At 46.2% G+C, this 121,896-nt stretch overlaps 1 protein-coding gene across 12 annotated transcripts; it reads right to left on the bottom strand.

The window, feature by feature from the left end:
* Positions 1-57,858: 57,858 nt before the first annotated feature.
* On the bottom strand, positions 57,859-121,428 carry COL6A3 (collagen type VI alpha 3 chain). Of its 12 annotated transcripts, none has more exons than XM_052791833.1 (45): positions 121,213-121,428; positions 112,541-112,689; positions 110,980-111,597; positions 106,544-107,146; positions 101,799-102,401; positions 98,348-98,947; positions 96,466-97,032; positions 93,134-93,751; positions 91,405-92,004; positions 90,192-90,794; positions 89,186-89,788; positions 87,397-87,743; positions 86,842-86,920; positions 86,344-86,489; positions 84,862-84,954; positions 84,373-84,426; positions 83,284-83,355; positions 82,302-82,328; positions 82,140-82,184; positions 81,981-82,034; positions 81,736-81,798; positions 81,263-81,328; positions 80,523-80,576; positions 79,829-79,864; positions 79,252-79,314; positions 78,881-78,943; positions 78,103-78,165; positions 77,361-77,423; positions 76,541-76,591; positions 75,985-76,020; positions 75,816-75,878; positions 75,608-75,670; positions 74,927-74,959; positions 74,771-74,819; positions 74,007-74,500; positions 73,274-73,373; positions 72,074-72,772; positions 70,737-70,845; positions 69,706-69,974; positions 68,206-68,466; positions 66,323-66,397; positions 63,975-64,154; positions 63,809-63,862; positions 58,939-59,109; positions 57,859-58,726 (listed from the first exon to the last, which is right to left on the bottom strand). In XM_052791833.1, the coding sequence occupies exons 2-45, from the start codon at positions 112,626-112,628 to the stop codon at positions 58,686-58,688; spliced, it is 9,639 nt and encodes a 3,212-aa protein (XP_052647793.1). In that variant the 5' UTR covers positions 112,629-112,689; positions 121,213-121,428; the 3' UTR covers positions 57,859-58,685. The 12 variants fall into 12 exon arrangements, with proteins under 12 accessions (XP_052647793.1, XP_052647792.1, XP_052647791.1 ...); XM_052791832.1 differs by having other exon boundaries at positions 63,809-63,859; positions 93,134-93,754; XM_052791831.1 differs by having other exon boundaries at positions 93,134-93,754.
* Positions 121,429-121,896: the final 468 nt, after the last annotated feature.

Below are 121,896 nucleotides of genomic sequence, written 5' to 3' on the forward strand. Positions count from 1 at the left end.
GTGCCAATTCTAAACATTCAGTGATGTTGAGTATTGCTCAGAGTCTGATTAATATATTGATGTGCTCATCCTCAAGTTGCCTACACAGGAGAGGAGAGTACCTGGGCTGAAGTTCAGGCAGATGGGATGGCCCTGCTGTGAGCTTTCCAGCGTTTAAAATCTAGGCTCTATGTGGAGCACGCTGAGCATCCGCCTTGCATATGTATTCCCTAGCAGGGGAACTGAGGTCAGGACAAGCACCAGTGCGCTTGGGAAAGATCATTTCCAGTCTTAGGCTGAGGACATGTGCAACTACAGTAGCCCATGACGTCAGGGAGAAATAAATCCTGTGCTGCTGCAGCAAAGTTTGCACTCTAGTTTTCTAATGCTTGTTGTCTCTCAGGCCCAGCTACTGCTGAATTTGTTCCTCGGGACCATTCAGCATATCTATATTGGGGATTTTATTTGGAACTGGAGAGAAAGCATGATCCTTCTGCATTTTACGTCTTCTTGAATCAAGGGTTGGATGAATTTTCTGTCATCCTTTGCAGTAGTTTCAGGAAATGTTTTGTTCCTCATGACGCTTCATCAGAGTTGCTCTGAGGAGACGCTCTGGCTGACACGCAGCTCAAGCCTTGGCACTTGCTCCAGAAACACTTCTGCCAAATGCCTCGCCACTGAGTTACTGCTCCTGGGCTCCAACTGTTTGCTCTTTGCAAGGTGGGGAACTGCTGGGGAAGGGAAGCATTTAGTGAATCACAACTCCCACGCCTTTGCATACCCACTAATTCTGAGCCAAAATACTTTCACCCTTACTCACACCAGATACCACCTTTACTCCAGAATCTTTTCCATCCATCCTGTAGGCTGTGATGCGTAAAGGAGATGAGAGACTCTGGGGCTTCTCTGAAGACAGATGGCTGACCTAAAGCCATAAATATGTGTGTGCCTGCATCAGACATTCAAGTTACCTTAGTGACTTGTGTTCTCTTCTGTTCCTGCTGTCAGCTGCCATCGCCAACACAGGGGCAACAGCAGAAAGAGGACTGAATTACCCATCAGTTTGGCTGTAGGAATATCTTGCAGCTTGACAAGAGGATTTTTTAAATGGGTGCTTGAAGAAGCTTTCTCAGCTCTGCTAGCTTTCAGTGGGACTGTGCTAATCCTTTGTCAGATGTATATTTAATAGTAAGCCAGACAGAATATTTCTTCTGCGTCTTTAGCTATATAGTGACAGGGATTTGTTACAGTATGGCCTATTTTAAGCACCTTAAAACATGTGCTGACTGGCATAAGACACTCTAAAATGGCTTGATTTTAAGATTCATGAGTGTTGATGCCAGACAGGACCCTTTCAAAAATTTTTCTGAACTCTTAGACACTAGAAAAATTGTAGTCAGTGAAACAGATTGTATTGTGTTTGCTGCTGATGTCAGTGGTTAAAATCCATGTTTCTTAAAGATAGGACAGGTCTGAGAGGAAAGTGCTTCCTGGGTCTTCACAGAGCTGACTATCGGAAGTGAAACTGTATAATGTGTAGTAAGCAACTCGGATAATTTCTTCTGTGGCCCCTTGGACAGTGAAGGGGGTGAGTTTGGTGCTGTTTGTACCACTGAGATTTGAGGCAGCAGTACAAGATCCAGGGTGGAAGCAACATGTGTGGACCCACAATCTGGAGCCACCAAGCCTGAAGCTGCAAAGGTGAGTCTGAACCCTTCTGCTGGGCCAGACATGGAGCATCTTCTGGCACAGGGTCAATGTCAGAACATGGCACCAGTCTGAATCTGTGGTATTCATGGGATGGAAGCTCAGCCTCAGAAAACAGGGAGCATCAAGTCAGATATTCTCTTCTCTCCATAACTATTTGAGCTCATTGTGTGGAGTAAAGGCAGGTAATGGTGGTGTTACTGGCACAGAGCGTTTGAAGGACCTAGATGTGAGTGTGATCTTATGACATTAGCAGAGCCTGGAAAGGAAAAGATTGTGGGTTTTTTGCTGGTGTGAAGTGGTGGAAAAACAACCCCTATTGTTGCAACATTAATCATGAAGGTATAGGTCTTTTATAGCCCTCTTGATAGCCCTTTCTACCATATGTTGAGGTGGTAAGAGTGATGTTCTTGCCACAGTCCTTTTCTTCTTTCTTTTTCCATATCTGTGAAATAAGGATGGTCTGCTTACTTGGTAGTCTTCCTAGATGTAATGAAAGGTATTTGTCTTGTACTTTGAGTTGGTATTTAGGTACCCAGTGAAATGGATAGGCATTAACTGGCCAAATCCCACTAGGCATATATTGTCCTCAGAGGGCTGAATCTGCTAGCTAAAATAAGTATTGCTCAAATATAAATAGAGCCACTTCAGTTGGGTTGATGACGTTGAAGGCTGGTAAAAGTGACTGCAGCTGGCTCATGCTTTGAGGAGGCAATGCCAGGCAGGAGTTTGTCACTAAAATGACTGATACTATTCCCTCCACCCTGCTCCCCTCCCTCAACCTAAAGCTTTCCATGGAAATTTTAGCTGCATTGGCTCTGGCTGAGACTTCAGGCTTAAAAACATCCTTGCACTTCTGCTCGCATTCAGGTCTACTAAAACACAGCAGTGAGCCAACCAGTGTGAGCTTGCTGGCTAGTGTGGCCTTCCAGTGATTGATGGATAAAAAGTTGGCCCTGGCCCCCAAGACGGTGGTTATTTTCTTTATGGTCATGCCTAACAGTCTCCAGTGTGCTCAGGTTACAGAAAGGGGGTGACTCAGCTATATCAACATCTGAACAGCCTTACAATGTTGCCTGCCTCTTCATTAACCATGTAAAGAGCTTGAGCGAACTGGGAGTGGAGGTCAATGCCTGCAGTTAGCTGGGTTGAATCTTGGCCATGGTGAGAGGCAGCTTCTTTTCCCCAATTCAATGATAAACCGTTGACAAGTTCGGCTGGCACTAAGGATTAGGAACCTTTGTTTTGGAAGAAATTCAGCATTAGAAAACAGTCAAGATGCTTATTTTGTTCAGGACTGAGATACAGAGAATTTCAGGATGTGGTTCTGACTTCTTCTCAACCACAGAGTAGCATTTATTTTACTCACAGCTTTATTTAATGTAAAGGTCTACTCAGGCTTTAAAGAGTTGGTTCAGCCAGAGTCAGGTCTTCAAGAATCTGCAGAAGCTCACACTGGCTATGTGTGGTAGAGGTAGAAGTAAAACCCACGTCTCCAGAGACCTGGTTGTCATCACTATAAGGCTGTTCTCAAGGTGCTTTGTTTTCCTTGTGTTATATGAAAAGAAGGCTAGACTAGAGTGTCTGCCTTGACAGTTTTTCCTTTTGCAAGGAATGAGGGGAGATTCACTCCTTCCAGTGGTGATGAGAATTGCCTCTGTGTTAAAGTCCATAAACTGCAAGAGATTAAGCTGAACATTATGTACAGATTAGAAATGTAACTTTGCCAAAGAACTAAAGATGCAGGAAAAAACAGAATCATGGCCTTGGCAGCAGCCTGGAACATACAGTAAGTACTTACGTTGGGTGTGGGATGTAATGCCATTACTTACTACCGTTACAGTAAATGCTTCAAGTCTGTCTTCCAACAATTGCTGGAGGCTTCTTGAGAGCAGAGAACTCAACAAGGCCATGGGGGAATACTGTGGGATTTCTCTAAACCAAACCAACCACTCATTAGCCATTGCCTTAAGTCTCTAAAACTGCTCTGCTCCCCAAGCTGAATGTGCTCCACTGCTCCAGGTGAATCATGCGGTTTAAGCACTTGAATTAGAAAGCAGGAGGCATTCTGGTTTTTTTATCTGGGAGACAGAGGTACAAACATACCTAGTACAAACTCTTGGGTTTTGCTTTTCTTTTTTTCCTCTTCACTGTGTCTGGGTGGGGGAAAGTTTTTTTTAATATGAATGATAAAAAGATGAGCTGTAATTCTTTTTCCATTTGGAAACTGAGGGGGTAGAAGATAATAAAAAAGGAGAAAAATATGTTACTGGACACGTTGAGGACGTGAAAAATTTCTTACCTTTCAGTTCAGCTTCAACAGCAGAGCTTGGAAAAAAAAAATATCTGTAGAAGAAAGAAACATTGTTTTAAGTGAAGCCATTTCAGGCTCTAAACTTGGAACGTTTCCCTTGAAAAATGTTACAGTGCAACATCTTGAGAAATTTGAAACTTAACTCATCTGAAGTAACTCTTTCCTATGAATATTTTCATTTTTAGTGAGGTCTCCATTTGCTCCAATGTCTTAATGAAATATTCCTAAATAAATCTTATGCCCCTAAAAAAAGTGTCTCTTCCCTGCATTCAAACCAACTGTTATTCAAAGAAGGTTTTCGATGAAGGGAGAAGATATGTCAAGTTATGTTTGCATCAGGTACCACTTAAAAGTTCAAAACCCATTCAGTCGTTCTGATCAGTTAGGTGGTACTATGCTCGAGACTGCAGAGACCAGCATGCTGAAAGCTCAGTGCTTTGTGTGTTTCCTTCTGTTTTTAAACTCTTGGCTACAAACGTCACAGAAATTGCTGCCATGCTTTGAACACTCACGTGTCAGAACTTAAACAAATTTTCCCATCAGTCATCCTCAGGTACCCAAGGTACTTCAGGCCAGTATGGGGAAAGGTTCCTGGCTAGGGGCAATCTGGAGCACCTACAGAATGTTTCTGCTGTGTCTTGCCCTCTGGAGTGGTCTCTTTCTCTGTTAAGTGACTGGAGAGAGATTCTGGCTGGCTGCATTAGGTCCCTAGACAAGCATGGTGTGATAATCTCCCTGTGAAATTCTGGCTCTTAGAAGTGATGAGAACGTCACCATTGACATCCATGCACCCAGGGTTTCACCTACAGTGAGTGAGCGTGACATTTTTATTCCATCCAGTTCTTTTGGGGGCTCTGCTTGTGAAAAGCACAGCCACAAGGAAGATGTCTGGCACTGTGCCTCCTGGATGACGTCATGGACTGTGATTCTTAAAAGGCTGCTACGTGCATGGGAAAAAATTTGATCTTGTACAAACAGGACAGCCACATGCAGTTATGGTCAACTTACGTGTTCTGCTTCCCAGTGAATAAAGGCTGTTCAGCTGAGATGCATGCCTCCTGTTTTCACTTGCCAGCAGTTTTCAGCTGATATCACAGTCACACGAAGGCAACATCAAGTAGGAACTGTGTTAACCAGTTTATTTTTTTTTCTCTGATCTTTGAATTTTATCCTCTTCTGTTCCTCTCTGTCTACTGTTTTATATAAAACGCTTTGAGTAGAAGCATACTGGGGGTTTGTTTTTACTTGCTATTAGTTGAAGACAGTGTAAGACTCTAAGCGTGCAGGCAGAGAGAATGGGACTCTGAAAGGTGGTGCAGGGGATGATGGGACTATGGTTCTTAAAGTTTTTAGACCAACCAGGCTGCCATCATCTGTCTAACTTTCCCCCAGATCACCCTCAGGCAAGAGGTAGAAGCAGGACCCTGTGTGACACTTGACATATGCTATGAGACCAATCTGGTCACACAGTTGAGGTGAGTGTAAAAATCCCTGATGAATTGCATCCTTTGCTGCAGAAGGGTCTGTGTGTTTCCTAGCTGCCAGAGATGGAGCAGTGCTCCACACAGCCAGGGATGCTTGGTGTCCCATGGCTTTCTGGTGAGCTGGTAACATGCTCTTGTCTGGGTACCAGTGGTAGGATATCGATGGAAGCTCTGCAGAACACAGCTTGTGTAAGGCTAGATTAAAAATAGAACATGTATGTAGCAATACTTCCCCAGGATACTCCCCAAATCTCCGGCAATTGTAGCTGGAAGGCTTCCTGAGGCCAGAGATTGTTTCTTTGTGTTTATTAATCCTAATTTTTATTTCGGAAAATATTTGTGCTCTCCTCCAGCACAGGGAATTGCAGAGGGTCCTGGGTTGCAGAAGCAGCAGTGTAACTAGCCTTGCCCGAATGCAGCATGACCTCCTGGGAAGGACTGCGAAGCGTTGTTCTGCGCGCAGGTCGGCTTGGTCCGGCCGTTCTTCCTCCCTGTGAGGCTGTTTGTCTGGCAGCCTGACTGTGAGGACAGCTTGTGATCACGGGGTGCAGGAGGTGCCAGTCTGCCTTCAGTTCCTGCCTGTGGTGCCAGTGCAGGTCTGAGGGGTCAGTGGGGTGGGTGGAGAGGAGATGCTTCATCCTCATTCAGGAATATCAGGCAGGGAGAGAGCGGTACTCTCAGCTCTTAAACTGGTAAGTAAGGAAACCCAGGCTATGGTATATCCATCACTGTAATTGAAAAGACTGTTCTCTGCAGAGGCTGAATTAGCTCTCAGATTAGGATATCCAGTTTATTGCTGCTACAAGCAGCCATGTGTGTGCTGTCTCTTCATGAAGTTACCTTGGATGCCCTGGCTTTCAGTGTCCGTAAGGTGGAACATGACTAAGCTTTGGCTTTTACCAGGGCAGCAACAGGCCCAGCACTTTTACAGGCACTTTGCAGTTGAAACCAAGTCGAATTTGCATTAGGCATCAGAGGCTGAAGTCAAAGACATGTAGGGATAATGCCAAGCAATAATCCTTGCCATATCCCTGGACTGTACTAGAAGTCATTCTTCTTGTGTACTGAGGCTGTTCTAGTAACTAGCTGGCAGTTAGTAAAAAAAAAAAAGTGTCACCATTAAAGACACTACTAAGCCTAGCCCATTTGTCTGCTGGTGGAGACATTCCTTGTCTGGCTTCCTCGTGAATCACAGGGAGAGTGAAAACTTACTTGTCAAGCCTCCTACTCAAACTTTTCCTGAGAATGTTAATCTGGGGTCCTGATGCTGTTCTCCAGAAGCCTCCTATGTAGCCAAGCCAAGAGAACAGGAGGGACTTCAGGAGCTGGTCCAAAGTCCTACAGCTTCCAACCTTGTTTGTGCCATGAAGTTTCCACTGTGGCTTTGCAAGACCAGAGAGAGAGAGTCCAAACACCAAACTGACTAGTGTATCAGATGCAGTTCACTAGTTTCAGTGCATCACGCTGAGGTCAGTGGGATCCAGGTAGAAAGGCACACTTTTCCTCTCTATCCAAACTGTGATAAGATGCAAGGAGCTTCAGGTATGATTCCCAGAAGCACTGTGTACCACTTTTTCCAGTGTAATCACTGTGATATCAACTCTATTTACTACTTTGTTTATCTGCCTCTAAAAGAGGTACTGTAATATTTACTTCCCAGTATGAATTTACAGTTGTTTTATTGCTTAGGAAGAGTGGATAAGGATGCAGATCTGAATGAATAGAAAGATCTTAGGGTCAGAGTTTGAATCCAGTACTCAAGAGGGTGACATACATTTTCCCTAGTGGTTCCAGGAAGATTAGAGTAAGTACTTTGCAAAATGGGTGAATTAATCTTTTGGGATTTTTCTGTGTCTTGGTGAGCTACCATGCTAATAGGAATACTGTTACTTTAAAGATTGATGCCCTCCTTTCCTTTTTGTGCACCAAACTAAATGCTAGACCTTCAACCACAAGCCTTGCTTTAATTAGGTCTGCTTCAAACAGCAGACATACACACATGCTATGAAGAATTATGGGCTGTCACTGCCAAGGATGCCATCAAATGACTGAGTGAAAGGGAACATTTACAAACAAATAAAACCCGTTATTAAGGGGATTATTAATGAAAGGTCTTTGAACAAAATAACCCTCTCCTCCTCAAAATGTTTGAGGTTATTTTTTTGTAAGCTCCTCTTTTTTTTCTTTTTAGTAAGCTTTATGGGAAAATAAATACCACACAGTTCCTCCAAAAGAAGTGACTGAAGAAGCAGTCAGCATCATATGGGTCAGTTCTTTGGGACCTGGAGGTTTCGCAACAGCTCATGTCATGTGTCTGTACACCCCTGCCATTTTGCACAGATGTATTGAACTTTACAATCTGGGCTAATTAGCACCAGGCCTGATGGGTAGCTGTGGAATGGGAATTCAGGAGTGGGGGGACAGAGAAAAATAATTTACAGGGTTATTATTTGGTTTTGGTTAGCTAGGGAAAATGTTTGCAGAGCTGGAAAATACAACTTGGCACTTAGGGTTTCATTTAGCAAATGGGGGTGAATAGCTGGGAGACAGGGGAAGTGGTCTGTTTTCCTGGTTTTCAGATCATGTAGGCAAGAGTTTGCCTGTCATGTCATCTTTGCTTGCCACGCTAGATATTAAGGCCTTGCTGTACTGAGCACTGAGCTGACAAGATGAGAACAGTGGTTGTTTGCTTTGTTTTGCTGCTGGGAGGTCACTGCTTCTGGGCAGAGCAGCAGCAGTGTGTGTCCTTCCCCAGCAGCTCCAGTTCCTTATCCACAGTAATTGGTGCTATTTCCTAGTGAACGTAACATCAGCAGCTCAGCAACACCTGGTCCGTGTGCCTGAGAGAGCTCTTCATATACTGGGCTGGATATATCAGTGCCTGAGGAGCAGATGTTCTCTCTTTTGTGCCATGTTTGCTGTGGGAAGAGCTGGGAGGACAGCTCACAAATCACTGAAGATCTTGCTTCCTGTGCGAACCCGGTCTTGGCTCAAAGATGGCTAGAGAAGGTGAGGAATGCCAACAAAAGAGAGGAGGAAAGAGAAGCCCTGAGAAAGGAACTGATTTCTCCATTAGCCTTTTCATTGGGCAAGTGGCAACATGAAGAGAGCCCACATCTCCTGAGGGTCTATCTACCTTTACGTTTGCTCAGCCAGTTGCTCATAGCCTGAGTTACAAGGTGACTCTATATTCCTTGTCCCTGTTACAGTACTCCATTCCTGGTGTGTATCATCCATTTTGAAACCAAGCAGGGCTGATGGACCAGTTCAAAGACACTTTTGCCTACAGTAGCACCTAGTTTACCTACAAAAGCATGCGTTGTTGCTGAGGAAAAGGACAGGTCTTGCTGTGCAATTCTGACTGTCAAGGGTGAGGTGATGCTCTCCCATGCTGATGTGCTACAGGCAGGGTGAGGGAAGCATATTTCTGAGCTGGAGACTGACTGGGGCTTTCAAGGGAAGCCAGGGCTTTGCTGGGAAACTCAGAGCAGTTTGGCAGATGCTTGGGAGCTGGAAGAGGTACCCAAAAGAGAAAGGCAGGAGTTGATCAGTGCGAAGAAGAGGGAGGGCAAGGCCAAAGTACCTGGGATGGAGGAGGCAGCCTGTACTCCATCAAGGGACCTAGCTTGCTTGTGCAGCTACAGGAATCAGGGTCCTGCAGCTTTCTAGTATTGCTTCTGGTCCGACTCTGGTCGTGAGCTCAAGCAGCTGGTAGAAAATGGATGATGCAGAAGAAGCGTCTCTGGAGTTGGAAACAGTAAAAGGCTTGGCTTCTTCCACAGCAAATGTTTCCGGGAATCAGGATGGAAAAAAATTCAGCTGGATTAGGAGTGTGCAGCTGGGAGCAAGGACCCTGCCAGTTCCTCCCTCCTTGCTGTCACTGCGAAGGAAAGCAAGGGAATGTGTTTAAAGGGATTTCACATGATGCAATTGCATCCCTTTCTTTGGGAGGCAGAAGCCTTGCTGATGTCTGTCTTGCTTGCATCCGATGTGGATTGCCCCTGAGGGCCACATGCTGCTTGCTCTCTGCCTATGCAGTCCAGCTGCCGTTTGCTCCAGATGAAAACCCCTGGACTACGAAAACCAAGGAGCTGAGCTGTTGCTCTGATGAATGAAGCACCTATTTAATGTGTGGCACTGCAAAGCTTAGTGGGAACCTGTGAAGGGGAATAAATGGGATTTGCTCTCTATTAGTGCTCGCTGCTCCCTTCCTGCTGTCTCCATAACATAGTAGAGCCCCCATGAGGTCCAATTCAATGCATAGTGCTCTTGGCACTTCTGATCACCAATGTCCTGTGTTACCTAAGCTGTGCAGCTCCCACAGATGCCTGGAAACCCAGCCTCCTGAGTGTGGCTGAACTGGCATTCATAGGAGCACTGTGTTCACCAGCAAGCAGCTTGCAGTAGTTAGACTATGGTCTTCAGTGGCTGAATACAAAACTGAGATCCTCAAGTCCTCCTGTTCAGGAGCTGCCTCATGTCAGAAGCATGGGTTGGTTGCAATACTTTCCATGTTGTATCATCATAACTCTTGCATCTGGTGGGGCATGTGCCCAGCACGGCTGCTGCTGGGAAGGGAGGCCAGTGTTTCAGGATTTGGATGCAGCTGCAGCAGAAGAGGTCCCAAACCTCCACAACCTGGCTTCATCCCTTGCTGTACCCAATAAGGCAAGCCCAGAGCACAGGATTTACCTTATGGCTGAGGTCCCCCACCAAATCTACATAAAAGAAGGCAGCATCCTCCCTTTATTAGGTGGTTGGCTTATTCCGAGATGGAGACAGGCCTTTTGCCTTTGCTGCTCAAACACTTCCCTTGCTGGGAGCGTGCCCGGACAGACTGCAGAGCAGCTCTAGCTCTTCCAGGCCAACATTTCCTGTGTGCAGGAGGCAGGGAGAGCCCAGCCCTGCACCTTGAATGCTTGCCTGGTCTGAAGGGAGGGCTCAGTCCTGGCTCCTGCTCCAGCAAAGGAACTTTAAACGAAGTCTACATGTTTGAATGAGAAGCACCAAGAGCAGCCTTCCTGCCCCCTTCATAGCCTGTTGCCTGGTACTTACTGTGTGCTCCTACCGTGTGTTTAAACCCCCTCCAGTGAACAACAGGATCTCAAGGAAGATATAAGAGCAAGCAGTATGTAAGCATCTTCACCTGGTAGGGCTTTTGACTGGCACAGGGAGCAGGGGGTAGGTGTATGAGGGGTAGGATGCAGTGGAAGATGTGGACAGAGAGATCTGTGAGTAGCTAACTTGTTGTTTGGAAGTGGTTTCCTGGCTGCTTGCACTTGAGATGACATTGTTGGCTTAACTAGAGGGGTTGCTGTCTTCTGTGCTGAGCAGGAGGGGAGGATCATCAGTGCAGCCGGCATCTTCTGGGTGATGAGAAGGAGCAATACTTCAACAGATGTCTTTCCCTTCTCTCTTAATGGTGTAAGATGATCGGGGCAGCTGTGCTTTATAGTTTCTGGTCTAAACCCATGCCACCTTTATTTTGAAAGCTTTCTTGTGTCGAATGCTCACGGTCCCACCTGTACAACTGTGCTTCCTGAGACCCTTCTCATAATAGTCCTCTGCACTTTCTTTCCTTGGTGGTTGATACTCTCCAGTTTTGCTTCTAGGTTTGCTTTTGGTCTCTCCGCCCACTTTCTGCATACCCTCATTGGTAGCCTTACATTTGCTTGAACCTCTCCCAGCTGTTAGTATGACTGGTGTCTGAGCAGCATGCAGTTTCATGTGTGACTTTAGCACACAGTCAACTGAGGACCATATGCCGGCAGCACTGTGTGATTGAGGCTCTTTGTAAGTCCACTATTCAGTACCCCATAGGAGGCTGCAAAAGAAAACAAGACTTAACATAAGGCCATAGAGAAAACATTGCACTTGGGTGTTTATTTCTTTTCTCAGGGTCCACCTGTCCGCTATTTCTTCCAGTCTGCATGCAAAGAAAAGCCCTCCATGTCAGTAGGTGCACACAGTGACTCTCTCAAACAGATCTAAGTTAGTACACAGGAGGTCCTTGGGTTCCCCTTAGTCTGGGCCAGGTTCTGCCACCTCAAGTGACACCATGGTGGGTGCATAGCTAAGCAGTATCCATGGGCTTACTCCATGTAGGTAAGGATGGCAGAAGGATAGAAGCATAGTAGGCAGTAACTGTGCCATTAAAGGTTGAGTGATGAACATATCCATAGGGATACACAGCTTGTTGTAGTCAGATGTGTGAAGAGGGAAAAGTACTGATGGAGAAGGTAGGATTTGGGTAATTTGTTTTCCCCAGATATAGTTTAAGAACTGTTATTTGAAAACCTTCAGATTTAACAAATCAAAACAAAAAAAGGAAATAGATTTTTTAATTGCATCTAATTGATAATCTGGCTGCTTTGGAGAAGAATAAGTCTTAATGCGAAAATATCTGTTTTGGTCAGAATAAACATTTTCCACTGGAGTAAAGAGTTGGAACATTTTGACCCATTTCTGCAGCAATGTCTCACTCCTGACTGCATGTAGTTAGTTTGGAAGAATAAGCTTATTTAAGGGTTCAGACTATTAAAAACATCTGCTTTCCCATGTATCCTGAAACATTGCAGTATTTGAAAATGGAGAACATGTATCATGCTTGTCCTAGCCACCATAAAACATCGGCTCCACAGTTTAAATTGTGGGATTTTAATTATGGTGTGGATATATTATTCAGTCTTATGTAATGCGCTTTTGGTTATGGTGCTGTGATCTCCTTTCCTTGGTTGGAACTGGGCCAGGTGACCATATTTGCAGTGTGTGGCCAAACATCAAATGCATCCACATAAGCAAAGTAATCACTTCCAGACTAAACACATTTCAAATTTGTTTAAAATATTGAACAAGCTTCATCACTGGGAGATGGCTCTTCTGTGACATCAAGCTATGTTGATGTGTCACTGCTGATGCCAATCTCTCTTTCTCATGTTTAGGTCTAAAAGCACTGAGTCCCCTGAACTCCACTGAAATTTTCCTTTGACTGTGGTAACTCTTGGCTGAGGGCTAATCTCTGTCTTATGTCTGAGCATCTCTAAGTATTAATAGCTACGTCTTCAGTGGCCCCTGTGGAGCAAAAAGTTATACAGTTATCTTCCTCTTTCAGATGGGAAAACTGGATCATGAACAGACAATAATCCTCATCTGTTTAGCTTGGAATGACTTGGGGGAAGCTGGTGACAGTGCTAGAGCAAAGCAGAGGTTTGGCATTAGTTGAATTCACTACAAGACCCTTATTTCTTTAGCAAAACTGCTGGTCATCAGTGAGAAAGGCAAGCAAAGATGCTTCAGATCTCAGCTGTGCTGGAAGAGCAAGTAGAGCCCATATATGTGTGTGACTTCTATCCCTTCCAACTAATACTAGTTTCATAGTTATGATTTTTTTTTAGGCTTTTTTCTGTTTCGATGTTTCATCCTGATGTTATGCTGACAGCATGCTCTTCAATTCTTGCTTTCTTTGCCTTTTTATTTAATTCTCCAAAGCACTAAAGTAGGAGTCTCTACATTTATATTGTGTTTTTGAGACAGAGCAGTAAGCAGTGAGAGCTTCAGCTGAACTGCACATATTCTACATCCGTTTATGTGCTGATGTGATCATGTCTCACATTGGTATGTCTGGCACCAAAGGCAGTGAGGATGTCCAGTGCTTGAAGGGTCTTTTGTAAGTGGTCCCACAGCAAGAGGGCAGCAGTGCCACTGTAGGTGCTGGCCATGAGATGTGATGCTTAGCTAAAGCTCTGCTCACGTTACAGAATAGGGATAAAACAGTACAGCCTTCCCGCCTACATATATGCTCTTTTGCTAATTTGGCTGTCTTCTTGCTGGCTACATTTCTGCGGTTGTGGAAAGAGTTTATAATGCATCTGTGGTCCTTAAAGATTCTCTGGCTCCCTGTTTCTCTGGAGTGAAGGGTGCTATTAAATATAGCCTCCCACCAAATTCCAGTGACTAATCACACACAGACCATAGTCCCAAACCAGCCATGACTCAGACACCAAAGACCCTCTGAGTAACAGTGCAGGAAGAGCTAACACGCTTCTTCCCTGGCCTTGCACAGGCAATGGGAATGCTGAATAAGAGCAATCCAAATAACACAAGGGTGGTTCCTGAGACAAAAAAAAAATAGGTGCCTGCAGTCACTAGGTATTGTCCAATATTAACGCTGAACTTTCACATGGCCATAGCTGAAGCACAGTCAAGAGGCTGAACATAGATGCTGTAAAGGTCTGGTGCAGAGTCAGCTGGTTGGTAGCGTGATAGAAGTTCCCATCATGAAGCTTTCCTTTATGTTTAACAAGATATTTAAGCACATACCTCAGGGTGGAGAGGAGGTCTTGGGCCCAGTGACACAGTGTTTAAGCTTAGGCATAAGTTTGAGCATCCTACTGGAGTAATGCTTTGGATGAGAGTTAAAGGATGAGTTCCCGATTGAGCTCTTTCCCACTCAGAGATACAGTTTTCATCTTAGACTTCTTACGTTCTTTACAACTGAACCCTGCCTTCCCCTTTTAAAATAATTTATCTTGAATAGCGATGTACTCGGTCATTTCAACCTGCTCCTGTAATGTTTGTGCTTGCTGCAATTATTTTTGTACATTCAAAAGGGTCATTTTTTTCTCTGATTGTACCTAAATAGTAAAGGACACATTGAAATGGACAGCATACAGGTTTTTTTCAAAATCATTTGAATACAAGAAGGAAGATGGAGAGTTTGTGGCAAGTTGATGTGTTTATGAACAAAAGGGCTCAAAGGAATTAGCTTCCCAAAGCAACTGCAGCTGTTAAAAAGTCCTTCTAAATGCTTCTGGCTTTTCTGAACACATTCTTATCAGAATGTTTATTTAAAAAAATACTCTCTTATCTACTGAGAAATGTCTATTCTGTTTTTTTCAGAACATGAAGTTTTGAAACTTAAAAAAAAGCCCCCGTTTATATACCAAGAACAATCAAGATTTTCTTTAAGAAGATGCTTTCCTCAAAGTTTTATTTTGTTAAGAACAGGGCATTCAGAGTTGAGGCTGGATGCATAGTTTTGTCATGTTTATGAAGTCATGAAAACATCTGGATACATTATGGAAACCCTCAACCAAAAACTTTTTGGAGTCTCTTTTTTATGTAATCATCCGGGCTTACTCCACTGAACCATGTATTTATTGGATTTGGATGGAAGATGAGGTAAGAATCAAACTGATATTGTTGAATTTAAGTGTATTGTTAGGATTGCATCACTTTAGGGATGTTAAATTGTGAATGTTAATTGTATGCACTTTTCAGTACATAATTGCTACTTGTACAGTTGATTCACAACAATCATGCTCATCGAACAAATCAACTAGAGAGCAATGTCTCTTCAATGTGTACTTAAAACAACATTGTGGCATGCCCTTTTCCTTTTTTAAGTGTCAGAGAGCAAAGAAACAGAGTAAACTGTGTGCATGTCCCTGAGTTTGCAACGCGTCACTCATGCTTGACTTCATTAGCATCAGTTACTTAATTATGAAGTGGGAATATGTTTGTAGAATGAAATATAAAGTTTTTGTTTCTGTTGAATTTTCTTCAGAAATTTAAAAAAATTTTCTAGCACTCTCAAATACCTTCATCTTTTTAACACCCTCCTTTTTCTCATTAAAGTCTTCAACTTTGGGAAAATTATAGCCCCTTGAAAGTTAATTTAAAGAAAAACTCCCCCTCTGCTTCCATAGACATCAGAATCTTTGAAGACACTGGACAGCATATCTGTACAGGCCTGAATGCTTCATTTGCCACTAACTTTTCAGTGTTTCAGTTTTACTTAAATCACTTCTAAATAGCAAAAGGAAAAGTCAAATAACAGTAATAAAATCTGAGGCACCACTTGGTATGCACTGTCGCAGGATGAAGAGATTCACGCTGGCTCTGTTTCTGTGTATATCTATTGCTGCTAAATACCAGTGTATGGAATAATGCAACATGTGGTGTATCAGTGACCTGTCCTTATTATCATTCACCTCTCTCCAGTCTTTGTCTCCTATAAAATTATTGATAATGTTTTTAACTGTTCGTGAAGTCTGATACGTTATAATACTGTTACTTGCAGATGTGATGATACCCACTCTGTTAAGAATAGCTGTATTAGCTGGGCCCAAGGGTCCATCTTGCCCAGTATCATGTCTACAGCAGTGGCCATGAGTGGATGCCTGAGAAGGGTGAAGCTCAAGGTTGGTATATGTGATATTTCCCCCTTACACTCTCCTGTCCTTCAGCAGTTTTCAACCCAGGAGCTACTTGAGCCTATTTATCTCCAGGTTCTTATATGCTTTCTTAATACTATGTCTCTGCCTTGAAATTTTTCAGATATCACGGATATACCTAGGAGAGTGTCTATTTCCAGGCTGAGCAGAAGAGTTCAATTAAGCTTCTTATTAGTGTGACTTTCAGTTTTCCCACATAGCAGTGTCAGAGCAGGTTAGTCTGTAATGAGAATTACACCTCTGTAAGTATTTCCAAAGAAGCCCCTGAAGTAAACTACTTGAAATGATACAATGAAAGAATGTGATAGCTATAACATTTATTTCTTTCTGTTTGCAAGGCCAAAAGAAGCTGGAAAAGAAAGGAGGAATGCAAACAGAAATATACAGGAATATGACCATTGATGACAGTAACTTTGTTCTTCATGTTGGGAAGTTTTCTGCTATCAGCCTGCTTCAGGATACCGGGTGACACCTCGGGTTCCCTGCATACACAAGTCATTCACTGGATTCAAGACAATGAGCGAGACCCTCAGTAATCAGTAGAGAAAGACTGATAGCAACAAAATGGTGCCAGTTTACACCAACTCATCTTTGGTTCTAGGGTTAGTCTCTGCTTTTGTTTCTTTTGAGCCAGTGCTGAAATTGCTAACCAGTGAAGGAGCTAATTAGTAGGACAAAACACTTTCATGGAGCAATTATTTCCCCACTTTCCAACACTGCTGATAGTGTTGGAAAAGGCCATGTTTTCTCTGTGTTCTCCAGGTAGCACACAGGTTGGAAGTGTTTCAGTTTCTTGCGATCCAGATATACAATGGTGTAACTGTCTTCCGTTGTGCTCTGCAGGGAAAAGAGGTGGTCAAAGAGTTGAAAGGCATTCCTTACTACAAGGTGGGACGTAACCTGGGATGCTTTCCAACAATCTGTGCCTGAAACTGAAGCCAGCCAACTGGAGGAGAGTTCCCAGTCTCTTGAAATCCCATGTCTTAATCTAGGCTTGGGGGAACTGCTGGACTGTAACAGCTAAGGGAGACCAGAGCAAAGATAACTGCTACCTACAAAGCTGCTGTGGGAGAATGGCTTGTATCTGAGCTGAAAACAGGTCAGAAACTGGCAGATCAGTGCCCAGGAGCAGCCATGCAGATGGCCTGGAGGAAGCAGCTGAAAGCAAACAAGCATTGGTTTTGTATTGTTTCCAAGAACTGGCTAGGTCACCTCCTTATCTGTGATTTATGTATCTCCTGAATAGGCTGCTCAAAGGTCTGGATGAGAGGGCTCACCACCTTGGAATTAAAGCTGGGAAATGCTTTTGGAAAAACAGAAGATGTGCTGGATGAGGATAGTGTTGTCCCTCTGGCCTGGCAGGTTCGTATAAGGGGTTTTTTTTCGATTAAGAGGAGAAACTGATTATATTATTTGGAGAGAGGTATTCCTTGGAAGAATCATGATTTACTTACACGCCATGTACGTGATGTCCTGTTGCTATGATCTCAAAAGAAACAAAACAGTTTCCTTGTCAGAAATCTCCAACTCTCTTCAGCAGGCTCTGTGCCTCAAAAGCTCTGTCTGCCTTCCTCCTTATACAGGCGTGCCTCCTGCTGCTTCCTTTAGGCTTTCTCCTTTGCTTAGGTACTTGAAAGACACGATGCCTTGTCTTTATTTAGGTCTGTGATTGTCTGTGGATCTCAGAGTCAGTCGTTACCAGCTTCCAAAGTAATTGTGTGTTTATAATATTCTGGAAGGACGGAGATTTAGCTCTGGAGTAAAACAAGACGACATTTCTACTGACTTTTCTTTTACATCTCACTCTTTGGACTGTGTATAGCTTTTCTACTTTTCACCAAATGGTAGATTCTTCACCCCTTGTGGACTTTAGAATAAGATTGAAAGATAGGCATGATGAAGGATAATTGGATTAAAATCAGTGTTTGGTTGAGGTAATGTGGTGCTTCCTTCTGGCCTTAGTCTCCGAATTTATAACTGAAGGACATGCAGTGCCTAGTGTCAAAGCTGTAGTGGAAAGTAGCTAAGTGTGGAGGACAAGAAGAATGTAGCACTGAATTATAGGAGAGAGACTATCCTATAGCAGGGTGGGATAATCTGGTCCAGGTGGGAGCACATGTGCTATCCACAGTGTCTCAGAGCACAGTTATTGCATGAACGATGTTACATGACATTATTGCATGAGTGGACTATGCTCATTCGTTTCAGCTCTGTTCTTAGGGCTGACAATAGTGAGAAATTTTGTGCCAACCACACCTCCCTGGGGATTTCTTGGCTGTTTGTGTAATCTGTAATCCTTTATATACTGGGCCAGATGATCTCCAGCAATGTGGGGCTTCCCCTTCCTAGGGCGGCTGCTGTTTGCTCTGGGATTTCCCAGCATATTCAGGCAGCAAATGAGTCTACTTCTTGCATGGAAGGCTCAGATCTACTCTGGATGCACAAATTGATTGTATGGCATATGCGCAGCCCTCCGAGAGCTGGATTTCACTGAGCTGCCATTCACCATTGTGCAGGTCTGTCAGATACTTGCTGAAATCTTTGACTAATGGAGAGAATCTTAAATGCCTTTCAGACTCAGTCTGTGGGCAGGAAAAAAGCATAAATATGAAGAAATATGACCATATCTGACAGACTGTAAACTGCGACTGATTTATATTCTGTAGTGCGACTGGGCCCTGCCTGAACTGCAATAGAAGGAAGTTTGCCTTGCGTTCAGAGAGTTTTTACATGTGTATCTATTTCTGTCAAACCAAGTGGGAAAACCTTTGGATCCCATTCAGCAGGTGGAGAGTGAGAAGACTCAGTCACCAAACTTAGAGTCTGAGCAGAGGTGGTTACTCTGTCCCAATACATACAGTATTTGACACAAAGATTGATTTCTGCTGGCTCACTTACTGGGGATTTTTTTTTGTTGCATGTTGCAAAATCATGGCCTGTTAATCCCCTGACAGCAGCTTCCATTCTCTGCTGTGCACCATGGTGCGAGCTAGACCTTCATTACTCTCAATGTGTGATGAGGAATGGGCAGTTTCTAACCTAATTGCGTGGTCTTGGTCTCCTCCTTATCATCATTCCCAGGTTCCGTAGGACATTTTTCCAAACATCTCATCTCTTACATATGGCCTGCAATGGGGGACAAGATTTTCATAAACCCTTAGCAGCTGTGAGACATAAGATGGGATTTTTCCAAAGCACTTACCCTATGAACTCCACTTCTCTTGAAATAAGTGGTGAATGATCTCCATTTCCGTCGGTCAGGGTTAGAACAACAATAGGAGTTTTGTAAAATCCCACAGATGAAGCCAAGATTTTGGCATTCACCATCCTGAATGAATTCTCTTTAAAGACAAGAAAGAAAATCCCAACAAGAGACCCTAAATGAACATAAAATTTTCCCCACTCATTTCAGCACACAACGTGGGTGCAGAGAGCTCTTGTGAACTTGCCTGAATGTTCCTGCCTGTTTATCCTATAAAACAGATACAAACCAAATGATCTGAACAAAAGTTGATGAACTTTGCAGATAGGTAAACGTGTAATCTTCAGTTAAATGAAACTTGTCCTTGAAGTATCAGGACTTTTTGTGAACGGCCTCTGCTCTAAAGTAGAGATTGTGACATTTTTCTTAGGGGAAACAGGTTTCTGCTAAAATTATCACCAGTAGCAACCTTGGCCCTGAAATCTGTCATTATTAGGCTGTAGAGTTAGTTACAGAATTCAGGTCACTAGTGGGTATAGTATTCAGTGGATAGGTTCACCAGTTCAGTGGGTGTAGCAGCTACAACCTGTGGTCTAGACTCCCACCAGAATTCACCCCAGGCTGACTCAGCTGCCTATGGTTGTCTTCTCCATTGGCTTGAGGAATGACAGCCAGCAGGGTATGATGCTGTATCACTTCCTTGCTGCTAGCCAGCCCAGAGGGCCATTAGGCATGTTTGACTGGGCCCAGTTCTGGGAGAAAGTCTGAACTTCAATTTCATTGCTCCTGGGGCCTGTTCCTTGAGGCCTAATGTGATGTTGTATCCCCTCAAAAAGAGGTAATACAGCCTTTTCCTGTAGCTGATTAAAATAATTCAGTATCCTCAGTATCACCTGGCTTGGCAAAATACTGAAGTTTGAGTGAAAACTCCATTAAAGCCAACTTTTATTTAAGTTCTCCATCTCCCAGATGTATCACTGTAAAGGCTCCAGCTGTCTAAGCAGGCAGAATAGAGCTGCCGCTCCCTGTCTGTGTGCAGTGTGTGTTCCTGGCTCTGCATGTCTGTGTGGTAAAAATAGACATATTTTAAATCTATTGGAAATATTAAGGGCTTAATTATCATCTGCTTTGGAGCTTTTTTCAGCCGAGACTAAAGAGATATGAAGAATTTGGCTGCTGTTCTCTGCTCCTGCACCACCCAGCCATAATGAGAGCTAAAGCAACTCGGTGGCTACTGTATTTTTAGTGGCCCCTCTGGCAGGAAGAGATTACAGGGAATGCAGCTACCTCAATACCCCCTTGTTCCAGGCATGTGTCCGTCTGTCCCCAACAGACCCCTTGGCTGTGTGCGTAGCTGTTGTAGGAGCTAGCTTTATATGAAAGAGGGAAAGAAAAATCTATTTATAGGCGGTCTGAGCGGCACATTATTCAAGGCTAGGTTGTTGACTCATGCCCATCTGATATCATTTAAAGGGTTAGATATTGCCAGCGAACAAAAATAAGAGCTGTTACTCCCTTCTAGTCAATAGAATTAACTGTTCTTAAGCTGACATTTGCTTTACAGCAGAAGAAGCATTGTGTCTCAAGGGTCCTGTTATAAATATATATATTGCTGAAAAGGTGTTAATCCAGATTTCCTTGGGATTATGGTGATGGAAACAGAAATATGAGGGCAGCAAAACCAGCACAGAGCCTTCAGCTATGTTGTCTGTTGCTTATGTTCATGTCTTAAAAGGATCTGCAGAAATCAAGGGGGAAGGAGACAAAAGGCAGCCCTGTTAACACCAAGTGTTCCTTCTTTTCCACGGTAGAGTCTTGGAAAGGCCCTTCCCTCCTCCCCCTCATCCCAGCCTGTCTCAGGAGTGTTCTCTTTGTTAAACAGAAACTGTTCTGTTTCCTGTCTGTCTTGGGCCATTGGCTTTTGGCATCAGTTTTCAAGCCCTCAATCACTCTCTGGGGATGCGCACTGGAAAGCTGATGGGAACTGATTGCCTATCAGCAGCTGAGATGCAATTCTTGGCTTCACTCTTCTTGGGAATCACAGTGTACAGACCTGGAGAGCATCATGCACATAGCGTAAGAGACCAAGCACCTCTCGTGGGCTGAGTGCATGAAATCCTGAAGCAAATGCTTATTGCAAACTTCAGGGCACAAGGGAGGTGGGAGGGAAAAATACCAGCTCATAAAGCTTTGCCTGTTGGCTCAGGAGCAGGGAAAGAAATACAAAAAGAATGAATGTAGTTCCTTTTCTTTTAGGTCACAGCTGAAATTAACCATGAGATATTTAACACTGAAGTGGAGGAGAAAGCTGAAAAACTAGGAGAGCAACTACTTGAAAACTGGTGAGCCAAATGTCTCTTTCCAAAAAGAAAGTTGCTGGACTTCCTTGGTGTAAGGTTGCACTTATCAAAAATATCCTTGTCTTTCTTTTGCACAGCTGGGATAAAGAAACTGAGGCCAAGGCTCCAGGTATCCTGCTTGAAATGTAGCATATGGGGAGATGCATCAGGCAGGTGGGGAAAACTGGCTGTGAAACAGGCCTCCCATATACACCTTACACTGTGGCTGCTCTGGGCCAGGTTGACTCTGTGAAACCAGAGCAGAAGCCATAGATGAGAGAATGAGAAGACAGAGCTGAACTCCTCCTTACAGCTGCTTTAATTCCCTTTGCTGCCCAAGTCTGACCATGATGGCCATCATGTCCCATTGAAGGGATACTAATACCTGCTCTTTAGAGAAGGTGCACCCTTTGGCTCAGAGTAGTGGCAATGGTACCTTGATTGCACTGTTATAATCAAGCCTAATCAACACCAAATGGTGTTTTGCCTCTAGAACAGTTTGTATATATCATGATAATAATAGCCATCTCAGAAATATTCCTGGAAGTGTTTGGTTTTTTCCCAAATGAGGATGGGGGCAGAGAAAATGGCATTCATAAGAGTCAATACCCTAGTTGATCCCAACCCTTTGTGGGGTCTGGAAATACTTCTTTAAAGGGCTGCTCTGTCTCAGTAGATGCATTAATCAAAATTTAGTCTGCTGCTCTTCAGGTTAGAACTGCCTATGCTGGGCTGTGCTCTTCCTATCTGACTAGGAAACTTATCCTGGACCTGAAAAAAAAAAGCCAACAACCCTTCCCTGATACAGATAAATTCCTTTGTAATAAAAACACATTTTCTTTTTCTGACAAAATGAGATTTTTCATGAGGTGAGTGGGAGAAAACTGCATCCAAAAACACACAGCAAGAAAGCACATCACAAGAATATAGGCAAAGTAGTCATCAACAATTAGAATAGTCTCTTGGAGAGGGGCCTGAAATATCAAAAAAGCCACTGTCTTTGTGATATGTTGATTAATGATGTGCTAATAGCAGAGACATGTCTGTAATAACTAATTGGTTTTAAAAAAAGCTAAGCAGAGCCAGGATCCTCTTTGGACTGAAAGGGCATTTACAGTTTGTCAGCAAGGCAGACATTAGGATTGTACCCAGCAGCTCTGCTAAATCACAGCCATGGTTCAGCAAAGCCCAGAAAGCACATGCCTAACCCTACCCTTCCTCCAAAAAAACTTGTGATATATATAGACAAGACAGAGCAAAAGAAATATTGCTGCTATTGGAGAAAGGGGTAAAAATGAAGTGAGTTGGCCAAGTCAGGCAGGAGGCCCATGTCAGAGCCAGGAGCTGAAATCACCTCTCCCAAGGATGGTCTTTAATGTTGTTGCCAAAGGCAGGCTCCCCTCTAATCAAGAACTGACCTCCCTGCAGCTCCTTGTGTGAGATCCCTGTGCTCCATAGGACCTGCCACTTGGATCCAGCTTCTTACTTTTATCTTTTTTGCTTGTCTGCCCTTGGTCAGCTTTCCGAGTGGACCATGCTAGAATAAGCATCACCAGTGAAAGGCTTTGAGAGGGCTTTTCCTATTGGAAAAAACAAGCAAACAAACAAACAAACAAAACCCACAAAAAACCTTCTCTGATGTTCTTTTTAACCCAAACTCCCAGAAAAGTTTAATGCCAGGGTGGAGGACTAGGTTGTGCAGTGTGGCCCAAAAGGTGGGGAGGAGAGGGAGAGCCGGAATTAACCCTGTGGCATGTAGTAAGCAGAGACCCCAGCACAGGGCAGGGACTTCCAGGATCTGCTCTGCAAAACCCAGGGGGAATGGATGAAAGCTCAGCCCTGACTGCAGGCAGGAGGGATGGAGTTAACTGAAAACAGAATTTCACCTCTTTGCTCTTCTGCTCCTCCCTTTTAGGAAACCCTTGAAGAAAGGAGCTGGTTTTACAGAAACAGAGGTGGCCCTAGGAGTTTGAGGGGCTGTGAGGACAGACTGCTTGCCTGCCTGCCTGCCTGCTGGAAGCCCTGCACCAGAGGCAGAGGCTGTTCCCTGGAGTAAAGGAGGTGAGTGAGCAGGCTGAGTCAACACTGCTGTGTTTGATGGTGGTGGGGAGCATGTCAGCAGCAGAGACATGAAGTGTGCTGAGCAGCAGTGGAGACCGCAGGGTGGCCATGCCCGCGCAAGCTCCCTTCCTGCCAGCTCAGCTGTGTTCAGCAGGAGTGGGCTCAGGCCCCGGGCAGTGAAGCAGGTGCAGGTCTGCATCCTGTACAAGCAAGCACGTTTCAGTATGTTGATAACAGACCCCATTCACAGGCCGATTGTTGAGAGCAAGAGGCAGAAGGAGCGGTGTGAGAGGCAGTAACTTAAAACGGAACATTTCCAGAGGAGCTAGTCCAGTCCGCCCTGCCCCAGGATGTTCACCTTACAGATAGATGCTTTTCAGTGGGGATGCAGTCCCTGCCTAGTTGCATTTGCCCAATCCCTGACCTTTTAGGTCAGTGGGAAGAGTCCCAGGCAGTCAGCAGGCTTGGGAAAAAGCCCCAAATGACAGAGGAAATTAGACTTTGGGATCTTTGAACTGTTATTGCTGTTTGACTCATGGCTGTGGGTATTTTTCTCTCTGTGCAGCTGTTGGGAGAACTGGGGGTGGCTACTGGGAGATGATTGAATACATGTGATGTCCCTGAGGTAAAAGAGCTCTGTGGTGAGACCTTTAAAGTATTACGGCAATGCTAACAACCAGCAACTCTGACAGGCACTGCTGTCTTGCAGGACTGTATCTGGGGGAGCAGACATTGGCTCTGTTGTGAAATTCCTTGAGTTATTTGTGCAGTGATAGCACCCACCGCCCCGAGCGTTACGTGAGCAAGGTCAAAGGGATGGTGTGTTGCCCTCAAGAAACTTACTGCTTACAAAAGAAATAAGAAATAGAAATAAAGGGGCTGTTGCAAGTTTTAAATCCTAAAAGGAAGAGGATTGGTCAAATGTTGGTGGTGAAGACCAAGCTCCTCTAGCTGCTTTTAGGTGCTTTCTCAAATGGGGCTGGCTCTCTAAGGAGGGTTTTAATGAAGTGAAAAGGAGCTCATCTGCTCCAGAAGTTAGGCCTGAGGATCACCCCATCCTTGTTGGCCAGGTCCTCTATCACTCGTACAAAGAGAGGCACTTAGCCTCTGACTGCTGTCAGGCTGCAGCTAAGGAAGCCACATGGCTGTGCTGCTCGCAGCTGCTGGCTCCTCTCTCTTCCCAGCTCTGCTTCTAAGAGGGGTCAGAGTCAGGGCAACAGTCGAAGTGCCAGGGAAAACTTTCAGTGGTGATAGCTGTAGTTTCTCCTCCATCTGCAAAGCTGAAAATGGAGAGAGACCAAAAAAAAGTCTGAAACCCCATAATGGTGATGATAATCCCCAATTCCCTCATAGTCAGTCTCATCTCACCCCACCCTTTACTTTCTTCTCCAGAAGCAAAATGTTTCCCCAGCATTGCTGGCACCCTTAGCAGGACAGATCCGGTGCAGGAAGTGTGTTGGGGGTCAGGCAGGGAGATAGCATGAAGGGCTGGGATGGGATGCTGGGTTTCTTTCAGGACAGTGAGTTCAGATCATTGCTCTGCCAGAGGTTTTTTCCACGTGACCTTAAGCCTGCCTTTTAAACCCCTTTGCCTCAATTCTCCAGCAATTAAATGGGATAGTACTTTTGTCTGTAGCTGTTTGGAGTGTAAGCTCTTTATGGCAGAGGCTGTTCCTTGTTCTTGTGTACATCTCCTAGCATGCCTGCTCCTGGCTGTAACTGCTCCTGCAATATCCCTTTTAATGAGAGAGGATGAGCACATGTCCTCCTCTCTCTGCTCAGGATCAGCCAGTTCTTCCCCTTTAGGTTTGCTATCACAGCAATTGCACCAGGGTCAAGAAGACAGTATTTGACTCTGAATTGTCCAAGTGGGAAAGCACAGCATGTGTTGTACTGGTCAACCCTGAACTTCACGCAAATCCATTGCCTGAGCCGGAGGGGAACACAGCAGCTTCCCCAACATATGTCTAAATAGAATTGCCGCACAGTATAAATTAGCCAGGCACATTTGCAAAAAACATGAGGCAGTCTCTGCTCAGAGAGGGAAGTCCCTGAAGGTTGTGTCTCAGCCCACAGCATGCCTTGGGACAGGCTGTGTGTATGCTGAGCATCTGGGTCCCTCTGGACCGCTGGGCTCTCACTAGCAGAGCTGGCCATAGGACTCTGAACAGGTGTTGCAAATTTTGCTCCTTCTTTTTTACAAGCAGGGCAAGACCAGCTGTTATGCTCTGAGGTCATTAATGATTTCCAGGATTGCCAGGAAATAGAAAATACTTCTGCAGCATACAATGTGTAGGGCAAACAAATAATATACATACACATGCAAGAAAACAGACCGGGGTGTAGTATTTTATGAAATATTACAGTGGAGTGTCTTCCAGCGGTTTTGCCTTAGGAAGCTGCACAGCTGTTTCAAGCTGTTGAGCACTTGGGGAGATGATCTGTATTTGCATGACAAAGGCAAAAACAACGTAGTTCTCTACATTACCTCTTTCTTGGTGTGCCACGCAGGGGTGCCTTCCAGCTCCTTGCTCAGAGAGGGGATAGGACTGCCTCTGCCTGCAGCCAAGGATCTCTGAAGTGTTACCTTGTCACTCAAACCCACCTCTTATCTGGAGAACTTGGTGTTTTGGGCTGTAGCCCAAAAAGCCAAATGAAAACCTGCTGAAGCCAGTGGGAATGTTTCCATGAAATGCTCAAGGGTTTGCCTTGGATTTAATTTGCTTTCTGCAAATCTGACCCAAAGCCAGTGGAATGACTCTGTTTTGGGATACTCACACTGTCCCTTAGAGGAGTGTTTCAGAGGTTAGGAAGAGCTCGCTTCCAGACGGGAAGCAGGGCCCTACCAGGAGCATGTGGGGTCCCATGGACCTAATCACCCCTGAAGCCTTAATGAAGTGCTTTTATGGGGCAGGGTCGCTTAGCGCTGCTGTCAGGCACTCGGGTACAAATCATCTGCTGCCCCCAAGGCAGCTGTGTGTGCTCGGAGGTCGGCTGCGACGTCCTCTGCTCGTGCAGTTTTGCAACTGGCCATCGACATCTGCCTCAAGGAAGCCGTTGACTTCTCTAGGACAGGCAGGATCAGGCTGTACTCCTAAATCAGTTATCAGGAGTCTGACTCAAGTGGGAGGCAAGAGGGATTGTGATAAAAATATCTGGATGTTTCATTTGCGGCCAAGAAAGGGAGATTAGTTTTCCTGGACTGGCATAGGTTTCCTACGTTTTGACAGTACAGTTTTTGTTTTGACACTATCAAAACATTTCATTTTTATGTACTATGCCTTTTTGATGGAGATCCTTTTATTAGAATATGACTTCAGTATGCTATATGCCATGTTCTATTTCTTAACTGTTATTGCAACAAACTATTTCTGCATCATTGAAAAGGAGAGGGTTTATGTTACCAGAAAAAAAATCAGCATTACTTAAGCAAACTATACTATATTTCTGTGTTTTTTAAGCAATTCACTGATAAATTTCCACAATGCAATTTTTATTTAATTTGCCGTGTTCTAGGAGCTTATACAAAAATATTGGGGCTTTCCAGAGAACAAAGATTATACCTACCAGTCCTCCTGAGCCTGATTCTTTTTGCAGAGATAAGGATGCATTCATTTCGCTAGTGTGAGAGTCCCTTTATATACCTATTTCATGACCCATGTGGTCTGGCAATCAGAACCTGCAGTAATTTAACATTACCGCTTTCATATCAGTTATGAAATGTACCTGAATTACAACAGAACCCAGGAGCTTTAACTGACCCTGAGGTTGGATACCACACAGAGTCAAAGAGTCCCTGCCTAGTGTAATTGCATAAAATAGCCAAGAGAGATATTGTTAATCCTCCTATTTTATGTCTGGGGAATTTAGGAGTGGAGAGAGGAATTATTTCCCAAAGGTTGTGCAGGAAATCAGAGGGAGATGAAACCATGAACACTGGTCCCAGGACTCCCACGTAGGAACAGGACCCCCAGTAACTCCGGCAGGTGCTACCTGTGTTTCCCATTCTGTCTTGCCAATGGTTTCTCCAGATGCCAACCTTCTGTAGTGAGGTGCTGTAAAGCAGTTTCAGGAGCAACCACTCTGTCCTGTTGTTTAAAATATTGTCGTGTCCTTGAGGTAACAGAAGTTTTCCTCCCTCTCTTGAAACTTGTGGTATCTTCAGCTGTAGCACCACAGGAAATCAATCGATATGATCCTGCATAAAATTGTTTTCTCAACAGCTTCATCCTATCCAAAATTCTTAATTTCTGAAGGTTATCCCAAAAGTGATGGTTAATACATGCATCTTTTTGAATTTGCTCAGAGTTAGTGGCTTACCAGGATTGTTCCAAACTTAAAAGTCAAATTTGGGAGTAAAAAAGTGCTTAAACAGATTATTGTGGTTTGATGGTCCTACTTGGGTAGATAAGTGCATCTTTGCATCATATGTATGGCCTCTACTCCAGTTCATCTGAAGGATAGTCTGATTTCACTGCCAGCAAACTTTTTTACTCCATCTGGGTGAAACTGGATGAAATGGCGAGGACTGGCCGGTCAGATTGCAACACAAGGGTAGGGATTGCAATATTTGTGGTATGCTGAAGTAGAAATCTGGTGCAGCGGAGTCTGGCTTGAAGCGGAGACTACAACTCCTGCCCGCTCTGGAGACATTCCTACAGTCCCATGTAAGGAATTAGAGAGCGTTTTACTCAGTAGATGAACAACACTGCTAGTGCTTTAGGACAGATTTACACATAGGGTGATTGGCGACAGACTACCCTGCAGCATGATTTGTTTGGGTTTACAGATTTCAAAGTGTTCTAATCACCTTTTAAACAGCTATTCCTTTATTCAAGGAAACCTGCCTTGGGTTTTCCCAGTTTAAATTCCAGATTCCCATGGAAATCCAGGAGTCTGGAGACATGTCAGGCTGACATTTATGCTTTGTGATGTCTTGGCTTTGTTCAGACGTGTTAGATGCTACATGTAAAGCAAATGCTAAAGTAAAAGATCTTAGGAAAGGGTTCACCTTAATTTTGTTTACAAGATGAGAAATATAGTCCAGCTTCCAGCATTTCATCATGTTGCAGTTACCCAGGCTTAGAATAAACAGTCTGTTAAGATAGCATAATAGCATGCAGCTTGCCAAGGGTCTGCTTCATTCCAGTCTCACCTACCAAATGTTTGGGCCAGGCCAGCTCCATCCTTTATGTATTTTTTTTTTTTTTTTAGCATTCTGTGAGCTTTCTAGGAAAAAAAAAAGGTTCCTGTTACAAGGTCCTGCAACCAAATATAGTTCTAACTCCTACACTAACAACACTTTTGATGTGTTGTTCAAAGCAAATCCATTGAAGCAGGATACTGTTAATAAAACTCGGGAGAAACAAGAGGTCAAGTGACGTGAGTAAATAGATCTTTCAGTCTCTTTGGAGCTCCTATTCAAAGCCAAGAGGAATTTATCCTGACAAAAACACTAGTTTTAACTTTGGAGATTGCTCTTTGAACCAGAAAGAACTACTTTATGCTAGTGGATTGCATAAAGACACTTATCCACATCTTTCCAGTGCTCCCAAATGTATCCAGGGACAACTATTTTTTTAATATACTTTTCCATCAAAAGAAATAAACCCCAAACCAGTATATTTACACCTTTGGTGTCCTCTAGACTTGCGGCAGCTTTTTAGCATGTCAGTAGCAGAATCATTTGTAACATGAGATAAATTGTCATTGTTTATATTTACCATGTAATAAAAACTTATATTGGACAATTCTTGCGGTAGTACAAGCTCTCTCACTTGGGCAGTAGGAAAATTCAGTGAATTTAAAGAACTTCAGCTGGTAAAAATTGATTCTTCCTTAAGTCTGTCCGGTTTCACCTGGCAGCCTTTTGAGAGAGCACCTGTGACTTCATACAGAGGTGAATGTCAGCCAATATGCAAGTCCTAGACCTTTTTTGGCCTTTGAACTTCTTAGGTTCATACATCATTTCTGAATGTAGTCCAAGGTGTTTAATCTGAGGAAGACATGCTGGTGATATGCAAGGGTTTACATGGGATGGCAGCTGGCCAGGGCTATCTTTATCTAAGGAGCCTCTATTTCTAAAATCTGCTGGGGTTTTGTTGTTTTTTTTCCCCTGAGAGAAATCCATGATACTACTTTCTTTTGCACATGACCCAGTCAGTGCTTTTAGCTGACTTTCCACCTTCCCCTTCATATAACTGAGATAATGCCAGCATGCAAAATACTGCATGTCTTGCAGAAAACCTATGCCCCAGACATTTTATATACAAGTCACACATGTGAGGTTCTTATTTGCAGGAACTGCTGCCTGCCTGTAGGATGTCTGCCTTGTATATATGGTAGTGGGTAGGACTTGACCCACTGGGTGGGCTGCCCGCTTCTGCAGGGTTTTCACCAGCTGTATCTCTGTCCTAGTTTCAGGTTGGTGCCACCAAGATGTGCATCTGCCTTAGCCAATGAGGATCCATGCATGCAAGGGAACATGTCTGTACCCAACAGCAACGACCTGTCCCACTCCTTCACGCAACACGTGGGAAGCCATTTACTAACGCTGTTACTTCCTTGTTTTCACCGGGATGGGAAACCAGAGGTAAGGAAGATGACTGTGCCTGAAAATTTCATTTCACATGGCCCAGGCCCACCCAGCCCTATGGTTTGTCTCTCTGCCTCTTGTCATTCAATAGCCTTGAGCTGCTCGTCAGTGTGGTGACCACCAGCAGTGATGGAGATGTGCTCATCTCTTGGCAAAGATGTTTTTCATGTAGCCACAAACCCAGAGCACTCCTGTAATGCTCGCTGCTCCCTGCCACTTCCTGCCTGCTCCCAGTGTCCAGAACTGACCTTGCAGAGGCCGCTTGCAGGTTTTTCAGGCCTCCAGTAATGGGAGAACTTTAGCAAAAAAGCACGCCTCACCAGATTTGGCTTTCTAAGTCTTGTATCTAATTCAAATACCTTGGTGTCGGCACTGTGTCAACCATGTGGGCTGTCAGCCTGGCAAAATACTTATTGTGTGCAAGCTTCTGCGTGTCCTGAAACCTCAGTCCCACTATTTCCATGTAACCTGAACTTGTAATTACTGCCTGGGGAGATTGAATTAAGAGAAGCCTGTGGTATTCTTCAGGGATGAAAAGGAGCATATCGGAAAACCTGAGCTGGCCCCAGCCTGTTGAATGTCCAATGAATACTTGCTGATGGGAAGATAGTATGTGGGATATACTCTGCGGGGACTTTCTCCCTTCTTGCCACTCCTTTGGCTCTGTGCTTTTTGCTAGCAATTTCCATGGCTGTCATCCTGGTGACATTCTTGTCAAATTCCTCCCTTGGCTAACGGACATGGTCATCAGACTCACTGAGCAAAAATCTTGCCCTGGTTTGGCTTGGGACCCAACTGGTCACCGTTTCCAGCCCTCCCCCAGCCCCTGCATGGATTTCTGTGCCCACAGACGCCTATGGCTCTTTCAGACTTACAAGCAGCCCTGTGAACCAGTTACATCCCCAGGTCCAAGGGGCTTCCCTTTCCTCGCAGTGACTTATGGCCTATGTGGATAGAGGCCCTTTCTTCCAGAAGGCTCCTAAAGACATTGGACATGTTGAAAAAAAGGACAAAAGTCATTTGGAAATTACTGTATTTTGGGGATAAAATGTAAAAAATTGCAAAGTGGGGTTTGCCTTCCCAAGGGAATGGCAGGCTGGCTCAAATATGCATCCCTCCCACCTATCTTTGGACAGACTGACTCACCCCGTGTGGCTGCATCTTTCTATTTCCATCGGCTACAGAGTTCTGCATGCCTAGTTTAGATGGATGTTTAACTTTTAGGATCTTTGCAGGGTGCTATATTATCTTAATTTCTCTTTTCAAATGAGTTTGGTGCACTCACTTTGACACACTATCTAGTGACTTACTAAGTGAGTGTCCAGAAATACTGAACCATAGCCTCAGCTCAGTCTAGCAAAATGCATGGGGAAGTAAAGAGCATTAGGAGCTTGCCTGGGCTCTTTTTAGGCTCCTGATCGTAGTGGGTGAGGATGGAAAGAAAATAGCCACTGCTGGGGTGGATGCATGGGGAATGAGCAACTACTGGTGGACACCGGACATCCCTATTCCCACTCTGGGGAAAGCACAGGTAGAGGCTCCCCTGGTTTGTGAAACTCCAGACTCAGAAGTCTTCAGTTACACTGCAAAAACTGTTATATCTGTGAGAAGTCTCAGAAGTACAAATATATTCACCTCTTGTGGGTGTCTTCACTGTCAAGGCATGTTAAAGTGACCCTACTTCCCTGGTACCTCTGTGGGTTGGCAGTAGCCAGCCCAGCTGTTGAGCAGCTGGCTCGTGCTTTAATGCAGTGCAAGAATAGAGTAAAACATGTAAAACTTCTTGTTTTAAGCCAGGCACAATTATCTGGGCACTTATGAATGATGCTTGCAAGTTTTGGTTAATGTTGTGTGTATCTGAAGGCAGAGTTTGGATTTAAAGATCGATTCTCTACAATGCTGAGTGAGAGGAGGCTAATTTTAACAAAGATATTTTTCCCATAATTTTTCATACTTCCGTGACTGCACATCCAATTTACTTAAAGTACAGCCCTCACCACAGTTATTACATCATGAACTTAATATCTCTCTCTGGGAAAAGAAACACTTTTTAGGAAAAAAAGAAAAGGGAGGCAAAAAAAGAAGGAAGTGTTCGAAGAAGTTCAGAAAGCCTCAGATTCCTCTAGGGTCCCCAGCTGTGCTGTATGTTGTCCCAGCTGAACGCCAGATATTTCCGCTCTGCACATTAATGCATTCAAGGAGAGATCAAAGCGGCTGTCTTGAGTGTGCTTTGGGCCAAGTGTGTATGTCCTACCTCAAAACAGCCCTGATCCCTAAGGTTACAGCCCTTTATATTTCCTTCCTTATAGGCCTGGGGCTGAACATGAGCTCTCTGGAGCTCGTTATGGCTACCTGCCCATCAGTGCGTAAAGTGATAGACAAGTCTTCAGATGCTTCATGGTCCCAGTGGCCTGGAAGCCACATCCTCTGCCGGACCATTTCTGGTGATGCAGCAATCCTTCTTTCCCTGTTGAGGGGAAGAAGAGCAGTACTTCTCTGATGGTCTCATCGCATCACATGTCCTGTTGCTACCACTATTCACAGAGGTGCCTCCTTTGGAGGCACATGCTGGTGGGTGGCCAAGCACTGATGGTGTTGCGGCAGCCCTGGGTGGCAATTAACCCAGTCTGGCTGTGCCAGATACGTTGCCCCATGGGATTGGTTTATTGGTCTAATGTTAGCTGGGCCCAGCCGTTAGCACAAAGCCAGATTTTGGTGAGTCATATCTGCAAGCAGAAACCCTTGTCACAGTCACCCTTTCCTCGCACCCCTGATGAAACTCTGTGTAGGGTTGTGACCATGCAGCAGAGCAGAGCAGGGCTGTGAGCTGCAGCACCCTCAGTTGGGAAAGCTGGCTGGGGGCTCTGCAAGGTAGTAAGTTCTATCCAGCCCTGTGGTAGCATCACTGCAGAAGCATTGCAAAGCGCAGCAGAAGCAAGGTAGCAAGTTCTATCCAGCCCTGTGGTAGCATCACTGCAGAAGCATTGCAAAGCACAGCAGAAGTGCAATAAACTGAACATCTGGCAAAAATTATCTGGGTGCCTCCTTAATGAAGTGAAGATGCAAGGGCCTGGGCTGACCTGGACTGGTCATGCACATGGTTCACGTGGTTCCTATATCTCTGAATTCAGAGCTGCCGCGGCTGTCATTCAAACATACCCCTGCTGTTGTGTTATTTACTGTCCCTCAGCCTTCAGTGGGATGGGTGGGTTTTTTGTGTCCTTGTTGGGGGACCATTTCTCTGTACACGGTGTCTTGTGATTGCTTGCTTAGAGGATACATTATGCAGCTCAGATCAAAGCCATGTCAGTTACTAGCTACTAAATGATTCAGAGCAGTATTTCCCATCTTCACAATAATTGTTCACTCGAACTATGAAGAATATTGTTCTGAAATCAGTCCTTGCATCTGCCTTTCTGTTTGTAACCGCTCTAAGCAACCATCACTGAGTGCAAAGGAGACGGGGAGATCTGCCGAAAATTGAAAGTACTGTAGACAGTAGAGTGTGTTGTGCAAGGGCTCTGTCCCTCATCAGTGTCAAATTACATAAATCAATGTTGGCCAGAAGTGAAATAACAGTTCATTTCCTAAAATGGAAATATCCCCATATGTTGTTCCTGGCTGAGGACTACTCTCGGGGGCATGATCAGCAAGCGGACGGTAGTGACTGCAGCATGCGCCTCCCTGCCGCCGGCCCCCATGGTGCTCGAGGGAAGAAGGACAGCACCATTTGCCATAGATCTGACAAGCAGCAGGGGACTTTGCACCCTCTAAAATCCCCTTAATTTAACTGTAACTGCCAATAAATCAACTTTAACCTAAATAGTGTATCTTTCTTGAAAAGAAGCTACTGTTCTCTGGGATCCAACCTGTGCTGGTTAGTGTGTTACTGCTCATGTCGCTCCGATATTCCCTAGGGCTTAAATGTTTAGGGCATGTTGTTAGCACAACAAATTAAAATGGGAGCTTGGAAAGTCCTATACTGGGAGTTTATTTGCACAGTTTAGCAGCAAAAGACTGTTTTTCAATGGTGGAGAGAGTCAAGGGTCCATCTGTGCAACGTGGGGAAAATGACTGGTAGGTGACAGTGGAGGAAACACAAATATACCATGCAACTCCTCACCCTGGGAATGATCCATCAAGGCCAGAGGAGCAGCTAGACTTTCTCTCTGCTTGGGATCCCAAGATTGCAGGTCTTTTTTGATTTTTAGTTTTAACTACTGTCAACATTTTTAGCCTTGCCCCGAGGCTTTGGGCAGCATGACTTACCCGAAGCCCAAGGTGTCAGTCATGTTCTGCTATCAGTTTTTACCTCTTGTTTTTAGCTTAGATGGCTGCAGCAAGATTGTGTCATGAAGGAATTTACAGATGAGATATTTAGCCAGAAAGCGTATTTGTTTAGCAGTAGCTCTGGACACTAGTTTCTTCCAGATGCCCTTGAGAGTGTCTTGCCCACAGCTATCTATCAATCGTGCAGTCTGTGCCTTGCTTGTGGACAGCATTTGTCCTGGTGTTGCTTCCAATGTATCTGAGCATTTTTATCCATTTAAGGACTAGGGACTTGAATTGCTTGTCGTTCCATATGAAGTTCCCCATGATTTAGCCATTTGACCAATGCAAGCTCTTATTTTGTAGTTAGCTTCCCTCCACATTCATTCCCCCATTACGAATTTGCCCAGCCCCTCATCTCTCCAGAATTTTCTCGCTCCCACACGTTTTCTTCCCAAAAGCTCCTTAACAGTATCTGTGGACCTGTTGTCTCGGCTTTCTGGAGCCCTTTGGCAAAACTCATCTGTTTTGTGATGCATCGTGTGGCGTTTCACTGGTTGCCCCTGCAGTCTAGCTCAGCTTGCTATTTCGTATGTGTTTGTCACCCCAGCTCTCAGCCCTGCTGTGGCCTGTTTTGTATCACACACTTCTTACATCTCTTAGAGTCTGACCCTCCATATGGCTCAGTGCTGATCTTCAAGACCTTCAGAGAAGGTCTGCAGAAATCAGTTTTTCTACAGAATTGATGAAAATTGCATCCAGGCCACAGCTTCCTTCCATAGCTTAGTTTCAGAACCAAATCTGGCACCAGCACAGCCAAAGCTAACACATCACACTTCCACGCAGATGTTCCCACTGGGTTGTCAGGCATGGCTGTGCAACTAAACCAGAGCTAGTTAGCGAGTCACCAAGCTTCATCATTCTCTTGCACAGTGTCCAGTCCTCATTTACTCCTGTCCTAAATGTGTGAGCAAAATACAAGCAAATCAGAAGAGATACAGATCTGATTCAGGTTGGGCTGCTGCTAGCAGGGTGCAGAGAAGCAGCAGCAGCAGAGATGTCAGGATCAATAGGGAGCACGCAGCTGCTTTTGCATTATTGTTCCACTTATTTTAAGATTGGGGATCAGGAACAGGGATATTTGCTCCAGAAAAAAATCAGTGGAGTCATTCATGCACATCCAACCCTGATTACTGAAGTTAGATTTAACACGTTGTATGTCTCTAGGTGTAGATACATATACACACATTATATAAAGTCAGCATGGTTCTTCAGCAGAAAAAGGGGGCAAAGTCTAGTCCCGATTCATGCAATGGACATTTGCAGCTGCGTCTTCCAGCGCCATGACCCAGCCAAGCTGGGCATGGAGCTGGAGGGTGGAAAAGTGAGGTTTAGTGTTGGGAGGCCTGAATTTCGTCTGCCCTTGCTCCATGGTAGACTTCACTTCAGCACCCTCTGAGCACTAACTGCAGCAGAGACTGGTTCAGATGGTGTCAGCAGTCAAACTAGGGATTTCTGCTTTAAAAACAATGGAACCATTTAATGGGTTTTTCTTTTGCTTTATTTTTTCTTTCAGAAATAGGAAAAATAAGAGTGAAAGCCGTAGCGGTCATTAAGATTGTGGAGCTGCCCACTTTTAATATACAGCTCCACAGTCTGGGGTCTGCCCTGAAATTCCAGCTCGTGGGGAGCCTCCAGTCCTCCTGGGGAAGGATTCACAGGTAAGCTTCAGTATGAAACCCCTAAAAACCATGGGAATCAGTGAAACAAAGATGATGCCAATTTTTCTTTAAAACCCCCACATTTTAAGGTAACATCATGATTTTCCTGAGGTTTGACTCATTTTTTTTGGAAGGCTGCAGCCAGAGATGGAAGCACAGCTTCCTGAGGGGTGGTGGCAAGACTGGGGTGGGAGAGCAGAGGGAGATGAGATCTCCAGCATTGGCTGCTGCAGGGAGGGAGGATCATTTCCATTTCCTTGAGGCAGAGCTCAGATCTTGTGTGCTTGGGCAATACCTGATAACACAAACTTCTTTTCAAAGTCCTCACCTTGTGGGTTTTTCCTATTCACTCATTAGCCTGAAAGCTTAAGTTTTTTGGAATCAGAGGTTCCTTTTATTTAACTGAGAAGGTCTAATGCTCTCTTGCCTGGGATAAATTCCTAGGGTGAATGTCTCTCTAGCTTGTTAACTCTGGGCTGGGATTCAGTCCATCGACTGGCTTCAAATGTGGTTGTTTTCATTTCTGTCCTCCTTGGCACAGGAGGGACATAGGCCATGACTAAACTTTTCTGGCTTTGGTGCCAATGCAATCGTGTGAGAGGTTCAGGGGCTGAAGAAAATGATGAAGAATCTCATCTGAAATAGGAGAGCTTTTTGCACATCAGGCTGCAGATGAAAATGAGCAACCTTGGGCAAAATTCAGGCGAAAGCTGTTTCTCTTCAGCAGGCCAAGAACCATCCAGCACTTTCCCAGTACTGGTCAGAAGTAGCAGCAAGAGCAAAGGGCAAATGCAAAGGGCATTTGCAACCTTTCTCCTGGGCTGGCCCAGAAACCTCTGCCCTGATGCACCAGCCCCAGCTGGCCCATTGCCGGAGGGTGGGAGCCCCTAAAGATGCAGATGGGTGGTTGTTTAAGGACTGTTGCAACCAGGCCATGCAGGCTCAGGGAAATGCCTGTTATTCTTAAGCTGCCCAGGTCAGCTGGGTGCTATCTCAGGGCCGCTTGGTCAACAAACTCTGTGAGTTGGGTCCAACAGGAACTGCTAGTCCAGGAACTCCAGCTGGTGTCTAGCACAGTGCAGGCTTGGGAGACTTCAATAGCAGTAATGAAATGATGGCGACGACAAAGTAGATACCTCACTTCTGCATTACTTTGACTCTAGAGATAGCTGACCAAGACACTGTTTATATACATTTTAAAAATACAGCACTTACACTCTTTTCAGAAACAGCGGTGCCTGCTAGAGGCACTGGCAGTAGTCACTCTCCCTTACAGTAATTAGCAAAGGCACGTCTCAAAGCTGTCAGTGAAGCTGTTTTCTTCTTTGTGCTTCTGTTAATGAGGCTGGTTTTGGCCTTGGGTATAATTTCACTCACCATATGCGGTTTCCTTTTCTGTCCCAAGAGGGAAATGGGAAGTTGCTGTTTGGTGGATGGTACTGGAGCACCCCAAAGCTGGTGCAGAAACCCACTTGCAGGACAAAGAGACAGTCCTGCTCCAAAAACTTGCAGTCTGTGTCGGTGGTTGCACCCTTATGGTGGACTTAGCCCAGCTGCAAAATAAAAAAATTAAAAAATGCCCTGCTGTCTTTTCTCCCTAGTGATGCACACACACAGGTTATGTTAGCCTGGGAGAAGCAGAGCTGTTGTCCTTTCTGTGCCCTGAGAGGGATGCTGGGGAATGCCAAGGCATTAAGACAAGTGTGTCCTCACTTGCACGTACCACCCCGATGGCTCCCCTGAGCTCTTCCAGAGTCCTTTTGGAGATGGCTGGAGGAACGTGTGGTGCATGCTAGCAGTCCTTGGTGCTGGCCCAGGACCTGCTGTCACTCCTCTCTGCCTTTTCTTCATGTTTTCCTACAAACTGATGGAAGGCTTCTAAAAACACTGTCCTGGGACTTTCACATTAAACCAGGTCACACTTTTGCTCCTTCTAGTGGCTTGGCTCCAGCTGAACTCAGCTCAAGCCACAGCAAATGCTGCAGAAAGCTCCCTGGCTTTGCTGAAAGAAAAGGCAACACAGACTGGTGAGGGGCCAGGCATCTTAGTCCAGCAAGCTGGTCCCGAATAGGGACCCAGAAAATCCATGTCACCCCACTCCTAGCTCATGCCTTGCCTCCCTGGACAGCTTACTCTCTGCTACCAATCCCTTAGACTGTGGAGGCTGAGCTGGGGGAAGGTTTCTTATCTTGCTTAGATGCTCATTGCACTATCGGCAGCACCATGCTCCTGCTTCAGACAGAGGTAGATCGTGCCTCTCACCATCCACCTCCTACACTTTGGTTTTCCCTTTTGGTATCTACCTGGCTGTCATTCATTTGAAGGAGTTATGTAGCTGTCTAATATTGCCTGGTCCTCACCATGATCAAGCCACGTCAGCTCTTCCATCCCGTTGACAGAGGTAGGTCCTGTGGCCCTGCCAGCCACCAGGCAGGACGTCCCTGTGCGTGGTCGGGGCTGCACAAAGCCACAACAGCAAATAGTCCCCACCCAAGTTTTCTGAAACTGTTATTTTGCAAGACTGGAAGTATCTGGCTAAAAAGTAAATATATAAATGGAAGAATTGGTTTTCTTTTGGGGATTTTTTTTGTGGTGAATATTTTGTACCAGGAAAATAAACTACTTAAAATCATTAATCTCAAAAGCAAAAGAAGTGAAAAATGCAGTTGAACCATAAGGTGCTATAAAAGCAGCTAGTACATAAGGTACTAGTGCTTTAAAACCAGGACTGGACATTGCTGCACTGCACCAGGATGGTGGAGGGTGGCAAATCATGAGGCAGGGATTTTTGCACCTCTCCAAAAGCCTCATGACAGATGAGGAGAGAAGAGCATCCTCTTCTGCCGAGAGCGCAGAGGCTGCCTGTGTGGGTCTAAGCGGGGGTACAGAGCCACGTGGAGGAGATGCCATGTGCTTAGATCAATCTTAGAAATCTTGCTTTTTGCTCTTTTCCTTCTCTTTTTGTCCCTTCTCTAAGCATGAGAGACTGATCCTTCACCACCAGCGTGAGCAAGGGTTGTGGTGTCCTGTGCCAGCAGGAAGGCAAAGGGAAACACAAAAATCCCAACATGTGAGCACTATCGTTATTGTCTTCACTTGGTGAGACAAACTGTTAAAAGCCTTAAATGAAAGGCAACTCTAGGGAGAGGCTTTCAGCCAGCGTATAAATCAAAAAGTTCACCTAACTTTTTCCCTCCTGTTTGCGCTAGTGTTTTAATTCTGTTTGATTTGGCAGCCCATGTTCATTTTCAGAATATTCAAGAACTGAATTAAATAATTGAATCTTTTCCTATGCAAACTTCATTCCCTGGCTCATCTCCAGGTCCATACCAGGATGGGGACCAGCTACTTCTTTCACCAACAAAAATACACAGCAAACAGCGGGATGGCTTCTTGGTGATCTGCCTGGCCAACCAGCACACATTTCCCCATTTGTGTGCCCGAGGGGAATGTACCCCAGCTTTGGAGGTCCCAAATCCCGATGGAGGGATGTGGACCACTGAGCAAGCTCCAGCATCGCCAGGGCAGTGTGTGTGGGCTGGGTGCAGGGTGCATGTACGAGTGAACTCTCCAAAGCATCTAACAAGCTGACATCTGTTTAATTTAATTTTTTTTAATGGCCCACTTATTCCCTGTAGTATTTCCATCCCATAACAGAGCTGTTCCTGAGGAACCTTTGCTCGAGGACTTTTCTGTAACAGTGAGTGGGTGCTCCGTGCCACATTGCTGTTCCCTCTGGCAGCCCGGGGAGCCCCAGCATCATGCCCGTGCCCACCCTGCTCTGGCAGCACACACAGCCTGCTCCAGCCAACCTCCTCAGCGACCCACGCCACTTCTCAGGTCCTTGTTTTTTACCCTAGTGATTTTCCCCTTGCCAAAATAACATCAGGCTCTTGCCTGTGGAAATAACTTTTTATCATTGCTGCTGTTTGATGATAGTGTAAGTGAAGATGAAGGGGTAGCTGCTGGATGTATGTGAAAGTGGGATGATAAAAAGAGGAGTCAGGAGAGAGACTTCTGCTCTCACATGGGATTTTGGATCAAAGCCTGATGTGTTTTAGTGACACTTGTCAGCCCTGGCTTAGTAGGTGCCCAGCGAACGTGGAACTGAGCAGCGGGCTCACATGGCTCCTTCTCCTCCGAGGATTTTAATGAATTTTAAACAACTTTGCAGGACTGTTGTGCTCTGTTACAGACCTGATAACATTAAAGCTGGGCTTAGCAAGCTTAAGTCTATCCCCAAAACCAGAGAATGCAAACGCAGTTTTGCAGCAGTATGATACAGGCTCTTTGTATTGGTGGGAATGGAGCTGCATATTTAGGGTGATATTTAGACCTATGGTGATGGTTTCCAGGCATGCCTTCTGAAGCCCCCCATCATCACTCAACACAGCATGTTATTATAGATGCTTTTTCCTGAAGAACCCACATTTCCCCACTGCTGGTGCGAGCTGTAGGAAACCTGGCTTCTCCAAGGGGTGCAGATCTCTCCACTTTCCAACCACATTTGTTTTATTGCCTTTTGCCCATGTGCCAGCTCTCTGCTTTTTTCTCCCTCCTTGGGACATATCAGAGTCAGCCTGTGGTCAAGTGTTCACATTGTAGGGATGAATAAGGCCATCTCTCCCCGTGCGCCCTTGCAAAAAGGCTCTCAGCGGGGTGGCCTGGGCTGTGCATTTGCTGACCCCAGCAAAGGGGATGAATCCTCCAGGAAGGGTGTTTTTGTGCAAGTTGGAACTTTTTTAAAAATTAAGAAAGCAAGCAGGAATGTCTTTGGCTCCTTCACCCATCAGCCTGGCCTTGGTAGTAATTCCCTGTGTGCTGGGTGCTGGGCTTTACCTGCTTCTTATCTGTATCTGTGGTGAGGAAGGAGCTCAGAAACCTTGCTGCCAGCCAGTTTGGCATTGCACCCCTCTCCCTGGGTTTTGGATTTTTTCCTGCCCCTCTGAGAAGTAAGTGGGATATTTAGGCTTTCACTAATTTTTTGCTTTTAAGTGGTTTCATAGAAAAACTTGTTTTCTCTTGTCCAGAGGGTTAGGAGAGGGAGGATTAAGGTTTTCAGCTTTGAATTGGTTCACAAGTGGGACAGGGACATTTTTTCCAGCACAGCCCAGCAGCATGCAGTTACGTGCCAGCTTCACACCCCGAGTGGCTGCCAGGAAAGTCGGGCTCTCACGCCTGGTTTCATTTGCTGCGAAATATCGCCTGGACGTTTCTTGTGAAAAATGACAGGGAAAACAGCCAAATAACAAAGCTTTTGAGGACACATTTTCAGCCCAGCAGTCAACCCCGTGCTGCTGGGAGGTGGGGGAGGCATTTTGGACAAGCAAAGGACTCTGCTGTGTCTTTTCATATGGCAAAGTCACCAGGAAATCAGAGGGGGCAAAGTTAAAGTAAAGCTCAAAGTTTTTCCCATATTAAGGTATTACTAGATTAAGGTATTACTAGAAAGCACAGAGTTTCTTTAAGCCCAGCCTGGGCAGTCGGTTGCTGTTTCAAGAAGGTGTTTGGCTGTCCCTGTAAAACATGAGAAGCCACATGGTATGGGAAAGCTTTCTACAGAAAGTTGTGTAAATGAAGTAAAGGAAAAAGATACTAATTGGAGGAAATTACTAGAAATTCTGCCTTGGATCAGCTGGTAGCAGCCCCTGAGTTTCTGGAAAATGGCAAAGACAAGGGCTCAGAGTGCTGGATGGGTTATTGGCTTATTTTTACTGTTTCCTGAGGATTAGCCACGCTGGTAGGGCTGCAGCGGACATCCAGTGTGGGGCTGTATTAAAGCTTGTTTAGTGGCTTGGTTAATGACTGGGATGGTATGAGCGCACCGTGAGTTAAAAAAAAAGATCGTATGTAATTTTTGCAAATAGCTTCCCGAAAGCAGCTTGTGGCCAGGAAAACGAGACTACTGAATAAAATAAGTGCTAGCCATCTGAATCACTCGGAGTCCAACCTAATGTATTTTTTTGCTTTTCAAAGAGAAGCAGCTTGGGGCTGCGCTGGAAAAGGTGCATCTCCTGGGTGTCCTTGGGGTACTGGACAGGGAGGGTCTTGCTGCTCATGATTTATGGGGGTCTTAATCCATCTGGGGCTGCATCAGCTACATCTGGGCTATGAGGAGGTTTCCTCCCTCCCGAGCACTCATCCCTTTCCCAGCATTTGACACCCGAAAGCTTCCCCAGATGCCAAGAGCCCTGCAAGGACCAGACCACGATTGGGGTCAAAATGGGCTGGGGCTTTGCTGCTGCCCTTTCCCTCTAAAAAGTCAGTCTGTAAAAGCTGTAAGGATGCAGTAAGGGTTTGCATAGTGAGCCTTCAGCAGGACCTGGCCTTACAAGAAGAGGTCATAAAACATGTTCCATTTTAAACAGAGAGTTGCTCCTCTTGCTCCCACCCCACAAGGGTTCGCTCTCCCCACTCTGTGGGGAGATGCTGATAGGGTTTCAGCACTGCCTTGTGAGCCCTCGAGCCTCTCCAGAGAGTCATTCTGCCTCTCTATATCAAAAAAAATACAAAGCCACCAGCTACAAATAAAAGGCCCTGAAAATGCTCTACCACTAATTGGGCATATTGGCAAGAGGTGCTTGCAGCGTGGTGGTTCCCCTGCAAAAATAACACCCATTTTACAGTTCTTCCTCCCCTTGCCTTGCAGATGGGTCCGAAATCAGAGCAGCCGATGTTGTCCTCTCCTGCCAGGAGGGTGAGGACCACCATCACCATCACCAGCAGTGTTTCCCTAAGGCAAGTGCTGGCTGGACACAGTGGACAGCTCTGCCTTGGAGACGGGCGAGGTGACCTCAGCAGAGGAGGGATTAATGTATAGACAATGCTATATAATCTCTAGTGTCAGCAGGTGGCACTCCTACTACTTGATCTCTGCACATATATGGCTGCTTGGGAGCTGAAACCTGCAGGATTTCTGGCCCCAGAGCAGGGCAGGTGTCTGGGGATGGGAAGATCTCGGTCTCTGGAGCTGTTGCACTCACTGGAACTTGAACTGCTGAACTGTTTCTGCCTTCTGATTCCTAGCAACGTTGTTAAAAATGATGATAGAAAAAAAGATAGCATTTACCCTGCCCTTCACTGCAGCTAGAGCCTGAGGGATGTGCCTGCCCTCAGACTTCATCCTGCTCCGGACTGCAAAAGGTTTAGGAGATGCTAATGCAGCCCTTGGCATCTCCCAAACGCATGGTTTGGCTCTCTCCTTATTTCCCATATGGAAAGCTGGTAAAAGGCCCGGTCCTGGTCTATGAACACAGCTCAGCAGACAGACAAGTCCTGGGTTTCTCTTATATATCTATACATGCCACACGTGGTCCCAAGGAAGGAAGGGCTGCATCGGTGGAGCCTGACGGTGTAACATGGGACCACGTGCACAGCAGCAAAGCTGCTGCCTCTGCTCATACCTAACCTAAAACTCCCCTGCTGCAATTTAATTGCAATATCTAATTAATCTCTGCTCCTATGCAGAGAGTAATGTACTGGTTTTACACTCTAACTGGGAATACACAGGAGGAAACTTGCGTGGAATGAGTGCAGGAATGTATGTGATGCTTCCTGGGGTTGCGATACCTGGTGCTCATCATTAGGAGGATTAGCATGTTTTTTATAGGAAATGTGTTCTGGCACTCTAAAACCTAGGGCTGGAAGAGGTGCATGGGGTCATCAAATCTTTTTCTGCATCAGCACAAGACTTCCCCTGCAGCCCTTTTCCAGCAGATTTCCAGCTCGCTGTGCATGTCCCGGGCGGCCGGGCTGCTACCGCCACTGAGCTGATTACAAACAGGCTGATGCGTTGGGTCATGCGTCTCCCTTCCTCGGTAGCTGGCCGATGCACTCACATCATGCTTCTCATTCCTCCTTTTTGCTCTTCCAAACATCTCCGCTCCACTCCCTTCTCCATGTCCCCACCCTCCCATCTCTTCTCGTGGGTGTCCTGCCCTGACCCTTTGCCGCACACAGGGCTAGGCTTTTCCCGGCTCTGGCGTTGGCACATTGGAGGGGCTTCAGGAGGTGATGACAAGCTGCCTGTGAGTCTGATATTTTCGTCTCCGGCCCTGGGTGATGAGCTACGAGGTCAGGGTGTCCCTGCTGGACCCCTGGGCATGGGGAGAAAGCTGCAATGAGAAGGGTCGCTACTGCAGAAGGATGGCAAGCCCCATTCTGCCAGGGCTGGGTGCAGCTGTCACCCCATTTTAGGGTAGGATAGCATCCCTGTGGGTGATGCACGGAGAAGCAGCCCCCCTGCTCCACCCCAGGCTCCCCGCAGCACGCCTCTGATTCCCACGCTAATGAGAAACAGCTTAAAACATGCTTGAACCTCACTTGCTTTTCACACATTTTCAAGAGATTAGCAGGGCTGGGTTCACCGTCGGGAGGAAAGGCTCCTTATCCGCCTTGCCTCGCTAATAAAATCACTTCCAGAAAATCGCAGCACAGGTGGGACGGCCATAGCTATGCAAGGGCTGGATTTTCTCACTCACCCCATGTTGGCATCGTCGATATTGTTTGCACAGTTTGCTGAGTCTGGGCATACAATCTGCCTCCATCGCCGTACTCTGCCTGGTGCTGAGGATGAGCCAGCCCAATGGTGTCTTCTGAGCTGGCTCCCACAGCGACAGTACAAATAAAATCCTGTCTTGTAGATGCTTTTACAGTTCCCAGAGGATGGTTAAGAGGCTTTATCAGTGCTTTATCACAAGGTGAGGTAAGGAGTACCAGAGTACCCAAGGTACAGGTGATGTACTGAAATAAATGATGCTTCTTCCATCAGGCCATGTCGTAGCTGATCTGTGGAAGCAGGTCATGAATGGGGGCACAAAACATGGCCATTGTACAAGATGATGAGAGGAATAGCTGTTGAGCACAAATAGAGCAATGAAGAGCATGTGGGATTTTGGTAATAGAGTTCATCTGTGACTGAAGCATATTTCTGCAGATTTTGTGCAGTTTTTCTGGAAAAATTTAACAGTATTTTTCACTGGATGGACCGGCTGTGATGTGGAGAGGTAGGGGACAAGCCACCCTGCAGGCTTTCCCGTGGGACCCTGTCTCCCTGATGTGGTCCTGGTCGTGTGGGAGCCAGAGCAGACAATGGTGAGTGCACAAGTGTTACAGTTGTTGGGGATGTTGACCAAATTCTCCTTTTTTTCCCACCAGCCTGGCCCTTAGAGCAAGAGACAGCAGCCATAACGTCAGCAAGGGACCTCTTCCAAATCTCACGCAGGGATTCGTGGCCGCAAATCATCCTCCTGTCTTAACCAGCTGAGAGAGGAGACCAGTCAAGCAGGGTCTTCAAAAAACACTTGCTTTTCCAAACAGCAGGTTATTCACTTGCATCATTCATTGTCTGAGTGCATGCTGCCATTGTTCCCCCCCAGGAGCCTCACGGTTAGCAAAGAGGTCCTTGAAATCCCAAAGGTGACCACCAGCCCGTTTGCCCCTCTCCTGGGCAGAGAGGCAGACCTGTCTGCCTGTACAGGTATTAAATACATGCAATGCTCAAAGCACTTCATATGGGCTCAAAAGGTGTTGAAGGTAATGTGATTTTTTCCCCCCCATTTCTGGGTTTGGCAGGTAGACTGTTTTCAGCAGAGGAGGGACTCCCTTGGCTTGGTGGCCTGCCCTGGTCCCCATCCCACTCCTTGTCCCTTCCGTGAGTTGCTGTAGACCTGTGTGGACTTGGCCTCAAGTCTTTTCCTTTTTCTTTTGTCTTTTGTCTTTTGTCTTTTTCCTTTTCTCTTTTTTTTTAAACAAACATATATATTTTCCTTTGTCCTTTTCTCTTTTTTTTTCCATCCTTTTTTCTTTTTAGTCCTTCTTTTTCTTGTGCTGCCTTTTCTCTCTTTCCCTTCCCTCCTCAGTCAGGCTGGCGGCACCCCAGCAATGACCTAATGCAGCTTGCCGCTGGGTCCCGGATCTGCGTGGGAGGCAGTGAGATGATGCTCAGCCATGGCTCAGCCCGATGCTGGCCACGGTCAGGGTCTGGCCCCAGCCCGGTAAGTGTGGGGCTACCGTGTGCCATCACACCCAGGGTAGGCGAGGGGCAGATTGTTTTGGTGGTGGGGCTGGGAAGGGATTGCAGAAGTCAGACGGAGTCTGAGCTTGGGGTCGGTGCTGGCTGCTGGATGGAGGAGCGCGAGGGAAAAGCATCACTGCACCCTGCAGAGGGGAGCAGGGCTGGCTGCCCCGAGGCCAGGGTGATGGGCCCTGGGGTCTGGCTCAAGCCCACCCTATTGTGAGGAGGTAAAGCCTGTGGGAGGGTGTTGAGCAAGATGTAACCCCCTCAGTTCATGCCAGAATGATGGCAACAGGATGGCATGAAATCGCCAGCGCAGGGAAGTGATGGTAGCTGCCAGAGAGACGGATGGGTGAGCTGACAGCAGGGTCAGCAGCGGGGACCGGGGAAGCAAACGGCTCTGGTGTGCCAGGACAGCCCTGGCTGTTTGCAAAAGCGCTCGCTCCTCTGTAAGCTGCCTTTTAACTTTGCAAACAAGCATGCATTCACAGACTCCTCACCAAAAATTAAAAAAATCAAACCAGGGAGGAGTTGGGCAGCTTCTTACATTTACGGAGGACCTCCTGGCCACCAAGGTTTGAGGTGGCCAAGTCACCATGACTCCCAGGGATGGCAGTGGGCTATGAGGGGTCCCAGCGGTTCATAGGAGGTGCAGAGCATCTCACAGGAGCCAGAGGGATTAGACAGTTCTATAATGGCTTGTAGGGGGATATGATGTACACCATAAAAGCTGGATGCCCTTTGGGGTCCACGCTTATTGCTTTCTTGGCTGATCATGTTCTCCTCCATTTCCATCCTATTGCTCATGTCTGTGGTGTATCCATCATCCTCCAGCTGCTCAGCAGGCTGGACAAACTTCTCTTGTACATTTTAATGTTAGATTTCTTTTTTCCTGTTTCCAACCTCCAAAATGGGGCGGTTGGGTGTTATTCCTAGGGGATGTGATCAGTGACAAACTTGGGATTGCACCATCTCCCTTGGGGTAACCATCTCAATCCATTTGCAAGTGGCTTTCCAACATATCCATAAACTTTCAGCAACACTTCTTGGAAAAAGTGTGTGCTTGTTTTAAAAAATGCAACTATTTATCTTCTTAAACCAGCCTTATGCCTTGCCTGAAATCAGGTGTCCAGAGGTGCTGGTCGTATCTCACAGCAAAAGCTCCTGCCGGGGCTCTCGGGCAAGGCTGAAGGTGGGTGAAATTGTGGTGCAGGGTGCTGTGTGGTGGCCTGTGCTCAGATCAGTGACAGTCACCAGCTTTCCTTGCCAAGGCATTTTCTTGCAACATATATCCCTGTTGCACTCCTTTGAGTGAGAGGGGGATTGCCTTGGGCGCAGATGTAGTGATACACAGAAAATGTACATAAAAAAGGCAAAGAAAACACCTCCTCGGCCCCATTTCCACTAGACTGTCTCTCTCCTGCATCTCTTGCTCTGCATCTGCATGACCTGCCTGCTACCCTCATCTCTGTGCAATACAAACCTGCTCTGGTTTTATTTCAAAACACTTGTAAGAAATACAAGGCATACTCCTTGAGAAGCTGGCGTCTCTTGGCCTGGATAAGTGCACTATTCACTGGGTGAAAAACTGGCTGGATGGCCGAGCCCAGAGGGTAGTGGTGAATGGGGTGAAATCCAGTTGGCGGCGGGTCACAAGTAGTGTTCCCCAGGGCTCGGTGTTGGGCCCTGTTCTGTTTAATATCTTTATTGATGATTTGGATGAGGAGATTGAGTGCACCCTCAGCAAGTTTGCAGATGACACCAAGTTGGGAGGCAGGGTCGATCTGCTTGAGGGTAGGGAGGCTCTACAGAGAGATCTGGAAAGGCTGGATCGATGGGCTGAGGCCAATCATATGAAGTTCAACAAGGCCAAGTGCCGGGTCCTGCACTTCGGTCACGGCAACCCCATGCAGCGCTACAGGCTTGGGGAAGAGTGGCTGGAAAGCTGCCCGGCAGAGAAAGACCCGGGGGTGCTGGTTGACAGCCGGCTGAATATGAGCCAGCAGTGTGCCCAGGTGGCCAAGAAGGCCAATCGCATCCTGGCCTGTATCAGGAACAGCGTGGCCAGCAGGAACAGGGAGGTGGTTGTTCCCCTGTACTCGGCACTGGTGAGGCCGCACCTCGAGTACTGTGTTCAGTTTTGGGCCCCTCACTACAGGAAGGACATGGAGGTGCTGGAGCGTGTCCAGAGAAGGGCAACCAAGCTGGTGAGGGGCCTGGAGCACAAGTCTTATGAGGAGCGGCTGAGGGAGCTGGGGCTGTTTAGTCTGGAGAAAAGGAGGCTGAGGGGAGACCTTATCGCTCTCTACAACTACCTGAAAGGGGGTTGTAGTGAGGTGGGTGTTGGTCTCTTCTGTCAGATGGCTGGAGATAGGACAAGAGGAAATGGCCTCAAGTTGAGGCAAGGGAGATTTAGGTTAGATATTAGGAAAAATTTTTTTACTGAGAGGGTTGTCAAACATTGGAATGGGCTGCCCAGGGAAGTGGTTGATTCACCATCCCTGGAGGTATTCAAAAAGCGAGTGGACAGGGTACTCCAGGACATGGTTTAGGGGGTATGGTTAATGGTTGGACTCGATGATCTTGAAGGTCTTTTCCAACCGAAATGATTCTATGATTCTATGATTCTATGAAATGTAATTCCCTGTTGTCCCCAGGTGCTGGGAGCTCTTAGAAGCAAAGAAATGACCAGAAGGAGGCCTGGAAGATGCTCTCTCCTTCTCTGTCCAGTCTGGCACATGTTCAACTTCCAGGTGTTGGACCTTCAGAGCAAATTAACGACCGATGGAGAATTATTTGTGTTTCGTGCTCTCCAATACTGTGCTGCCAGAGTCTTGCAATGGCATTCAATGGGAAGATCACTGCAAAATGCTCCTTGGGCACTGTGGCAGTATCTTTCCAGCTCTTCCAAAGTCCACCATGGGCCGCTAGCGACATTCCCAGGGCTTTACAGCTGGGAAATAGCAGCGACCTCCTGAGAGAGCCTGATGTCATAAGATTTTTCAGCTTGATTTCCAGAGCAGTGGTCTGGACGTACTTCAAACTTCTGACTGCTTTTTCCAAGCAGAGTTGTTACTCGGGATTTTTGTCTTTTTTTCTTTTTTCTGGACTCTCCCTTCCTCAGGACTCAGACCGTCTTGTGCAATCGGTGTCCCTTCATAGACACGTCTGTGAAAAATGCAGAGATTTCCTGAGAGCAGTGCAGTGGAAATTCCTGAGATTTCTGGTGCAGACAGACACGTACAGAGCTGGGGCTGGGGAGGAGGAGGCAGCAGTTTAGGAGCTGCCTTTTCTGCAGAAACAAATCCTTTTTACTCATCCTCTCTAGTCTGCACCTGCATGGTAAACCAGAACTGCAGGTAGACTCAAGCATTTGCTGCTGCACCAAGTTTTCGTAGCTACTTTTGTGTTTCTGGCAGGCTGGGGGCTTGCAAACAGGTGTTGGACCTCTCCCTGCCGTGCATGGCACGGTCAGCTCAAGCCAGCCCTGGCCGTGCACACTGCTCCCTGCCGTTCAGGAGATGCTCTCCTCAGCTTCCAAACATCCAGGTGATTTCCATGTGTGGCTGAAAAATGCCAAGGGAGCAAAGGTGTGATGAAAGCTCTTTGGAGGTAGTGGATTTTGGCAGTGCCCAGGAGGCACGGCTGCCACCCCCACCCCTTGTGCCAGCTCCTCCCATGCTGCTGCTGAGGCTGGAAAACTCATCACATGCAGCCTCTCACATGCCTGGAGGAGCTCGGTGGGATGTGCAGCTTTGGGGCATGCAGCACCCCAGGGTAGTGAGGGAGGCTTTGCGAACCAAGTCAGGATGAGACCCCGACTCAGAAGCTGCCCCTGCATAGGGAAACCTGTCTGGGAAAAGATTTGAGTCCACGTCTACGTGGAGGGGAGCAGGGGACATGGGCACCCAGGGATCAGCATGGCACTAGTTTGGTAAATCCTTGAGCCCCTGGGGAAGGCAGCTGAGCTTACCACTTACAGGCACAGGCTGTCAAAGAAAATTTGCAAGGGGGATGTTCTCCTCCCCATCTTTACGTGACTACCAGCATTAGACGGCCCTACAATGGAACACAGCTGTAGGGACAATGCACAGGGCTGACCAGAGTACAGCATGCTCTTTTGCAATGAGTTTGGCTCCAGACTACAAACAAAAATGCCTTTTTATTCCCAAAAATAAAATTAAAAAAAGAAAGAAAAAAAGGAGGCGGCATTCCAGCAACTGCCTGTTGCAGTAGCAGAAGAAGAGGGGTGGAAATGAGGTGCCGTTTTCAGTGCACTGCTTCCTAATCAAGCGATGCTCAAATACCTGTGGCCAAAACTAAGGTCTCAAACTGGGGGCTTCAGATGAAGCCGGTCAAAGTGACCAGGGACACCTTAGAGAGATTAAAAAAGCTATTGAATGGAACCTAACTGGGGGAAAACCACCCTCTGGGCTGTTAAATGGAGATGTGCCGGTGATGGGCACTGGTTCCCGAAGCTGCAGGGTGCTGCAAGCCCAATGTGGAAGGGGTCCCCATCCATTTCCCTATCCTCACACCCCTTCCCAAAGCAGCTGGGGCTGGTCCATGTTGGAGGCAGAAAAATGAGTCAGATACAGCTTTGGTCACATTGGGGAATAAGCACTAAAAATGGGAGGTAACCCTGAAATCAAGCTCTTTAATCTGGGGTTAACCCCATCCCTGAGTCCACGCAGGAACAATGCCTGACTTCTTTGCTTGCCTCCCACTTCCAGGATTAAGCTGGCTTTAATACCAAGTTCTTCAGAGCTCGTTAAGCTCTTCCAAACAGCAGATATTTTTCTAGCACTAACAAGATTTTTGCACTTGGCTGCTAAACCCAGCTTAATCCGCCCTGTCCTTCTGGGAAGTGGGTGAAAAGGGGCTCTGGGCTGCATTGTGAGGATGCTCTGACTTGGCCTATTTCAAGAAATAGCCTCCCTTGGGAGGATAATTAAAATTTTCCTTGCTAGGAGAATTAGCACATATTTCTTAAGATTACGGGCAATATGCAGCTACCATGAGCTCTGAGATTCTCAAGCTGCACTTAGTCTGTGTTATACCACTATATAACGAGCTGTTACTGTTCTCAGAGACCTTGTGGGCTTGTGTGCTGAAGTTTTTCAGGGTAACATTTGCATTTTTAGATTTTGCTTTGGACAGTTTGCTGCTTTTAGTCCCAGATTGACAGCTATAACTTGCTCTGTATCCGCAGGCTTTTAGGTGTGAAGAAGGAGTGCAGCTTCCAGGCTGCTCCTGGTGATGCTCCTCTGCCTTTCACCCATGTCTGCTTCCATCCTGGGGGAGAAAGAGCATTAAATAAAATATCTAAACTCAGTAAGGAGCCAGTCTAGGACCACCTGCATCCATCGTGGGGATGGCACCGAGGGTGACACAGAGCTGCAGTGCTTTTGCCCATGGTCTGCATCCCAAGGAAGAGGGGTGGAGGATGAGAAAGCATGGAGAAAACGAAGCAGTCTTACAACACAACTGGGGTTGGTGGGGATTTTGAGTAATTATTTTGGAAACGGCTTCAGGATCTGGCAACTTTTTGCTGTATGTCAAACTGTCAGCCGGTCCATCCAAAATCCACCCCTGCATAACTCCGAGCGCCGCCAGCCCAGGATTCCAGGGAGCTGAGCATTTCACCTGGTGAGCCCTGCGGGGACCCTGGCACCCAGGGCAGGAGCGGGCGGTCAAGCTCGCTGACTTTTCCAAAATCATTTCTCGTTTCTAGCAGCCTTAAAAAAATGAACTGGGGCAAAACGCAATGCCATGAGTGCAGCAGCACTGTGGATTAATGGGAAATGTCAGGCTTGCTGTACTTAATCCTCCTCCTGCAAAATGCCTCTTTTAAACCATTGATAATCTTTTACTTAGAAAACCGTTCTTGCCACAAAAATTGCCAGATTTCTGGGGAAAAAAGTGTGAGCAGTGAGTGAGTGTATTTAACTTTCCTTTCCAAATGGCACTAGTTTGAACTTTTAGTTGCTAGACAGTAAGTGGTAATGCTGTCATCCGAGATTTACATGCACTGCAGTTAAACCATATATAAGGATGCTCTAAGGGCTGGAGCAGGGAAGCAGCAGCAAGCCGGGTAGGGGGGTCTGAAACACGTATGCTGTAGAAGAGCTGCCACAGCCATCCAGTTATTTCCAAAGCCGGCTGTGTCATGGCCTCTGCAATATTCCAGTCAATCTAATGCAATGCTCATTTTTTTCATTAACCTCCAACGCAACCACCCCATCTGCAGAATTAATCACTGCTGGAAAACTAGACAAGTATTTTAGAAATAACAAACTACTGCTTTCAACCCTAGCAACATTTTTTTCAGGCCTTTCAGTTCCACTTCAGTTCATTGACCACTCATAATCTTGCAGATCCCATTTATAAGCCATATATATTAATTGCATACACGCTTAAATAATTTCTACCTTTTTTCAAGAGTGACAGCTTATTTGGCCTTTGCCCACTAGGATATCCTAAAATTGAGACACTTGCATCCCAGCTGAGATTCCTAGCAGCACACTGGAATGCTTTCACCCCAGGTTTGGAAGCTAATTTTCGGGGGGTTCGAGCTGGATGCTATTCCTTGGGTATTTTCCTGCCCATGTAGGCACTGAGCTAGGAGGGTCTCAGTTTGGAAATCCCTATTGCTTGCACCGCTCTGTGAAACCACGTGGTATGGTCCCCCCTTGGCATAGCCTTCCCAAAAGCTTTTCGTCACAGGTGGCCAAAGGTTGCCCCTTCCCCAGGAACACAAGGCAGAGCCTGCGTTTCTCCCATGCGTCTCACTTGCTCCCTGGGTGGGAAAAATCCCCAAAGGTGGCTGCCTTGACATCCTGCCCTCATTCCCCCTATACCTGCCCTTCCCAGCCCCGCTTTCCCGGAGACCACAGCAAAAGCCATGCCTATGTGCAAATCTTCAATCATCTGCCCGGGTTATAACTTTATAATATCAGATTTTAATAGAGTAATACAATGAGGTCATCGCAGCCGGCTGCACTTTTATTTCAGCACGGTCACTATAGCAGCGAAGGTCGAAACAAAACATATAGTTCACCAAAGCAAAGTTTCCTGGCTGATGGTATTCATTTTTCTTTATGAGCTGACTTTGGAAGACAGCGGAGCGGCGGCTAATGGAAACTCGAACGTCTTTCTCTCCCGTCTGCTCCTCCGTCTCCGCAGCAATCGAGATAAAGGTTAGACATCTGGTTCGGATCTGCTCTGTTTAACCAAAGAAAAGACCCGCTCCTGCCTGCTCGTAAATCATCCCACAGCTGGAGCACAGTCCCAGCTATTTGCTGGGGCTGTTTACCCCGCCACATCCAATTTAGCCATCGGTTTTGCTTTCGGAAAGGCTGTGCTTCCAGCGAGCTGCCTGCTGCCATTTTGTGAGCGGTCCCCAGCTGCTGCGCTGGAGCTCTGGGCGGGTGGGTTCTCTGGGCTGAGAAATTATCATGCGTTTAAAATTATCTTGGGATTTAAAGCCATCCGGGATGCCAGTCTTGGTGGCAGGCACGCCAGCTCGTGGGAATGGTGCTTGCTTGCAGTGAGCTCCCTGTGAGATGCTGCTCCCTGGGAGTGACCACCCTGCCCCAAAGAGCTTATGGGCATACAGGGGCTGTAACTCATAGGCAGAAGGAAAACGAGCACCTATAAAATCTAGCATCTTCCAAATCCCCTTATCTCAGCTTATCATCTCCTTGTTACTCAAGAGGCTTAATGATTTTGGGGTTGGGAGATGTATTATATCCATCTCACAAGCAGGAGGCTGAAGCAGGAGGGGACAAAGGGTAGGGTGATGGCCACACAGACGACCCGTGGCTGAGGAAATGCCCACACTTATGTCTCAATTATCTGAAGATCCTTTTCTCCAGGCTCAGCTGCTTCAAGTTTATCTGCATCTATGCTGAAGCTCTTGGATACAGTCCTAATTTCCAGGACCGCCTGGCATGGAGGACATCCTTTTCCTTAAACTCTTGACCTTGCAATGTCAACACTCGCAGTGTAGGGCATTGCTTTGGCATGGTGTTGCTGGAAAACCTGCTTCAACTGAAAGGAGCTGGGCAGGTACATGTATACATCCATATACTTTTAGACTGGCTTCTTTTACTGGTGTAATAAATTTAATACTGGCTAATAAAATGTGTCAGAGCCACTTTGCCTCTCCTTGTAAAGGTTTCCCAAGAAGGCTATGATTAAATGCAAAGCTACAGCATTTAGAGCACCTAACCAAGCATTAAATGCTGGTGCTATCCTAAATTTAAGGGTCTGGCTGCAATGCTTAATTCTGCTACATGTCCTACCCTTCATTTTTATGATACCATCAGTATCATAAAAGGTTATGTCTCTGCTCTGGTGTTGAACCCTGTGGTTTTCACCAGCCAACTTGTAGCTCACTTGCCTGCAAGGGCAGCATGTTCATCCAAACCCCTCTGGTTCTCAATTAGAGCAAGTGAGATTTGAGACTGGCTATTGCAAAAGCCATGTAATATCTTGTCCCAGGGACTGTCCACTATCACCCTTTAGGGCAATTGTAGAATTGCCCTGAATCTCTGGAGTTTTCTGGGAACAGGTTAGACAAACCTTTACAGGGCTGATGTACGTCGGGTTGACCCTGCCTTGGAGACCCGCATAAGGTCCAAGTGAGTCTTGGATTTAGTGCTTTGTCTTCAAGTCCTGATGCTAATTCTGTCCCAGTCAGCAGAGCCACCAGCCCTTATTTTACCAATATCACCCTCCTCATGGAGTATTTCACAGTAAGGTTGACCAGAGGAAGACACAAAAAGTCCTACATCCCCTCCTGCATCCACACCTCCGTTTAGGAGTGGGTCCTGGTTGCCTAAATGTTAGCCCCTACTGCAAGTCAAGATGCTCAGTGGTGGTTGACAATATCTGCGTGGGGTTTGAGACATGGCAAAGGTTAAGGAGATCCCACCTGCATCGTGTAACTAGTGCCTGAGGGTTTCTGAAATGACACATCACGCCCAGATGTGGATAACCATATCCCACCTGTACTGTCTATATCGATGCTCAGACCTTCATAGCATCGCTTCAGGGTGCCTCAGGGCATGAGTCCCACAGGCGAGTTATGCTAAAACATGTAGCCAAGCCTATCCAAAAGAAGATGCGAGCAGGTCAGAGTAGGAGGAGGATGCCAGCTTACCCTCTCCACTGACACTGAACTTTTTAACAAGACATCTTGGCCATTAGTAGAAGTGATGTAGCTGTTGTGGTCTGGCAATGAGAGATGCAGTTTATAGGGAGTGGTAGTATCTTCTGTTAAGCTGATGTGCCTCAAGAAAGCAGGCTTTCAGGCACACAAGTCCTTTTCAGGCTACAGCCTCAGGGTTTGAGAGCATCAGCCCAACCATGGGACATGTCCTCCAGCAACTTTGTCAGGGCTCATGCTGAAAGGTGGAGAGACTTTCTGAACAGCATTACACCACAGAACAGGTCTTCACCAGGAAACTTTTCTTCCAGTGAAGCTCTTTTATTTCACGACATGCCCTCAGCTTATGGGGAAATGCTAGGCTTGAGCCCAGCTTTTATGTCTTGCTCTCAGGCAGGGGTGGAAGACCAACACTGTACCTTTCAAAGCAAAGTGATGGGCATTTTTGATGCAGATTTCTGCATAAGAAGTCCTGCTTAAAGGACTACGTCCTCTGGATTACAGCACATACATCCATCAATCACATCCATCTTGAGTTCAACACTGTTTCTTTTAGGATGCCACAAAGAAATGGTTTCACAAGGGGGTGGAAACTGTTTAGCCAGAGCTAATTTGTCTGCAGGAAAAAACACATTAGGGGAGCAGCCCCCTCCCCTGACATGGGGGACTTGGCGACTCGGGGGGGGGAATGCTAGCTGGATCTGCAGCACAGGGGTGCTAATAAATGGCTGTGGGAGGTGGTGAAGGCCACCCCGAGAGCAGCAGGGTGCTGAAGTCGGGTCTCACCATCGGCAGCCAGGAGCGGAGCACGCTGCTTGGGGCTCTGCTGGGCTGGGCTGAGCTATTTTTACTCCTGGTCTGGTCCCGCAGCCACGCTGGCAGATGCGCTCCCAGCTGCAGATGACTTCCATGTGTAACCCTGTGTGGCTGCTGGCCGGGGGCCCAGGGAGTAACGTGCTTCCTTAAAAGGCTTGGGAGAGGTGACTGCAACACCCCGCAGCCCCAGGGATGGGATGGGATGGGATAGAAGGTGATGGGGGGCCCCCTTCCCAAGCCGCCTGCTCCCCCTGGCACACTGTGAAAGCCCGGGCTGCACCTTCGCATCCCGGAGCGCTGCACAGCCCATCGGAAGCATGTTTCCCGGGAAATGGAGGCAGCACTGGCATTGGGAAAACCTCTTCTGTGCTGCAGAGGGGTGGGAGGCTGGAGGGAAGGGTGATTTGCGGGTCACTTTAACCTAGCTGCAATTTTTATACTCCCTGAGAGCAAAAGAGGGGGTCTTGGGCATGCCCCCGTGCACGGTGAAATGCAGGGCAGGCTGCTCTGTCCTCCAGAGCAGCCACAGCTGGGTGCAGCCATTGCAAGAGCCAATTATAATAATAAATTTTAAAAAAGTTACCCATTCCCCTCTTTTTTAAAGAAGGCCTTGTGATGTGCTCAGAGAGGGTGCCGAATAAACAGCGCAGCTTCGCAAGTGTAGCTGCCGGGGCTCGGCTCATCCCCAGTCGAGCAGTGTCCTTGCCATCCCCAAGTCCTGCACAAGTGGCTTGGTACTGATGGGAAATTTTGGGAGCTGGGCTGCTCCACGTGCCAGGAATGGCATAAAAGCTGGGACACCTAAAAATGTAAATCCCTGCAGGGACAAAGCCCAGAGCAGCCCTACTCACTCCCCTTGCCACAAGGAATCTGCACATGGACGAGTCAAGGTGTGCCTCTTTGACCCCTGTGGATCATATGCGGCATTGAATGGGGAACCTGAGGTGCCTGGCCAGCTTAATTTAGCCTTGTAAATGGTGTTACGGAAGGCAAATTGTCCTGTTGGGACGGCTGCTTTCAAAGGCATCATGTACGACACACGTGGAGTGTCTCATGTCATGGTCCTTGAAGACCCACCTGAAGTGCTTGGGAAAGTAGCACCCCAAAGTATGGGGCAGGTGAGCACCAGGTTGCCTTCTCCTCATGACAGTCCCACCCTGACCCACGGAGGAAGACACTGGCTAAGCCTTAAATCGTAGGCTTGGTCTCCTTTTCAAGATTTAACCAATGCAACCCTGTGGACCTGCTCTGGTTTTGGCATTCAGCTGCCCCTTCTATGTGTGCCTGCAAGGCTCACGTCTTCCTTCTCAGCACCTCCACCGGGCCATGGGAGGTGTTCTCAGCCCCCACCTGCAGACCACAGCTGAGGCTTAGGGAAATTTAGGACCTCAGCCCCACAGCCCAGAGGTGCCCCGTGCCCTGGGGGGCATCAAGTTCATCTGCTTCATGCTCTTAGGGGGACTTTTTGGAGGGGCAGGGAAATGTGCATTCTTTCTGTGAATTTTGGCTTCCTTGGGTGAGCTCAGATAAGGACAGGAATACCCTGGGGTAAAAATCATCATGGCTGTGGACAGCAGAGGAGACACCCAAAAATGCCCATGGGGTCATTGAGTCAGGCAGGTTAGAAGAGACCTCCAGATGCCTGTGGTCCAACACCCTGCTCAAAGCAGGGCCAGCTGAGGCCAGGTTGCTCAGGGCCATGTCCAGCTGAGTTTAAATTCCTCCACGATGGAGATTCCACAACTGAGATATCTCAGTTTCTACCTTTTTCCAAGCTGGAAAATTCCAGGTTACAGGCAGCACCTCAATGATGTCCCCCTGAATATCCATACTACATCCATCCTCCCTTTAAGGGCCAGTGGGATTTCCCTCCAAATAAATGCTTTTCAGACCCTGGAAAATTATTCCAGTGATGCCCACCATGGCTTTTACAAAGTCAAAACCACGAGTTTCTCAAAACCTCCATTAGACTTTATTTAAAAGTTCTTTGTATAGACTCCTGACACAGAATCCACAATAAAAATAAAATTCCCCTCCCACCCACCACCCCGCCTCCCCAGATTGCTTTGCTTTGTATTTTATAAAACATATAACATCAGAAGAATGCCGGAGGCATCCTACACCACAATTTAAAATTTTTTTAACTGAGGCCTTGGTCCCAGCAGTGCATTTGCATTTGGAAACCTTGCTTCCTTTTCCTTGCTAGTTCGGTTGGCCATGTATGTTACAAATGCATACAAGAGATCTAGTTTGAAATCTAATCCAGCAAAAAGAGAAAAAAAAAAAAGAAGAATGAAAAATTGAATCGCTTGTTTATCAGAAGTAGCTACTCTCTTACATGAAGGCTTCCCCTGTAAAGTTATGCTCAGTTATGAAAACAATAAAAGCAAGCACATAACAGTTGCAGTGAAATTATTATGGGGGGTTTTTTGTCTCATTTTTACAGTGCCTTAGATAGGCAGGATGCCGGAATCGGAAAGAAAGGGTAATTTAGAGACATGTTCAGAGACAATAACAATCTGCAATTAGGTAAATATTTGGTAATGTTGAAGCTATACAATATAACCCGGACACATGTAGCACTCAGTCCACAAACAGTTTAGCACCATATTGGTAGGTCATGCAGCAAAACACTTTCTTCAAGGTTTGCTTGGAAGTTAAAAGCATGAAATAGTACAGTGCAAGGTAGTCTATACCCTTAGCTTCTATAGGGGTAAGGTGGCAACAGCTGATGCTCCTGGCTGTCTCAGAGGTATGTGTTGACAGGTCGCTGGCTCTATGTTCCTATCGTTGTCACCACGCCAGGGTTGATGTTACCTGAAAAGGTTTTGTGGAGAAAGAGAAAAATAAATGAGGTTATTCCACTCATGGAAAGCCGTGCAGGACATTGAGGGAGTGTAAATGAGTTAATTGCCAGGACTTGCTATGGAGCTCAGAGCACAACAACCAAGCTCACCCCAGCCATGTACCGGACTGGAAATGCCAGGGACTTGGCTGGCCCCCTCTCCAGCTGCACGTATGCTGCTTACCAGGGACGCAAACTTTTTCACATTCTTTCTGTGTGTTAAATCTGTTCTCGTTGCCTCCGCAGCCGCCGTACCAGAACCGGGCGCAGCTCTTGGTCTCAGGGTCATAATACCATTTCAGCACAAAGTTCCTGCAGGTCCCCTCATCTTTTTGCAGCCGACAGATATCTGTGACTGCAGATAAAAGCAGGAGCAAGAAGAGTCAGCAATAGCACTCCTGGGAGAAACACAGCCTCTCTGAATGTATTTGTATGGCAGAGAAATGCCTGCGAGAAGGGCTGGCATGCAAGCTTGGAAAGGGCAACCGCAGCATAGACTTTGCACATCTCCTGTGACTAGATCCCATCTCTTAGTTTGCAAAGAGAAGGTCTTTGTTTGGAGGTCACCAGCCCTGATCCACAAGCCCTCAGCCATGTTGCTGTCATGCATTCGTGGAGCGATGCTGAGATAAAGGAGTGCTGCACAGCAGCGGTTGTCTGCAAATCCCCTGGATTTGCAGGAAATGAGTTGGCAGGTCTCAGAACTGGGAGAGGACTGGCTGGGCTGCAAGGGAAAAAGTATTGGCACCATCATTTTCCCATTAAAAATACTGTCTTCCCTCAAAAAGAGAGGTCTTCTAACTGAAGATGCTCCTGGACCTACTACACACTGCCCCGTGACATTCTGCATCCCTTGCTGAGTAAGCAAGGAACAAAATAACAAAGTACTTGAATGTGTTAAAATGAAATTGCCAAATAGATTTTTTTAAAAAATAAAATAAAAGACTCTGATATCAGCCACTAATTTACCATGAAGTCACAAACAAGGCATCCCTTGCACACAGGGATGTAGAAGCAGCTCGTGCCACCTCTGCTCAGTATGGCATAACCATCAGCCATCACGGTTTGTCCTGGAAAAGCCTTGTTACCATAGCCCTGAGTCAGGCAGATCCCAAAAATTTCTGGTATCATGCTCATCGCTGGCCCTTACCAGTGGTATGCCTTCAAGCTCTTGCTGTCCAGCCTTGGGCATGCGTAAAAATCGTAAGTCAGTCATCAGTCAAACAAGTAAATCAGTATAACAGCCAGCACCGAAAAATGAATTGGGATTAGGGGGAGTCAGACAGGCAAAGTGTGGAATTCCTCTTACTAGAGGGGTATTTGCAATCAGGACCCCTTTTTGAATTAAGAAAAAAAAGGTCCTTTACCTTCTTTTTTTTTCCAGAAGCAAAGCTAAATCAATGGGTATGGAGTACACCAGCAATGACTGCTGGGGAAATTCAGGTCTTGAAGTTATCTTCTGATAATCTTGTCTTAGGATCATGCCTTTTGTAAACTAGGTGCCAGAAATCAAGCTACTTAACAGACTTGTCTGAAATTGTGGTTAACAGCCCCAAGCCTTCTGTAGCCCCCTTCCAAATCACACAGTGCCCCCAGAAATAGCTCTCTGCTAACAGCAAAGGTGCCTGAACTAGCTGTGATCCTCGGATTGCTCACGTGAAGGCAGGATTTTGTGAGATCAAGAGCTCAATGCTGGTAAAAAATAATTTTATATTCACTTTTCTATGATTCTGCCTGTCCCAACCAATAAGAAAAAGCAATTGGCCACTAGTTGCAAGGGGCTGAGAGATCTTACCAGGCCTCTGTCCTACCAGAAACAGAGCTCCAACATACCCACGAATAGGAAAGAGTATATAGATATAGGGTGAATATATAAAAAGGTGCATTTGCCAGCGAGTTTCTTTGGGGCCTAATGAAAGCAAAAGCATACTAAACCCTTCTCAAGTTTTAACGAGAAGAAAGGCGCAGAAGATTATCCCTGAAATCCCAACTAGAAAGTAGGTCTGGCAATGGACCCTAGGCAATAAGAAAGCCCTGGCAACGGGTTTACTTTAAAGGAAATTGCGGCTGGTGCTGGCAGCTGCCCAGAGCCCAGAAACGCTGCAGCGAGGCCGGGATGCTCCCGGGATGGACACGGAAATGCCCAGCCCAGTGTCAGGGACCTTGCAGCCCAGCCACAGGTATGCTTCTGGGTAGACCCTGCCAAACATCTAAACCCTTTCTGCCCACTCATTTTAGTTGCTTTTTTCCCTCTTCTTCTGCATGCAGGAGTCCTTCTGTGCTGTGAGTGACTGAACGGATTGCTGCCAGAACAGTGCTGTCGTCAAAGGGGTCAGACTCAAGTGGTCCATGCTGTGGTCATGATGGAGATTGGGTGGTTTGTTTGAGCAGTGGGTTTACTGTTTAAATAGGAGGAGCTGGGAATATGTCCTTTCTGAGAGAGGAGACATGTCTGAAGGGATGCTTCTGCCCATTGTCCTGTTCTAAATGCAGCTTTTTGAAGCAGGATTTCTTTTTTAATCTCCGTTTTTCCTTGGAATTTGAAATCAATATAGACTGTCCAATTCAGCTTTGCTTTTGGGCTCCTACAGCTAAAAGCTTCCCCATGCCTTTGGCAGGCTCTTTGCCTTTTTATATTCAGACTTTTTTTTTTTTTCCTTTCTTTTTCAAAGTCCATCTCCCTTCTTCCCTGCCTTCCAAAACACTGAAAACCAGCAGATGTGAATACAAGAATGACCCTATCCGAAACCCTGCACACCCTTTCGGGAATCCAACCAGTAATCAAAACATTCAGCTGATGGGAGGTATAATATAATTTTTCTCTGTGGCATGGCATCCAGACAGCCCAGCTTTCACCCCCCTTCATCCCCTTTGAGTGGAAGCAGCCTTCAGGATCAGCAGATGCACAGGGAAATTCAACCAGCACTTTAGAGGCAGATCTGGCTTCAGGAAAACTGCTGAAAATTCACTTGTATTGTAATCTTCCGTTCGCCTGCCCTAATATTCACACTGTGTGGACTTGTGCCACTCTTCAGTTTCAGAGCACCATCAAACACCATCTAGTAACTCCTCTGGCTGAACCACTGGATGGCATTTTAACTCAAACCTCCCCCACTACCAAAAATCCCAAGCCCAAAACACAATAAATGAAACAAAAGCTTAACCAAAAATTTGAAAGAATTGATGGAGAGCAAGAACTAGGGGGCTAAAATGTGTTTTAAGGTGTGGCTGGCTCTGGCTGGTTCAAAAGATGGGGACAGCCACCATAAGCCAGGGGTTTAATTCATCCCATGGAGAAAATGTGTCTGGGCTCCTCAGTTGCATTTACAGTTAATTTTGTCATGGTAAAAAAATAATAATAAAAAAATCTATATCTAAAAATTCAATAATTAAAGGTTACCACAGCATTTAAAAGGCTTCAAAGGGGAGGTGGGTCTGGTGCATGTTTTTGCACCCAAAGAGCCCTAAGGTTTGGGAGAGCAGCTCATTTCTCAGTGTTGCACCTTGCTCCGGTACCTGGTGTAGGCTGAACCGAGAGCTTGACCCAACGCCCAGCATTTTAAAAGCTGAGCTGCACATGAACTCCTGTGTCTCTTTTTCCATGGTGGATTCAAGCTCTGGTTTTGCAGAAAATGAAAAGAGAATAAAGTGGTGAATAGCGCGGGGCGGGCAGAGATGCAAGCATCCCTCCAGGGCCCCTCAGTTGCTTTTCTTGACTATCTGCCCAGGGCAGAATGGCGCCAAGTTCATGAAATATCACTTTAGCCTGAACAACAGTTGCTGGAAACATCATCAAGGCATGTGATGATGATCAGAAGGGGCTGGCCTGTGGGATGGGGCTAGCAGAAACATGCACCCTCTGGAGAAAAACACATCACGGAAGCTTCCCTGCTCTGTGAGGATGAAATTCTGCTCTAGATTGAAGGTACAGGTTTCCGCACAAGCCGTACACTGCTTCCTCTGGCTGAAAAGTCCTCAAACTGCAACCAATGGACCTTTGTCCATGATGCCTGTTTGCAGCCCAGAAGCACCTTGCAATCTCCTTTTGCAAGCAGCTGCCACCCCAGGCATTTCCATGGCTGGTGGTGGCCCCCTCCTCACTTGCCTGCATGTTTCGGCAGGGGCACCCACAGCTGGACTCAGGCTGCACTGACAATTTTGACAAAAATTCTCAAGTCTGATTTGGGGAGCCTAAAACACACCTAAGAAAATCAAATTGGGGGGGGGGGCAGACCTTAGTTTGACTTTTCAAACCCTGTCATGCCCCTACGAGGATTAAAGCCCTGCCATTAGGTACCAGAGCTTGCCTCACTCCTAGGTTTCCCTCCCGTCTCTGCAAAGGGCCTTGAAACACCACTAGAAGGGGGAAGATGCTATGACAGCAAGGCTTTTCTGGGGTCAGGTTCCCATCCCAACCCCTTGCTGAACCAACACAGGTGATTGCAAGTCTCTACTTCCTTCCCAGGTCTTGAAGAGGTTTGCAAACACAACCCCTTAATCTCAGAAACTCCTTGAGGAGAGGAGGTCATTGCCATTTTCCTGTGGGCTCCTCCCTCAACTTTGATTTTTATCTTTTGGTGCAAAAGGAAAATATCTGCACACAAGACCCAGGCCCCATAGAGTAATTTTCCGTCAAGTGTTTTGGTTACAGGCAGTGAAACATTTGCAATTCTTTGCATCTCAGCAAAGGCACACTACTGAATGGTGGCATTGCTAGTCATGCAGTGATGACAGAAACTGCTTTGGGACCGTGCCACGCTCCAGTTCAGCAACCCCATGCTTCTCATGAAATCCAGTGCCTGATTTTGCCATATAGCTGTGGTTTGCACTCAGGTCGTGCAAACACAACATGTCTTGGTGTGACAACACGCATGCAAGGTGATTTGTTCATGCAAAGCAGATGGTAGGGCATGGTCATGTCAAGGAGCAAATGAAAACCAGGTCTATACTACTGGTGATCTTGTATTGGACAAGCTTGGATGCATGCTATGAAATGGTGAAGGTGAAATAATGGATTTGCTTTGGTTTGTGATATTTTTTTGGGGGGGTGTTACCTGATGACAATCTTTTCTCAAGGGGTGGCTGCTGCATGGCTTTCTCAGCTGCTGCTGGAGGAGAAAGTGCGTGGGTTTGGATTTTAAACAACATTTTCTCTCCAATCCAAACATTATTTGACAATATGATAAAATGCAAAAGGATTAATCCCCACACGGTACTTACATGGTTTTAAGCATTTGCTAATGCACTCAGCTTCGGCCTCAAATCTATTGGCATTACCACCGCAGCCACCATACCAACCCTGGCTGCAGATCTTGTTTTTGTAGTCAAAGAACCACACAATCTGATAGTCCTTGCACTGCATGCCCATGTCAAAGTCCAGCAAGCAAGGGTCTGGCCAATCTGCATGTCAAAAGGTGCAAAGGTTAAGTGACTCTGAAAGGGTTAAAAGCTGAAAAAGCAAAGAGATTGAAAAGAAAAAAAGCAAAAAAGCCCGGTACAGGACTAGTGGCATTTCCTTGTTGTGTGATTTCTTTTGCTAAATGCAAACCTTCCCCAGCCTCCAGCTTGCCTCTCCCTGCTCTTCATTTCTTTGCACATCCAAGCCCAAAGTCCCTGAACCAAGGTGGTGGGAGCCCCTTACTCCCCACTGGTGCACACAGGATTGGGCCCTCACACAACTTCCCCCATCTATTTTCAAAGCTGTTTGTCTTGGCAGTAACTTTAAATCCTTAAGTGTGTTTATTTTATCTCTAAAGGCAGGCTGCACCTGGTAGACTTTAAGGCTTGATGAGGTTTTAAACATATGTTCCTTTCCTGCCCAGAAATGATAATTGAGGTCCAAATCCCAGACTTTTTATTAGCAAAGATAGGCCATCCATGCTAGGAGCTGCTTTGCCTATATAAGGAGGGCAGAATTTGGGGCTTCCTCCGAGGTCTGTCGGAAGATTTATGCATGGGCCTCTCCCGTTGCACAGAGAACTAGAAAAGACTCAGCTACACAACCCATCCCAAATCTCCTGCCCTGTTTAATGTCCTTAGCCTGTTGAAAAACTTCAGATTAGCATCCTTGGGGAATGTTTCCCCCAAACTGCTGGCTGCCATAAATCCTCGGGCAGAGGCATTTGCTGCAAGCGGGTCAACAAGAGGAGCTGAGATTGCGAGGTCTGCGTTGAAGCACAGAGGGAGCACACAGCACATCCATTTTCCTTCAGGCAGACCTACACACCTTGTTTCCAAAGGGCTGGCACAGAATGGGTTAAACAAAGCCATGGGGGTGCGTGTCACCTGGTGGGGACAAGCCAAGTGAAGGCTTCAGAGGGGATGTCAGTGCCAGGGAGAGGGACCCAATGAGTGGGAACACATGGGAATGGTGGGATGATGGGACATGCAGCAAGGCAGAAATTAGATGGTCCCTGCCAGGAGCAAGCCCTCAGCCCCTCCGCTGCAGCAAGCTCCGGTGGTACCACCAGCCAGGCATGAGGTCCATGCTCATCCCTTTCAATGCGAGGAGCCAGACCCCAACAGCAGCTTTGCAACTCTTGTTGGCTGAACACACTGAGCAGCAGTATCTCCACATGCTCTCAAACCACCTCAGGAAGAAAATGAACCACAGGGCAAGCAAAATGCTTGAAGAAAAACATGAGAGTGAAGATTCAGGGATGAGTTCTGGATGCCGGATCCATAGTTGGTGCCTGTGACAGGGCTGTGCCTGTGCTGCTTTATGAAGGCTGATAGCCCTTCCAGCCCCTTGGAGGAAGGGTTGCAGCCTGGCACTTACAGTACAATGGAGTGTTATAGTGCCGATATAATGAGCTTGATGTCAACAAAAGCAATGAGATGACATAGTAACAGCTACAGTGCTTATGGGTTATTAACACAGGTTAACAGTATTAACAACAGAGTAGGAGCTGATAGCTCGCTCATTTAGCAGTTTACGACATACACCACTGGTGACAGAGAAACAGGGGATGGGCAGATGGGTGAAACTGGAAGGAGGCTACCAATTAGTCAAATTTATGCAAAAGTTTGACACTAACTCCTCTGCAATCCCTGGCTGTTGGTCACGCCCTTCTTGAGACCTGTGTGTTAAACCAAGGAGCCAAGACCTATTCTTTGCCCCAAATGGAGAAAGAGGGAGCAAGCAAGCATCAGGTGATGTTCTGCATCCACACCTGCATCTACACATGCCAGGGAGGCCATGGGGCACAGCTTGTCCCTGGAGAGAGGCCAGCGCTTGGGCCCTGGTTCACCTCCCATCCTTGTGATGGAAACAGGACCCAGTTTGAGTCCCCCATTAAGATCATAGCAACTTCAGGGGGCTCTGGCTCCAGCATGGGGCAGACACCCCAATACATGGCTCAGACCCGCGTGGCCAAGGATGTCGTCTACATCATGATCTGTTGGCTCTGCAGAGCAAAAGACTCGCAGATCCTTTGGTCTTAGCGGGGCTCTGAGAAAGGATGGGTTTAGGTGCAGGCAAGGGGAAGACCAGTGCAAATGGCCAGGCTCTTGCTGGGGGTCCTGGCAGAGCCCCCCAGACCAGCACTCCCACCATCACCCATACTCACCACTCTCAGGCCCTTCCAGCGGCTCGGTGTTGAGCATCATGTTGGCCAGGGACACCTTTGGCTGTGCCTGGGTCTCTGGGGGGAAGAAGCAGCAGGGTCAGCCAAGGGGAAGGGGATCTGCAGCAGTGCCCTCGGCGCAGCCATAAACAAACTCACTGGCCCCAGCTGCAGCACAGGGGACCCACACAAGTCGCGGGAGTCGGGTCTGGATCTGTTTACCCTAGCACATACATTTCAGAAATGTTTATTGGAGGCAGCTGACAGGATGAGTAATCCACAACCACCCAGCCGCACAGGGACGAGTTTGCCTTGCTGTCCTCAGTCAGCGGCTCTGCTGTGTGGTCGGGCTTATCCTCAGGGGTGACTGCAAAGGAGCATCTTCAGGGGCCCATGCAACTGCTTTGGATGGCCTCCACTCACCCCACAGATTGCTACTGGGCAGGGCTGAAGGAGCTGGATATGGCCTCTCTCTCACCAGTTTAGCTTTGCTCCTCTGGCCTTAAAGATGGCAGAAAAAAAATGGCATCCTGCAGGGGACCAAATAGTCCATGATGGATCTTCTCTTGTTCCCCTGCAGCCCTCAAGGACTGTCCATGCATTGCATGCCCCTCCTTGACCACACTCCTCCCATCAAGGCCTCACATCCCTCTAGGAACTATGTTGTTGAGGATTGTCACTGGGGGAAGAAAACCCTTGTGATGGAAAAGAGAACATGGTTCATGTTGCATCATGCTCTACATGACTGCACCCTATGGCATCACGCCCCTTCCCAGGGCAACCTGTGGCTCATTTTCCGTGGGGCTGGAGGGGGCTGCAGCCACAGGAAGGGTTGGATTTGCTTTTCTCTGGTGGAGGGCATGGGTGTGGGTAAGAGGGACTGTCCTTCCCACTGTCCAGGTCACAGCCTGTGAGCAAATGTGGTGTCACCACTGCCTACCCAATTCATTCCCATTTGAGATTTACTCTATGTGAAATGCAGCTTCCCTGTGCATCAAGAGCTCCAAGTCAGCGCATGCAAATGTTGCTTCTACACATTGATGTCTTTTCTCAACATTTTTGTGGGCATGTTTATTGCTCGTGAAGGTAAGAGACTTCAGACCTGATCCAAACCCACTGAAGCCAGTGGAAAGGCTCTCCATGGGCACTGAAATTGGCTCTGAAGTGCCAGAAGAAGCCAAATGCAGCGCTGGCAGGACCAGCGCAAACTTCTCCACACCACCAAGCCAAGTCACCTCTATGCCAAAATATATATATATAAAAAAATTGGCTGTGTCTTACATAGCAACTTTTGGCCATGCCAAAGGGTTTGGTGAGGTTTACATGTGATCTGTACACATGTAGCTTGGATCCCCAAAGGACTAAACCCTCCATTTAATCTCCTCTTTGGGGGGGGGGGGGGTTGGATAATATAGTATGCGAAGCAGATAGGTGGCTATGGAAATGGCGATTGGAGAAGATTTTCTTGCTTATTTTGCAGTCAGGCTGGACTGAATTTATTCTGTATTAACCCAGTTTGACTCTTATTATTAATTACAGCAATGCCGACTGGACCCCACCAAGACCCATTGTGCAAAGACTCCTGCATGCACAGTAAGACGATCGCCCCTCTGGGACTGGCTTTAATTCTCCCACAATCTGTGTCAATTTAGCACCACTGAAGTGTCAACTTGCATTTGCCAAAGAAACGCATTCGCAGCATTTCGTAACAGGGTCCTGCTGCTGGACTGGAGGATGCCAAAATTGCAGTGACACAACTGAGCATCGCCAGGGCTGGGATCGTTGGCATCAACTGATTCCCTGTCCCTTACATGGTTTTTTCCCATTTTTTGTGTCCCTTTTATGAAAAAATAAATGTTTGTGTGTTTTCCTTAAGAGGTACTTACTTGTGCTGAATGTCCCTGTGTAGGTTACTTTAGGTTGGGATTTCTGGTAGCCGGTAATGACAACAAGGTATTTCTGTCCGCTTCTGAGTCCTCGGATGACATGCTCAGTGCCAGTCAGGTTTTGCTTCTGCACGAGAGAGTGGTCATGTGCTAAGGTGACGGTGATATCAAAAGCGTAGCCGTTGTGTGGCTCGGGGCTGGCCCAGCGCAGCCTGGCACTGTTCTCGGTGACATCTGTGATCTGGATGTCGTGGGTCTTGGCTGCAATGCAAAACCAGAAGAAACGCTAAACGAAGACTTGAAGAGGAAAGGTCTCAAGGAAAAAGTGTCTCAGTGCTGCAGGATCTCCTTCCCAGTCCACAGCAAATAAATTTATCTGCAGCCAGTTGTGGCATGTGCAAACCAGGTTGTGACTTTGCTATCTCAGATGCCCAAGCCAGCACACTGCAGGGAGCCTTTTTTTCATAGCCTAGATGATTTACCCAGTGGTTTATTTATTTTTTAATAATTTTTTTAATGAGATTTACACAGCTTGAAATGCAATTCCCAGCACAACTTTCCCAACAACTGTGAACGTGTCCAGTCAGATCCTTCTCTAGGGTGCAACGGATTCACTGAGCTACTAAAGATCTTCAAGAAAAGCCTGCTTAAGATTGAACAGGTCAAAGAAGCTATTAGGGAAAGGTTTTCCTGCTACGGCAGAGTATTGGATGAGACCTTTGTAAATGCTGCTTGGAAGCAACAGTGGAGCAAGAAGCACCCAGAAATGTTTGTTCCCTGCAAGCTGATGAAAGCATTAACCTTGCGAAAGCTGCTTGCTTTTATTTATTGCTTTTTATTTATTATTTATATGGGGACATGCATTCATTGACTGATTAAGCATCCCTGTGCTTTGACACAAGTTCTTTGTTACTTGTTCAGCTAGTGCAGAGCTGCCTGCACCCCCTTGCAAAAACATATGGGAAAACTCCTTTACATGAACTGTACTCACCTGAAGGAGCTTTAGCATTCCTGAATAGGTCTCTACACTGATTCAGTGATGAACTAGCTATTTATATTAGCTGATGGAGAATTCAAACAATGCCATTGTATGAAACACCATAAATAGCAAAACTTAGCCAAGGGGTAATGCTACGAGGAAAACACAGAAAGCAAATGGGCCACACTACAAAGAGAAGTGCTCTGTCGCTGTGCTACTGAGCTAGGCAGCAGAGGATGAATTGTCCCGTGTTTAGACGTCCTGCTTGTGTTTTGCCTAGAGGCAGCCTGGCCCCCACCCAGTTTTGCACAAACTTCTCAATTCAAGTTGACAAAGCCTTAACCCCCCCAGTGCAGATTTCCAGTTTTGCACCTAAAAATTTGTTTCTGCAAGCATGAAATTTAGCCTTTTGGTGACATTTCCCATAGGAATAATCCTCGCAGGGAGGAAGAAAAGCCACAACCCCCTGCTGTACAGACAAGCGAGAGGTGCTGCTCGCGTGGGGAGAGCCTTTCACGTACTGCCTTGTCTTCTCCTGCCACCTGCCGCGGCGGCCGTGGTGCTTGTGGTGGTGCGGCCGGTGGCTTTGGTGTGGGTGGCGGTGCTTGCTGCGCTCTGCGTGGTGGCGTTCACCTGGACAGTGGTGCTGGCTGTGGTCTGGCCAGTGGCTCTGGTCTGGGCTGTGGTGGTTCTGGCACGGGTGTTGGTGCTCGCAACAGGCTTGATGCTCGCACTGACTGTGGTGCTGGCACTGAGGGTCCGGCTTATGGTCGCGTTGGGTGCTGCGTACCTGTCAAAGCAAAAGCAGCTGATGCGGCTTTTTTTCCCCCATATAAGCAGAATTTGGAAAGTGGAGAGGAGTTGACATAGAAACCATCGGCAAGAACCACCCCCCGCCCCAAGGTCAATAGTCTTTGTCAGTTTTAGAAAGGCCCACAGCCAAGCAGTGAAAAGTGCTGCAGAGCACTGCCTATCCCTTGGGGCATAAGTCTGTCTATACACCAACTTTACACACAGAAGAGTAAATTCAATAGGCAGCTCTGTAGCATGCCTGATTTCAGGGGGCTTAACCTTCCAAAGCCAGGACAGCTCTGTGCCAGCGATGAGTGAGTCCTGGTGACACAAGCTTTCACTTCTGTTCAGAAAATATTAGTATATATTATATGATGGATCCTGGATATCAGATAGTCCAGGGCAGCCCAGCCTCTGAAAATAGTTTGTTGAGTGGAAAACTCCAAATTAAAAATTAATAGTAATTTCTGGAAATTCCTGACGTGCATGATGACAGTAGCATATACCTCCTTCATATCCTTTATACGTGTATAAATATGAAGTTTAACCCAAATTTAAAATTATGTGTACTTGTCTACCCTTCTCTAGTAGATATATCCATTGCTCTTTTGACACAGCACTAAAAGAACTAGTAAAATGCTGATAATCCTGATGGTTAGCATTGAAGTTTCTTTTTCCAAACAGAGACTGGGAAGTGAAGGCTTCCTGCCCAGACAGGCTGTTAGCAAAGCTCGTTCTTTCGCAGACAGCCACTACTTACACTACTTTATGCCCGGCGTGCCCGGGGCTCTGTCTCTTGGCTTGCTGATCACTCTGGAGCCCCTCGCACTGTTTCCTTATCTCTGGAGACAGGTAGAAAGCAAAGTCGCCTACAGACAGAGAGAGCCTGGCATTAAACAGTGGTGTTGTGGATGGTGGTTACCTACCAACAACACCTTACATATATTTCTTGTTGATTTAAAAACCCCTCTTCTTGCTTGCTCTGATAAAAGCTATGGAATATCTCTTGACTTTTGGTGTGGTTACTGCAGCATCCTGGGCTGGGAGATTTGTTATTCCAGTTTACAAACATGAGAGCAGTAACTACAAGATAACAGAGGGCTGTGTGTCTTAGTCTGTCACATGTAAACAGCTTTCTTATAACAAGGCACTTCCAACCACACAGTTAATACTTTTTCAAGTGTTAGAAGTTTCCAGGACCCCTGCAAGCAGTAAATGGAAAAAGCAAACTGAGAAAACCTAAGCATTTATTCCAAGGGAAAAATGTGCTCGTTTGCTTCCTGTTTAGTGCAAGATATTCCTGAATCAGTGGTTTATTAGACCAGTAGACTGATTTTCAGGACTTTTTTGACATACCTAGCTTTCCTAGAAAAGGCCTGTTTCTTGTGCTTGCTGGCCAGGTCTGTTTAGGATCTCTGGCAGCTGGCTGTAGCTGGAGATCCAGCCTGCGGTCTCTAGCTAAACTGAGATGCAAATTTTCAAGGCACATCTGCACATCCCAAACACAGCAGTATTATTTATCCCTGAACAAAGAATCCTGTTCATCTGGTCCTTAAATCTGCACACAGTAACTCCAGACCTCAGCCCAAGCCGTCCAAATGCCTGCTAGACATGATGTTTATGATGAAGCTGGGAAGAAAGATTTGCTGGGTGTTCAGGGAGCTTGGGGGGAGTGCTAGCAGGCTGCTGGGCCAAAAGCCCCAGCAGGACCAGACCCTATGGGACATGTTGCAGATGTGACCAGCAAGCCAGGCAGGATTAGGTCAGATCCCACAGGTGATCCCATAGAGACCAAGTCAAACCAGATAGAAGTGCAAACTCTACTTGGCAGACCAACAGACTGTATGGGATAGCCTGGGGAGGGCAAAGTGAACAAAACCCAGACATATTCAACTAGGTAGACTTATGAGCAGCAACAAACAGACCAAATAGTACAGAACATATAAAAAGAGACTAACTTTAGTGGGTTCCACTGCCCAAAGAGGTGGTCAGGCTAAAGCCCACACAACCAACAGTCAAGTAGACCAACAGATTAACCCCTCTGAGGTCATATGTTGCCCCTTCCATAATACTTTGGCTGCAGGATGTTATACTTACTTCTGATAAAAGACGGCAGCAGTCTCCCAAAGCGTAGTAAGGGCTCTTCATGAAGCTCACCTGGTTTATCGACCAATTTGAAGAACACATCATTTGGCTCGCTAGCTAGGCTATAGATATTCTTGGCATTCACTTTCCTGCCAATGCCCAAGACAACAAAGAAGTACCCTTTGCATTTTGCATCTGTAACAACCTTCTGCAGGTTCTCAAGCTCTTGTTTATTAACTTTTCCGGTCATCATCAGAACCATGACTTTTAGATCCCGAGGGTTTGGTGCACTTTCAAAAATATGAGCCATTGTGTGTTTAATTGCACTTCCTATAGCCCTCGTGCCATGGAGCTGGGTCATTTGGTTGTGAAGGTAATTAATGATCTTCTCTTTGGATCCATAATCAGTTAGTGAAAACTCAGTTTTTACTGGTGGGAAACTTGAGTTGGTTTCGTATTCATAAGGAGCTTGTTGGAGAACTGCCACTCTTGCATGGTGCTGAGATACTCTTGGCTCAGAGCTGACTTCCAGGTTACTTACAAGGTGGGAAATGTACCTCTTCATCTCGTTGAACTGCAGAGGGGTGGTGGACTCCGAGCTATCCATGATGAAGGCTATGTCAGTGTCTACATCTGTTGGGGCTGCCCTCCTGTCTCTGAATACAGGTCTCTGACTACCAAAACCACAGATGGGATCAGGGTCACACACATCTAGAGAAGAAATACAGTAGGTTTCACCTGGAGGAACTGAAGATGACCCTCCCTCGTCATTGCAAAAATCCCTTGTGTCATATGAAATACTATCAAGCCATGGACATTCACTGGTCCATTACCTGATACCAAAGTCATTTCATCCCAAAACACATTCAGTTATGCATTTAGTATTTTTACATGCTCCTTTGTCCAAACAGATCCCTGAAGCACTCTGTCATAAATGGCAGGCAGCCATATTTTGGTGTGTTTAGCTATCGGTGTTTGGGCTGTAAAAGTGGACCAGCCAAAAAAGGAGCTTCTCTTTACAAAGTGGAGAATGCCCAGTGAGCCTCATTCACAACACCAATGTTTTCTGCTCAACCTGAGAATGTGCATCCCTTGTCTTCAACAGCAAAAGGGCTGACTCCCAACTGGGCTTCCCTTCTGCACCACTGACAACTGACTGCTGCGTGACCAGAAGGATTTGGCACTGTATAGAGAAGAAATTGCATGCTTTACCCAGACAAATGTGACAAGTCAAGACCCTCTGGATAGTTTCATTCAGCTGACTGCCACTGGCTGGAAGAACAATTGCATGTCCAACCGCTGTGTTGTTGATCTGGTTAGACACAAACAGAAAAACATAGTGTTGGTAATGCTGCCTTCTGTTATTTTCAGCTCAAAGTAGGGGAGGGCAATCCACAACTCTAAGAGATTCTCTACTCAGCACGCTGCTTTTGGTGGATCCCATTTGGAGGAACCTAATGCCCCCAACATCAGTTAGTGGGACTAGTTTAGAGACATAAACTCCAAGAAAAGGGTCAAGCACTTGAACCAGCGCTCGGTGTGCTCATCTGCAGCTTCTTTATTGCTTTAAATCTCTGTATGTCCGCTCTCCCTCTGCCAACAAAGCTACCGTACTTCCACCTTCCCACCATTTGCCTTTCTGTCAGACCTTTCTCGCTATGGGGACTGTCTTGTCTTCTGTTTCATACCACACCTGGCACCATGGTCTGGGAAACAAATGACTCATCATAACCTCACTAGCGTTTCACAGCGTGCACCGTGTTATGGATTAATCTCCTAATAGATGTGCTGGATGAGTTTGGCCAGCACTGCTTTCTCAGAGTTAAGTGCTTGAAAGGCCTGTGGAAGCCAACCACTGCCTGTAGGAGCAAACGCCATCACTCTCCCCAGCAAATCAGACTGAGATCATGAGCAGAAAATGAAAGAAAGGGTGAATGACCCCAACCTCCAGAGCTCTGGTGAGAACTGGGTCCTGCCTGCTGGTGAGGAACACGGGCATGACCCCAGCATCGTACAGTTGCAGCACGGCGTCGTTGAGCTGCGGGGAGGCTCTCGTGTCCCCGTTGCTGAAAAAGACAGCCACCTTCCTCATAAGGAAGCCGCTTCGGGCACGCTTGAAGGTATTCCTGGCCACAAAGGACATGGCGGTCTCGAGGCTGCGTGGCTTTGTGGTCAGGGTCGCCTGGAAGTTTTGGATCTGCTGGAGGAGGCTCGATTTCTTCCTGGCATCAGCAAAGCGGATCTCCGTGGTGACCTCATTGTTGTAGGTGACCAGAGCCACCCGGGCACCCCGAGGACAGTTGCTCTCAGCGATGGTTAAGTTGTTGACCACTCTGAGCACGGTTTGCTTCATCCTGTTGAAAACATCCCTCACAACACCTGAGGAGGTGTCGATAGCGAAGGCCAGCTCGGTTGGGTAGACAGGGCACTCCTTGGGACCTGCCAGAAACATGTGTTGGTAAAAAATAGTGCCCCAAATAGTTGTCAGGGTGCAAGGACCATGTCCTTGGCAGGAGTAAATCATTCATATCACCTCTGTGGGGAGAGCAACAATTCTGGCATGCAGTCACACTGGGGTTTAAAGGACTGAAGGTGACTTACCATAGCAGCAAGCTGTGGAAAAGATGGGGAAAAAAAGGCAGTTTGGTCAGTGCCATTCATGTAACATGATGGGCATATAAGGGTAGAAACAGGGAATTAGCAAAGCACTGATGTACTCACGGCATTTGTCTTTGATGTTCCGCACAAGGGCACATTGCTTTAGAAAATAAAACGAAAGTGAGGGAGAAAGGGAAAAAAAGAGATATGTGACACAGCCAACAAAAGAGTATTTCAAAACAAGAGAGTAATTGTGCCAACACTTACATCTCTGGATTCTCCTTTATCGCCTTTAAGTCCCTGTTTAAAAATAAAGAAAAATTGAGTGCAATGTGCATTTTCAGAGTGCCCCATGAACCCAGTTGGAATAATTATTTAACCACAGGTCATGCAGAAGCTAAGGGAAAACCTGCCTGTTTTCAGTCATGTTTCCAGCAACAGGGGGAAATGTTTTCCCATGTGAGGAGTAAACCTAGGCGAGGCCAAACCCAAAAGGGACATTTACAATGCTCTAGGTTCATGTGCAAAGCAAGCCAAGTCATCTTGGCCTATCTACATCATGGATTTGGTCATGGACCATATCCTGTGTGTGGTGATAAATGATAAAGAGCTGCGGACTTCCTAGAAGGAGCTTTAAGTGGCATATTGCCATGGGGAAATCCTAGTGCCTGATAAGAGCCTGTCTCTTGACTTTTTCCTTCTGTTGTGCATTGCGGTTAGAGGAGGGCGGAATATTTATCAATGATAAACAGCTAGTTAGGAATTTATAGAGACACATCAAAGACAAATAAAGAGGAATTTGCCTAACTTGAAATCAGCAGGAGATGGTGATGGGCATATATTCAAGCCCTGGCACCAACAGGGACTACCACATTTCTCAGAGAAGCAATGAGGAGTTTCTCCAGGGGGAAAGCCAGAGGCTCCATCAGCAATGCAATGAACACTTACAGATGGTCCAGGGTATCCAACCTCTCCTTTCTGACCGGGTGTCCCAGGATCTCCTGCATTTCCCTAGAGAGAGAGAGCAGAGAAGTCCTCTCCATGAACATCTGCAGGAGGACTCCCAGGAGCATGGGTCAACACTTGGGGGAAAAGGGGTGCGCATCTTTCAGGTAGTTCATGCAGAAGCAAAAAATTATGTCATGGTCCAACTTACTCTGCGGCCTCTGTTTCCTTTAGGACCAGGGCCTCCAGCACCACCGCGGTCACCAGGTCCACCCTGGTTGGGGAAAAATCACAAACAGTAGCTCTAAATCTGCACAGGACCATAGGTAAAGGCTATGTTGCTTGGAAAATAAATGCATAGCTCATGGGCTGCACCGTACCTTGGGCCCTGGGTAGCCTAAGAAGCCGCGTTCTCCCTGAAACAACATGAAGGTTTAGTTGAATATGGTTTAGAAAATGAACCTGATTTTGCAGGCAGATCTGTAACAGCTGAAGGAATTAAATGATGGAGGGAAAAGAGAGAGAGACTGCAAATTAATTTTTCAATTTTGTTCCTCATATGATTAATAAAAAGCAAATAGCCACTCTTTTTAAGGTCTGGTTGCTCCTCTAAGGCTAATTACAACTGTAGAGGAGCTGTCAGAGATGCTGGCGCGTTGTTTTCAAAGTCCCACAGACATTAATGGGGCTCTCTGGCTAAAAGGTACAAAAACATTATGCTTCCTCCTTGGAGAAACCAAGACAAAGGCAGAGGGGAAAGTTTGAAGACCCTTGCCTGATTTTTCTCACCAGGGTACACATAGGGCTGATTTTTGTCCCTCTATGTGTCTGACTTCACCTAGGCTCTGCCCTTGCCTATCTGCACTGGAGACCTTGGCTACTTCCTTGTCCGTTGTAACTCATGTTGGTAGATGGGCATGATGAGAATACACCTACCTTTCTGCCTTTAGGACCTGGGCCACCAATTCCATCTCGTCCATCATCACCCTAAAATAGGAAAGCCAAAGTCATTAATATGCAGTCATATGCAAATAGCTTAAACCTCACAGATCCAGCAGCATCAATAGAAAGAACCCACTGATGTCACAGGCTTTTGAGAAGTCCTTCTGTAGATGAAATTATTGCAAGAAAAATAAACACAAAAAGGTGGTGCCAAAACTACAAATGAAAACCTGCTCAGTATACGCATATAATGTGTAAAACCCAGGTGGAAGTCAGCAGTGGGGAGCAGGTTAGGAGGTCAGTCAATGCTAAGGGTGTACTTACAGCTCTGTCTGACCCAAGCTTGTCCTCCCTTGCTTTGCGCAAACCATTTTTTCCTCAGTTGGCTCCTCATTATACAGAGTAATGAGAATCAGGCCCCATAAAAGTGCTCACTTACTCCATACATCCTTTTTATAGGTTGCTTTGGGCTAGCACATGGGGTCAGCTCAGGTTGTCTACCCACACCTCATGCAATGAGCCGGGACAAGGCCAAGAAACTCTGGACAGCCTCTGCCCTGTGGACTGATCTCTGAGATGTTAAAAGTCACTTTTCAAGTGAATATAATTCACCTCCTCAGAGGGACTACCCTTACCAACTCTGCTCATGCCAGCTGAAGACATAAAGCTGATTTCCCTCTCTCATATTGTACTATGGAGGATGCAAAGTCTGTAGGGGAGCTAAACCCTCTGCTACGAAGGGCTGCAGCCCATTTCCCACAGGACACAGTTTAGCCCAGCATCCTTAAAGGTGTGAATGCATGGCCACACTTACCATCTCTCCTCGTGGGCCCTGCTGTCCATTTGGCCCTTTGAGTCCAGGGTTTCCAGGCTCACCCTGAAAACAAAAGAATCTGTTAAAGCATGTGCTGAAACTCCAGGCAACTCTGAGCCTTTCCCATCCCATCAGCACTGGTGTCTTTACATAGACCAATCTGCAGTGGTCCTTGCAGCAGAAAGTCATGACTGGACCTACACAGCAGGCAATGCTACAAAATGCTTGCTCTTTAGTGGGACCTTTAGTGATTTCAGAAAAGGTGAGCAGTGGGACATGGGAGGCCAGTCAGCTTCCACCACAGGATGGTGTTTGCTTTTTTAAAAATACTGCAAAAATAAAAGCTCCCAAGCTCTGGGGATTTTGCCAGTGCAAATGGGCAGCGGAGCAGACATAGAAATGAACCAGTGTGTGTGAATCTGGAGAGATAAAACCATACGGAGGGTCTGGAGAGATCCAACACAACCACCTTCCCATGTGGGCATGGACTGGGAATCTGCCCTGGAAAATCACTTGAGAATCTCAGTTACTAAATTACTTTTGCCTCTCTGTTCAATGAAACAGGAGCCTAATGAAACAAACAGAGCACAGACCTTGCTCTACTCCACACAGTGCAAGCCAGTGAAAACAAACTAATTTCGCTCCAAGAGGTTCATCTCAAGTATTTTTTTAAGCTCACTCCTATCCAGAAGCTTTTCATTGCTGTTTTAGTTGCTGATGCCCAATGCTCATGAAGACATACCTTTCGTCCCAGGGGACCGATCCTGCCCCGCTCTCCTGGGGTTCCTGGTAGTCCACCACCGGCCTGGAATGGAAACAGAGAGAGGCATGTTGGCAACATGTCAAGAAAACTGGGTGCCAGAAACTAGGGGATTGAGTGACCATAGAAATTATGTATTAACTACCGGGGCTGGTGCCTCTCAAAGCACCTTAGGAAATTCAGAAGTCTAACTGACAGTCAGGAAGAGCTGAAGGACCAGGTCAGTTCAATGCAAATGTCAGCAGCAACTTATATTGTCCCTAGAGAACCCCCCTGAGAAATGTGTGAGGAGGAGGGGCAAAGCCCTGCTCAGGACAGGGAAATGCAAGATGTGTCTGGCTTTATGGCCCTGAGTCTTGCTGGGGTATGCAGCAGGAGGGAGAAATAAATGCATGGGGGCCCTCCAGCAAGCATGTGAGATGATCATGCTCTGGCTTCAGAAGTTGAAACATCATGGAGCGTTCCCTGCCAGTCACTCAGGGATGTTCTTTAATTAAGATCACAAACTATAATGGGCCAAATGCTGAAGTCCTGACCCCTTTGTGGTTGCTTTTAACTCTTTCTCTTCTGTAATTCTTGATCAAGAAATCCTTAGCGTAAGTTGAGAGGAGAATCATACTAGAAGGGTGTGTTATAAGAAAGTGAATCAGAGCTGGAGCTCTAGAGGGGGGGAATGGAAAGACACATTGGCTGCATCTTATTAGCTCAGCGAGATGTTCTTGCTAAGCATAGTTGGGTGAGAAGCAGCAGAAGGGTTTACCCTGGGTCCAGGAATGCCCTGCTCTCCTCTTATGCCTGGCGTGCCAAGCTGGCCAGGCGGACCCTGTGCAAGGAAAAAGAGAGATTGTGTCAACACATATGAGCAGAAACACACCAGTGCTACACAAGATCACAAGGGAAAGCAAACGCTACTGTGCCTCAGAGATGGTTTTCAAACATGTCATAGCTTGGCTGGTGTGAATGCAATGGCAGACTTGATGTCCCGGGGCAGGACAGCCAGGCTACAGCACACCCAAAAATACCCAAATCCTGACAGTCCTCACAGCTGAGACTCTTTGAGGAAGCAGCTGTGATGAAATAACGCAACAGCATCATGAGGTAAGACATTTACTTTGCTGTAAACTCACTGACCTGTGGCCCTCTCATGCCTTGTTCTCCAGCTGGCCCTGCTTGACCGAGTGAGCCCTTGGTACCCTTGAAGTGCAAAATAGGACAATGCAGGTTAGCATGGGGGTGGTGGTCAACACCATGGGGAGGGAAAGGAGATCTCAGGGCATTTACAGCTGCATAAAGAGCAGGGAAGAACAGTTGTTTGGGGGTTTTGTTTGGCAGAATATGCTTATAGCAGAGAATGAGCACAGAACTGGCGGGGTAATTTGTCTCCTGCAATCAATAAGCATCAGTCTCCTTTATGCTTTGGCACCGTTACACTGCTCCAGCAGCACACAGAGACGAAGCGTCTGACCAGGGAATGCTGCAGAGGACAGGGAGCCCCAGGCATGTGGATGGCTGGTTTTGCACCAAATCCAGCAAGGAGCATATGGGGAGATGAGCCTGAGAAGGAGGAGAGAAATTTGGAGGAGAGAGGAGGCAGAGAGGAAGAAGCAAAGCCTGAATGTCTCTTCTCTTGGCACATCCCTCTGGGTGCCGTGGCTGCCTGGCCGGTGGCGTGGCAGGAGCCCCAGGTGTCATCCCCATCACCACTTACCTTAACTCCTATCGGTCCCCTTCGTCCTGTCATACCCTGCAAATGAAGAAATTATGAGACTTGTTAAGCAAGTATGTAAGCACATGTTTCTCTATTGCTTTCAGATTGGTGTATTGCCACTTCTCTTAGTCCAAAATTACATTTGAATAGTTTGAACTACTGGGGAGAGGGGGAGAAAGAAATCCACATGGCCAGCTCTCTTAAATCAAACTTTGGCATGTTTTCTCCTTCCTTGCATCCCCCAACCCTCCACCACATAGGTGAGCTGCTCCCTCACACATGCAGGAGCGTGCCACAGTCCCTGGACCACATGCCCCAAGGGACAGGTGGCAGCAGAGCAGCTGGGAACATATCCTCAGATGTCCCAGCTACACCAGATCCAGTTTGGTTTTTGCCTTTTAAAAACCAGCAGCCAAATGCAGATGCATACGCCAGAGTAAATCAATTGTAGCTCCACTGATCTGAGCACTGAGTTACTTGCATGGGAATAAATTAAGGATTAGACCTTTAAAGTCTATACAAGCCAGCAAACCACCAGGCATTTTCCTTTTGAGGTTTGGTGGGGGTCTTTTTGGTTTTATTTTTCAGGTTGAACTCCTGACACTTGTGAGCCAAAATACATGGGAAGGCAGGAGGGAAAAAGTTATTGTCAGTCTAATCTTGGCCCCCACTGACTGCAGGTCTGGCAGCTCACCTTCCTCCCAACTCCACCGTCTTGGCCATCCAGCCCTACCGGTCCTGATTCTCCCTAAAGCAAAAGCAAAAGTCAGGTGAGAGCCCTGAGATGAGCAGGCACTGGGAAAACAGGTTCCATTCTCAAAAAATGGGTCCTTTCGCACTCTCACACAAGTTACTTGATATTCCCACATTGGTGGAAATCCCTCTAACAACTCATGGAGAGTTTCCATCAAGTTTCTGAGCTAGCGCAAGCCGACATTCCCATTCTTTGGGAAATGCCTTCTGACAGTTTAAGATGCATTTTTATTCTGAGCTGATATGAAAAGAAATGGGTTTTGAAATTTTCCAAGGAGCATGTGGGGTTTTTTTTCCCAAAGATTTCAGGTGAATCAGGATGTTCAGATTTAGAATCATCTAAACAGTTCTCTGCTTTTGTATATGACCCGCAAGAACATATGAAGTTAATTTCCAAGTACAAAGTTGTTTTCAGTGACAATATCCCAAAAGGCATTGTAAACTAATAACTAAAAAAACAAAAGCACTTTTTACACAAAATATCTTCTAAACTGATGTCTTCCCAGAGAAAGTTTTGGTTGCAAACCAACAACATTTTCTAGTGGAAAAGTATTCCATCTAATAAGGCACGATGAGTTTAAAAAATTTGCACCTTTTTGGCAGCATCCTTTTTTCTTACTTTTTCTGTCCCATCCTATTGTAAAAACCAAAAAACAACAAAAGACAACAAAGAAACTTTACCATTGGTCCAATTTCACCCTTTTGGCCTCTGGATCCCCGTTGAGTATTATCAGCTCCTGAATCTCCCTGAAAGCAATAGAGCAATAAGAAACATCTGTGTAAGTGGGACATGAAAGTCAGACATCATAAACTGCTCTCCTATAGCTCAGAACCAACATTTCTTTTCTTTTTTCCTTTTTTGACTGAATTAGATGAAGTATTATTGGTGTTTTCAGACAGACACAGCTTTTCAACTGAGAAATAATAATACTGAAGAAGAGGAGGAAGGGGAATTTTAATATAATGAAACAGTGATTGACAGGTTGGTATCAAGAGGCATGTGTTACTCACATGTCATCTCTGAGTCCTTGCTCTGTCACTGGACCTGCCACTGACAAGCTGCATTTAATAAGCCTGAGTGCATGCTTGCCAATGACCCCCAGAACTGGTAGAAAGTGGGTGAAAAATCAAGAAGATGCCTTAGCAATATTTACCGGATCTCCACGGAGCCCACGGTCACCTCGTTCTCCTCGTTCGCCTTTAATTCCCTTATCACCCTGCAGAAAGAGACGGAGAGTTAGCGAGAACAGCCTTTGCCTGCTGAAAGCATCTCTGCTGCCGCGTACCTCTGCCCAAGTCCTCAGCCTCAAGGGGAGTGTGATGGCTTTCCACCCTCCCTTGGCTCAAATCCACCTTTTCACCATCATTTAGCCCCATCGTAAATGTGATAAAAGCCTACCCTCCTGCCAGAGTATCCCTTCCCTCCAGAGGATCCGGGCAAACCTTTGTCTCCCTAAAAAAGAAAAATACTTTAGAATATTTGCTACTTTCAAGGTGCTTCTTAGATACTTCACTGAAACATCTCATTATAAAGAGAAAAGCAATGAAAATGACTGACCTCTTCTCCATCAATGCCATCCAGACCCATTTCTCCCAGTTCACCCTGCAGAAGAGAGGCGAGGGGTAAATGCTCACTGAGGGAAAGGGGAACAAGGAGGGGGATACCAATGTGTCCATAAGTTCACGCTCATGGCCATGGCATAAGGAAATAGCTCCATACCTTCTCTCCTGGGAATCCCCGAGAACCCTAAAGAGATCAGAGAAGGGAGTTACTCCACTTTTGCCCAGTTCATCGCCATGGGATGTGGTGAGGAAGGGGGGCTGTGCTTGGTGGCAGACCCAGAGCCAGGACCAGGGCAGGACAGCCAGGGCATGCTGCACCAGGGTTTGACTGTCCCTTATTTCTCTTATACCAATTTTCTTCTTCAGCTACCTCCTCAACACTCGTGCCAAGACGAAATATGTGCATCATGGTGTTTAGCTAGGTGATCAAATAAAACAGCTTACTCCTTAGCCACAACTCTTTCTCCACTGTCTTTCTGTTCTCCCTGCACCCGTTTTTATATTAATTCAGATCCAGTCTCGGTGCCTTTGTCCAAGGCTGGACAGCTTTTTAAAGAGACTCAGTATCTCAGCTGCAACTGATGGGCTTGGTTCACGCACTCCTCTGCTCCTTGCCAGAGGACCCTATGGTCAGAGCAAATGGTAGGAAACATCCCCTTAATATCGCTGAATATTTCCCATAAATATTATACATTTCACCACCTTTTCTGGCTTGTGGCATGGCTGCTGTCCTGAACCATTTGCTCAGCGTTCCTCTTCAAAGCAGCGGCTGTGGCTCACTTCTCTCCCTCCTCCCCAACAGCAGATTTCCATCCACATGCTGTCCCAGCCCTGGGCCAAGACACGCACACACCACTTCTTGGTGTTAAGAACAAATCCATCTCTTCTTACATCTTTTCCCTAGAGCCAGACTGCAGAAAATAAATCAGCCTGGGTCACTGGGCTGCCCTTTTGCTCTTCCTAGCAATTCTAAAGCCATGACACCTGCTGAAAGCCTTGGTGCTTGGCCAGGTGGACACCACCACTTGAGTGGACTTGGCGGCTGTTGTGTGACATCCCAAAGCAGCAGGAGTTGCCCTTGGTGGACTCCCACCAGCTGGACTCTGGGTCTGCTCCACGCAGGCCCCTTCCGCACATACCTTGGTTCCTCTGTGCCCGGGGCATCCCTGGAAACCCTGCGTCCCGTTCACACCTGGTGGTCCACGCTCACCCTGTTGCATGGAGGGTAAAACGCAATGGTCAGGGTTTCCCTGCTGAGTGCCTTTCTTCAACTAACTGCATGCATCAGCAAGCACAGGAGGTGGCTTGGAAGCACAGGAGCTAACAGAGCATCAGGGTTTGAAAGGTCAATGCCCGGCCACCCCACCGTCTTCTGCCCGCAACCTTCCTCATATAGAGACCAACTGCAAGTCTTCATCACCGAGAGAGAAACATCCTTCCCAAACTCTCAGCTATGGAATAGCTTTATAAAACTTCTCCTTCAAAAATAAAATGACAAGACAAAACCCTCAGAGCTCTGCATAGTTGTCTAATCTCATCCTGACCTTAAAGCCCCAGGAAAACATTGCATCGCACGTGATATCTGACAGCAGCGTCTGGCCTCTGCCTGTGCTATTGGAAAAGTGATGAGCACCACCAGCCCCTTGGCCTCAGCTTCACCTCCCAGGCCTGATGCGTGGGGAGTTGTTTTCTCCAGGGGTGATGTGGGATTCATGAAGTAAGAGTTTGGATGAAACAGTGCTAGTCAGAAGTCATGGGACTCATGTTGTCTGCCACTGTGATGGATAGAAACACCCCTTCTTGGTCCCATTCTTGGACTAACTCAAATCTTTCAGCTGCATTTGGTATGGATAACTTTGGCATAGGCTGCAGCTTTAATGAAGCCGGGGATTTTATTGTGCTCACAGGCATTTGGAACCAGCTGCAAACATTCCCACCTGCCCTGGAGGAATAACACAGAGCTGGGTCACATCAAATAATGGGTGTTATTCCCCCCATCATGCCTTCTCCAGCTCTCAAGGAGCTTCTTACTGACCTTCTCCCAGGAGCAGCTGGGACCAGCAACTCAGGCCATCGGATGGGGGAAACACAAAGTTCTGCTTGCTCTCTCATGTAATCCATGCCCACATCCCCAGCAGAAAATATTTAGTGAAAAAGCCTCCAAACGCTTCAGTATGGTGAGGTCCCTTATTTCAGCAGTACCATGCAGAGCAGGAGCAATCACTCACCGGTCCTCCTTCATCACCAGGATAGCCTCCATAGCCAAGATCACCTGTGGTACCCTAGAAGACAACAGAGATGATCCTGCATTTCTTTCATAGTTCTGTGATCTTCCTCTAAATTGATATTAAGATTTCCCTAGATTTGCACAGAGCAGCTGCTTGGTCATCTGTGTAAACAATTTAATAAGAGAAACCATCTCCCCTTGACATTCCTAAACTGTTTCACCAGACACTTCACTCCCTCCTTCCAGCCACTCATCCCTGCCCTCTTGGTTGTTTTACAACACAGAAGCTGTGAGGAAAGGGAAGGAGAGCAGCTCTCAACTGCTGTGCATGGCCCAGGGCCAGTTTTAAAATGGGGGAGTAAGTGGAGATGACCTCCCTGTTAGCATCACCCATTACAATGCATGCAGCCTACACCTCACCAATCCATCACCACTGTGGTGGACAATGACTTTACACAGGGAGCCTTCATCCCCAGATGAAGGGACCTACCTTTGGTCCTATGGGGCCTGGCACACCTCTGTCCCCTCTCTGCCCCGAGCACTTGCATGGGACCTTGCAGCACGTCCTCTCTGCGATGTTGTCCTGCAGCAAAATGCACATGACACAATGGGAAGGTGTTAGAAACCTGGCAGAGCCCCAACACCGTTAACTCCTGCAAGCCCTCAAGTCTGTGCAATGGCTCCTGTACCAAGCATAACATCAGCCCAGCAACACTTTGGGGTCTCTGCCTCAAAACACCCACAACAGCAGGAGAAGGAGGTGTGTTTTGGCAGACCAGTTAGGTTGCATGGTTAGGAAGCAGCGGTCAACATTATCTTTTCGACATCAGAGGCAAGGGTTTAAATGGGAACTGCATGAGGCAGAATTTGTAGAGAGCATTTAGTAGGAGATCAGTCCCCAGAGCGGTGCCTGTCACCAAAAAGAGCAATTTCATCTCCAAAGAAACAAATCCAGGCTGTGGAATAGGCCATGAGAAAGTCATTGCAATAAGTAGTTCACCAGCAACCTGCAGGCTGAGAACATTTTGCAAGCACACAGCAAAAGAGGAAAAAGAAAAAAAAAAAAAGATAGATATGGATTCAGAGAAATCACAGCTTGGTTTTGCATCATCCAATAGGAAGAAAAAAGTTACTTTCTTTGCCAAGTACATTGCTGGCTGCAAACATTTCCTGCCAGCTTTGCACATTTACATTTTGAAAGGATTTTCCTAGGCAACTGAATTACTTGGGGATGGGCTGAAGACTAGCTCTTAACCCAAAACCCAAGGTTCACTCCCAAGTGGCTGCACTTTTATTTGCAAAGAAGGGCCCAGCAAGGTTACCACAGGGATCAGTGGTTAAGCCCAATCTTATTAAATCCACTGGAAAAGGAGCTTAATGCTGCTGGTAGCAAATGTGAAGTTGGGAGGAACTGGACATACCGAGGTTGATAGCAAATTAACTCAACAAACTCGAGAGGGACTACATACATGGGAGGGAAGAAAATCTATGAGGAAGAAAGAATAACTTCTTCATGTGTTAAAAGCATGTCTGAAATACAGGCAGTGTATCAAGTCAGGGAAAGAAACCTAGAAAGCAGTCCTTCTGCAAGAGATTTAGCACTGACAAGGCATGACAGTGCATTACCCGTAAGGTTAAAAAAAACAACAGCATAAATGCGGGTGGAGGGTGGGCCTTTTGGCACAGCAGCTTTTGATGGCATCTTATCCCATCCCATTCGACCTAATCCCATGTTCTGTAGCCTCAGCTGGAGTAGGGCTTCTCCAGGAGTGGTGCGAGACGAGGCAGCGCCATGATCTGCTCTTAACTTTATTTTCTGTGGCATCTGTAAAAAGAGCTGACGTGAGGTAGGGAGGGGAGAGGACCAGAGCCAAGAGAGTGTAATTCAGCCACGGTTCAGCCCCGCAGGAGATCCAGCCGTCGGCTTTCCTCTAACATTACAAGGCAGTGCTGCCTGTGCCAAGTTACTTACGAGCTGCTCTGCCAGCTCGAAATCCAAGTCCAGCAGATTAACTCTGAGCGGTCTGTTGTAGGTGAACCCACGACCAAACTCCAGCTGCATCACTTTGTCAAAATTGCTCACTCGGTCCAGCCCGACGAAGATGAGAGCATTGACACCTGAGAGGGGGAAAAGCAGAAGAGGTTGCATGATGGGGCAAGGTGCTCTGCAGAGCCTGCACACCCTCCCCTGTAAGGATGGGTCATCATCTGCCTCTTCGACTGCAAGCAGAGCTTATGCAATTGAGAACAAGCATCTTTAAGCACATTCAGTGCAAGTTACCCACATGCTTAGGTGCCAGCAGGCAGCTGAATGTGACAGGAAGGCAACGAAGAACAGCAAGTGCATGTAGAAATCATGAAATCCTTATTCATTACTATCAAATGCTGGTGGACTCATGAGAAATGGTTGTAAAATGGGCCTCATGTTAACATGGACCATAATCACTGCCTTGAAGAGTAAAAAAGTTACCTTCTGTATGCAAAGCAGACGAAGCAGCCTCCAGCTGATCTATTGAGTCATCTGCACCATCAGTAAAATGAATTATGACCTGGGAAAGAAATTTATGTCAGGACCCAGAACATTTCAGGTATGAAACACAATCACTGCAACCTGAAGGGCCTTCTTCCAAGGGATGCTTTGTCTGAGAGGAGATGGGGGAATTGCTGTGCCCTTTCCAGCCCACAAAGCTTTGAATGTCTGTGCCAGGTTTCTGTACATCACGTCATGCAAGTGTTTGTTGCACGAACAGGGAAACATCTGGAAAGCAGTAGTTTGCAACCAAGCAGTGCTCATGGATACCAGCTGCAGTGATGCTCAGCAATTGTCAGGACAGGACCTTGACAATGCAGGGAGAGTACAGGAAACAAATAGGGCTTAAGTGACCAAATTTATTATGAATACATTTATTTAATGATTTTTTTTTAATTATTTATTAATGAATTTACAGTTGCTTTACCAACTGAAATACATCAGAAGTCAGCTTTCCTGGCCAACACCATCCCAGTGGCCTTGGTTTTGACTTACTTTGGTGCTGCCGGAGGGTGCAGATCTGAATTTGTTCAGGTAGGACTTCAGTGTATCTGCTGTGAGGAAATAGGGCCCACGGGTGCGCATGCCTTGAAACTTCTCGAAGAGCTCAGGCTGGTACTCGGAGAAGTCCAGTCCCTCCACGGGTCCCCCCCGAGCCTGGGCCATGATGGCTACCCTGACGTTGGGTGCTTGGTTGCCAGTGCAGCTGATCTTCTGCATCTGCGTTATTCTGTTCAGCACGGACTCAACTCTGGACTCCAGACCTCTCTGGGAATTGAATATATTTTGGCCAGGGCCAACATCTGTGACATCGAAGCCAAGTATCACATCTAAGTCGCAATCTGAAAGGGAAATGCAGAAAGAGAGGAGGGCAATACCGTTGAGCAATAAAATTGCTTTTCAAGTAATGACTTTCCTAATTATTGTTAGTCATTAGAGAAGACACTCTCTGCTTCAAGAACTGCTGCCATGTGATACACAATTGCCTTCTACTTCCTTTCGTCATAGCAATAGTAACCTGGGAAAATCTGCATTTTATTAATTTTAATTTTTTTTTCCTGTGCAATTGTTGCGTAGCATTGTGAGGAGCTGACTAAATCAAGCCCAACAGAAATTTTCATTTTCATCAGGCAGCCAAGACTGTTGCTTTCTCTCCACTGCATGAAAACCTGTCAGTACTTGCACAGTGCGCATGCACCTTCTGCCTGTGCTTGAAACAACCGTCTTCCAGTCATGGGGATATAGAGGGAGGTGACAACCAGGTGACTGATCTCAAATCCCTGAAAGGTGTAGCTAGGATTTATATGGGATAGCTGGGAATTAGGGCAGAAAGAGGCACTGAAGTTGCTCAGCCCAAGCTAGTGATGCAATGCACAGTCTGCCTTTTGGCAGGAATATTTAGCATGGGCTTGGAGCCACCCTGCAGCCAGTGAGCTGCCCGTTGGTCTGGAGCACGTAGAAATCAAACTCTTGGATGCCTTTCATCTAGATTTAATGTCTCCTGCACCTACGCAGGCTTTCAAACAGGGAGGTGTTTGAATTTTCTTTTATATTAATCACACTGGTGCTGCACTCAGGAAGCACTCATGGTTACCACCAGCAGTGGTTTGCTTTTCCCTGCACTCAGTTTTTTATCTTGGGTGGAGCTGCTGCTCAGCTCAGGGCTCCTGTGGCTCTCCTTCAGCTTCTCCAGAGGTTCGGGAGATGCCTTTGCTCAAAAGCCAGAGTGTTGAGCTGTGGTCAGTTGTGCTGGGAGCAGGACTTGCTGTACCATAGTAAGTTAAACCAGCTGCTGGGAGTCTGGTTTGACAGCAATACCAGCTCACTTACTCAGCCCAATTCCCCTCACTTGGCTTCTGAAGTAGCCAAATCATGGGATTCCTTCTTAAAGCAATTTTACCTTAAACTACAACTGCTTGTGCCCTAGCTTTTTCTCGTAAACCTGTCACGAGATCAAGTGAGCACCCTGAATGATCAGGCAAGAGAAATTCTGATTTCCAGCACACGATGCATGCCAGGGACTGAACGGCCAAGAAGTGCCATGATGGCACCTCTGCAGTGACGGTACACCAGTTGCTCACATGCTGAAACACACAAACAGGCAGCTTTCGTACCAAAGGTTTGCAGCCTACCACCACGTTCATGGAGGAGGTCTGAGCCCATGCTGCACCTCTGGCTATAGGCAAAGCACAAAAGCAGGCTAGACAAGTCCATCAAAATGCATTCGATATTAAAAGCCACCCTCGGGAATGACCTGAGCACATTATGAAAGGATCGTGCTTACCTCTTGTAACGTCTGTCGTTCCTAGGCACAATTTCTCCTCCATAGCAGCTTCCAGCGTAACCAGGACCTGCTCGTTCAGCTCAGATAGCTCCTGGACTGTGGACACTCTGAAACCTGTAGCGCTTTCGCTGGCCAGCCTGCTGACTTCCTTCAGGTCGATGTTTCTCACACCGACCGCAAATACCTTGACGCCTTTCTGTGCAATTTCCGAGGAGGCACTCGGCCCATCATCCGTGGACTTTCCACCCGTGACGATGAAGGCGATCTGGGGCACCCTCTGGTCGATTCGGCTGCCAGCCTCTTTCACAAAGTGTTTTGCCTGGAGGTGCTTTATAGCTGCGCCAGTGTTTGCCACTCGGCCGCCTTGGTAGATGACTTTGTTGATGGCATCTAAAATCTGAGGTTTGGTGGAGTAGTCCTTGAGGAAAAACTCGTCGGTGACATCTGAGTTGTACTGGGCCAGTCCTACCTGGATAGAGTCGCCATCCCTATAAATGGCGTCCACCAGAGAGTAGACAAACTGGATAACTTCCTGGAAGTTATCTCTCCCCAGATTGATGGAGCCATCCAGCAAAAACACAATGTCAGCCTGCTTTTTACCTCCTGAAAAGATCACAAAGAAAACACAGTTATTAATAATTTACGGCATCTATAATATTTAAGATGCTTAGTGCTTTGTGAAGTAGCGTTGTGTTTCTCTCCCGTTTCTACCTTTTTAGTTTCATCGGTCTTTGGCATGATTTTACGTCTGTACAAGAAGAAAGGTTTTATACAACACTTATAACACTTCATGCATTACTTGTTTTTGTGATAGACACCCTCATCTCATTTCAAATTTAATTCTGCTCTTTCCTATGCTCAACAAAATCTTCAAAGTGTTCTTTAAATCAATGCAGCTAAAGGGTTGAGAATCGAAAGGTGTTATTATGGAACCGTATTTACATTACGCAAATTCTATCTGTGCTCTGTCCAGAAAAGTCTACAGGATGAATAGCAGCAGTCTTACCAGGTCCTAAATATCCAGGGGTTTCTGTTGTAGGTATCGGAAGCTCTTCAAGAATACTCTGCACCTTCTTTTCTAAAGTTGGGAGTCCCGTGAAGTCCTGTACCACAAGCACACGCTCAGGATCATTGGTAATGATCTGCAGCTGGTCCCTGTCCACATTCCTGGCTCCAACACCCAGAGGTTTAATGTTTGTTGAAACAATCACATTAGCAGGCCTGTTCACGTCATCCTGGGACCGGTCTCCAAGGATGACAATTAGGTGCTGAGGCACTCCATCTTCTATCCTGCTCCCTGCAGACTTGATGAAGTAGTTCTTCACCACGTAGTCGAGGGCTTTGCCAGCATTCACAGGGGACCCCCCTCTAAGCCTCAAGCGGCGGATGGCTTGCAGGACGGCATTTTTGGACTTGTGGGTCTTCAAGTAGAACTCAGGGAAGACATTATTGCTGAACTGCACCACACCGATTCGCACTTTGTTTGGCCCAACTTCCAGCTGCTGAACAATTCTGCTGATGAAATCCCGAATGTGAGCAAGCCCATCAGGCCTAACGCTGTCAGAGCTGTCAATGAGGAAGACTATGTCCTTTTCATCACCAGAAATATCTGCAGGGAAGCAAGAAGAGAGGAAATTATTCGTGTGCCAAGTCTTTGCTTAAGCTTTTCTGGAGGATTTCTGTGTTATCTGCTCTCGTGTGATGTAAAACTGCACAGCATATTTTAGCCAACTTTAGGCATGGTGTTTCAGGGAGCCTCTCCAAAAGGGCTTGTGTGCAAGCATGCATGTGTGTGTTAACAGTCTGCCTAATATTCAAAGCATGCATTACTCAGAGCCTTATCTGTTTCATTCATTAACACTCTCCTCTGGATTTGTCAGTTTCCAACTTCATTTTGCCCCAGATTTAAGTCTCTCTCCTATAGAGCTGCTAAATGGGAATAGGCAATTGTACACATTGAGGTATTTGACTTGAAAATCAAAATAGGTAATGTATTTAGGTACTTGACTTGAAAATTGTAAGTTATAATGTATTTAGGTACTTGGGCAGAATTTCCACATATCTAAAAGTTTCCTTCTAAAACTGTACATGTGCTATACCTTTGCTTTTAACTGAGGAAAACCTTGGTTTATAGAGAAGGGATGGAAAGGTATTTACACATTTGGGCAACATTTACTTGAATAGCAACCCAGAGGCAGCCAGTGTTGACAGAGCCTTACCTTCGCGGATTTGCACATCTCCCAGCAGCCGTCTGATTTGGTCCCCAGTCAGGGTTTCAATAGGAGTCAGCAGCTTCTGCTCGAGGCTGGGAAGTTCCTGGAAACTGGAGACTTGGAATACATAATCAGGACTAAGGGAAATCTGTACCATCTCCTCAGGATCCACGTTCTTCGCTACTACCATGGGTGCCACGCCCACTTGTTTGACTTGGAGCGATGGGTGCTCTAAGTCATCGTCGGACTTGCGGGAGGAGAGGATGATCAAAAACTGAGGGATTCCCTCCTCTATGCGGCTCCCGGAGGGCCGAGTGAAGATGGTCTTTGCCACAAACTCTAGGGCCTCCCCTACGTTCACCTGCTGGCCACCCTGTGGCCGCAGCTGCCTCACCGCACTCTGCACCTCGTCCTTGGTGGAGTGGGCATTGAGCAAGAACTCCACGTGGGGATGCTCACTGAACTGGACCACGGAAATCCTGGTGGTGTCAAAGCCCACATCCAAGTTGTTCACTATCCTCTCAATGAGATCACGGATCAGGTAGAACTCCTGGGCGGCATAGCGGGAGCCGTCAACCATGAACACAACATCCCTCTTCACACCCGCTGCAGGAAAGAAGGCAGCAGTCAGAAGATGCATCAGGCATTGCTTATGAAGAGCAGCTAAGCTCATCATCTACATCACTGGCCCATGCCTTTGGCCATGGGGAGGATGCTTATTGTTCCGCTGCCTGTGATATCTCCTGGGAGCCACAGCAGGCAGCTCTGGGTTCAACCCAGAGGCAGGACCAGTGTGCTAGGCACATTCCCAAGCAGTGCAAGAACAACAACTTCCAGAGCAAAGGGAGCAAGAGGGAGCAGGGGAAACCTGCAACAATCATTCCTTGTGGGATCTCCACCCAAGGAAACATAGCCTGGTGATGGCCCTTACTCAGGGCAGGTTGCCAGGCAGCATGGGGTTGTTTTACACTCAGTACACTTTGTCCTCTAGGAAAGCTTCTATCCTATTGTTCTCTCAGCTTCTGCCTTTCCAGGATGACTTTTTGCTTCCTAATAAAATGTTTTCTGCAGTGGTAGTTCAGCTCAGAGCCTGAATTATCACTGAATATCACACTGGCAAATGGGGATGGAGGAAAGCAGTCTGGCTCTGAAGGGAAGGAATAGATAGAGTAGGATGGTGGACTTCAGAGGGACTGATCTGGGGTGGGTACCCTTCATCCCAGGCATACGCTGGCTGGATTTCATTCCAAGCAAGACCAAAAATGGAAGATCTGCTCCTTTTCCTGATGCCTGCTTCCAGTTTCCCTTCCACCAGTGAATGAGTGTGGCAAATGTAAGACACATCAGCAGGTCTTACATTTAGCAGAAAGCTGACCTTGATTTATAGTGGTGTGAAGGTGTCCCTGCAGCATCTAAATGATGCAATTTCCATTCCAGGAGGAATAGCATGGACTTAAAATCCATCAACTTAAAATAACATTAAGGTCATAGCATTCACTTTGTGGGTCTTCCATGTGAATACAACATGGACCACCTTGGGGGACTGGGCTTAAAGGTGGCTCAGCTTGATTACATAGCTCCTACCAACCCTAAGTACATCAACAGTAAGACCAAGATGGACTTGGAGTCTTAGCTGTGACCATCTTTGCTTTTCTCAGTTTGTGTTGCAACCATGATGTTACTAAACATCATTTTTTGCCGCTGGCTGTCGGTGCACACACAAACATCTCCTCACCTGGGCTGGGTGATGTAAAAACCAGATCAGGGGCAAGTGACTCTATCTCTTTCTTGGTCAGCCGGATGACTCTGTTCGAGACGACCTGTTGCACCGTATCCAGCTGGCTGAAGTCAGGCACAGATATAGCAAAATCTGGGAGGAAAGAAATCGTCTGCAGCTCTGTGAGGTCGGCATTTCCAATCCCGATGCCAAAGGGCACCGTGCCACTTGTCTTCAGGACCACCGAGGGCCTCCTCACATCGTCCTGGGACCTGTCAGCGGTCAGCAGAATCAGGAACTGCGGGACACCCTCCGCTATCCTGCTGCCACTCGACACCGTGAACACATTCCTGATGAGATAGTCAAGGGCTGCTCCAGTGTTCAGAGGAGATCCTCCCATAACCTTCAGCTCCTGGATGGCGCTGATGAGATCTGCTTTGTCTTCGTGGGTGTCGAGTAAGAATTCTGGTTGTATGACATTGCTGTATTGTGCAACGGCGACACGGACCTTGTCACGACCAATATCCAGGCTTTCAACAACTCTTTGGACAAATGTCTTCAGTAGAGGGAAACCTCTTCTGACACCATCCGAGCCATCGATTAGAAACACCACATCCTTCTTCTCACCTCTCTCAACTACTGTTTGAGACAAGTAAGGGAAGGGGGGAATAAGTGAGATTCTCTTTTGCAGTGATTCTTATTCTCCACATAAATTGAACCGAAGGAGTACAAAAGCTCGGGGAGGGGGAAGCGAGGTGTCAGGATGGATGGTTCGGTTCCTTTGCCATCGGATGCAATCCCTGGTGAAGAGGCAGATGGGTGGAAGTCGGTGGAAACCGCAGTGCAACGCATGCCATGCCTTACCCACCGAGTCATAGAATCATAGACCCATAGGAAATAGGGTGCCAAGGGACACTGGGTGCCATCTCCTACCTAAGGCTGGCAGAAGCCACCTGCTCCCAAGGGGGCTGGGAATCTGGCACATGGCTTTGCAATACGCAACAGGAGTCTGGGGCATCATGGAACTTTTGCTCCCAGAGAAAACTGAATTTCTAAATGAAATGGCATACTGCAGAGAAGGCGCTCGCAAGGAGTCGGTGAAGAGAAGGAGAGAAAAGATTTTCTGAGGTATCACTGAACTTAGAAATAAATAATCCTGCACATGCTCAGACAAAATAAGAATTTTTCTGGAAAGGACATCCAACTGAAAATGCTGAAATGCTTTTCTAAAATTCTAGACACTGATTTTTTTTTTTTTTTACTAACTTCAAGCACAAAAAAATGCTAATTGTGACTAAATGTTCTTTTTTTAAAAAAAAACAAGACTGTGAAATGTCAAAGATCAGAGAACCGTTGACGTGTTCTGCTATAGGCTAACAGAATTGCAAAGCTTTGGCTCAGCCAAGCAGAAAACATCACTGCCTCTCAAACACAGCAACTGATGGATGACATCCCCAGAAGTGCTGTTGGCTTGTTTATAGCAGGGTCAAGTAGGACAAGCAGGAGCATGATCCGTCCCTGTGAAGAAAATCTTAAATATTTGCTTATGGATGCTAGACATATAAAGAGTTAACAAGGGCAGCTGAAGTCTTAATGCAGACTTCAGATCAAGTTTATTATTTAAGAGGAATGTTGGAAACTTGGTGGGTTAATGCATAGGACTGGAATATTAATATACTTATGTTGAGCAATACAGGTAGCAAGAAGGAGCAGACATTGCCTGGTGTATCCCAGTTTCATACACTTCCTCTAAAGTTTAGGAGCAGGGGAAGAGAGTCCTATCAAAAGTGTCTGGGTAGCAGATAAAGAAGAAAAAAATATGGGTACTCTTACGAGGTGGCTCTCTTTTAGCCAAGAATACTAGGAAAAGTAGGTAGATGCACTATTTGTGAGCAATTAGCACAATTATTCACAGCACTTGGTGGTCAAAGGGATTCCAAATGATCTTGACAAGACAGAAATGGTGTGAAAAGTGAGGATACAATTCAAGATCACTAGTTGCACTCGTCTATGTTGAGGCAGAAATTGCACAAACACGGGAAGGGCGATGACTCCACATGGAAAGAATGGGGTAAGAGATGACCAGGGGTCACCGTTGTTGTTACACTCTGGTCATTTGGAGCAGGCTGACGTTGGAGGGACAAGAGTGAAAAGCTAGAAAAATCTACAAGACCTACAAGGAAAGATCGAATGAGCTAGGTACACAGCTGGTGACATGAAGGCCGAGAAAAGACATACATGGCAAGCTTAAAGTAAAAGAAAGGCTGTCACACAAAACACACAAATGAGCTGACATCTGTATCCTCTTGAGTTGAAGGAGATGTAAAAAGGCTTAAACTATGACTAGAAAAGCTGAGGTTTGACACTAAGGAAAAGTATCTACTGACAGAGATAAAAGCAATTGAGCAGATTGATTATGGAGGCTGGGAAATCTCCTCCATCAGAGGGTTTTCAGAACAGATTAGACCAATGTCAGCTGGTTCTGGACAAGAAGATCCCATTGGGGACAAGGGTATGTAGCAGATGGCACCCTGAGATCCCTTCCATCCCTACTTCTTTTTTATGTTTCTATGATTCTAAGTCCATCTGCCCAGAACTTTTACGGAGAGATGATGTAGATGTTATTACACTTTTCCTTGTCCCCACCTGCTGTTGGGAGACAGGTTAATTCTCAAATTAGGGCTGCCTCAGGAAATCACACAGCTGGACATGCATAATTCCCAGTACTGCAGTGTGAATTTATAATTGTGGCCGTGTGATTCTTTTTACGATTTTTTTTTTATTCTTCAAATTAATCCATACTCATCTGCTGAGCTTGTAACGGTAACTGAGTAAAGAGCATCTAATTTATTGGTGTGTAGGTACAAAATGTAGAAACTGCTGTCATATCCTGTAAGAAATAACAGAGCAAGAGTGAATCCAGTGTGCTGCAGTGCTCCTTACTCCCTACCACTCCTCCAGAAAAGGGAGGATGGAAAGAGAAATTGAGACAAGCCTTTATTTGCTTCTTCTAGCCCTTGCCCAGTATTGCACATCAATTTATACAAGATCTCTGGGGCAACGACTTTCCTTTATTTCAGGTTTATACCATGTTTTACACACTGGTAACAGCACCTACTGCAACTCTTGCAGCCGAACAAAAGGCTTTTTCCTTACTCATCTTTAGAATTCAGTTTGGACCTTAATGCTCTGCTGGATCAGGGTCTGACCAGAAGAAAATCCAAGTACAATAGCAGTTTCTACATAATTGTTTTAAACATCACCAGACACAATTGCACCAGTTACCAAATTGAAGGGGGGCATGTAAGTGATGTCTTTCAGCCTCTTGGAAACCCTGGGGGTCCCTGTACCTGTTGGCTGAAGCTGAATAGTTTTCAACAGGTTGACTATGTTTGGCTGAAGCTCTGAAATCCGAGGGAGGGAGTCAACATTCAGAATGAATTGTGGGGCATAAACGATCCTTTCCAGCTCTACGGGGTCAGCATTTTTGGCTTTGATAGCAAAGGTCACAACTCCAGCTTGCTTCAGAGCATCTGATGGTTGCTCCACTTCATCAGTTGATCTCCCAGCAGCAAGGAGGACCAAAAACTGAGGAACCCCTTCTTCAATCCTGCTTCCAGCTTCCTTCACAAACAGCCTCCTTATAGCTTCATCTAGCGCAGCTCCAATGTTCAGTTGCTTCCCAGTTTTTATCTTCATCCTTTTCACTTTGAGAAGCATGTCTTGCTTAGACGGGAGTTCAGCAAAGTCAAATTCAACTTGGATGGTGTCACTGAATTGAGCTACAGCTACTCGTGTGGCATCGGGACCCACGTTCAGGTCAGAAATGACTTTGTGTACAAAGTCCCGGACGGCAGGAAAGCTACCCAAGAGGTTGGCTGAGCCATCAATCAGGAATAAAATATCTTTCTTGCTTTCTAGAATAAATTCACAAATGAAAAGAGGGGAAAAAAAAGATATGAAGGCATTTTTCTTCTTAAATGTCATCCTAGAAACTTCTCTGCAAATTAGCTGGGTTTCAATATGCAAAGCAAGTGATTTTCATTTACCAAAGTGTTCAAAAGCTACAGGACTAAACAGTACCTTAGACTTATTTATCTGAGGAAGAAGGGAAAGCAAGGACACCTCTATCCTAAGACTCAATAAATTCAGGCACCAGATAGTCATATCATATATTGTATCACATCATATCAGTCATATCATAAATTGGCTGTTTCAGATTAGGCCAGTGATGTTTATGGTCTAGCAGTGTGCTGATAATACAGACATGAAGTACAACAGCAGTGGAGGGTCGGGGTGTTTTTTCTATTTAAAGGCTCAGTAGATAACAAATATGCATTAGTTCATACAAATATACACACACAAAGCATTTTCTGTATTCTCTTAAAGTACCTCTCCCATTTCCATCACAAGGAGCATCTAAATACATAGGTAAGTTATGACTTTGGAGGAGAAAAAAACCTTTTACCTGTTTCTATTTGATGCCCTTTTAATCTCATTGAATACCCAAGGCAAAACCAAACATCTCATATCTGTGTCTTAACATCTTTCATATTAATCTTAATGGTCTCCTTTCCATACTAAACAATCCTGGTTGTTCTTATGTCTTCATATACACATAGCCACAATAAGGGAATTAGTGAGCAAATACCTGTTTAAAAAGGGTTAAACTTGCCAACAGCTTTCGGGTTTAATGTTGGAGGATAACTTTGAATATCTGCAGTCAAATTCAGCCTCTGTGACAGCATGACAACAGCACTTTGACAAAGTGCCTTTGGAGAAGGATTCGGCCATCTGTACCTGACTAGACCTCTGCTCCTCTGTGCTCTTTGGCACAATCTTAACCTTTCCACACCACAGCTTGTGGTCAAAAGTGCATGCTCCCATTGCCTGAGCTAGTGCAGACAATGCATTTACAGGCTGTGACATTATTATGGCAACAGAAAAGGAACACCTGAGTAAGCAACTGGTGGGCATAGACTCACTCGGATCCTCCTTCGGTCCTGACGTGCCAAAAGACTTAAAATTGTACTGTCTTCAAAGTGTGCTAGCAATGACTTGAACAATATTAAGAGCTGTCAGTGTCAAGCCACGTATTGATGGTTAAGCACAGCCCTAACCGCTTTGATGACTCAGGGCCTTGGACAGATGTGAAGGTGTACATTGGGAACAAACAGTCAAGAAAAACAAGATTAACTTAATGCAGTCAACATGAAGGAAGGTAGGTATTACCTGTTGGGGCGAGTGGAACCTCTTCCACACCTCCACTAACATATGTTGTTATAGGCTTATTTAACTCCTGGGGTAAAGCTGCCAGAGCACTGAAATCATCCATAAAATATACCATTCTTGGATTAAAGGCAATCTGTTCAAGTTCTGCCTTATCCGCACTCCTAACTCCAACAGCAAAAGTCAGCACTCCAGCCCGAGCTAATTCATTGGAAACGTGCAAGAAGGGATCGGCAGACCTCCCTGCCATCACCAGGACTAGGACCTGCGGCACTTGTTCATTTATTCTGCTCCCACCAGCTTCCGTGAAGTGATTTGAAAGCACAAAGTTCAGTGCAGAGCCAGTGTTCAGCACTGACCCCCCCTTGGGCCTCAGCTGCCCCATACGTTGAATAATGTCTGATTTGGTTTGGTACGAATATAGAAAGAACTCGGTTTTAGGAGTGTCGCTAAATTGCACTAAGCCAACTCGGATTTTGTCACTGCCGACATCAAGGTAGTTAACTAGGGTGGCAACAAAGTCACGCACAAAGGGGAAGTTGGCATTTCCGACGTTGAGTGATCCATCCAAAAGAAAGATGATATCCCTTTTGGTTACTTGAACTGCAGTAGAGCACAGAAAATAACATGAGACATCACAGAAAACAAAAATAGAATTTTTTTTCATGTGTGCATACAGCATACGCTGTACACGCATGTAAACCTTGTTAGGAGGAAGTGAGGAGAAAAAGACAAGAGAAAGAGTGTGATCAGCACAGAATTAACAAGGACCTTGCTGGAAATGACTAAATTAGGCAGGGGAGGTTTCTGACTTGTATTGAAAAGTCTTTTAAATGTCAGGTTTATCAATGGGGCTCACTCTCTGTCGTGGCAGATGTTTTCAATGGCTGCTAATGCCAGAGTTGCATGCTGTGGGCCAGACCCTGAGCCAGCAAAAGGCAGCTTCACTGAGTTTGGTGGAGCAACACTGAATTATGCCTACAGCCATCTTACTTATCCGCAAGTCACCATGCATTTACTTGGGGCTTTCCAAAAAAGCTTTAGGGAACTTTTTTGCTTTCTGGCATCTGAAGTGTGCTTTGACACCCAGCACTATCGCCCCCTTATTAAGCAATCCCCTGTTCCACAGGGATGCTCCCATGCATCCCTAGATGTAGAGAACCATGTCCTGTCCTGCAGTGACTTCCCTGGTCATGCTGTGCAGCCAGCAGTGGCTGGCCCGCGGCACAGACTTAGGCTCCACATGCATGGGAAAACGCTTCTGCCAAGTAACCAATTTGGTTGGTATTTTGAATGGGTATTAAAAATAGCTTTTACTATTAGGCTTAGAAAAGCTGGTCCAGACAAGACTGCAATGGCTGCCTGAGACACCTGCCTTTTTGGCATCTGCATTTGATGCAGCAAACTGCATTTTGATGTCTGCAGTTGTAGCCATCCATTTTGTGGGCTGTTGAAGAGGCAGGAATTTCCCACTTTTGGCAGTAACCAGCCAGTTCTCAGCTCCTTTTTCAAGGTTAAATCCTTCCTGGGCTGTCTCCCAGCATCTGAGCCCCAAGACACAGATCTGCAGTGTCACCCCAAAGACACCACAGGATCATGCCCCTGTGTTTTTTTTCTCTAAACACATCATGTCCAGATGACAGACCAAAATGCTGAAACTTTAAATAAGATCTCAGAGAACTGATGAGTGGGCTTATCCAATGCATCCCCCCTGGGTGCCTTCCTCCAAATAAGTTATTCAAGAATATATTTATGCCCATTGCTAATTCTGTTCATTACCTTTCTGTTTAAAGTATTTACTTATGGGTATATGTCTATATTCATCCATCTCTCTAGCTTGCCTTGTCCCTGTACGCTTGCTGTCCTATATATAAATTATATAAATACTGACATATTAAAACCAAAAGGGATAAAAGGGCTCTTTGGAGTACAGGCATTGCTCTCAGATCTTACAGATTGTCTTGGCTTTCTGTATTTTTAATTTTTCCCAGAAAAGTGTCATTCAAGGCCCAGGGTGAGACAATACCTAACTGAAATGTAACAGACTGCCCAGTGTCAAAATCAGTTATATTACTAATAACAGTTATTTTATGGAGTAGGATATGATTACTTGCTTACTGTGTATGTGAATAGCTATGACTACAGTAGAGCAAAAGGACTGGAAAAAAAGAGAAGCTGCATGAATGAGCTCTAAAGAACAAGGAAGTATAGGAACATTTTTAATTTACATTGAAAAACAAAAATGTCAGGTTTGGTGTATAGCCATGCAAAACTGTATTAGCAGGAAACACATTCTGAAAAAAAGCTTATGAAATGATAAGTCCTGTGATATTCATCTTAATTAAGGACAAGTATTGGCAAACTGATTTTAAAATGTCTTCTCTTCATGTAAATCCGTCATAAGCTTTAATTCTTTAAGGACCCTTTCCAAAAACTCAGTTTCTTTTGCACTGCATTTTATAATTTTAAATTACTTGGAGAGACTAGAAAAAATATGGACGTGGATCAACACCCACTTAAGCCAATGGGAACCTCACTATTGACCTTACTGGCAGCTGGAAGAAGTCCTGTTTTTCTAATGTTTATATGCCATGAGACAGAAATGCAAGGTTCAGATATGACCTAGCGCAACATTAATTCAACCTCAAGCATCTCTATCTGGAAGAAATCCTGAGAAATTTGGTATAAAATCTCTATGCAGCTAGAACACCTTTTGAAATGCAGGGGAAACTGCCTCAAAAGACATGACTAGCGATTGGATTGCTTCCAAAGTCTACTGATGTCAATGGCAAGACCAAGTAAAAAGAATCCACTGGCTTCACAGGGCTTTGGATCATCTTCTAAACAGATTAAATTAAAATCAACACTGCAATAGTCTCGTGAGCCTCTTAGGGCTTGAGCTGAGTAAGTGATAAGAAAACTGTAAATATGTTCTTAAAGGGTAAGTTTCAGTCCAACAATGCCAGGCTAGCTTTCTCTGAACATCTCCATGAACAAACCTGCTTATTTTCTTTACACTCAGAAGAAACTTTTAAGCTTTCTTGAGCAAATATCTACTGTGGATGATTTTCAAATTGGGGAAGAGATTATAACATTCACAGTGTGTCCTGTTCATAGGTTACACAAACCCTAAGTGAGAGAAAAAGCCTCCACTGAACGATTTCAGTACCTAACTAGTAAAGCACATCTTCCACATCCAGGCCTTTAAATGTTGGTGACAAATTGGGAATGGGACAAAAATCTCCAGAAAGGAATGACAAAGCTGTAACAACCACCATGCTATCAAATTCACCGATCTGTTCAGGCACATTTTGCAAGTCCAAGAGACAACATTTAGCTATGCTGAAACATGTGCTTGATGCTTTTTTTCCCCCTTTATCTCTACATGTCATAGAATAAGAGTTGACAAACATATAAACCATATCTCCTTAATTAGAAAAAGGTAATTAATTACCTGATGGTGGTTCTTGGATAATCAGTCCTCCAGAGAGTGTCCGGATAGGTGACAGTACTTCAGGAAGAATGGCTTGCATGAACTGAACACGGAAGTCATTTGGGTTGAACACAAAATCTCTCTCATGGGCAATTTCTTGAAGTTCTGCCAGATCGGCATTTCTCGACCCAATGGCAAGGATCACTATCCGGTTCCTTTTCATCTCTGCCGCGGCTTGGTCAACAGCATCCCTGGACTTACCACCAGTGATGAGTACCAGCATAGGGAGCACCCCTTCCTCCATCCTGCACCCAGCAGCACTGGTGAAGAAGTTGTTCCTCACAAAGTCCAGTGCCGAGCCAGTGTTGAGTGCCGTACCACCCATCAGCTTCATTCTCTTCACGTTAGCCATCACATCCTTTCTGCTCTGGTGGGTGTTAAAATAAAACTCTGGCTTCACAGTGTCTGCGTACTGCGCCACTGCAACTTGGATCAGGTCGGGTCCAACCTCCAGCCTTTGGACAATTTTGGCAACGAAATCACGAATTGAGTTAAAGGGGCCAGTCCCCAATGCAGTTGAGCCATCTATCAGGAAGACTATATCCTTCTTGTTCACTTCAATAACTGCAAGTAACACATGAACATAATATTAGCAGAAGCCTTCACCACACTCTGTGCATCAATTCTATGTCAATAGTTCAGCAATGTTTAGGAATTCTTGTTTGCTTGAAGTACTGTTACTCTCAACACCTTTAAAAGGGTCTTGCTTTCAAAACAGAATTATTTTTTAGCTTCTAGCAGAGGGCTAATAAGAACTCCAATTCAGTGTTTCCCCTTTCTAAAACACAGAAGAGTTGAAGAGTTGCAAGAATGGCATTGTTTATAAAATGTGGTATTAAAATGCATATACATGTCAAAAAAAGAAAGGCAGGCAAACAGTCAGGAGAAATCTTGGCACTCAGCTGGCACATAAGATAAAATAAGCAGGTGATGCTCCATCTGCAGTGGAGCCATCTGAATCATGCCAGAGTGTGGTTTGGTCTCAGAAGGATTAGGTTCCCAAGAGCAATGACACAAGAAAAGAACAGTCTTCACTTACTCAACATACCTGGACTTTGGGTCTTCACATCCTACATCTTATTCCTTATCTAACAAAAACAAGTTATGGTTTTTCTTGGCACAGCTAGCCCCGTCATGGAAGAGCTGTATTATATTCTGGTTGCCATGTCTTTAACAAAACCGGTTGCCTAGGTTGTAATCTCTGAAACTTTATTATTGGTGATGGTGTAGGACACAAAGAGCACAATTAGCTTTCCAGTTCCCTGGCTAAGTTTGAAGAAAGGTTAGGGAGGAAAAAAAAACCTGTTGTGCAGCATTGGAACCAAAGCATCATCATATTTAACACAGCGAATGTACACAAAAACCCAGTAAATACTAACAAGACCAATACCATTATGATAAAAGCATTATACATGATCATCATGGGAGATAATCTTAATACCATCTTTTAGACAACTCCACTCACATCATCACCTCCCCCATTTCATGCCATGGAAGTGAAAAAGGAAACCTTGTGTTGCTTCCAAGTTATGTTGGGGCATTATGGATCACTGTGTTATGTTGGACTTGGGGTGACCTTAAATCACCTACCCACCTAAGAGCTCCTGAGATGGGGTCAATATTCAAGGTGGCAGGTCCATCACCTCCCAGGCTCACTGCTACACCCAGTGCACAGCCTGGGGGAAGAGGAGACCCAGCATTGTCGGGATCTCACACCTCAGGGCAAGTGGTAGCAAACACTCTCTTGTCCTGCCTGGATGGAAAAGGGCAGCTACTCGGCCCATCAGGGCTGCTCTGTGTGGAGGCTATTTACTTTGGATTTGAACAAAGAACAAAGCTTTGGCTGCAGTCCTCCTTGGCCGGACACCAGCTGGCCACGGAAAGCAGTGCTTCCAAGGCCGGTCTCTGTCAGGTTTCTCATTACGGGTAAGTGCCATGAGATTGGGCTACCCCAAGGAGTGACATAGAGCTGGAGATGACATCTGCAACTTGGCTGCCCCTTCTGCCCTTGGACCCTGAGAGACCTGCCTCTGCCAGCTAGTGTGAGCCTTTGCAAAAGTCTCTCACAGAGTCTTGCTGGAAATTGTTTGATTAAGGACCAATTGTCAAAATTTAAAGCTTAAAATAGCCTGCTGTGGTGTCGGACACAAAATGATGACAACCTGCACGGAACAGATGTGGTGGTACCCTCCCTGAGATACAGCCTCACATGAGCTGACAGTGTCTTGCAGTTGACTGCCCAGGCTGTCAAAACAGAGCTACTCACAAAGCAACAAGGATTTGTTCAAATGATCCCTTTCCCAGAACCATGATTTCCAACATTTATCTCCCCAGCCACGTTTTTTTCCTCATCAGTTACTCCGAGGAGGAGAGGGCTGAAAACAGGAACCTTTCCAAATGGATAACAAAGGCTGAAATTTCTGCCTTGTATCACCCAGGAGAGATGTCCAAAGCACTTCCTTAGCATGTCAGCAGCTAGATACCCAAAAATGGAGACCCTGGAAACTTTGACTTTATATAGAAGTTTGTGGGAAACATCAAAGGGGCTTTGCAAAGTTGAGGGAGGCTGGGAAGGAATAACTCCCTCCACCACTCATTCCTTTTGCAGCTCTCAAATCCTGCAGTATGTTTCCTTAGAGAAGAGGAATGCAAGAACCGAAACCAAAACCCACAGGAAGAAACACCCCACAGTGCTATTTTCAATGGACACAATTAAAGCAAAAGCAGTTAAGCAAGGCTGTTCACATCCCAGAGGGTCTGATCCAGAGCCCAGTAAAGCTGATGGCAAGTCTTCCAGGAATTTCAAAGGATTTGGGATCAAAGCATTATATCTTTGACTCTAAAAGTTGGGAATGTTGGAGGGTGTCAATATTGAACCCAGCCCTACATAGTTCCCTCCTCATTGCCATCTCAGCTATCTTTAGTGAAGCACCTCATCTAATTTATCATCCAGGCTCCCCCAGTAGCTAAAGGAGAGGGGAGAAGAGAGGCAGAAAGGCACTTTGAGACATCCATTCATCCCAGGAGGACTAGCGTACAGCCAGAGAGCTAAAGTGAAGCGAGGTGACTTCAGTATTTCACAGGAATGCTTGGCACCTCAATGGATTTGGCAGTCCTTTCGGGCTGCGGTGTGTCTCCCAAACCAGTGCTTTACGCTGCAGACTTCCAAGGCACTGATGTGAATCAAGCACACCAGTCAAAATTAATTTCCATGGATACTAGGAAAAGGAAATTCCCTAAAACTCCTTTGAAAATACCCACTTCTCCATTTAGCATATCCATCTATATGTAACTGCACAGGCTGATGCTACTGTAGTACCTTCTTAAAATGAGCTGGCATTTTAAGTGAAAAATATGCAAGTGCAGATGAAACCAAATGTACCAACATTTTGAATCTCGCCATTCAAACTGTTAAAAACTAGAGGGGCAGAAAGAGAGGTTTTCCATTGACTTGGATGGGCCCTGGCACGCTTATTTTAGCTAGACACGCCAACTTCAGCTTATTTAGCTAAATGTGGTTCTTGTAGGGTACTACAGGCAAAAGTTCTTTATGTCTTTCCTGGAATAATCAAGGCAATGTCATAAAATGATCTTCTAGGAAAATTCCTCCCTTTGATTTGAGCCACAGGATAGCAATCATGTTTAGACACAGATCAGCGAAGACATATGGAATGCAGTTTTATATGTCAATGTACATCACGAGTTGAACAGTATGTACAGAACTCCAGACTGGCACTTGGATCCCAAAAGTGTTGTTCACATTAAGCGTCCTGGTAATTAAATGCAGCAACTCCAGCTGGGGCCTTTCCAGGGGCCTCTGAAATACAACATACTGTGTCTTTCATAAAGCCTCTCTATCAGTAAATTTAACTTAGTCATAAAACCATAGGGTGAGAAACTCTTAATCACCTGCTTGCTCCATAAATCCAGGTATCCTTTATTCTACTGCACCCAAGGTAATGCTAGTCCAGAAATAATGTCAATGGGGACTTAAGAGTGCCAAAGTGACCTAAGTGGAATATTGACACTTACGTTTTCATTTCCCATGGCCTCATGGAAAGGTGTAAGCTTCCTCAGCTTACAGATTGAAGGGAAATATATGTTAGCAAGGTAGGGATTTCACTTCAGAAGAACTAAGGGCTGTTTTGCTTTTAAGTTCAACAACACAGGAATTTCACTCTTCTCCCAAGGATAGTGCACAGTTTCAATGAGGTATGGAATTTTACTGTTTTATCAAGCTGATAACTTCAACTCTGTGAATAGAGATCCATTTAACATCCCCGTTAGCTTCCCCCGACAAATTTCATTCTCGTGACACTTTCAACGGACATATAATGTAAGCTTACATGACATAAATGTTTTCAGAACTGACAGTGCTGCAGTATTTACTCCTGGGGTGCTTAGATACCCCAATAAGGATTATATGAGCTTCTTTATACTCTGCTTGTGTGCTTTAAAACCTCATGCCATGCCAGTTATTTGCACAAAACCTCACAGTTTTCAAAAGATAACCCACTGAGCAAATGAGTTTCTGCACATTAGCTGCAAGTCTATTTGTCTTTCCCATTGTTTCTCCATGACCAGACCAGAGATGCATTGCAAAAAATGAAAAATTTAAATTAAAAAAAAATGTGGTTTTAAAGCGTGCAAAAGCTCATTCATTCATCGATTCATCGAAATGCAACAGTCTAGAAAGGCATACATACCTTCAGTCACAATGGTTGGGGCCTCTAACAAAATGAGTCTTTGGGCCACTCCAACAATGTTGGGCAGTAATAATTCTCGAAGAGCATCAAGGTTACGGATATCCAGGGCAGTAAATGCGAAGCTTCCATCAGTAGCAATCTGCTGCAGCTCTGCACTGTCAGCATTCAGGACCCCAATGCTAAACGAAAATATACTAGCTTGCTTCACTGCTAACAAGCCCTCTCGGATATCATCACTAGACTCTCCACCACTTATCAGCACTAAAATCTGAGGCACCGCTTCCTCTATCCTGCTGCCTCCCGCCTGGGTGAAGAGGTTCTCCACCACAAACTCCAGTGCTGCACCGGTGTTCGCTTCCTCGCCACCGCGGAAACTAAGTGCCTTCACGGCATCCAGAACATCCGCTTTTGTGGAGTAGCTGTTCAAAGCGAACTCGGTTCTGGGTTGATCACTATACTGCACCACCCCAATGTGTATTTGCTGAGCTCCAATTCTGAGGCTTTCAATCAAATTTACAAGGAAATCACGTATGGCTTGAAAATTGACACTTCCGATGTTGTTTGATCCGTCAATAAGGAAAATAAGGTCAGCGGACTCTTGAGCTTTAAAAAAAGAAATGCAAAAGGTGAAAGCATTAAAATGAGTGATTACATGCGGTTGTACAGTGTTCTGACATGTTTCTTGGAAAACCAGTAAGAAACACGAAAATGAGAAAACAAAACACATGTTCACTGAGGAGGTGACATTTGCCTCTTAGTTCTGCATTCTGATTGAATACGAGCTCCCAGCCCCATCCCAGTAGCATCCACTACCCATCAAGAGATGGCTCAAGCAAACACAACCGAGCCGGTAGCTGCAGTTACACGGGGGTCAGCGTTATTGGCATGCAAGGAGAAAACTTGGGGAAATATAATTTTTTGAAATCTAGATCCATTCCATCAGTGGCCAGTACTGTCCAAATATTTATTAAGAGCCAAAAGAAGAAGGTGAATTTTAATGGTAATTCAGCCTGAATATAGTGGGTGAGGACAGTAATATTCGTAGGCTATTTTCCTCATTGGAGTCTTTTTTTTTTTTTTTTTTTTTTTTAAGAAAAAAGCCACCATTTACTGGATGCATGGAAAGTTTCAGCCTCTCTGTTGTAGTTCTGCTCTTTTGCTGGTTAAAAACAGGAGCTGAATATATTGGCTTCTCCCACCATGAAGGCTTATTATTTGAAATGCATTTGCTAGAAACAATTGAAAAGGTTTTGGTTATTATTCTTGCACTGTAACTCTTTTACCAGCTGCCAGCATACACACGATGGTATTTGTCCAGCAAACTGACCCGCACAATTGTCAACATGTGCCATGCAAAAATTGTCTTGCATTAATTATTTTGCACAAAGATGCGTTGACTATCGATAGAGGGGTCTGGTCTGTATTTTTCATATGGACTCTGGATATTCAATCAAGGAATGCAGAATCAGGTTAAAACAGGGTGATGAAATCAGTCATGACACAATTATCCAACTCTATTTGTTGTGACCATACGCAGATGATCGCAAGCATCTGCTGAGATTATACACACACTGAACAAAACTTTTATATGGCATGCACATGGTTGTTGAGGGAAGCATTTTTGCTGTGAGACTTACCGAAGCAGACCCAAAATGTCCTGGTGTCTGCTCTGACTCCTTTTGCTCAACTAATTTTACCATCAACGTCACCAACAGCTATACGCATGCAAAAAGGGGGGGGCGGGGGGGGAGAAGACCCCAAAGCATGCTCAGATGTTTCCATGCTCTTACTCTCCAATCTTGTTAAGAAATCAAATTTCAGACTGTTTGCAAATGAATGACAAGCAACATTTGGAAATCCAACCCAGCTCTCAACTTTTGAAAGCCGAAGGTGAAACCAGTAGCAAAACTGGCATGTAGTTTAGCAAGGCCAGGAATAAACCTGCGGTCTTTGCTATTAACCAGCCGTGTCAATAATTCTTTTTTTTTTTTTGCCTGTTCAGTTGTTTTTCTAGTAAATATTTTCATACATCCCAATGCCACCAAGAGATTCAAATAATGCTACAATTCTAGCGACAAAGGAGAAGGTCTCCAGGGCATCATCGCTTCCCTGGGCCAACTCAATAGCCAGTGTTGGCTTCGAGAACATCAGCGGGGTTCAGAATTGCAAAGGGCTCCAGAATTTATTTTTCCATCACTGGGTTGAAATTTAGGGGTGCTTAGGGTTGTCTTTACTGTGCCATTTTCAGTTGGGATGTACACGTTCTACTTCATCATATAAATAAAAGGGAAATCTCAAAGCAGTTGTACCCAGCGCTGCTTTAGATGCCCTGGACATCTTTTTGAGAAATGAGATTTCAGACACCAATGGGTGTCATCACAGCAGCATGGGTCACTCACACAGGAGAGAAAATAGATAGGAAACAGATGCGTTGGATAATTTGTCATCACTGTAAAAAAAACTTGTACTTCAGTGCACATTTATGGAACAAGCTGGTGCTGGAGAACAAATAAAAGCATGCTTGTTACACAACTAAGCAAGGAGGGTCAGATGAGACAGACAGCTAAGATTTAACGAATACATCAGGGCAAACTTAGGGCTGACTTTCATACTTACGCTAGTCAGCTCTGGGGACTGCCACAGACCAACAGCTTTGGCACTCTATACTGGAAATACTATAGGACTGGGGTTTTTTTACATTTCTGTTTCATATCAGGGCTCATTTCTAGCATAACATCCACGGCTTTTTTAATACTACATGGAGTTATCAGCTGAATAAATGACTTCTTAAACCCTTATGCAAACAGTTATCTGTACCATGCTTTGCACACTATTGTCATCCAATGTTTAGGACCCATAACATCTTTTCCCGGGTTTGATGATATTCCGTAGATCGCCCATGCAAGTCACACAGGGGCAAAACTACGATAGTAGGATTAGCTTAAATTTGTGTCATAGTGGGGTAAGGAGACACTTGCAAAAAATATCTTTCAGTAGAAATGAACTTGGAAATGCATGATATACATGAAGTAGGAATTTGCCTTTAAAGCTTTTAAAGAAATGTCTGTGACTCCAGATGTTTATGTACTATGGGGTTACCTGCTGGTGTGCCCCAGAGGACGACAGAGCCAGCCACCAAAGACCAATTCCCCCGCTGATTTCAACAGGGAAGCACTGGGGTCCTTCACGGCAAAGATGCCGAACAGCCACTGCAGCGCTGTCAGCAGGTTGGGTATAACATTCATTTTTCATGTATATTGACATGATTTTCTTAGAATTGGAGAACCTTATGTCATCTTTCTGGGGCGGCTGCTTTTCTTCCCTGTGGCTTTCACGTGATCTGGATATTTGCCCTGTCAAGCACTTTGCACAATAAAAACACACGTGAGCACAGCCTTTTGGTGTTGCTCGGTGTCATGCAGTGATGGAGAGCACCCAGTGGGGCTGGCGTGAGGGTTAATCAGGCAAGACAACACAGGGGGATTAATGTCACACTGCCTCATTACACTACTGTTGCCTTACATCACCCCACAAGCTATTGACCTTCAGATGGAGTCTCAGGAATAAAAAGAAAGGTTTGATCTCTGGGACTTCTGTTTTGAAACACAACAAAGCTGCTCAGAAGACCCTTTGCATGCTGAAATTTCATAAACAGAGAAGGGATGGAGGAAGACTGTCTTATTTTTTGCCAGGCAAATTGGGCCCCTGGCTTGTGGTTCAGCACAGACCTGTTGAAGCCAACATGGTTTGCAGAGAGGTTTCAGTTACGGGAAGGGTCCAGAACTCCAGCATGTGGAAGCCATCGGCTTGTAGAGAAGGCATTTGAGTGGCATCGCAAAAGGGACTCTACAACCACACACTTTCTCTAAGCGGATGAGGAGAGAGGCTAAGGGCCAGCTCAGGGTTTCAGCGGAGAAGTTCTCCACCGATCTGCTTTAGCTGTCTTCAGCCAAGAAGGTGACTTTCTGGAGAGCACATTGCCTATCTCCCCTGCTAGCTGCAAGGGGACATCCTTCATGGTGTCCCTGCAGCCATCAGTGACCTTCTCAGTCTCCAGAGGGTTTTTGGTCAGGGCTTCAAAGAGTCACCATCACAGCTGGTGTGTTCCTTTCCTAGTTCCCTGCCTTGGGGCAATTTAATAACTCTGCAGAGCTTCCTACATTTGTATTTCCATGCCATGGGTGCGAAAGCATGGCCGCAACAGGCTGCTGCCCATCCAAGGGCTCCTGCGCTACCTCCTGGCAGCTCTGGCAGGGATGCCAGCTCGGTTTGCAAACAACGACATGCTCGATAGCTACAAACACGGGGCCACACGCTTCAAACCTTTGTTTTTAAACCTCTGAACGTCCATCTCAGTCTTGCTCCTACAAAGGCTTTAAACAGTGCAACGCCAGCAGATACCATGCTGATGGGAGCCATCAGCAGTCAGCCATTACCTGTGATGTCTTTAACCAGTCCTTTGGCCCCAGCCTTTTCTGGAGTCATGGATGAACGGACACTCGCCACTAAGTCTCCAACTATGCCATGGAGAGCGGTAAAATTCTCTAGGTTGAAAAGGTGCATATCGAAGGGTTCGCTCGCTATTTCCTTTAACTCCCCTTCCACTGCATCCTGGATGCCGACCGCAAACATGTTTACATGGGCCGATTTAAGGACAGATGATGGCAGAGCCACATCATCCTGGGATCGTCCGTCCGTTAACACTATAATAACCTGGGGGATGCCTTCACTGGCTCTGCTTCCAGCAGCTTTAGTGAGGTGGTTCTCGATTAGGTACTCTAATCCTTTTCCAGTCTTGGTGCCTCCCCCTATGTAAGGCATGTTGGCAATATGGGACAGGACGTCTCGGGTAGAGGGGTAGGTATTTAACTGGAACTCTGTGTGGGGGTTTCCGCTGAACTGGACCAGGGCAAAGCGAAAATCATTTCCTCCCACATCTAAAGCTTTTACAACATCATACAGAAACTCTCGAACGAGTTGGAAATGTTCCTTCCCAATGCTCCAGGAGGAATCCACTAGAAATATTATATCAGCCACAGCAACGGTTTTGACAGCTTTAAAAAAACAGATGGGGGTTTAGGATTTTCTATCAGTCAGCGCAAGCATGCCTCCTCCTCCTCCTCGCCCAAACGACCGACGGCCTCTTTCACATGGTGAAAGTGAAGCTTAGCTTCCCCTTATCGCCCGCAGCAAAACGAGAAGCTCTGGGGAAAAACCAGGCAGCCATCAGCGCCCCGGCAGCGCAGGCGTTGGGAGACAGGAGGGGACAGCATGCGACCCACCCTTCAAGGGGAGGAGGAGGCGAGATGCTTCTCCCCTCCCGAACCCTCGCTGCACGGGTTTGGACACCAGCCCTGAGCCAGACAAAGACGCCTGCGGCTTCACATATTAATTTGGGCTCGCTTGGCTTCAAACCACCCGTGGCCTCCTGTGCTTTTTTTGCTGGCTCAGGGCTTTGCCGGCTCCGCGGTGGTGCTCAAGGAGGAAAGAGCTGCTCAATTTAAGCAGCCTAGGTGCCGGCATGAGTTTTCCATATTTTTTCTGTTGCTAACACCCCCCTCCCCGTGACACCAGCTATAGTCCCAAAGACACCAGCACCTCCTCTTAAAAAAAACCAAACAGCCTTTCTGCAGGTTGGCGGCAGTGTTTGTCTCACTGCAAAATGCCCTCCTACACATGCAAGGAGGGCAAAACAGCTCTGCCCAGGAGAAAACCCACTTGGGGCCACCCTGGGTGCACGTCCCGCACCCCTGTCCCCCGCAGAGCATCCTCAATGGCACGCCACCGGCCAGCGACATGCTCAGGAAGGCATCGCGCGCACATTGGCCAAGGTCTGGGTCCGAAAGGACCCTCAGCCAAGCGGGAACTGAGGAGCAGAAGGTAAACCACAACGTACCATTGACATGCATTTTAAAAACCAAATAGTGCAAATGCATCGGTGTGAACTAGCGGCACATTTGTACGGGGGCAAAGTCAGGTAAAGCAGTCCGGTCTTACCTGCTTGCTGCTGGGCATGAACTGAACAAAAGCCTGAGAGTAGGAGGCAAAACATTGCCACAAAGGGCAAATGTCTGTGTTTCCTCATTTTGGTCTTTTATCTGAGTTTTCCTTTTATTCTTTTTGTTTCAAAGCACCCAGTGTGAGACCTGAGGGAGAAAAACAGGGAGAGTAAGAAACAGCGGCAGTGCTGGCCAGGCATGGATGAGACACAAGATAGAAAAGCCAAACCATGTGGTTTTGCAATGCTTTTGTGGCACTTTGGCAGGAGAAAAATATTTTAGTGCTGGCCAGTCTGCTTCGTAGCAAGGATTTCATTGGAAGAGGAATCATCCTTCACATAACTGGCATTTAATCACTTCTGTGGACCCAGATGACTTTCTTCATACCTATGCTGTACCAGGTAATACCTAATATATAGGAAAATGGTCAGCCTAGGTTTCTACCACCAACCCTTAAAATATATGATGGCCTTTCACCTGTCCTCCTTACCCATGGATGACCAGCTGAAACATCTTGGCCAACGTGTTCCCTCTTGCTGCTGCCCTTTCTTACTTTATTTTTTACAAACGCCAAAATAATAGTTGCCCAAACATCCCCCTGCCTCAGCTCACCTTTTCAGCTGTCCCAAACATACAAATGGAAATTTAATTACTCCAGACCCAAGTGAGCCGCATGATCTGGCTGTACAGCAAAAAGCCCTTGGACTCCTGTAGCCCCGGCAGTGGAATAGCCTGTGCTGCCTGATCACATTTGGGAAAGGCATCAAGAATAATATTTTACATGTTGGAGCCAAAAATGTAATTTTTGGAAGTTTCTTATCTGTGATCCACCTGGCAAGTCTTCTGAAACAATGTCTTCTTCAGGAAAGCTATGTATCTGTTGTCATAGAGATGGCCAATTTATTATTTAATCTTCGTTTCCAAGCCTACAGAGCAGAAACCAGCAAGGCTTGCTTAATGGAGAAAATATCCTCCCAAAAGGGAATGCAGTGATTTAATACTTTTCACTCCCCCAAAGGAGCTCAGTTACTCAAATGAGCCAAAAGTGATTCAAATACATCAATCTATTAACCAGGTCATCATAAAAAAAGTATAAAAAAAAAATCAATTTTCTTATTACCATCCTTGCTAACTCCATCAATCCAGAGAGTTATAACCAATACAAGAGCCTAGAGAAGGCTGGGGGGAAGACTAACTCCCTCTTTAAGGACAGCTGTGGTAGTTACACAGATGGCCATCATTGGCATGGCCAGAAACAGAACCAAGTGCCAGGAATTAGGGAAAATTTGGAAATAAACACCTGAACAGATAATCCCACTTCCACTGAAGAGACGCTCCTCAGGGCTATCAGAGGGGGCGGGGGAGGGGTCAGTGGAAAGGAGTGGACAACCTCCACCTTGTTTCCCAAACCTTGATGTGATCCTGACACTTCCACTGGCTCCCTGCGTGTCAAAGCTGGGTTGGGGTCTGGTCCTTCTTGGGAGAAGGGGTTTGCAGCATTCGCTCTTCTTTGTGCTCCAAATGGCATTTATGGATGCCATATATCATGACTCAGGCAAAAGCTAGCCTCTACCTTTCCCCCCACATTTGTGAATAATAATAATAATAATAATGCCAGGTGGAGAGACATTTAATAGGCACCCAGAGCCAGCAGCTAGCACACAGCATTAAGATGTGACAAGTCTTCCCTGTTATTGGCAACTCCTTGATTTATAGAGGCAGCTGCTGCAGCCCAGAGATATCACTACCATTCATAAAAAGACTAAAAAATCATCCTTGTTAGCTGGCACCCATCCATCTTTCTGGCTGTTTCAGTCCAAGCCAAACCTCCCAGTACCTCCAGTGGGAGCGAACCCGCTCTGCTGGGCTGTGTCCCTGATTTACAGCTTGCTCCCAGAAAACCTGGGTACACCCAAAGGACACATGGGGAGGGGAAACCTGGGCTCTGCTTCCCCCTGGGTGCAGGATTAGCCATGGGCACTGCTGCAGGGTTCCTCCTCTGAGCACACAAATACAGAAATGTCTGTAAGTCTCAGAGCTGAGGTTTGCAAAAAGCATTGAGCTTGTGACAACCACGCATCCAACCCCATTGGACTGTCTCCCTCCCCTCTGGGCAGAAGAGGTTTATGGAAGAGCTGCAAGTTTTTTGGATGGGCTTGCCTTGCAGCATCCATTGGGAGTAAAAATGTTGCTAGCAAAGAATGAAAAATGTGAAATAAAATGTGCGCTACAGAAAAATGGCGTGTTAAAGTAATGTATGCTCTAAAAGTGCTAGTAATTCTTTTCCGCAATGCAGGAAGTTATGTTATCATCCTGTTTATTAGCTGCTGGTATCCTATCCCTCTGCAGTCGCAACAGCTGGGGGTGAACAGAGCATCAAGATAAACGAGTGAAAATTAATGTCTTGCCAGCTAATAAATGACAGGACCGAAGCAAACATTCGGGGATTTTTGGTTTGAACATTGAGCAGCTGCAGAGAGCCTTACAGGGCTGTTTACAGCCATGAAACACAGCAAAAGGGAAAAGAAAATCTCCCAAGTGCTATGAAATCTCCCCTGCCCACAGCACCCCCCATGACCCTCCTGCAGTGGTGGGCAACTGGGCTTTACATCAAATGGGATTTCCAGACTCAATGGTGGATCTCTACCTACATCTTTAGGGCTGCTTTGGCTTGAAACCCCTTGAAGAACTGCCTTGCCCATGTTCAAAAAAGGAGCCTGGGGGAGAGACGGGGCCGAGCCCACCTCCATTAGGTCCCTGTGGGTCGTGGCTCAGTCCTGAAGCTTTGCAGCAGAGAAACCACCGGCTGTATTTTAGGTACTTCCATTCTGGCAAACCCAAATGGCTGAAAGTCACAAGTCAGCCCATGGGGCACCATGAGATAACCCTGGATATCACAGTCTATTAATAGAATGCCCAGTCTCAGCTTTGGTTTATTTGCCCCAGTTAGCTGGGAAATACAATGCTTTTTTTCAAGCAGTAATAAGTCAACTGTTCTTTTTAGTTACCTTCTTTTCTATTTTAGCCTTTAGGAGGCCTCTAGATCTATTTCCAGCTTTCTCTGTGACCTCCATCATGGTATTTTTAGTTATATGAAAGCAGGGGGACTAGTTCATCAACAAGAAATGAGTTTTAACATCATGATTCCCCAAAACCATCCTAAAATCACAGGAGCTGAGATTAGTTACTAGACGGAAAGAAGCAGCAAAGCCTTGTAGAAAGAAATTATTGATGTTTCTTAGAGACTGACTTATAACTTATGGAAAAGAGGTGCATTTAAGCACAGGTGTTCCTGATCAGGGTTGTCTCTTATATGACCCCCTCCATGGCCCCCTTGTTAGCAAAGGAGGAAGAGTTGGGTGTTTGCAGAAAGGGGTGGGTGAGGAAATTATATTCTTGTAGGGGATGGCCCTTGAGAAGAAGCAAGGGTAGCAGCTTTTTTTGTAGCAGTAATGTGCTCCTTGGGAGGGTTTTGGGTGGGTTGAACAAAAACTCTGCTCAAATCTGGTTTGACTGAGCCAACAGCAAGTCTCTGGCTTAGTGAGAAAAGTGGGTTTAAGATAGTAAATGAGGTGATTTTTATTGATTGGAGGTAGGTCTTGCTTGGCTTGCCTTGGTGAGGTGCAACAAGTAACTTGCTTTGCTCAACGTGTTCTTGCTTTGTGTCCCAGATTACCACTGGTCACAGAAAGTGGAGATGGCACCAGCTTGCGGGGGGTGGAGGATAAAACCAGGGATGTGAACTTATGTTAATTCATTTTAATTCTTGATTATGGCAAGTATCTGTTTTGTAACTTTATTCTTCTGGATTGTTGTTATTTTCAATAAGGCAATTTCATCCTGGATTTTTTTTTTTAAATGAAAAGTACCTTACAGTCCTGGTGGGGGTGAAAGCTCTGGTTGAACTTTTGATATAATCACTGCAAGCTGGAAAAAAAAGTGCTGAAAAATCTGACTGCTGAGTACCCTTAGAAAAGCCAAGTATTTTCCTGAACTGTTAAGAATTAGCACCGAAACCTGGGTAGCTAGTTTCTTAATAATTCATGTGCTAAAAGATTAACTCATGTAGTCTTCGGTAATCTGAAGTTTTTATGTCTGTCTAGAGTTTTAGTGTATGGTGACCTCTTAATATCACAGTATGTTCTCCATTTCATCAGAAGACATACATCTGTTACTAATAATGCTTTCAAAAGGCAATCATGTCTACCACCAACACAATGAAGTGATTTCCTTAAATATTTTCCCCAGCAGCTATTTTTTGCTTATTGCATACTTCTCTGTGCATAAAGTTTGACATTTTACATATTTTTTTTATTTGAGTGGATGTTTCAAATTCACTTTCTAAGCAATTGTTTGCTTGTGTGTGTTTTTTCACTAAAGTGTAGTTAAAATAAAATCTGTAAAAGTGCAAAGCAGATGAGCAAACAAAAAAAAGCAAAACATAAAAGGCAGGAAGAATTACTACAGCTGTTACATATCACTTTGATTCATTATATATGCCCCTCAGCTGGGCTGGCTGACTTTGAGAGGGAGGGAAAGTATCTATGGGTTTGGTGTGAATAGAAAGGTGATGTGTGTCCTGTGTAGATATAGAAGGGTGCAATGGCAGCTAGAGGGAATAACTAATGTTGTTGCAAAATACCTCTTAAATCTGATCTCCCAGCTGGCCCGTGCTTCAGACACTGATGCTATCTATTGTGCTGGACTGTGAGAGAAAGCAATCAGCACAGCTTGAGCTGTCAGAGGGGTTTTCTGTACAAGCCTTTTGTAGTTGCTTGATGCTTTTCTTCAGGTCTAAAGGACTGAGCTGGGCAGAACTGACTCTTGGGGTGTGATAACCAGGAAATCCAAAACTAGTGATTTATTTGTGAAATCTCTTCCCAACAGCTCTCCCTCTCCATGACACGTTGCTGTGGAGAGGTGAGCAGCCTCTGGGAAATGACAGAGGACCCAAAGTAAATGTGGTAGGCAGAGCTATGACTTGTGTGCTCTTCTTCTGGGGACAAATGGCCTGGGTTTGGGCTTGGCCTTGGGCAGTCTGTGCAGCTTTGTTAGCTGGCACAGCCAGGGAACTTTAGGATGCCTCACTGCCCCAGACCACAGTACATGTGGTCCAATTTTCCTGCCCAGCCCTGGGGCATCCCCCAAAAATATCTCAAATAAAAACCTGAAAAGCAATTGCAGCCCTTAAATTCCCTTGTGCATGTGGGGTGGATCATCTTGTGCTGGGAGAAAGAGGTGGATTTGCACCTGGGTCCCAACAGCTTTTCTGAAAGGGGATCAGGCAGGACATGAGGGAGGGCAAAGCATCCTACCACAGATAGTGCAGGAGATTAGATACTGTGAGCATCCTCCAGACCCCTTTAAAAGTCTGGTCCACAGGGATGTCAGGGTCAAAACCAAGGGGCCTCCACCTTCATTTGCATTTGCTTTGTGGGGATCTCCTCATGCCTCATCATAACTCTGTTTCCCAACCAAACTGCTCAGCCTGAAATCCCTTTGACTTGGCTGTTTCCTGCTATATGCATGTCCCTGGGAGGCAGCAGTGAAGACATGAGGCTGCAGCAAGCCTTGCCAGCAGCTTGAAAGTGGTCACTGGCTACCCAGAACAATTATTTGCAGCCCCAGCAGTGGGATATACATTCAGTCGTGGCTGTGGAGCAAGCAGGGAGGAGAAACAGCTCCTGAAATCCTGATGTGGGGCTGTGGTGGCACAGATTGCCATCTGGAGGTGATGCATGCTCCTCTCTCGGCTGGATGAATCCCCCCCCTTAAATTTCTCTGCACTGTTAAGAGCTCTGAGCTGGGGAAAATGTTAGCCAAAAGCTACTCCTAGCAGTGATTTGGACACCTAAGAGGCTAAATGCCATGATTTTTCCGTGTGAAATAGCTCAGTCGCCTTTGAAAAGGGACGTAAGTGTCCCAAGCCTCTAACCTGGCCACCTCTTCATCATAGAGCACTAAATCTCACCTGGCCCCACAGCCTCCAGGAGAAGCAAGGCTATTTCTAGAAACACAGGATGAGCTGTATAGGACAGATTCTGAATTTATTCATGGCTCCAAGTGGAGCCATTTCAATTTGCACCAGCTCTTTTGAAGGGTTTCCATTAACATTGCTGCCATCTGGCATTGTTGGCATTGGGAAGGTGAAGGTGGTTGGGCTGAGGGCTGCTCCTGAAAACATTTCTTCCTACAAAGGCAGAGCTGAGCATTAGAAGCAAACAAGCCTTAGAAGGGTGGAAAATCTTCCTGCTTTTGCAAACCACTTGAGCTCTGACTTTGAAAACCAGCATTCAGCAGAGACAGAGTTCTGTTGCATTTATATCCTACCCAGGCAAGTTCCCTGGATGCTAGCATTTAATATGAATTGCTTATTCATTTCAGTTCTTATAAGCATGCTGTTGGCTTAAAATCTGGTTGTTTTCTTCATCTGAACACTGAGACTAAAATAGAGTAGTTAATAAGAGGAAAGGGAGTATTTGCTAAAAAACGAGGAAACTCCCTCAAAGATCAATGACTCTTTATGTATAGCAACCTAAGCCTCCTAGAGCCTCTCCACCCAAGCAAATCGGATCCTTAATGTGGAACACAGATCACTTAAAAAGGTGGAAAAAGTGATGGGCACGTGGAGTGGTAAGGCTGGCTGTGATTCACAGTGGAGAGCAGGCATGCAACGCCACCCATAGCCAGCCCTGCGGCCATGCACGCCCAATATGGGGGCAGGTTCATCCCTTTGCTGCAAATTAAATGCGTCCAGGCTGGGAGAATACAGTCCAAGGCTGGCAAGACTGTGCAGTTACCAGAGCTTGCACTGGTGGAAGGAATAAGATGTTCCCTTCCCTCCTCTTCCCAGACAGGCACGTAGCAAAAGTTAGGAGAGGAACAACTTTCTTTTTTTTTTTTTTTTTTCCTCCTTGACATGTGGGAATACAGTGGGGGCTGGTTTAGCTTGCCCTGACATCAGGGAAAGTTAATGCATTTAAATGGAAAATTGCAAAGATGTTTGAAATACCAGAAGGGGAACCAGGGAGACTGCTGAAAAATGGGAAGGGAATGAATGAATGACGAGGGGCCGCAGCAGTAAGCGTGCAGCCCTGCGCTCCTGTCTTGGAAATGCCATCACACCCCTGGTCATGGTCAACCTCTCTGCAAAGATGAGGGTGGAAGGAGGGTTATAAGGTTGGGGATGGAAAGCCTGTTTCCCTGAGCTCTGGTACTGGTGATTCAAGGGATGGTGCTGGGGAGATGCAGAATTGGGTCTCTGCTCTGCTACTGCATTCCTACGTTACCGCGGAGAGTCCCCCAGCTCCCTACAACAGCCTCTGGCTGGAGACATCTCTCTGGCCTTCACAAAGCTCCTAAACTGGGTAGTTGTGCCCCTGAAACAGCACTATATAAGCACAGTAGTTATCCAACCATAAATACTGGTGGTTGGTTTTTTTGTTTGTTTTGGTTTTTTTAAACCAGTAAGTAATGGTGTAAAGCCAGAAGTTTGAAAAATGCAGCGTTTCTCCCCTGAGAGCATACATGAATCATCGCAGCAACCAGAAATGAGCTGAGAGTTTCCCACTGCACCCGCTGGAACCAGAGTGGCTCTGGCCACCTCTGCTCCAGCCAGTTTTGGCCCCTATGCCTGGTCAGGAAACCAGTTTGGCCGCAACTGTTTCTCGCCCCAGGCTCTGGTTGGGAAGGGAGGGCTTTGCTGAGCCAAGAGGGACGGTGGCGGGGTGTCTCCATGATTAGTCATAGCCACCCCCTCGGCAAGACCATCGCTGTGTGCAAAGCCCTGGGGAGCTGAGGGTGACTGGGGCTATGGGGGGAAAAGGCTGGGAAAGGCAGGAGGGAGCAGGGATAGGGGCTGCGGAGAAGGGAGGTGGCTCCATGCAAGGCTGGAGAGCCCCTGGGGGGAAAAATATCTGATGTTTGGCCAATTTCCCTCTCCATGGATGACCACAAGAGGATGAGGATTGTCCCTGGAACCACAATGGTGCTGGCCCACCCTGGAGCAGCAGGGACATGCCCGGCAGTGGGACCTGTGTGGGGTGGGTGGCCTGAAAAGCATCTCTGGCCAGCTCATCCTACCTCACCTTGAGGCAGGAGGGGTGAGGGCTGCTAGCAAACACCCCCCAGCCTTGGGGGCATGCCTCGGGAGCAGGAAAGGGGCAGTGAGACACCCCCTCAGCTGGACTCCTCGCAGGGTCCCATTCGTGCACCCCCCTCCTTGTGCCCAAGCAGCCCCCCAAACCACTACATGCCCTCCTCGGGGCTGCCACCCCGCTGCCATCCCACCGAGCTGCTGCTTCTGGAGTGATTTCAAGGCATCAATGGCAAACACCATCCTGCAACAATGGGAGAAATACTCAGTGTTTTTGAATTAATTTAATTCCCCTGCACCAGTGGAGCCAAGAGTGTCCCTGTGCACCTGTGGTGCATCGGCTCAGGGAGGAGGCTCCTGGTGTGAGCAAGGCAGCTACATTGCTCTGCTTTTCCAAGCGCAACGCAAGCCTGGGGGTAGCTTTCCTCTGAGGACACTGCTCTGCTCATGGGATGGGTTTTGTCCAAAGCTCCTTGAAAACTCCCTGAAGACTAACACCCCGCCGAGGAGGCGAAATGCAGCACAGCAGCCGCTGAGCCCAGGCTAAGGACTCCTGCGTGGAAAGCAACACTTACCCCTGAGAGAACCCCCAGAAAAGTTGCTTATTCCAGGATTTTCCACTCCGAAGTGCCTCTCACCCTTGCTTCATGGTGTGCTGGCGCCGCTCAGCCTTCCCGGTCCCCGCTTGCCTTGATCGGTGGGGTGTGAGCACCAGCGGGGTGAGAGAAATGGGGGTGCGCTGGTCCCCGCAAGACGGTCGCCGCGGGTCTGAGTGAGGTCGGAGGAGGCGGCTGGCGCAGGAGTGCGGGGGGCCGGGCGATCTGGCGTCGCAAATGGGATCCAGATGGTTGGTGCTGGCGTTCCCGGGGCTGAGGTCAGAGCTGCTCATCACACACGGTCCCGTCCCCCCCCACCCCTGGGCCCAGGGGACGCCTCCGTGCTGTGTGGCTTCCCCTTCCCGCGCTGGACCCGCCATCTCCAAAATGCTTCTCCCTGTTATCAGTGAGAAGAAATATATATAAAAAAAGAAAAGAAAAAAAAACTCCTGCAGAGTTGCAGGAGCCGATTTAACTATGCCTTTCAGTCATGAAGGGCTGGACTTGGACGTTTGCAGGAGCCAGGATGTGCCAAGGACCATACCAAGTTACGCAGGGCTCCAGCAAAGTGCCGTTTGGAGATGCTCGAGGCTGCAGGAAGTTCAGCCTCTCCCCCTGAACAGTTACAAGCATCAGCGCGGGGGGAGAGAGCCTCTTAATGCA

The sequence above is a fragment of the Harpia harpyja genome, chromosome 7, assembly GCF_026419915.1.
Source record: "Harpia harpyja isolate bHarHar1 chromosome 7, bHarHar1 primary haplotype, whole genome shotgun sequence".
Classification (NCBI taxonomy): domain Eukaryota; kingdom Metazoa; phylum Chordata; class Aves; order Accipitriformes; family Accipitridae; genus Harpia; species Harpia harpyja.

Bases quoted from the DNA above. Each gene is read 5' to 3' on its own strand.
- COL6A3 (XM_052791831.1), bottom strand. From the start codon at position 112,628: ATGAGGAAACACAGACATTTGCCCTTTGTGGCAATGTTTTGCCTCCTA. The intron at 93,755-96,465 runs GTACAGGGACCC...TGTCTCAAACAG, and splicing joins TATTCAGCTTCAGCCAACAG to TAGTTGAGAGAGGTGAGAAG. The intron at 83,356-84,372 runs GTGAGTGATTGC...TCCATGCAACAG, and splicing joins CTGGTGATGAAGGAGGACCG to GGTGAGCGTGGACCACCAGG.